The sequence below is a fragment of the Rhea pennata genome, chromosome 19 (genome assembly GCF_028389875.1).
Source record: "Rhea pennata isolate bPtePen1 chromosome 19, bPtePen1.pri, whole genome shotgun sequence".
Classification (NCBI taxonomy): Eukaryota; Metazoa; Chordata; class Aves; order Rheiformes; family Rheidae; genus Rhea; species Rhea pennata.
In genome coordinates, this window is record NC_084681.1 from 5430337 (window position 1) to 5561863 (window position 131527).

The window sequence follows — 131527 nt, forward strand, 5'->3', positions numbered from 1 at the left end:
ATGGCAGTTTTGCCTTTAAGGCGTGAGATTAAGCAGACTCTTCTATTGCTTTGAAACTTTGTGGATGGGCGTTAGCTCCAAAGGTGTGTTTTAGTTCAGGCTGTTGGCAAACAGAAGAAATTACAGAATGAAATCCTGGAAAAGGTGTCACTCGCGTTAGAGGGCCATAGATCAGGGGGTGTGATAACCTCCCAGGCTCCGCGGAGACGCTGGCGCTGCCGGAGGCTGAGAGCAGCTGGCACCCGAACGCCCGGTCCCCAGCGCGGGTTCAGAGCTTCGCTCCGAGGGACGGCGCTGGGTCCTTGCCTGCTTGCAGGCTAAATTCTCTGATCACAACTGTTTACGTGGTCTGTTTTAAATGAAAGAAAAATATTCAGGTTTCCCTCTAGAGGGAATCCCCACCACCACCACTCTTTGGGTAAAAGAGCGGTAGGGTTTTCTTGTTTAGACCCTTGCGTTAAAGCCAACACGTCAGTCGCTGCTCCGGAAGGTTGATCTACGGCAAACCGAGCCCCAGCTGCCTGCGGGGTCTGGGCTGCACATGACCCCCGAGGAGCCCGAACGCGCCCCGCGTGCTCACCCACGCGTGGGAGAGGAGGTCTCTGCTGCCCCGTGGTCGTGTCCATCAGCAGGCGCGGGATGGTCCCGTGCTGGGCAAATAAATACGCCACGGCCAGGTAACCATGCGGGAGACGAAGGTTTGGGGAATGAAGATGCTGAACCAGTCCGGATATAGCTTGTGCTGGAGGAACTGAGGGATGAGGACTGATATGAGCGTCCTGGCTTCATCAACACGTTGGGTGGAAGTCTCTGGAAGAGGGGAGGAGGACTGGCCGTGCCCTGGCTGGGCTGTAGGCGGCCCCGTCGGGAGGACCTCTCGGAGCCGGCAAGTCTGCGCAAACCAAGCTTGCGTGCGCCGAGCGGAGCTTTGCAAAAGGTCGTCGACTTCGGTCGCGGTTCAGCAGGAGTAAAGCTGCGTTGAAGCACTCGAAGCGTGACGGGTTTGGCGCGCTCAGCCTGCGAGCGCTGGGATTTCGCCGTGCCGCCCCTCGAGCACCCTTCCCGCGCGGCCGCGGCCTGCCGCTCGCGCGCGCTCGCCCTGTTTGCCCGTGTTAACAACTTCCCCTGGGGCGGCGGCGGCGGCGGGTCGCGTGGGGCAGCGCTGTTTGCCGTGCGCTTAGGGAGCCGCGGCAGGTCGCTGCGCCGTGCTCGGGGGAGCGATCCTGGCAGTGGCACTTGTGACCGCAGAGTGCTTTGGAGAAGGCACTTAAGCAGCGGCTTGGGACATTCCTTGAGTTTGCAAATTATGTAAGTGGCTGAAACGTTTCAGACTTAGATTACAGCCGTAGATAAGCTGAATATGCTCTTTCAGTGGACTGTGCTAGTGCTCTCACCAGGTTTTATTTCTCCCCATTCCCTCTAGAAAGTCAAGTGCTTGCCTGGATCCTGTGTGTGCTAGGGAGGTCTCCAAGTTGCTGGATTTATGCCTATATTCAAATTTTCTCTTTATGCAAACCATGGATCTTGGGAATTTCCTGTAGATATCAACGGACTTTGGAGCTAGCGCATAGGTGAGCAAACTGCTTCAATTAGTCTATAATCTATGAGAGCAAGCGGCAGCCTGCTGCACGCAAGCTGCTCCCCTCTGCTTCTTGCCTCCTCCTCAAACTGCTGAAGGACTTTCCAGCATGTGATTAGTTTCTCAAGAAGAACGGCGTGTTTTTTTTATTTTCAAAAAAAAAAAAAAAAAAAAAAAAGAAGAAGAAGAAAGGAGGGGGAAAGAAAAACTTACCCACCCTCTGATTTGCCTTGTCAGATGTTGGAAGTGCAGTGATTTGACAAAGACGTGGATGTGGGCTTGCGGGCGCCCGGCCCCAGCAGGCAGCGTGCTGTGTGCTCAGTAGCATGCCTTGGCTCAAAACCTCGCTCAGCAGGAAGCTTATAATGAAAGGGTTATTGAGCAAGGAACAGAAAGATTTAGACTAAAGTCACTCCAGAGTGAACAGCTGGCTTTGTTTTTAATTTGTGCTATCAAGAAGGGATGGAGGGGGAGAAAAAGAGGAAGTTCTCCCTCCTTCAAGTCAGGCACATCCATGACCTTCAGATGCTTAATCACTCCACTTAACTGCTTGCTTTTGATACTTCCACATCTGTAATGTCCCTTGTCTGAAAAGGTAGTGAAGCGCTTTAAAACTGGGGTTGTGACCTGAGCCGCCACCCCCTCCCTGGGGGAAGCTGACCGCAGCCGGAGTGGAGAGTAAGCGGCTGGCCCTGGGAAGCTCAGCACCGGAGGCAGGACCGGCGCCCGAGGCACAGCGCTCCTCTGCGCTTGCTTTCCTGATGAGCATATATTTTATGGAGGCAGAGTATGTGTCAGGATGGAGGGGAAGGGTGGAAGTCTGGGGCTGGAAGTGTGCTTGCCAGCTTCTACCACAAATTAATTGTATTTGGCTTGCCCGGCTAGTATTCATTGCCTTGAGAGCATGCAAACAGAGTTTTGCAAGACTGAGCTCTCCCAGCTCCAGCTGTGACACATTTTACCCCGAACACTCCAGTAAAAGACCCCATGTGCTACCCTTGATTTTTGAATGTGCTTTATGAGCACTAATGATCTTGCGCTTGATAGATGCCTGTTGCCACTGCATCCGTCCCTGACTTCTCCCCTCCGTCTGCAGCGTGTCCGGTGCTGCCTGGTTAACTCCTTCAGCCCCAGCTGTGGCCACGTTTCACGCAAGATTTACATGCGTTGTAACGCTCACAAAAGCAGTGAAGGCCTCTAATGTGAGAGCTGCTCTGGCTGTGCTGGGGATCGTCAGTGTGGGGAGCAGCTCAGTGTTCAGCAAACTGCCTACGAGCTCCTGCAGTGCAGCTGGGTCACTGCTTGAGTGAGCTGCCCGCCCTCCTCAGTGGTGACGGGACCCACCTTCTCTGTGCCTTGCGGATGACGCTAGTTCAGACAGCAAGTAGAAAACTAAGTAAATTATTTATATCTTGCTACTGAAGCTATTGTTCCTGGGTGATGGCTGTGTTTTATTCCCTCCATAGCCTGCAATGCAAGCAGCTTTAGAAGGAAAAACTAAGAATCCTATAGATACCCTTCCCTCCCCTGGGGGGTTCTCCATGGTGGAAAGGGAAAGAAAGTTGTCTAGGCTTCAGACTGGTGAAAGTCCTTGGTTAATCAAAAGACCAGAAAAAGCTGTGTGCTTCTGTGCTGTTTCTGCTCTCTGAGTCTCTTGTGGGAATGGGATGAGGTCACTAAGGATGTCCACACTGTGGTGTAGGAGAAGATATCACAGCCTTGTCCAGCAGAAATATTGCTGGTTCCTGTGGCCATGCCTTCACCAATGACTTGTTTCTGCAGACACAGTTGGCCCTTGACGGTCTCGGTGAACTTGGGCCTGCTGGGCCCTGGGAGTTCATAAGCTTTGTAGGTGGATGTTAACTGGTAGCTCTGCACTCTTCTCTCTCATCACTCCAACCAGCGTGATGCTTGGCTGCATTTTCAACAAGGAGCGAGAAGGTCAGCAGAAGGAGATGAAGTAATGGTATAAGACCAACTCCCCAGCTCTCCTGAGCAAAGGAGATGCATCAGCCCCAGGAAGTAGCAGCAATGTGGGCACATCTGCAGCAATAAGATGTTTGGGTCCATACGTTGCTATACTGTAAAGCTCTGATTACTGGTGCGGAGGCTGCATGGCATGAGGGAAGCATGTGGGCCCATGAGGCAATGTGTGACTCCAAGCCCCAAAGGCTTCAGGAAGCCTTTGCTCTTACCTGTCTCAGAAGAGAGGCTTTAATTACTTAATAGTTGTGGGAGCCCAGTATACAGAGCATCAGGATACCTGGCTGTTGGGATGGTTCTTGGAGCGAAGAAATGTGTGTTAAGGCTGGCTGTTAGCTTGGGCTAATGGAGTTTCCTAGCTGGGAGTATCTGGGATCTGCCTGATGGATTTTGGTGCATAGGCTGGAGGGGTGGGTGCTATTAACCCTTGTCTTGTCAGGCTGGGAGCCCCGTAGGGCAGGTATGCCACCTCCGTGAGGCCACGTGCATGTCCAGAGCGTGGGAGCCCTCTCGCTTGTCCCCTAGAGCCCAGCCCACTCCTATAGGATAAATAAATCTGTTTTGTTTCTCTCTTGAAGGAAAAGGGCTGAGGGCTTCCTAAAACCAATTGGGTAAATTGTTTATTGTATGAATTTCAATGAAGGTTTTGGAAAGGAAGTGGTCTGTAAGCCCTGATAAACGCTGCATGGCAGATAGCAGCAGGGCAGGGTTGTGGCTCCAACAGGGGCGCATCGGAGCTCGCGGGCGTGCGGGGACAAGGAGCTGTGTCTCACGGACTGCCGTGCCCCCCGGGGCTGCGGCTCCTGCCTGCTCTTTCCCAAAGCCTCCGGTGCCGGCTGTTGTCAGAGCCAGGATGCTGGGTTGGATGGACTTGCCTCTGACCTACTGGCGCTGAGGAGACACGTTCCTGGTTGCTTTGTGCGTATATTGGGTGATATCGTAAGCAAAGCAAATAGCTAGAGCCTGCTCTGCAGCACAAGCAGCTGCTTCCTAATACTTCTCTGAGCCTCCGACTCAAAAATACTGACTTTGCTCCTGTGGGAAGGAGCAACAAGTTAAGCAATCCAGTGACTTAAGTGATCACCCAAAATATACCCGAGTGATAATATCAGCCTCTGCGAACAGTCCTTTCTTGGAGGGCCTGGAGGAAGCAAGAGCTTGGTGAAGAAGGGCTTCCAAAAAGGAGGGTGAACAATAAATGGGCAGTTTCAGAAGTAAACACAGTGGCCGAGTAGGAGCTGGAAGCCTTGCATGCGTGCAAGTTTGCTGCTCAATTGCTGCAATAGGCTTCTCCTAGAGCTGCTACAAACAGGGGCTCTTGGCTTGCAGGTTAAATCCCAAAGACACCCTACTCCTGTGGCCATGAGCTACTTATGTAATTATGTGCCTCAAGTGTCAGGCTCCAAATGAGATGTTACTTTAGCTGCAGTAAACTTATATTACCTCCCTTCAAAGCCTTAAACTTCCACAAAGTAAGCTTTTAAACTGCATCGGCTTGTTACCACGTGTCTAGAACCTCAGAATTCAGTGCAGAAACAGGATGGCTCAAATGAAGTATGAGTTGAGAAAGCTCAATAGCAAAATGAAGTGTAAAATGGACGTTACCTACCAAATATTACTTTTTTCTAGTGTTAAGAAGGATCATGACACTTGGCCTAGTGGTTGTATTTTAGGAACTGCAAGCAAATGTTTATCCTAGCAATTGAGTCTCTATCAAAATAATTTGTGTCTTGTTAAAATGTAGGTAATCCTTTGCAGTCACTGTTATGTAAAAGAAAAATAGTGGTCTGGCCAGAGCAAAAGCTGTTTTGGAAGATAGATGCAAGTACCGCAGGACATGGATTTGTATTGGCCCTGAAGTTATTTATGTAATATTTTTCATTGTCATATTGAAAATTATACATCATCTGTGGCTCAGATTTTTTCTGCTGTTGCTGAGAAATCCCTGGATACTAGTCAAACTTCTATTGATGAAGAGAAAATATTTGGTGCCCTAAAATCATTCTAGAGCAGCTTAAAGTTTCTGTCCCTGCGAACCGCCCGTAACTGACTGTGCAGCTGCAGCGCCAGCGGCGAGATGGGACGGACCCGGTTCCTCCGGAGAGCGAAGCTCTGCAGGCCGGGGCGCGCGGGTGAAGGTGGGTCTGCCGCAGCTGCGCGGGTCGCCGCACCGACCGCGGTGAGCTCACAGGAAGCTCTGTGGTTTCTCTTGGTCCAGATGGGAGAAGTGTTTATGTAGGAGTGTCCTCCCCAGAGCTGGCTAACGGCGGAGTCGGAGCGCTTTCGCCTCCGTTTCGAGGTAGTGCTGCAATCCCCCGGGGTCGGGGCGGGAGGCTCCTGCCCTCCGCTTGCTACGGGAGGTGGAGGGGAAATGGTTTTCCAAGTCACTCCCAGGAACTCTGCATTTTTATGTGAAAAAGGCAGGCTTGGCAGATCACGCTGCCAAGTTGTTGGCTGCAGTAGAAACTCCTTGGAGCTTGTTTTGCTGATGGGAGGTACTGGATGGCTGCGCTAGCTTCTTGGGAGTAAAGCTCTTCGCTTTACAAAATTTGGAGAGTTTTACTGAGGACATGTCAATGTGGGGAGGCCCTGGGTACTCCAGTGGGGCTTCCCAAAAGTAGTTATAACACAGACAGCAGTGTGTGATGGCCCAGCCAACACAGTGTGCAATACCTGGTGACATGTGGACATGTGCCTGTTGTCCTGCTCAAGGAGTTCAGGGAAAAAAACTGGGGAGAAAGTTCTGCTATCTCTATTTTACTGGGACCAAGAGATCAAATAACTTAGGGGGCAGATGGTATTATGGTAAAGCTGAGGTTTCTCTATCATCTGCCTGCCAATCCAGCAATGTGGCCATGAGTGAGCAGGAGAGAGGAGCTGGGAAGAGCTGCCATCTCGCCAGCTGATTCCCTCAGCGCTGGCAGGATTACATCCTAAACCCCTACGGACGACTAGAAGCCTGGCCGAGTGTTTGTTGTGGGGTTGCTACTGGAGGCTGTGGTGTAAGGGAGTTTCTCAGGCATGTTGGTGAGTCATTTGATACAGAAGGAGCCTGAGGCCGAAATTACATATTGCCCCCTCGCCCAGCAGTCGATCCTGGACAGTGGCTGCTATTTAAATCGACAGCAGAAGTGTCAATGTATCTGTGACCTTTTTTGAAAGATGGTTGAGGAGACCAGGAGCTGACAAATGACTCTTCCACTTCTCCCTGCTAATTTTGGATTAGCTGCATTTACAAACAGGTGCCGGCGTGTCCCCAGGTCCTCAAGCTCCACAATGCTCTTCTTTGCAAGGTTTCTGACAATCCAACCCGCAAAGCAAAGAGGGACCAGCTAGCTCAGGCACATGTCAGACGCCTACTGAGCACAAGTGTGCTCTTGGTGACTCTGCCTTTGCACTGCGTGGAAACAGGTCCCTGGCATTAGACTTGGTGTCCAACGCTTGGCTGATCTTGTGATACGAAGTGACAAGAGACCAAGCTTGTCCGTGAGCCTGCCTTTCCATTAGCCAATATTTAAACTTCAGCTTTACTTAGCTATGCTGAAGCTTTGTGCTTAAACAGCTACTGAGTGTGGAGCTCCAGCAAATGTGGCCAGCTGCGAGATACTCAGCCGTTTGCATAAACATCCCAGGCAGCCCTTGCTGAGGTGCTTGTGTAAGATGCCTTATCTACAGCCGTTTCTAGAAACAGTATGTTTATCTGAGGCGTTTCCAAAGAAAATACTCCGTTTCCTCAGCTTTCCACTGACAGAGTTTCTATGGAAAAGGAAAATAAAAACCAAACAGCTCCTTTTCAGGGCTTTTCAGTGCTAACCCCAACACTGTCATTCAGTGCTTCCTGCACTGGCCATCAGCAAGGCGATCAGCTCTGGAGTTTCTTTTCCCTGTTAACTCTAGGCCAGAAACTGTGGTCAAACGTTCATTGAGGAAAAAGGTGATCAGGCCACTTCCAAAGCCCTGAGCTTCACTCTAAACCGTTGATTGCAGTGACGAGCCCTGAAGGTGTTCTCGACCCAATGAAGAAGCCATGCTGGTCAGGGTGAGCTGAGACAGTTTTCCCTGCAAGTTCCTTCAATGTTCTTCATCGTCTGACTTATCCTCAGTAATTTAGAGCAGCTCATATATAGAGGGCAAGGCCTGGTCTGGGAGCCTGTGAAAGCACAGGGGTGACTCCATCTGTTCCTAATCTCAAGGCACTCTGGACCCCTGCCCATGTTTGCAGGATAGCACTGCGTTTTGTAGGGTGTGAGCCTGGAAGTGCATGTGCGAAAGAGCTGGAGCTGCTGCAACCAGCTCCTTCAGTTATAAGTGTAGTCCTGGAGAACTGCAATGAGGTCCCACCATCCTCGTATGGGAGAGTCCTGGAGACATGAACACAAAATGGTGGCTAATTTATACACAGGAAAAAAAATATATGCATGGAGTTATCTATAAGTGTTATTAAATCTTCCAGAAACTTAGTTTTTTAGCTCTTAAAATCAGGATCCAGGAAAATCATTTTAAAATCCATGTAGAACTGTAACACCTGCAGGCCTTTCTCATACCAGCCTGTGTCCTCCCCAGTCTTCTGACGTTCCTCAGTCTCCTGGCACTTGCCATGAATTCGGTCCCAAGCTCAGCCTAATAATGTGCAGCTTTGAAGTACATCTATTCATCAGTCTCTGCTTTCTTTTTTTTTTTTTCTTTTTCTTTTTAACTTCCTGCAATGCTTTCTTCAATTGTAAGTAAATATTATTGGTATAAGGCCAAAGATATGAACTCCTTAAATCAGCACTAGCTTGGAGTACAAACTTTAGCAGAAGATGCTAAAGGTAAGGGAGGACAGGGATAAGAATACAGAATTTGGAGAAGAATATGTCTTTGCCTAGCTTGCTTTCCAGGCTGCTATACTGGATATTGATTGAGAGAATCTGAAGAAAAACATTGCCTAAAATCAACATCCCATCAAGTAACAACATAATGGAAAATGACTTCTTGGAGCTGCTACAGGCCTGAGCTGTCCTGGGAACTACATGAGCATGAGAAGTCAAATGTTCTGACCTGAATAAGAATGAGGCCGTTTTGGGCAGCTGAAATTTAATGTGCTGCCCGAATAAAAAGGCTTTCCAGTTCACTGGGAGTAAATGTGAATAACTTACTGTTTCTTGGCTGAGATCATGGCGCTAAGAGCAGGCAGCAGCGCTGCACAGCACGCTTTTCGTTACTGATGTCGGTGTTGATACGGTCCCAGGGGGACTATAGAGATCCCTGCCCCGTTACGCTGTGGGACAACAGGGTCGCGGCGAGAGGAAGGCGCCAAGCTAGCGCCTCTCCAGCCTCGGCCTGAGCAAGAGCACTCGGAGCGAACGTCCTCGCATCTTGAGGCGACCAGAGTCAGTATTCAGATCCGCGTCATGCGGCTTTTTAATTATCTTTCATTATCATAATTCCTGCGAGGAAGTCATACCACGTTTTTGCCCTGCTGAAATGCAATTACATTAGTGAAATTGTGGTTTGGAGCCCTAAAGTTCTTTGAACTCTGAATACCAGCAGCGACACTTTGGGCTATACTGCCAGTCTGACAGGCCCCTGGCTCATCTGTGGTAGCGGCTGCTTATTTCGAGATAAGATTGATCCTGTTTGGGGGTGATATTTGGATCAGCACACACCTGCAGTGTAGGCTTCTATGGGCCACCCCCTAGGACGGTACAGCTGCTAAGGAGATGCTGGTGCGTTGTTGCTCAGACAGTCAATAGCCATTGCAGTTCCGTTACTTTTTTAAACGGTAACTTCTGATAAAAATTCAGATTCTTCTTCCTATGTCCATTTTCAGAGAATTTAATAGTGAATGAACAGGGCCTATTTCCGTTTGTAAACTGAGTTCATCCTGAACAGCCAGTTTTTGCCAAGCTGCCTACTTGGAGATGACCACCAGGTGCAACGAGCACTGAGTCGGTCCCTTATTTTTGAGTGGCTTGGTACAAGCCCTTACAGTTCCTGTCTCTAGGAAAGAATACTTTTAGATCTTTCCCATTGGTTAATGAACACAAACCATCCTCATTTAACTATATCATGTGCATAATGACTACATCAGAGGGGTGAGCACTGGGGAGGAGGAAGAACTATTTGAACTGGACAATGTTGGCAAGAGAACAAATGAGGGTGAAATTTGGAAGAAGGTTTCTAGCCATCAGAGGAGATCTTTTTTTTTCAGTTCAAGGAATGTGGGAAAGAGACTGAATTTCCTCTAAGACAGAGCTTAGTAAGTATATGTGAGGGATCATATGTCACTACTGCAGTCAGTAGTTCTAGAGATGCCTTCCCAATCTGTTTCTATTTCAAAGGAAATGTGCGGATTTTTGTCACCTTCAATTAATTTTAAAGGACTTCCTGTGCAGTTCCTTGAAAACAATCAGAATTCCGGCTTTGGACAAAAGATTTCAGATTTTAAATTACTTCTTGAACGTATTCAGAACTGAGTACTGACTGAAAAGCAAAGTTGAACAAATTAAAAAAAAAAAAAAAAAGCTAGCATCATTCTGCACTTCCCATTTTCAGCACTAAAATTAGTAAGTCATTGGAAACTGGAATTTGGAAAGAAAATCATGTCAATACATAATAAACTGCAGGGAGACAGTAATAAATCTTTCTTGTCTCATCTCTATAAACCATATGATGAAGCTCTGAGCACGGTTTGTACTCGGAGCTATTATGCCTCTTCCGCTTCTGAAACGTGAGACTTCTCCAACCGATGCAACGTGACTCCTGGGCCTGTTCGTGCCCCGAGTCTGCGGTGTTGCTCTGGAGTGGCTTGCCAGGGAAACGTGCAGCACGGCAGTTTGGGGGTTCTGCTCACTTTCTTCCTGAAGTTCTCTTCTAAATCCTCAGTGTTTTTGGTAGCTTCTTCCTTCAGTGCCATCCAAGAGGTCCTTTTATCCCCTGGTACGATGAAGGTTCAGCAGAAATATCCCAAAACTTTGTGACTCGGTACATCTAGTTCAGGACCCTAATATTCCTTTTCTTCACAACCTCCCAGTTTGGCTCCACGGGCAAGTCTGTGTCCTCAGTATGAACAACCTTTCTTCCCTGGCTCTTTGCCCCCAACAAATTGTTTCCAGGCTCTTGATGGACTGGTCACTTGGAGGGTCCCTGAGTGCTCCCCTATGGGGCTTGCCTATACACTCCCAGCATATCTTGCATGTGTATGCTTGCTTTTCTCCATGAAATGCCTCTGTTTGGATTGAACTTTCACTAGAGCAGGCCAGGAATTTTACAAAACTAGACTTTTATTGTGGGAGGTGCGGGGAGGAAGTTTCCCACTTGCTGAAACTGAGATTTTGTGCAGGAGTATGCTGTTCCCAACTAAACTTCCATTGTAATTCTTTTATCCAGGGTGGAATTTCTGGGAAAAATTAAGATGAAAGCTCAAGTGAGGCCAAATCTTAAGATATTTGACTTGAGTCCTAGTTGCATCCTTAAGGCACAACTGTGTCCACAGATCATCTGATCATCTTCCTCAAACTGTTCACAGCTGCTTTTTATTTATTTATTTATTTATTTATTTGGAGGCCCCTAGTTGTGATCAGGCTTCCCCCATTAGTTCTAAATTATCTTCATAATCAGCACTTAAACCTTATGGTTTCTAAAAGTCAGGATTAAAGATAGGGTGACCAAATGATGTGGAACAGACTGGTAGGAGCTAAATGATCTGCCCCTGGTCCCTGTTTGTGGAGCCTGGGGTGAAATTAAAGATTTATTTTTTTTCACTTTCTCCCCCAATAATCTATCTGTTCTCTATCTCCCAAATAACCCAGTTTCAGAAGATTTTGCTGTTTCTTACCACTGTGTACCAAATCTGAAACTGCTGATAAAATTGGATTTTTTTTCTGAACTTATTCTACCAGCATAGCTGTAATGTCACCTGAAGATTTGTGTTTAGTAATAATATCAGAAATGCGGAAACAATGATAAGTAAACAAGCTTAAACTGATTTCACCAGCCTCTGCTACAGAGAACTGCATGTAGAAGGCATTGCAAGCCACTAGAAAAGCTGAAGTTGTTAGAAGATACTTCGATGTGCCTTTATCATCAGATTTTCTCCCATGATATAACCTGATTTTACTGCAACTGCTTCTTTCTATAATCTCCTGTAACAGTCAAAATGGTAAGTTGCCCCACCTTGGAGACATTTACAGTTCCCAGTGTGTCGAGGGTGGGACAGATGCTGGTGCTCCCATCTTTCAGTTGATCTCCAAAATGCTGTTACTGGCCGTGGGGAAACTTTGTCCGGCGGTGATCCGCGCTAACAAACGTTCCTGGGAGCCCCTGGGCAGTGGGACGTGTAAGCAGAGCCTCCGAGACCGATTTTAATGAATTTGTGTAGCCAGTGTCCCTCCCTCTCTTGTTTTTTCCAAACGAGCTGCAGGAATAAACTGAAAAGCACTGTATATGTTATAAGCCCACAAGGAAATGAGCCAGAAAGTGATAGGGTGAGTCTGAGTTATTAAAGTTGGGTCATACCCTGAAGGAGATTACAGCAAGATGAGCCAACATAAATATAGGCTGTATTTCTGTCATAGGTCTTGTTGATACCCTGGGTGGCCTGCAGTCAATTAACAGGGCGAAAGGAGAAAAGTAGAGTACAGGATTATTGCAGTCTCCAGACCCAGCTGGTTGGGACCCAGTTCTCATTAACTGACTGATTTATACTCCTCCTGTGGACCGGAGTTTGATATTAGTGCGGTGTAAAGCTGGAGTAATGCCTCTACTGATGTGGTTTTTTGGAATCAAAGTCCCACTGATATCAGAGTTGGTCTCTCCTGCCTCTCTTCTCGTCGAACGTTCTCAACCCAATGGATACCAACCGGGGGTCTGCACGCCCCGGGCCTGCCTGATGAGGAAGCCCACGCTGTGTTAAACGCGAATCTTGCGCAGCCAGGCTGTTTTACAGGTTTTCTCCCTTAAGACCTTGATCCCTGGGTAACCTGGACGGGAAGGCACCCCGAGGCTTTGGAGGAGTCGAAGTGCTGGAAGGCATTGCCGCGCTGGCCGGGAGCACAGAGGGTGTTATCTCTTGAGCTGTAGAGCCAAACCCTGTTTCTCATTAAACTGGAAAACACAACTTCCAGCGCGTTCGCTCAAGGTTTGTTCCCAGCGTAACAAGAAACAGAGCGCCGGTTCAAGGATTAAACCATCAACCCAGAGAGTTAAATCCAACCCGGAGAGTTAAATCTTATGGTTATTTCAGGTATAACGTGCAGGTGTAATTCTGACTTAGGGCCAAAATAAGGGCTGGAACTAAGCTGCCCTGTCGAGAGCGACGGGCCCGGCCGGTGGCGCGGCAGCCTCGAGCAGCCCGCCGAGGGCAGAGCCCCGTCCCCCTCCCCGCGCGGCGGGTCAGGGCTGGCGCGGGGGACGGGGCGAGGGACGGGGCCGCTGCCCCGGCGGCTCCTGAGCTCCCCGTGGGCCTGCTCTTCGCTCTCTCCCTGCTCGCGCTGCACAAGCAAACAAACACCAGGGAAGGGAAAAGAAAAGCGCTCGGAAACGCTGCTTGTTTTGCTTTGCCTATCGCAAATCTAAACACAATATTTTCCCGTTCTTGGGCCCGTATCAATTTCTGGCAGTACAATCGGAGGCTGGAGCGCCTTGTCCGCGGGGCGCCCCGGGAAGCGGCGGCGCTGCTCGCCCGCTGCCGACATCCTCCCGCCGCCCAGGGCGTTTGCTGCGCGGTGCCGCGGGACACCCTGGCACCAGGGCTGCGCCGGGGGGAAGATCTGCCGCGCTGATAAGGATGGGAGCGGGTGTCCCTCCTCCTCCTCCTCCCCCCAGCAATCCCGGATTTCCCCGTTGATTGCTCGGCGGGCAGGAAGGCGCTTTCCCCTCGCGCGCCGGCCTGGGAAACGCTCGCGACCGCTGCGCTGCCTCGGGGCTGGGAGACGAGGGAAGCGCGCGGCGGAGCAGCCCTTCGCCCGCTTCGGCGGCGGCGGGTTTTCAACGCGAGCTGCTGCTTGCTTGCGGTCCGTGCGGCGCGTGCGCTGGGTAAGGCTGCGGGGCCGCGGCGCCCGTCGGCGGCCGGCAGCCCCCCGCTCCCCGAGGAACCGCCGCTCCGGCGGAGAAGAGCCACCTGGCTTTGCGCAGAGCGGACCCGCGGTAGCGCGCTCTGCCATTAAGGGTTTTCTTCCCCAAAGTCCAGTGTAAACAGCCTCTGCGCTAACGAGCACGTTCATAAATCAAGTGGAGCTTCAGCGAGCTCGCCGCGGAGGAGCTGGATAGGCTGCGTGTGCGAGAAACGTCCCCGCGACTCTTGAAACCCATCTCGGTGCCGCCGAGCGAAGCGCTGTCGTCTGGAGCGTGTCTGCCAGCTCAAGGCCGTGCTCGGGGCACGTGCGTCCCTCCCGCAGGGGCTGTTTCCAGCCTTTGCTCTGGCTCTGGAGAGGCTCTCGGAGACCTCCTCTGTTTCGCTCAAGCAGATAAGCGTCTTCTCAGTGCTGCCAAAGTTTGCTGGTACCGGGCTACAGTCTGCTTGCAAGTAGAGACACCCTCATGCTGTTTCCATAATCAGGGGGAAAAAACATTCAAGAACTTTTTACCTGCTGAGAACTTAATTTTGGCATGTTCTTGCTAATGACCTAGAGGTGGGAATCTGTTCTCTGTTACACGACATGAAGCTAGAAAGCACACCAAATCCTGCTTCCTGTTAAAAATCAGGTTACAAAAATCGGTAGAGTTACTCCAAATTTGCAGTGACACAGCTGAGAGCAGAATAAGAGCCAGCAGCTCTGCTGACAGCTGCCCGCTTGGTACAACCTGAGGTGGCCGATCGAGGCTGGACGTGAACAAGCAGCTCCCCCGCCTCGCTTGGTGGCCGTCCTCCACCCCGCCGGAGGCTGGGGCTGGCTCAGCCGCCACTGCTGCTTTTAACTTGTTTCATCTGTCCTGTTCAGTAGCAAGGAGCAAAGCTTCTGCTTAAATAGCAAGCTGAATTACTTTATATAGGGAATTCATCAAAAATGGGGTGATTCTGCTTACGCTAGCTCTTTCCAGCAGTCGGAGAAGGGACATGCTCATACCCGAGCTGGTCCTGGGAGGGATAACGCAGCCGATGGCTTTGGGCAGGGACTGGCACTGGGAGCAGATGAGACCCTTTGCCTGAGGGTCCCATAACTCACCCCTATGGAGCTGAAATGCGGGTCCCAGGGCAACCTGGGCTTGCCCCAGCCGAGGTCAGAGCGTGCTGTTCCCACCAGCTCTCCATAAACACAGGCTAACATTTCTCATGCCATTTTTTCCAGTGAAAAGTGCAGATCTGGTCACACCAGGATGTTTTCTGAGCCTAAGTTGTGTTTACTGAAGCTTTTGTTTAGATTTTTAGGGTTTTTTTTTGTTGTAAAAGTAACTTCAGTGTCTTCTTTGAGTCTTTTCAAAATGAAGGTGTTGCCTTATTTTGGGATGGAGGGTGGTGGAAACAGCAGCTTCAGCATTTCCTTCAATTGAGTATTAAAAAAAAAAAAAAAAAAAAGGCAAGTAAAGCCCTAAACCCACAAAATTGCAAAGGAAATACTTGGATTTGTCAAGGAAATTTTTCAGTTAGCCCAAAACAAAATTCCAGGATTGCTGCTCCCCTCACAAGTCTCGATGCTGTGGTCTCCGCTGACGCACGCGTTGGGACTCGAGGGGCTGTTGCCGTATTAATTCCTCGCTAGCCCGGCAGCTGTGCTCAGACTTCGCTCCAATGGCAGTTGAGTTGTTCGTTTGGATTTCCCTCCCTTCCCCGTCCTCTTCAGTCCTCTTCAGTCCTCAGCGTTGCTCGAGGAGAAAAGCCCGGGCAGGAGCAAGCAGGGCTCGTGCGCTCCCCCGGGGCTCGGGCGGGTTTTAAGGGCTCAGACGCGGGCACCGTGCGCGGGCCCGCTGCGCAGGGCTCGGCCTCCCGCTCTGAGTGAGGTTTGGGTTTCGAGCTCGTTTGGTCACCGAGGGGCCGCTTCGCTCGACGAGGCGTTTCGGGAGCAGCGCCAACCCCGAGGCTCCGCGTCCGGCGCGGGGAGGGCTGCGCACGCGGCAGTTCTGGTTTTGCCCGTAGCTGTCCGCGAGGGGAGATGGGGAGCCGGCCGCGGCAGGGCTGGACGCCTGGGTCCCGTTCCCAGCGTGGGGTGGGAGGTTGCCGACGTGGGAAGCGCTGGGATGGGTAGCGCGAGTCCCCCAGCAATGGCAGCGGAGACTCTCTGATCCAAGATGACTCCTGCTCTGAAAGACGGCTGGATAAAATGGGCTCAGCAAAACAGTCCTGTTCATGAGGTCTTCTCCAAAGGTGTATTGGGACCTCTTCCCTAGTTTAGGAAACTTATTTTGACTTTTCCCTTCCCTTTTCTTTGCCCTGGTGCTGGTGCTGCTGGTGGGCAGGGAGCTGAGGTGCCTTCTGGCCGCTCCAGCCCCGTGAAAGCAGAGCTGTGCTACAGCTGACTGGGCTTTTGCTACAACCGTGTGACTTGCCAGGGCTGCAAGGACACCCTGTGCCAACCCTGGTGAGCCCATGACTTGTACTGGAGACATCCGGCCCTGAGGCAGCTCGGGAAATGTTGCTAACGTCACAGGGCCCAGGGAAGGACTTCCACGAGCCACCCCGGCCAGTGCTGTGAATCGACGGCATCGCTGTGCCCCTCTCGAAATGCCCAAGACAGTTTTGGGTCTTCAGCAAGCTGAAGATCAGGTCTGGGAGAAAGTCCATCACCGCGGCTGGTGAGCTTGGCCCCAGGGGCCGTGATTTGTCCGGCTCTTCCTGCGCTGGCCCGCTCGAGCCGGCCCGTCGTTAAACCTGGTGGACCTCAGCTCATGCGAGTAGCTGGATGCTGCCTGCTGAGCAGCGCCAGGGTGGTGGGACAGGATTTGCAGTGTTAACAGTTATAAATCACGAGTGCCGAACTGAATCAATTCCCTAAAACTTTCCTTGGAGCCCTCCCGCTCCTCACTGGGGGAACCCCGCTGGTTCATGCCACGTGTGCGCAAATGTGTCAGCATGAATTGTGCAGGGCTGGGGGAGATTGGACTTGCTCAGCTGTCAAGCTTCATAAGAATTTGGATTATGCTTTCCAGGAAGAGAAAGGGAGGGGAAAAAATCAGTATTTGCTTCTGTTTGGCAAGCTGAAGAGGAGAAGGGGCATGTGGGCCAGCCCTGCAATCCTCTCCTCTCGTGCTGCGCCACCAGCAATCTTGCTTCCCCGGAAGTTTTAAAAGAAATAACTTATCTCAGCACTTCATTTGGCTGTGAGTGCCTTTGAAATAGGCTTATGAGCCTGGCTTTTAATGAGCTGAGAAAACTTGAGGTCTTCTGCACCCAGGCTTGACCAGAAATTTAGCGTTAAGTTTTGTGCAAGCAAATCAGAGATTTGAGCAAGAGAAGGGCTCAAATCCTCCTGAAGCTGCATGAAGAAGGTGTCCCAGTGGGCACTTTGGTGCAAGGAGCATGGGTGCAGCATAGGCACTGGGTCCCCTCCGCCCACCCCAGGCTCAGTATTGTAGACCCCTCATTTTGGAGCTTGGATTACAACCAGGGAGCTGCGAATGCTGAATCAACCAGCGAGGGACAGGAATGAGCCCGGCCCCTGAGTCACCGTGAATCACATCCGCTACATCCAGGGGTGCGTTGCTGTTCTTTGACGTGCACTTTCTGTATGATTCCTTGGAAACAACTTTCCCTAATTAAATTAAAAGAAAAGCATAATTGGGGCTTGGAGTCTTGATAGCAGGAAAAGCAACCTCAAACTATAAGCATTTAAACCGCTTTCTGGCAGGACACACTGAGCTCTGCTTCACGCAGCCAAGTGTTCCCACGTGGCGCAGAGCGTTTGCAAAGACGCGACGGACCTGCGTCGCAAAAATTGCCTTGATGTGTCTCTGAAATGGCGAGAGACAACCAGCGAAACCCCGCGTCTGCTCACGCAGCAGCTCTGCCACCTCCGGCAGGGCTGCGAGACCCCCTCCGGGGGGGCAGTGATACCTGCGGTCCTATCTGAGAGCCCTTGACAGCGTGCTGCAAAGCCCCAGCGACTTGGGTTGGCTTTTACAGAAACTTGCAGGCAAGTCGCTATGCTAATTGACCAATTCAGCAAAGCACTTAAGCACATACTTGAAGCTAAACAGCTTTTTAAGTGCCTTTATGAGCTGGAGCCAAGACCAGTGAATGCACCAGATCTCTCTTCCTTGGCCTAAAATCAGCAGTGACTTCGGCTTGGTCCAACGTAACGGCCATCTTCAAATCCCTTTTTTAACTTTTTCTCCTGAGTCAGAGAGCTGAGTTCAGCGCAGCTGAACATGCCGCTTTTGTTGTCTGCTCGCTCGCAGGAGCGCATCGTGCTGGGGACGCACCGTGTCCCTTGGCCACCCGTCCCCAAAGCGAGCGCTGCTGCTCTAAAACCCTCCCTGGACACTGTGCTTTAACCCCCACATCCTACCCGCTTTTGTCCGTGCTAGTAACCCACCCTTTCTTTTTTCCTAAATTCTTCTAATCCTTACAAAGCTCTTGTCTGAGAAGTTTAAACTGAAGCTGTAGGTCGTGAGTGTTCATGCACTGATGGATACAAGCAAGGGGGAGTTACACACCTCATCTGGACCAAGGGGTGATAAATGGATTTTCCTCTAGGATACTTTATTATCAATGATTAATTTCATTAGTAACTGCCTGCCCTTTTCTCTCAGCTCTGCAATTTTTGTTTGGGGTGGTGGTTTATTTTGCACGTGAGCTGCTAGGAGGCAGCAAAGGCTACAAACCCAGCTATAAATCCCAACTGTTAGAGGTCTGTGCCCGGCTGTGAAAACAGAAAAGAAAAAATTATTATGTTGTCTGTCTTGTTGGCTCAATTTTTCTTCACTTGACGCAATTTCCTCTTGTGTTCAGAGTCAAGCCGCAGAGGGAGACTGTTGCTGAAAGAGGAGCTTTAATTGAGACACCAATCTCATCTTGCCACTTTTGGCATTATAGGTTATTGACGTTAGTGTTTTTTAAACAAGGAAGAACATACATAAACTGGGAATGGAGATTTACTGGGACGCCTGCAGAAGACCCTTTTTAGGATATGTTTATTTGGGATATGTTGACAAAAGCCTTTTTTTTTTTTTTTTTTTTTTTTTGCCAGTATGGAGCCAAGACACCTCCCGGCAGTTGGGGGCAGATGGTTTTGCATCCCTGGAGTGGGAATGGCTGCTGGAAGTGGGTTTTGGGGAGCCACTCTGGGAAAACGCCGCTCCTGGAGTTAATTTGGCAAGCCCAGAGCCTTTCATCACTCATTGCGACAAACGAGCAAACAAACAAAACCAATCTAAAGAAAAGTGTTTGGTGAGGAAAGAGAAATGGAACAATTCATTGTCACTAAGTAAAGGGAAATAAAAACCAAGTGGGCTGCAGGGAGGTTTGATCCTCCTCAAGACCGCTGCGGGCTGCAGAGGGCCCCGCTGGCCTCCTGTGGCCTCTGTCCCCCTGCCTACTTTCCTAGCGCTGCCATCAGTCCTGCTGGTCCTGCAGAGCCCTGATGGACGTGGTGGCCACACGTGTGACCAGGTGACCTGCGAGCCGGAGGCCTTCACCCACTCCATGTCCAAGTGCATGCGGTGGATGCTGTTCTCCTAGAGCAGGGAGCATCTTTTCCCTGCTTTAGTTCAATCCGCTTGCCTGTGTTTGCAGAATGAGTGTCAAACTGGAAAGCGAGCAGGTCTTGAGCTGCCTCCTGACAGCTACCCATCACCTGTTCAGAGACCAATGCAAACTGGCCACACAATGACTTGTTTTTATATATACGCATGGAATTACTAAGAAAAAAATAATTTTATTTATTAATCAGTTCCAAGCATTGCTATTGTCTAATCTAATAGAAAGTGCCAGCATTGCAAGTTTAGTCTTTCCTGGGCTAGGAGGAATGAATGTATTACGCAGAATTTCATGTGTTTCTTCTCTCAATTTGTGGTTGTTGAGTTCAGCAGTTTTTCTGTGTTTTAAGGAATGATTCACTTATTTTTGCTCAGGGCTAGTTCAGTTTCAGCTAGCAGCAGGCCAAGAAGGATATGGGTTTGGTTTTGTAAAACCTCATCAGTGACTTTCAATTTGCTAATCCAAACCCAGAACTAAAGGGTGGCTTCCATCCAGCTTCTAATTTATCTAAAATCAAATGATCTCAAACCAAAGCAGAGGGCTGGGAACATGGTTCTGATTTTAACCCTCTCTTGCTCTATCTTCTCTTTTCAGAAAGGGTGAGCAAGAGTTTTTCTAAATGACTTCTGAATGCTAGAAAGCTTTTGATGGCTTCTAGTTAAAGCACTGCCATTACCAAAGTTTTGTCAGACCCCTCCGTTGCTGCTTCGCACCGCGCAGGAGCCGAGGGCGATGCTCTTCCCCAGCATCAGAGTTCAGGCGAATCCACTCCTACACCGCAGTTTCCCAGCTCAGAAGCAGAGGGATGGGGCTGTTACCGTGTCTTTAAATTTCTCCTGGGAGGTGAGGCTGTTTTTTTAATAATGATTTCAAGCTGGTTGGTTTTTTGTTGTTGTTGTTTTCCGTGTTTTTTTTTTTTTTTTGGTAAAACTCAGCTATAAACTGCTTTGGAGGTAAAAATGCTAGAAGTGAGTCTCTGAGTAGGGCAAGTTTGTGTCTGGAGCAGCAAGGGTGAAGTCTGAGGTTTATGGTAGTTGCTTGCTTATGTGCCAGGAGGAAGACCAGCCTGCATTTTATTATACAAACATCCCGTAGAAGTCCCAGCTGTGGGTCCTCTCCCAAGCCCAGCCCTGTCCCAGGATGTCACTGAGCAAAGGACATCATCCTGGTTCACGGCTGGGAAGTAAAGCTTCGGAGCAGGAATAGTTTGCCCAAGGAGACATAGCAGAGCCAAACGTTGAATTTGGGTTTTCTGGCTCTTGGTCTGCTCCCTCAGATGCAAGATAACCTTTCACCGCTGGTGATGGGGAAATAGGAAAGAGCTGTGTTTTCCCTGTGTAGCGGCATGGGAAAACTTTACGCTCCCGCACAGGCAGATGGTGCACGATATGAGCCGTTTTGGCCCCATTCTGGCTGTGACTCCAGCGGACGCTCTCCTGGTTTTATGGGGAGCAGGGCCTTCTGCACAGCCGGCACCGTGGTGGGGAGCGAGTCGAACAGCAGAGTTCGTGTCGGAGGATCTGATTTCCACTCCAGCAGAGATCTCTGAGAGCCTCCAAAACACAGAGCTTCACTGTCTGCAGCGGAGTATGGATTGAACATCTGGTAAAGGTTAGGGTCAAACATATAAATGGGGGAAGCACAGCACATTTCATTAAAATGCTCAATCTGTGACGTCAATTGAACTGATCAAGCCCTTCTGTGTTGTAGTCAGGGAACCATTAACTTTATCCAGTGGAGAGTGTTTATATGGAAAATATGAAGCCAGGAAGTTTCTCCTGATTATGATATTAAGGCTATCAAAGTAGCTGGTTCTCTCTCTCTCTCTCTCTCTTTTTTTTTTTTTTTTTTTTCCTTTTTACTTTGTATTGCTTTTCTGTCCAATTACCAGAACACCAGCCTCCTTACTGGGCTCCAGCTGTGCTGTTTGCCCTGTCTCAGCCGGTCTCGCTGCCACTGCTGCCTTTTCCTTCTCTTTCACGCAGATGCTGCAGAAGCCCCTGCCTCCAGACTCAGTGCTCATGTTTTGCCTGGAGCATCCTACAACACGTGCACGTGTTGGCCACAGTCCAAAATACACTTGGAAGAATTAAGATTAGGTTTAGGAGCGCAATAAAATATAGCTTCCATGGGAACAAAATTTCTGCTCTTGTAGTTGTTTAAAAATTAAGACAGTATGGATAAAACCACATAAAATATTAGGGGATCAGTTGTGACACCCCCAGTGCCCACAGAGCACTGAGATTTGCAAATCTTTTGCGTAAGACTTTCAAGGCTTTACATTTTTCTCCAGTAATTCTGATTCCTTCAAAGCCTGCTCTGCTCCTGCCAGGAAGGCAGCGATCTTGATTTCTGTGCTGCAGAAGAAAATGCTGCCATTGAATGACTTGATTATAGTGTCTGGCTCCTGGAAACCTGACTGGTGGTAAAATTGAAAGCATTCATTATGGGAAATTCCCCTCCTCACCATCTCCAACTCATTACTCAGTGCCAAAGCACAGCTCTTCCATGGAGGCGGCTGTCTCACCTAGGCAATGCGGCTGTATTTCGTGTGTGGTTGTCCCCATTTGAGCTGCTTCAGCTAGGGCAGACAGTACCTCCTGGAGGCTGGACACTAACTAGGAGGCTGAAGTGTCTGGCTTTTGGAGGTGGTGAGCTATGGGTCTCCTGCGCTTGGACCATGTGCCACAGGTTCTCTGCTGCCACAGGACCAGTTGCCTCAGCTTGCTCAGGGCAATGGGGCTGGCGAACACCGGGTGAGATACCTCCTCCCTGCCTGGCTCCAAGATCATTGGCTGGATGTTTGGTCCGGTGGGCTTCAATTTGCTCAGAGTAGTAGGTTGGGACCTTCACCTCCAAGGGTAAAATTAGACCAGCCACTTTTGGTGCATTTCAGGAGACCTATGAGTGTTCTGCAGCTCTCTGGGGTAACACTACCCCGTTTAAGATCCTAAGACATATTCCAGGAAAAACAGAATTATGAGAGGTGTCTCCTTCCCTTTTGCTCCCCTGGGTATTTGGCGACCAAGAAGAAGATGAGGAAGAGAGACAGGGCTGTGAATGGGACCAGGTGGTCTTTTCCCTTCTCCCTCTGTTATTCAGGAGACTCAGCAGCTTTTTGTACCTCACTGCCAGTCTTGGGTTTCACTCTTGCAACAACTGAGGACTAAGATCTCATATGAAGTTCGTGGCTCTGATGGGTGCTGAGCTTCTACGTCCTGGATCCATATATCTGAGTATCGCTCTCCTTTCAACCAGTCCCTTATTATGTTCTTGGTTTTCCTGCTATCTACCAAGAAGTTTTGGTCCTTTATCTTAAATCCTGTGTATGTATTTCTGTTGCTGATTCTCCTGAACTAGTCTTTTCCCTTTATCTTAAAGAGATAGTCAAATACGCACCCTCCTCCTTCCCCCACAACACACACGCCTTGACAGTGCTAGTCACGGGCCAGGTCAGTCTTGGCTTTCTTGGTAAAAGGCCTCCAGAACAACTTCTTCCTTCATTGTAAAGGGGGCTCTGTGTAGGGTTGTTTTCTTTCCTTAACTTGAAAGAGCTTTTGTTTTACTTCTGAGCAAGCCCTTTGCTTTCAGTGACCTGATCTCAGGCAGACAAAGCAGCTGGGAAAACAAGAGAGCTGTAAAGCAGCAGTTCACTAAAGACTGGTCCAGCGGAAACCATGAGAAAAATGGGTTTCTTGCCATGCAACTGGGTGGTCCACATGGACCCTGGGTGTCACAGTGTGGGTCTTGTGAAACTTAAAACACACCTCTGAGCACAAGTATCCCCCGTTAGGCTTAGGTATCTCATTTATCTCCTGCTATGGCCCAAGACTTTTCCTAAAGCTATATGCTGCTTCTTTAAAACTTTGTCTCTAGTGAAGCTGCAGGACTGATTACAGTGGGATGGCTGCTGTTTGCCACCTGATCCATGGAGTATCTGAGGAGATTTTGTCCAGGGATCTGAAAAAAAGCCTTTCAGCCTGGCTTCATGAGTCCGGAGCGCTACGAGCCCCTGCCTTCCCACCTCAAGCCTGTGCTCAGAGTGGATTCTTGGGTAATGCTGGGGGGGGATGAAAAGCTCTAAAGCAAAATGGCTGTACCTTGAAAAGGGTTCATCCTCTATGTTTTTTCCAAGTGAATGTGACCTTCAAATCTACTGTAACCCTTCTTTTGGTCATAGAAGCCTTCCTTGTTTGCTTCTTGTAGGCATGGGCAGGCAGTCTTCTAGGAGGCTGGGAAAACAACTGAAAGCACAGGCTATTTTTTAATTACGCTGTTGGAGTAGCCATGCAGCAGGCCATAGCTACCTTTGGGTACCTGTGCCGGGCTGGTCTGCAGAGTCACGCAGCTGTGGATGTAAAACCCTCTGTGAAGGTTTTGGGTGAGTAGAGAGACATCATTGCAGTTAGCTTCTCCCTGCCAGCAAGAAAGAGGAGAGAAGAACAGGGGAAATGTCTCCTTTTCCAGACAACAGTTACACAGTTTCTGAATGGAAACTTTCAAAACACTCGAGCTTGGATTTGTGTGTGTGTGTGTGTGTGTGTGTGATGAGGGTTTCGGGAGCAGCAGCATTGAGTTAGCAGCAAGCAAGGCCTTATGAAGCGAACCAGTGTGGACAGCTAAGCCACAGGCCTATAAACACACACTCGTGCCCATGAGCCATTCACTTTAGCGCTAAAGTACTGCTGGTGTCTAAAATGGGACATTGTGTGCAATTGCTTCGTGACTTGGGAGGCACCACTGGGGTTGGAAGGTGCTGGCGTGGGTCGTTCCCTGCCTGTCTGCATCCCCTAAAACGGAGGCGAGGGGAGATGGGCAACTGCTCTCCCCTCATCCGTTTGATAAGACAGGCATGAACTTATTTTCAAATACATGAGAAGCTCTTAAGGTCGTGATCCAGGACGGGTCAGCCAATGTGCTGTTGAAAAAACATTACCGTATTCAAAGTGAAATCATGTTTTCTCCTTTGAATCACAGCAATCAACTGAAGTACTTCCAGACCAGAGCCAACTGTTTGAAATAGGATATTTGATTTGTTTTGTGTCGTTTAGCACTAGGTCTCCATGATGTCTAAGTGGAAAAAAAGTGGAAAAAAAAAAAAATAGAGGCCAATTCTTTCAGAGTCGAAAGGATTTGCCAAGCATGAGAATATGCTTTTGCTCTCTAATTAAATCATCTGCCAGAATAAGAATGAAAACAACACTTGACTGCATTTAGTTTACAAAAGTACTACCCAAACCTGGACAACATCAACTGTGGGGTTCAGACTTTTCATTACTGGGAGCAGGTCAGACATCACTGACCAGATTTAGCCCTTACATAACCCAAGTGCAGTCAGTCAAGTGACACCAGAGAGGAGGCTGGCATGTACCAGGCTCATAAAATTTTCCTTTGGTTTGGTTACGTCTCTGCTTGAGAGTACGAGTCCTGCACAAAATGGGTTCATGTGGGCAATGGCTGCAGGGCTACTGGAATGTATCACTGACTTATGGTCAGAGATGGCATGTATCTAAGAGTTTGACTACAGCATCTCCATCCCATGGAATTATCAATTATCTGGGGGATAGTTGCGAGTAAGATCTATTAAACATTACAGAAAAGACAGGTTTGTCATATTAAATTGAAAATAGATGTCCTTATGCAGTGTGGCACTTGGCCCAAGACCGTAAATTGTTGTAGCTAAATAAGTACCTTGAATAACGAATAATGGAGTAAATTTTTTCACAGGATGACCTATCTCTGTCACAAATGGTGGATTTAATGCCTGTAGGATTTAAAGCTTAAGCTCTCAAAATTTCTTCTTTGGCCACTTTTGCTGCATTAAGGGTTCTGCTCATCAAGAGAAGTTGCTGAACAATTGGCTCAGGTTAAACCTTTTCTCAAAATAGCATGTGCCAGTTTTGCTTCTGGAATGTCTCTACTGAATGGCCCAACACACAATTAAGTGCTAGTGCTACTGGCTAGATAATTACTTTACAGCAAAAAGTGAAGTAATTTTATTCACATGTGCATGAAGTTGGCCATCTGCTTGATGATCTGGCAAACTGGAACCTAAACAGTCACTTGGAGATATGAAAAGCGATAGCGTTTCTTTATGAGACTTTTTACAGCAATAAAGTAGAAGTAAACGTCAGTTAAAACTGGAGTGTGCCTCTGGTTGGAACCATAGCAGACAAAGGGCCTTAGAAACAAATATTTACCCATCTGCATAACTTTAGTCCTATGAAATCACCCCTCTGGATTTAACGTATTGACTTCTGTGCTAATGGAGCCATCTGGCTATGTTTCTGTGAAGCTGAAATTTCTTTTGATCTCTGCATTTCAACCTCAATTCCAGATTGGAGTTGATCTCAGTTGCAGCATCTGCATACTATCAACCTATGAAAGTGTTAATATTATCATTTTTCAGGAAAAGCAACCCAAAATATCAGTGCAGAACACAGCCAGAACTAAGGCCATCGAACTAATTTTTCAACAAGAATGTGCAAACCTACGAACGATGCAGGATTTCAAAACGGGGCCATCCTTTGGCAGAAGTTCACAGAAACCGAGGTCTGCGAAGCATCCCGAGGCTTTCAGCCAACCGAACTGAACTCAGCCGTTCTGAGCAAAGCTCAGGGCAAAAATGTTCTCATTTAATTTTCTGCCTGCGAATATTTTCATGGTCTCCTTCACACAACCTCAACTTTCCCTTCAGCTCAGAGATTTCAGGTCAGTTGAAGGCCACATCTGACTTGAGTTCAGCCGAGCTTTTTCTAAGAGAGCTTGATACGGATCGACAGGAACAGACTGGAACCAGAAGGTTATGAATTAACAGAAACAAGAGCGCCCACGAATGACATCAAAACCTATCTGAAGCTAAGCCCACAGTGATATACAAAATGCTGAAAGAGAGATAGGAGCCGCAGAGGAAGCCAGAGGGAACAATGCAACCGTGATAAGATAGCGGCTGGCAGAGAACAATGCAGAAAAGACGGAGGCCGAATTCGCAGCGCGGCGCAGAGCCCGGAGCCAAGAAGGAAATAAGAGGAGCACAGCGGGACTGACCGGAGCGTTACAGAGGGGTCTGACCAAGAGGACAGCAGTCTGAGTAAACGTCAGGAACGGGGCTGAAACAAGGCGTTCGGAGGCTTAAACCTCCCGCCGGCACGGGGCTTGGTTCCCCTCCTGGCAGAGAGGGAAAAACTCCTGTGCAAGGTTGTTGGCTCCCCTCCGGAGTCCTATTTTTGTCCTGGGGAATACAAAATAAAAAGGTGGATAGGGAAGAAGCAGAGAGGGAAGAAAAAACCCATCATGGTGATAAACAGGATTGGAGTGGGTGAGGCAGAGGAACGTGTTTCAGTTTGGACTGACACAATCGGTTATTTATCGTTGCTTGTATCCCACTATCTTACATCTCGAAAGGAAAGCCAAGACTTTGTCCCCACGAGCTGGTTCTCTGCGCCCAAGGAGCAGCGGGCAGCAAGAGGGCCTGCGTGCCGCGGGAGCACGTCCGCGGGCCGCGATGACGCCGGGCTGACCCCGGCCGGGGCGGACGCCGGGCTGGCTGTGGGAAACGGAGCCGGGGCGGTTCTGCTGGCGACGTGCTGCTCTTACGTCTCACTTTTCTCCACGGCTGACAGAAATGAGCGTTCCCATGAGGGAGGCGACAGCGCAGATTAAGGTTGACCGTAGTGGGAATGGCAGTGTTCGAGGAGCCCACCTCTATTTAAGCAAGCATGCAAGCACATGCGTAGCTGTAGGTGCCTAGTAAGTCCTGTAGACTTCAGGGAGGATTAGGCATAAGCCTCTTATGTTCTGCTTAATTAAACTCATGCTTAAAAACATTGCCAGCTTGGAATCAGGGACAGCAAAGCCAATCTTGCTCCACTTTTCCTATTTATTCCCAGAGGTTTGTTGGCAAGATCATACTCTGTGTACTTTTTACAAAATAAATCTAGGACGTAATTATTTGAATAGAGCACTATATGTGATAAAAATCTGTTTACACCACAACGTCTCCAGCCAAATGATTGACGTATACATTTCTGCCCTTCCATTGATGTAACTTCTCAATTTCCTGTTGATGTCTAAGCTTGATTTATTTTTCCATTTATTTGGATTTTACAAAGAGCACTAAAGAGCTTGGCACTTGGGTCTTTTTTTGTCAGTTCAACCCTCTTAGTCCTTGATCACTTCATTGTTTCTGCAAACAATGAAAAAGAGAGATGGAAAGAACAGCTGTGAACAGCTGGGCTTGTTTGCCAGGTGTTGGACTGGTATTAAAGTAGCCTCTTTAGAGCAAGGCCTCTATTCTCTGAAAAAGCCTAAACGAGCTAAACCCAGGCAGACTTCACTCAATTTGTTGCCTTCAAACACATGATGTGATACAGCTTTGCCTAGATCCTAGTAAGGAGCCTGAAACAAAACAAAACAAGCAAACCCCCTAATCTAGGAAACCTCGGGGCTTTTCCCTCTCGGGTTGCACCCAGCTGCATCAGTGGGGAGCTCCGCAAGGTCTTGTCGGGCAGATTTGGCCAAGTTTTTGGCAAATAACTTATTCTTCTTCTCATCCTCCAGCTCATCTCTGCCTTCATCCTACAGGGCGCTCAGGAGCTCGAGCTGGGAACAGCTGGTTTTACAGAGCAGCTTCACGGGGCTACTCAGGACTGGGAGAACCGCCGTCGTGTTTTATCGTCTGCGAGGCTCCCCTGGGCAAAGAGCCTCTGCTTCCTCTCTGCTCATAAAAGTCCTCTGGCTCCTAGAAAATGAGCTACGTGTTCCCACTTGTCCCAAGGTAGCACAGTCTTGAAAGCAAATCAAGAAAAAAAAAACACAGATTGGATTCAGAAGCAAAACTGATTTATTGCCCGCAGACACCGTAACATGATCGGAGCAGTGTTCACCCAGGCACCAGGAATAGTGATGTATTCCTTACACATCCCACCCCGTGGAGGTTTATTCAAGGAAAACAGAAAGAGGGGTGAATACCCATATGTCATCCCGAGGAAAGACATACGGATTTTGTGGCGAATGGCCCAGGGGAACCGTTCAAGACCGTCAGCTCTGCTCTTGCTAGCGTGCCATAGCCTGCCTCAGTCAAAACGAGCCAGATTAGCAAAATCCTGATTTGCTGGGAAGAAAAAAAGGAAGGAGCATTTCCTTGAATCTTTGTAATTAGTAAAGCAAGAAGCTACAACTCTCCATCTGTGATTTCTCAGATTCTGTGCTTTACAGCTATTTTGGTAACGGTATTTCTGGCAGCCAGAACTCTAAATATGTGCCTAAATCCATCTCAATTCAGAAAAGCGCGTAAGCATGTACCTCTGCTGCAGTCCAACAAGGGAGGTGAATCCTTAAGGACTTGGCTGAAGGAGGCCCAAAGAACGCTAGAAGCGATGGGGAAGGTTATGTGCCATAATTTCTAATTTGGCAGTGAACTCGAAACGGAATAAGCAAGGGGAGAGTCGCTGAACCTGATGCGGCTGAGCCTGTGTGACGCCGGTTTTACCCCCGCGCTGGTTGATTAGCTCTTGCGTAAGAGCTGGTACAGGACAGAGGACAAACCGAGGAAGCAGCCTGGCTCCAGCAGCACTGAAACACAATTCCCGGCTCTGCACTGCCACACGCTCCTCCGTGGCCCCCTCCCAGGGAACTGCGCTCGACCCTCAGCATTTCAGTTTTCTTCCTCCAGTTTTCAAGGCGTCTCAGCGTTAGTAAAGGCAAAACATCCACGCCGGCGCAGGCAGCCGAGGACGAGGGGATTGACTAGGTGTCTTGCAGCACGTCAAGCGAGATTCGTCACAGCCGAGGAAATTCCGTAGGCTTGCTGGAGTCCTGCTTGCAGTGTCGCAGACCACGTTTCTTTTAGCTGGCTGTATGTCAAAACCCTCATGCACCACCTTGGCTTTTGTTGGAAAATTACCTAGAGATGAGAAATAAGCACGTAACATTTCCTCAGGTGGGAATCCTCTCCAGAAGCTGGTCCTACTGAGCAGTGCTGACTGATATGCACCCTACTCTCTGCTGATATCAGGCCAGTAAAGTTAATAAAATTATAGAGATTTATTTCGGATAAAAATTTGGGCCACTGTGCTAAAATCAAACCCTGAGTTTTACCTTTCACATTAAAATAGGTTTTATTTATCTTACTGCTCAAGAAAAGAATCAATTAAGTTTTGAACTCTTTTATAGGAATATTTAGTGTTATTTGAACAACATCTGCCTGAAGATGATGGAATGGAGACACATTCAGCAGTGCTGGCTGGCCACCCCTTCTGCGGCCCCACTGGTTGGCATCCAGCTCTCCAACCGCTCAGGCCCTTTGCCATGCATAATCCTGGACTTGTGCATATTTCTCTATAAGAAAATTATTTTCTTTTTGCTTGCAAAATCCATAACGAAAGCAGAAATGTCACAGTAGACAACTGGATCTTGCTGGGTTCTCATTCACGTGGCACCACATAGAGCCAGACCTTCTCCCACACAGGGTGCAATCGCAGGGAAGCGTCCTGCTCCCACCATACGTGGGGCCCTGGGCCCTGTGGCGAGGAAATGCCATCAGAGAAGTAGCTGATGGGCATATGCTGCCTAACAGCAGCTGGTGGGGTTTTGCTGAGGCCTGAATCCTCTTCAGCTGAGAACTCGCTTGGAAGTTGATTAGCAGATAAATGACGTTGGATTTGACTCAGTGTGTCCATGTGGTGGTGCCTGGGGGGGTTGTAGGTGCAATGTGGTCTTCTGGGTTACGCACCCATACACCAAGGGAGCTGGTGCTTTGGGGCACGCGAGCCAAGTACAGCTTTGAACAGTGCTTGATAGGGTAAGGCTTAAATCTGTGTTTTGGGCTTCTGATTTTTTTTTTCAACAAGATTCAATGTGTGCTTAATCTTCACTATTTCTTTCAGCTCTGTAGGACTCCTGATAGCCTTAAATGTAGACACATGCCCAGCTAATATTTGTAGTTCCAGGGTCCCTGGAGGAAGCCACAAAACAAATTACAGATGATGTTTAAGTAGATTAATTCTGCATTGAAGTGAGTGTTTGGTGGTTTTCCTTTTCTTTTTGAGTCTTCTTTATGAAGAGGAGCATTTTAATAGCTGTTTTCTAGTGCTGTGCAGATCAAATAGATTAAGAAGAGCACCTCTAGAGCAGGAAACACTTTAACCACTGTTCTTAAACACTTCCTGAGAAAAAGTGTAGTATAAGCCATGAACAGTAACACTGGGAAATCACTTCTCCCTTCAGGTGCTGGCAAAGGAATGACCCCCCTCACCCAAAAGCGTTTGGAAAGCGGAGGTCTCCTCGCTAACCCGCGGGGATGCGCTGGGCGTCTTGGGGACCCGACGCTGATCTTCCAATGCCATCTGCCGGGCCCGCGGCGGCAGGCGCTGGTGCTCGTTGGGCTGATGCTGAGCCGCTTGCGCGCCGTCTCCTTGGGATTTTAGACGCTTGCATAAGGAAAGCAATAGCACCTACGTGTGGCCAGTGCGTATTAGGCATGTTCGATGCTGTGGCAATAATCCGGAGCTGGAAGAAATCTGTAGGTAAATGGGGGCATAAAGCCCTTATACCTTGTGCAACTCCCTGCAATTTGTTGTAGGCATCTGTACGTTTGGGGTACGCTCGCTGGAGGCACGCAGTGCTGTTGCGTTGCTCCCTTGTGCTGCTCGGCTTGACGTCTGCCCCTTGTGCCCTGTAATTTCTTACGGCACTGGCTAGTCCCGTCGACCATTAAAATCCTACAGGCAATACAGAAATAAGCAGGCAACGGGGGCTTCCTTGCAGGAGAGGCTGCAGCCCAAGCTGGTTATACCTGGTGGAGGCTGAGACCTCTTCCACGTGGTGGCTTTTTAGGGTCCCAAGTAGCTGTTTGTACCGTGCGTTTGCAGCACCCAGCAGGAACCGGCCGAGGCTTGGCGGCAGCATCGTCGGCGCCCGCCGGCCGGGCACGCGACAGCCCCCTGCCACGGGGTTTGCTCGGGCAGCCGAGCCCGGGACTGCGCTCGCGGGCCACGCAGCGCGGTCCCCGGCTGCAGCCGTGCCCACCGCCCGCTGTCCCACGGTCTTGCCGGTTCTCTAGGTCCTGTCTCATTTTGCCACCGTTGCTGTGGGGAAATGGACGGAGTCGAGCAGACCCCGCTGACCTGACGCATCTGCACCTGCTTTGCGGGCTGCCGAGGTGCCGCAGGGGAGGGTACTGCCCTGGGGCGGGCCCGGCCTTCCCGATACCTCGTCTCGGTCCCTTCCGTCCTTCCGTTTTGAACTGCATCGCAGCCACCCGCATCTCCCTCTGCTTGCGCTTTGGACCGGGATTGAGCCGATTTATCTAACAGAAGCTATTTTTGGCAGCGACGTGGCAGTTAAGCCACTCAAGCCTCTTGGCTCACTCGCTGGGTCGGCAGCTCTGCGGCCGCGTCCCGGGCAGCGGCCGGCGCTGCTGTGCCTCGGACCCACCGGCAAACCCCTCCCGTGACCGTCTCTGACCCGTCTGAGCACAGAGGAGCTGCCATGGCCTAGGGTTTGAACCGGTCAAGTTGAACGAGCGGTGATCTACTGCCCTCCTAGGTTAGAGGAGCCAGGTACGGTCGTGTCTTGCAGATGGGTTTTCCTCAGCCCCTCTGCGCCGAGTGCCTTAGCTCTCCGCGAAGCACGCGGGCCGTCCGTAACCCCTTCCCTCCAGGGCCTCTCGCCGAGAGCAGTTGTGCTCTGATCATCGAGAGCAGTCTCTTGTCACTTTTCTTTTTCAAAGGGGGAAGTTTAACCCCAAAACTTTGACTCTGCTGTGAAGTCCATCATTGTACAATGAGTTTTAGTGAAAAACTATAAAAAAGGATCTAACTTTCTGTTACGTCCATCTCATTCCTTCGTATGCTATCCCAGTCAAAATAGGTGCTTGCTTCCAGGCAGACAGCACCTCTTCTTTCGTCTCTATAAACCAAACGAAGCTTGATCCTCTCCTCAGTGTCCATCTCAAGTTGCCTCAGCAGCAGCTGGTGGCCCTCAGGTCTCCCGAGTCCCAGCCGGGAACGCTGTTCCTCCCACAAGGCTTGCTTTTTCTAATCAAACCTTAAATAAGGGAGCAGTGGCCTCCAATTAATACCCTTTTTGAGGATATTTTCTCAACGGGAAGCTGCTGGCTCTGTGCTCTGATGTGCCGCCAGTCACCGGGCTGGTCTGGCCACTGGAGCAACTAAAAGCAGGGATGAATTTTGAGACCTCTGAGGAGAACAGGTCTTGCGGACACTCGATCTCGTCTGCCGCCGCTAGAGCGAGCCTAAGCGAGTGCCGAGCAGCGTTTCTTCGCAGCCGGCCTCTCAGGTGCCGCCTAAGGAAGCGTAAAGCAGAACTGACTTGGGCTTTCCAAACCCCTCCAAAGCTCCTGCAACCCTCGTTTGCTCGGAGGAAACCCGCGGCCGCTCGCTGCAGAGCTAGACTAGCCTAAATGCAGACCCAGGCTGGGACTGGGAGACTTTTCCAACAAAAAAGCACGTGTACGAAGAGGTGGTGAAGGCTGGCGCAGGCTGGCAGCGAGGCTGCGGGGTGGGATGGACGGGAGGAAGCGGTGGCCAAGGTGGGAGGGGGCTCCGGGGCTCGGACCCGGGGAACGTTACCAGCCCGCTGCAGTGGGACTGGGAACTCGTGCCGAGGGGGGTTCCCGCGGCGGCGCGGCACGGCCGGCTCCCGCGCTGCGGCCGCAGACCTTGGCGGTCCTCGGGCAGGAAGGGCGAGCGGGGGGCGTCTTCGGGCCGCTCCGCGTGCGCGTCGGAGGAGGAAAGCGGGTACAAACGCGAGGCGGGCTCCCCTCGCGGTCCTTCGCTTTAGATGCACTGACAGGCTGCTGGTCGAGATGCCCATTTAAATTAAACAGTTAAAGTGTCGGTACTTCCCTGCTGCTGTGCTAAGCAGAAACACGAAACCAAGCTATCAGTGTGGAGGACTTCCGAGGTGACAACTTCTGTTTTGCAAAACTTGCTGATAAACAAAAAAAGGTAAAAATCCCACAAACTTTCTGTTGTGAGTGCAGGGCTGTTTTCAGATCCTAGGTTATCATTTGAAAACTACTCTAAATGGCTTAAACTATTCAAAATCCCCTAAGCGTAATTGGAAATACAAGTGTCCTACCATAGATTTCTCCAAATATGTGCAATCGATTGAATTCATGATTTTGGTACTGATTTTTGCATAGCAAAGTCTGGAGGCAAGTTATCTGTAAATCCTATTGCCTTTCAAACGCACGTGTTGCTTCCGAGTTGATTTAGAGGTGTTTTCTTTTAAAAGATGTTAGAGTTGCCCGGCTGGCGCTGCAATCGGACCCCAGCGGGGTGGGGAGCAGCGCTCACGGCGCAGCCTTGCACGGGCGCCCACGAGCCATGAGCGGCCCCCCGGCCGGGCTGCGCCCTCCGGCACGCGGGAGACCCGGCCGGGACGGAGCGGCCCGCAGGCACCCGGCTCCCTCGGCTCTGCCGTTTGCACGAGCGCCCGCTGGGCAGCCTGTGACGCGTCCTGCTTGCGTCGCTACAGCGTGGGCAAAAAATAGCTTTTAATCCACTTTAAAGCACCTTTTGCAGCACTGGGGCAGCGCAAGGAGACCGTAGCCAAAACGAGAACCAGGCTTGCTACACCCTGAGAAAACGTGCCTTGCAAACCGCCTTCTCCCTGACTCATCTCCGAGCTCGTTTACTGCTTACACTGCTGATAGTCTGCTCCCTGCGGGCCCAGTGACTCGGTTTGGAGCCCCAAACCCCTCGTGGAAGGTGAAAAGGCAAAACGTCCTTCGAGGAGAGCCGCCGTTCGGGACCCGCTGGTCGGGGAACCGGGGTCCCGGAGCGCGGTGTAGCTGCCAGGGCAGCGTTCAAATTTAGCTTCTGCCGCGGTAGGCAACGTGGCATTGGAGGAAGGAGCTTAAGTTATTAAACTGAGCTGCTTTAGTCATCCAGTTCGGGGAAATCCATTGCTACAGGAGAGCGGAGGATTAATGTATTTTTACCGCAAAGCCAATACATCTATTCCGACCGGTTAGCAGCTGCTCACTTGCGCGTATGAAACTTCGTTCTGCGGGTTCGCGGGTGGTGGTATGGGATCGGATGGAGTTTTATTTGGAGATTGACCCCGTTACCCTGAACCTCATCATTCTGGTGGCGAGTTACGTCATTTTGCTGCTGGTTTTCCTCATCTCCTGCGTGCTCTACGACTGCAGGGGGAAGGATCCCAGCAAGGAGTACGCTCCCGAGGTCCCCACGGCCACGCAGCCTCCCATCCGGCTGGTGGTGATGCAGCAGGGCGCCCCCGGCACCCGCTGGGCCAAGGGGCTCGTCTCCGCCTGCGGAAACCCCTCCGAGCTGCCGGGGAAAAGGACTACGGCCGTGTAAGGGGGTCCCGGCCGCTATGCTCGCTCCCGGCCGGCGGGAGGATAACGCGCTCGCCCGGTAAGCCGCTGCGCCGGTCCGTCCGACGCGGGGCCGGCGGCCGCTTCGCGCCCGGCGCTCTCCCACGCTCGCCGGGGCGCGCGGTCCCGCGAGGCCTTCTCTCCCTCCCGCGGGAAAAGCCGTGCGTCGGGGGTCCAAAAGGCTGCGCGGTCGCTGGCCTGAACCAGGTGCCGCCTACGAGGGCGAGACACGTTCGCGCTCTCTTCATCTGCCGGCGTGCACAAGAAGACGCAGGCAGAACGCGTCCTGGGCTTGCGCTGCTTTCCGAGCTCGCCGGGGAGAGCGGAGGCGCTGGGCCCGGGCGGCCCGCGGGGTGCGGAGCCGCCTCTCCTGGCAAGGCGGCCAAACCGGGGGCAGGGGAGCTCCCGAGGGCCGGGGCCGCACCAAGGAAGCTGCCGAGAAGTCGGAAGCCGGTGACGTGTCCCTCCGTCGGAGATCCTGGAACAGCTATATCGAATGTCTTGTTTGCGTTCGTTTAGCACTGAAAAAGTGTGATTAATTAACAGCAAGTTCTCGCTGCTTTTGGTGAGACTTGACAGTGCTTCAGCTGCCAATGTGCTGTGGCCGCTGTCACCCCTGCAGGCCAGTATCTCTCTCCTCGTGCTCTCCAGCCTGCCTTATCTCTAGCTTGTACGCTCTTCAAAGCTTTCTGCCGTATGTTCATGCATCGCCCGGTGTGCTGGGGCGTCCTCAGCGATAAGGGCTCCTTGGTGTTAGGGAGCAGAAATAATAAGCACCTTTGCTGACAAGAGCTTGGGGGGGTGACTAAAAAGAGATCAAAAATATCACAAAATATCAAGGCAGCTAATTTCTGCCTTGATGCTGAGATATTGTATAAAATGCCACGGTGCCAGCATAAAAACTCTGTAGCTCTTCTGTGAAGGTCACACAAGTAATTAATGGTACTTTGGCACATCCACGATGTCCTTGCCACCTTGTTTATTCATTTAAGTAATTACGTGCTCAGAGGTGGAGATTTGCAAGCCTATGTTAACAAATATTTGCAGATAGCAGAAATCCTCCCGGTGCCTAGTTTCCTCTAGTTGCCAACCTTGCGGGTACGTCAACTGCTGCAGAAACTAAAAACTAGTAACAACTGCTTCTCTTAGAGCTTGGTCCGCGCTGTTGAGCAGTATTGAGTGCGGGCGCGTGGGCGTCCCCAGGCTCGCGCGGCGGCTCGTGACGCTCTGCGCGATCTAACTTGCGCTGATTAAAGTTTGTATCCGTATCCCTAAAGTTCGTAGCCGCGCGGTACAAGAAGCGCGTGGAGAGCGGACGCTGCTGACGGCCCTTCCCAGCGGAGCCGTGCCGGGCGTCCGGAGAGGCTGCCGCTTCCCTGCCGCCCCTCCTCAGCAGGAAGACAGCAACGTCGCTCCTCGCCCCAAAACACCCCCCCCGGTGCAAAACCACGTCGCAGACGTCTCCGGCTACCCTGACGTCGCGCGCAGGCGGCTCTTCGGGCACGCCTGCCGCGTCTGGCCTTCCCGTCCCCGCGGTGGGCTCGCGCCTTGCCGCGTTGTAACTGTGCCCGTGCAGACGGGCTCTGCCTACGGGATTACATGGAGTGCTTTAAGGCCTGGATGTCTAGCACAGAAATACTGTTCCGAAGTAACTGTCGTTAGCGAACGAATAAGATGTTGGTAAAAATTACGTTGCTTAAGGAATCAGGATGAGCTGGAGAGGCCAGGCTGGAGGGGCGAGTTTCGGGAACCGTGCTGTGCCGCAGTCCAGGCGCTCGCCGCGGGCCCATCGCACGTCTCCTCGTGTCTCTTATCCGTGCCAATTTTCCCTGCCCTCTGCACTGAGGTTTCTCTCCCTATTTGTGCGGTCGTAACAGAGCTTGTACTCAAATGGCACGCGGGGGCTACACCAGAGCTTCTCCCCGTGAACCAGCTCAGCAGGTTCCAACAAGACAAGGCAAAACTCGCTCCGACGGCAGCCAAATGCCGAAGCGAGCGGAGCAGAGGAGCCACCGTGAATCTGTGGAAGCCGTGGACCTGACGAGCCCCTAAAGCCCTCGTTTTCCATGAGCCGTGCTCGTTCCTCACGGGGCTCTGCCGAGCTGCAGCTCTGTGCTTTGAAGGGACCTGGCTGGTGGTGGGAGGATTTATTGCTCTTCTGGAGGAGGCAGGAATTCAGCCTATGCTGGCTCTTTTTCAGTTGGCTTTAGTGCCCTTTTAAAGCTATATATTACTGATTTCTGTAAAGCCTTTATTAAAGGCTTTCCACAGGAAAAAAACAATTAAGAAACAACAGACCTCTAGATTTCTCTAACATTAATTCAAATCAAATGTATCATTAAATTCACTATTTAAAGAAAGTACAACTTTAGTGTGAGCCCATTCCGCTGTAAATACACTGTCTAAGCCTCCAGCTTTTTAAAAATCCCTAATAAGCCACTACATCTGAACAGGGGATTAGTCCAGACGGACTAACCCATATTCGCAGAGGAGCACGCCGCGCCAGGCAGTGAGCCTTTTGAGCCTGGAAAGGGATAAATCGTCTCTCTCTCCCGTTTTATTAGCGCGTTGCCCTGACGGCGCGAATGCTCGTGCGGCAGCACGGCAGCGGCGCGTCCCAGGCGAGCCCCTTGGCTGCGAGAGGAGGTTAAAAGCTTCCTTAGCTTGTGTCTTGGGGTCAAAGCTGCCTTCCGTCTGCGTGTCCCGAGCGCGTGACGACTCGCGCCACGGTGCCCGGCGCGCGTGCGCCCGGCCGGAGCGGTGCGGTGGCCGAGCAAGCGGCCGGCAGAGCCGCGGCGAGGGCGCGTGCTCGAGGAGGGGCCGAAGGCGGGGGGCTGCCGGGGGCCTCCCGGAGCAGCTGGGGGCACCTCGTGGTGGAGGTTTGGGCCTTGCCGCTTGGGCCGCAGCAAGCTGAAATTGCAGAATTTGCAATTGCTTGCAAATGGCTCACGTCGAGGAGTGAAACCTCAGTGAGTGAAAATCATGCCAGAAATGGCAAAAATGGGGAAATCGGGCTTGCTGGCATCTCTGTCTGTTCTAACACCCCTTCCGGGCTCCTCGCGTGCCCTCTCGCGCGTGTGCGGGTTTCCCTGGAGATGCTGCTTCCTCCTTTCCCCCTCTAGTAACGCCGCCGCTTTGGAAGCGGCGTTGCGGTCCCGGGGCGGGCGCAGCTTCCGCGTGCGGACGCTCGCCGCGAGGCCTCCCACCCCGCTACGCGGCCCCGGCGGCTCCCGAGCCGCGGCGGGTGCTCCGGCTGCGCCCTCGTGCCTCCACCCGCTGGCGGCCCCGGTGGCCCTTACCTAACTGGGCTGCTGGGTTGGGTCATCGACGTGCGCGCGGGAATTTGAGGTCCTTCCGCGGGCGGTGCCACGGTGCTGTCGAGAGGTGCTGTTAATTACGAGTTACTCTGATTCCACGCGTCTGTTCCCGCGCCCACGTCGGGTTTGGGCGCGCCGCTGAGGCACCCGCCCTTCGCACCCCTTCGGCTCTGAAGCTCGAGGGCCCAGCAGCATCGCTTTGGTTGTCCTGAAAATCACTGGACTTGCCTCTACTGACCTCAGTGAGAGCTTCAAGCGAGCACAGAATATAGGCTCAGCATCCACCCGTATCTGTACCCATGACGCTACCTAAATCACAGTCACTGGTTTCAAGTAATTTTATTAGGTAACATTTTTCATTTTTTAGCCAAACCACCTCTTTTAAAGAAAAGAAATGTACAAATTCAGGCTGCTTCTGGGCCTTAGCTCCTCAGGAAAGGGGAGGGGAGGCTGGAGCCTGGCTCGTCCTTCCATGTCCTCTTCAAACAACGCAACGGAGAGCCCCCAAAGTCTTGAAGGATAATGAGCCACCTTGGATTTATAGCTGGAATCTGAGCATTCATAAATCAAATCTACTCAACATAGGAAAGGAGGATCAAAAAAAGATCTGTGAGTAGCAGCACGTGATACAATGTCTGCACATGCCATGCCATTTGGAAGAGCCCATTTCCCAGTTAAGTGTTCACAACCAAAACCAGTCTATGCTTGATGGAAGAATATGAATAGTGCTTATTATACTGGTATTTAAGAATATGAGCAGTGTTTATTATTTTCTGTTCTCTACACACTCCTCTCCTTGCAGCAGCATATGAAGCAAGGTCTTGACATAAGTCACATATTCGTTTTCTCTTCATCTTCCAAAAGGGAGAATTGTGCATAATTAAGTGTTTTGTTTTAGTTGATGCAAGAAGTAGCAAAGTATTGAGAAATAGCAGTAAGACCCTCTACCCTCACATGCAGATCTTTCTTAATTAGTGTGAGCTTGTGGTCCAACCTACAGGGAAGGCAAAAGTGTTCTGCACCCATCTGCACTAGCTGTCCATCCTTTTCTAACAACAGAAGGCATAATGAGGTCTCCTGCCTTGACAAGTGGAGAAGATAGGGCAAGAAGTGGGCACAGAAGAGGCTAACATGATTTACTGGAGGTGGCCTCAGCCTTGGCTTGCTGGAGGACACGCTTTTCACCTGTCTTGAGACTAAAGGATGCCTTCCTTAGGGGAACAGAAGAAAGGACTCTGAGTTGCAGCTGGTCTCCGGCATGGGGCAGTGCAGCAATGTGCTCTGCTCGCTGTGGGGCTCTGGCAATGTTTCTGTTGAATCATTCCTCCTCAGCACCGCAATTCCCAACCCTCTGGGCAAAACTTGGGTCAGGTTACATGAGCTGGTACCATGTGAACCCAGGGACACTGAAGAGAAAGAAAAGCTTCTGAACTGGGAAGGGAGTAATATTTTATTATTTTTCAAGGCAGTAGTTTTAGAGCAGGTTTACACTGGAACCAGGGTGGTTTAATAGTGTCATTTAAGGGGGTGATTTTATACTGGCAAAAGCTCCCATGTAGATGCAACTACACCAGGAAAAAGTGCCTTGCACAGTAAGCCTTACTTTGCATACTGCAAGGATGTGTGCTAACCTGGCAAAGAACTGCTTTAATTAATTAAAGCTCTATTTACAGTTGATGGAGAGAGACAGCTTGTAGGGACATGCCGTCAAGTCTTTTCTAGTGCAAACAAGGCTCTCTAAAAGTTGCATTTTTATTTATACACATCTGCAGAACTGAAAAGCCGAGCAACGCTTGTAAAGCCAAGTGTTTTGTCCCTGCGGTATTGAATAGAAGGCAAATCTCTGGCATCGAGAGGGCTCGTGTTTTCTTTGGGAAGGAGAGCTGGCCGGGCTCCCACTGCAAGCTCTGAACATCTAAGGAAAGGCTAGCTGGAAAGAATTATGTTGTGACGCAGGCAGGGGAAAGCCAGGAAATTCAAACCCAACGCAGAGGCTCCTACCTTAACTCATTCTGGCAAGGAAAAAATAGTTGTGAATTGTTAACACCGCATCCTTGGGACACTTGGTTACAAAACGTGCCAGGTTTTACGAGTTCCTTGAGAGGCTCAAGTTTTGACCAATTTATTGTGATAGAGGTCAGAGTTTTTGAGACAGCAAAAGAACTAGTTGGAGGAGTGGGGAAATTTAAGCCATAATTAGAAGAAAAATTATGTCTCGCCATTGTGAAGTAATGTGTGTTTTTGCAACTGTCTTGGCATGGTCTTTTTGCCTTTTGCTAATCCTCTTCTAATATTCTATTATTATCTCCATATCATTTGAGGGAGAAAGGATTCTTCTTTCTCTCCTACTAATTTTGTTTCACCTGCTTTGCAACATTGCAAAGCCTTGGGGTTCCCTCATCTTGTAGTTTTGCATGTTCAACATTACAAAAGTCCAGCTGCTTCGCAGGGTAACAGTTAAACTGCCTCTAGGAGGATGTAAGATTTTATTGTGAGCTATTTGATGGGGAGTGTTTCTGCAGCTGGACTTGCAGCTCTTCCCCTTTGGTAAAAGGAAAACACATTGCCTGCTTCATCTGCTAAAGGGGTACGTGTGGTTTTATTTCACTACCTATTTGGTCTTCAGTGTTCGTGTGCAGCAGAAGAAAGGACCCTTGTCCAGCATTTGCAGCCTTTTCTTGCAGCAAGAGGACAAAAACGGCTCGAGCACCAGCGGGGCTGAACTTGCCTGTCGCAGCTTCCTCCCGCAGGTCCCCAAAGCGTGTCCCGCAGGGCCGAGCTTCAAAGCACCGTCACGGTGTAGGACCTCTGCTTCCTGTTTTGCTCGAGTCGAGCAGCTGCCTGGGGAGGCAGTGTGTTGTGGCCGCTGTTGTTCTCCATTCTCCTTGCTGGGAAGTGGCAGGATAACCAGGAGCAACAAGCTGAAATTACAGAAGCCAGATCATTTTCATTTTTTTAGCACAGAAGTCAGGATATATTTGCAGGATAAAAAGGATAAAGATGACTTGAGGCTAGCTTGTGCCTCATGGCACAAGGGTGCAGCACCTTAGTTTCTGCACCTAGCAAAGTCTCACTCTTACTTGGACTATAACTGTTCAAAAATGTCATACCTTAAATGTTGAAATCCCAACTTTTTCATGTTTTCCAGGAGGATGTACAGCGATACTCGTTTGTGAGTACCCCCACTTCATCCGTATGCTTCCCACCTGAGCAAACGGATGGCAAGAAAGTTGAGTGCTGGTGCTTACTGCACCTCCAGCAAGGCCACGCTAGAGGACAAGCCAGCTGGACTTTTCCTGAGGTTGCAGTAATTCATACCCTGAGTAGGGCAAGGAGGAGGTTGGGTTGCCTGAGTCATGGTGGCATGTAATGACACTCCTAGCGTGGTGCTAGCTCTGCTCTTGCAGCTTTTCTGCCTTAACGGATGAATTGCTACCGGCCATCTGTCTCCTTTGCGCACAACAACCTACCAGCAGGCAGTGAGGCTCTGCTTGAAGAAAGCAGAGACTGCTTGAAAAACTGGGGCAAGCCCCAGGGCCCAGCTCCACGGGCTATTTGCATCCTCACACCAAGTGCTCGGGTACTCTTGCACGCTGGGCCCGTCTGCCTCCGTCCCCCCGCAAAGCAGGCGTGGTGACGGCGTCCCCGCAGCCGGGGTGGTGACAGGAAACGCTGGGCACGCAGGGACTTCTCTTTGAAGGCAAGGTTGCTAAAGATTTAAAAATGTGAAACAATCGTGCTGCATGTTTCATAACAAAAGGTATTATGGGGAAAAAAGCACCTACACTAGCTTCTTTGGTTGCTATACCCGTAATTAATGTATACTACCTGTATGCACCTGCACACAGAGAAACGTGAGCCCTTGTGCACATAATTGTAGGTTATTGTATTAATCTATTGTTGTATCTACTTTAATTCTCTATTACGGTATCTTGAACGCAGCACAGAAGTCACCCTAGCCTGACTCTCACGTTTCACCTCACCTTGGCTTTCCCTTTCCCTGCAAAAGCTTGGCGGTCGGGCAGGCAACGCACCAGTCAGCAGCACGAGGCAATCGTTATCCTCAAGCTTGTCCTGCCAAAGCCAGCGCTCAGGGGCACCGGGGCAGCTCACCACGGGCATCTCCTCACAACTCAGGGGCATTTTCATGCTCCAGTTTTTGGATTTGCCGGGATGGGGGGGGGACGGGGTGTATCCCGCTGCCTGCGGCTCCGGCGTGAGCACGGCCCGTGCTGCGGTCGGCGGGCTGCGCTCTGCCCGCGCTCACCCCGCTGCAGCCGGGAGGTTGTTCGAGGTCATTCCACCAGATTTCAGTGGAGTTTCCCGGGAGTGACATGAGCACAACTCGAGCACAGGGGAAGCGTAGATCCAGCTCTGCCTGGCTGCAGATGTGATTAACGCTTGGCCGTTACCCTGCAGGAGATGTTCAAGATGCCGCTTGGCCGCTCTCTGTCTCTGGTTTCAGGTCTGAGAGCTCTCTGGCTGTTCCTTTGCACCTGCTATTCGTAGAACAGCATGACCACTAATTGCTCTGGCTAATTAACTGTTCAAAGATGCGGTCTCGGTCCTCAGACCAGCCCATCTCGTGCTTTCTTGTGAGGCAAAGGCAGTTACATTTCTGATCACCCTGCGTGCCCAGGAGGCACGGCCCCTTGATCAGCCCCCAACGTGCTCCTCGCTCCTCCCTTCCTTTGCTCTCCTTTCAGGGGCCTCAAGCAACACTTTTTCTTCCTCCTTAGTTAGAAAGCTTCACTGTGGACCAGACAGCATTTTTCCAAGTCAAGATGAGATGGAAGAACTAAAATAATTTGTCTAACCAAGCTGCCTTCCTCTGACGTCTATCCATGAAGTACAAAACGCAAAGCGACAAGCAACGACTCTGGTCTCAAAACTAGCGTCCTCCCCTGTGAGACTGAGCATCCTCTTTAGCAGGGATTTCCTTGGGTCCCCATGTTTTCCTTGCGCTATTTAGTGCAATACAAAAAAATAGATTCTTTTGAAGATTTTAGTATCTGGCAGAACGCCTCATTCTCTCAAAGTAGTTCTGTACCTTCGTAACTACTTTGCGACGGACGTAATCCATCTAACACCTTCCTTGCAGAGTACTGATATAGCAATACTGGCTGCTCCTTGCCCAAACTTTGCCAGCTGGTGGTAACAAGAGCTTTGGTTTTGCTGACCTGAGGTGTCCTTTCTGGCAGATGTACGCTATGATCTATGCATTGTGGAAGGAAGACTCGAACGCAAGCTATAAATCATCAGACCCTCTTTTTCATTACCTTTTGCATATACAGTAACGACAACCTTACGTTCTTTCAGCAGTGCAGTGATTATCATTTGGCAGTGGCTTAATGAAAGCACTGCTTTTCCTCTCGCTGGAGCTTGAGAACTGACATTTGAAATAAGTCTTTCCCTGACCTTTCTCTCTTGGCCACTCCTTGTGGAAATTAGAGTGTCTTCAGTTTAATGAGCTCAGAGGATTGGGGAGTTACAAGAGAAAATTCATCTTCAAAAATACCTAGCGGCCCCTTGTGAATATGTCAGGACGTGTTTTTAGATATAATGCTTTCTTACCTGAATGGGCTTGTGCTCTCCTGATTTAGTGACTTCTCCAGCTGAGCTATTTCTTGGCTCGGCCCTGTGCCGGATATTGTAACACCTTATTTGCTTTGCACGAGGTATGTTGCAACATATAGAGCAGCTCCTCAGCAGGTACAGGCTGCCTCAGCCTTTGCTCGCCTCTGTATCGCTTCTGCAGCAAACGGCAATGGTCTAGGTGGGAAACCACAGTCACTTATCAATCTACACGTGTATATTTACGGGACTTCCAGGAGCTGGGTCCAAACCAGCACTGTAATCATGCAAGTAAATGGAAGCAACTGCACTCAACGGCAACAAAAGGCATGTGAGAACGGAGCAAGGTCAGGAGGTGCTGATTTTGGGAGCCTCCTTTTTCCCTGCATCCCCGAGGATGGATGGGAAGGTCCGTGGGACTGCCCGGTTCCTGCACCTCAGATCCGCTATCTGGCCATGGCACTGTGCCCATGGGCCAGGGACGGACCCCTTGGGACCAGGGACCAGTACCTGGTTCCGGACACGCTGCAGCCTGCGGTCCTCCCGTGGCACAAACGTTAGCGTCAGTGTCACGAAAAGTGGTGGGAGCGTGGGATGAAAGGGAAGGAAGGTCGCTTCTCAGCCGAGTTTTATCCTCCCAAAGCGTCTGCGGCGCTGTGTCCTGCGCAAGCGAGTTGAGCGGGCGGTTTCTGACTTGGGCTCGGTATTTCCTCCTCGCCCCGCGCCCCACCGGCTGTGGAGCTGCAAAGCAAGGAACAGCCTCCGAGCTCTGTAAAGGGATCTCTGCTGTGATAAGCGCTTTCCTCACCTGCAGGCTCTGCGGCAGTGCTGGTGGCGACGGGGCTCCCGGGTCAGCGCTGGCTCCGTCAGGGAATGCCCCGGTTCGGGGCCGGGGCGCCGCTCGGACGGCGAGCTCGGGTCGTAGCGGTGCTCAGCTGTCACAGCCCTTGCAGCAGCCCCTCCACCCCCGCTGAAAACCCAACCGGCTGATTTCTCTTAACAGTAAGCATCAACATGTTTTGCTTTTCCGCTTTTGGAGGCGGGAAGGGCGCGAGCCCAGCCGTACAGAAGCTGCGCCGCAGCTCCGAGCCTTAGGAAGCGTTTGCCATGCGAAGCTCTATGTTACAATTTCCATAGGTTTGGAGGTTATGTAGATAATGGCCTTCCGCAGTAATACGTACACACACGTGCACGTGCTATCTTGCGTACATATTTATTCAGTGGCAAGACAGATAGCTTGGAAAAGAACCATGTTTGCAGAGGGCTGTAATGGCAAACGTTTCCCTCTCACGTCTGCGTTACACAGCACATAACAGAAGCTGATATGTCACTGGGAATCCGCGGGAAATGTGATTTACTCTATCGCTGTCAAACACACATACGAAACAGTCTGGCTCTGCATTTATATTTGCAGAATTTATTAGCACAAATAGTGAGTGAAGTGAACAAAAAAATAAACCGCGCTGAAATGCGGGAGGAGTAGCGGTAAGCTTTTCCTTGCTGCTGCTCCGGCGCGTTTGCGCAGTGCTAATACCGAGTAGCCCCAAGGCAGAGCTGAACAGCTTAGCTGCGAGGGCAGCCAAGGAAGAGAGAGTGGTGATGGCTGCTTGCGAAGCCAGGCTAAAATCTGGACGGGAGCTGTGCGTTAGTGCGGCTGTTGCTGCGGGTAGGGGCACGTAGGAGGCTTTGCTTTGGCCTTAAGCCCCCGCGACGGGGTCCCGCCGGCGGCTCTGCACCATGACCAGATTTCTCGCCACAGGGCAGGAATTTCCAACAGCTAAAGGAGCTCTTTGCTTTAGGATTGCTTTAGCCTTCACTAGTTTTAGCCTATTTTTGATGACAAAACGAACGTCTTCACTACCTCACCTGCAGGCGCAGCAGAAGACAGGGCCCTCTCCTTACGCGCTGTAAGGAAGGTGACTGTCGTTTCCCAGGGAAGGTGGTTATAATTTCCCTTGACCGTGCTAAAAAAGGCTGGCTTAGCTGACGGTTTCTGCCTAAAGCCTCTGTGGGAAGAGTGGATGTTATTTTTCAAAGTGGGGTGGTTAATATATACTAGCCGTGCTGCTGTGAAAGCCCGCGGGGGAAACGGCCGTGTCTTTTGCAGCCAGGTAGCCGAGCGCCGTCGTCCCGGCCAGGAACAGTGCGTTACGCTCACCTGGCTGGAGCACAGTTAAAACTGTGCATGCCTCGTCTCCCCGGGGATTTTACAGCTCTAGAGCGGAGACACGTTAATTATCCCGCCGTCAAAACAAGCCGCGAGGACAAAGCTGCTGCTCCGAGTTGGCCTCCGGAGCTGGAGCAGCAGGGGCCGGCCGAGGTCAGGCTGGCGGAGAGCCGGCGGCGCGTCACCAGGAGGCACGCGGAGCCGCTGCCTGCCGTCCCGGCCCTGCGGCCGCCCGGAGCGGGCTCCCGCGGCGGCTGCTCCGTCCTGGGCTGGCGCCAAGGGCGAAGCACCGATGAGCAGAGTCTCGCTTCTGCGACGTTGTTCTCCATCCCTCCTCCATCTCTCTTCTGTCCCTTCTCCATCCTTTCCTTCCCTCCTCCACCCCTTCCATCCCTCCACCATCTCTCCTCCTTCCAACCCTGTTGCACTGATTAACTCGTGACTGAAGCAGAGCCTCTGACCTGTTCGGGTTGCGTTTTCATGCTTCAGCTTGCAGTAAAAGCAGTATTTTGGCTGTAAAGCTGGGCAGCTCACCAGTCAACAGGGCAGCCTCGGCTTACACGCGCCGCCCCGGCGTTACCGCACCAGAGAGCAGTCGAGGACCTGCCCGGGCAGCTGAGCAGAAGGGCTGGTTCATTCCCGCCGTGCTGTGCTTGGTGTTGAGTACATGACCACTTTTGGAGTCAGGCATGTTTATCACCCACAACAAGGTTTAATGGAGAGCCAAAATTTTTGGCAGCTTTTTATTGCAGCGAGGGAGAGGGTTTACAGGAACTGGCTTTGTGAAGGTGGTTGTATAAATATTTGTTCTCTGCTCCTTAGCAGCAAAGGGATGAGCATGATCAACATCTCCATTTAAGGTTCCGCTCACTCACTGCAAAAGGCTTGATCCAGTTTTGCTCTTGTTGCAGACCTGCTGCTCTCCTTGCGGGCCGTGCAACGCGCAGCTCAGCTGCCTACGCCAGAACGGCTCCGTAGCACCTGGTCGGGGCAATAGCCTTAAACCAGCCTTAAACACTGCCACGATGGAAATCTTCCTGGAGAGGAAAGATTTTTAGTCTGAGCAGTATAAGAAGGGCCCCTCTGAGATTGCCAGTACAATGGTATCTATATCTAGTAATATATACATACATACACATATATATATATATGTATATAAACATCTCTGGGAGTTGGTTTTAGTAACTTCCTCATTAAAGTCTATTTAACTGAAGGCAGAAAGAGTCAAGCACATATTTAATTATAGAGATGTCTGCACAATAGCATAAAGTCTCACACAAAGAAGAAATAGTTCTTTAATATGTATAATCTGGAGATTTAAAAGTATCAGTCATCTTTATATAGCAATGTATTGATGACTAGGAGCAGCACTAACTGGCTCTTGTGCTACTTACCCCTAATTCAAGGACCATTTATTTTAACATCCTGCCTTGCAAGCATGCAAGCACAGCCATAGCATACGTTGTGGTTTGGATGGGATTAATGTAATTTAACTTTAGCTATCCACTGGTTAGTCTTCTAGCTCTTTAAACTATCAAATAAGAGGAAAGAGACAGGCTCCCCCAGGACATGATCCATCCCACACTGAGAGGCATGTGTGGTCAGAGGAAATTCACTCCTTTTATTCTTGAAATGGTTAAGTGGTTGAAGTTACTTCAGATGAACCCTTGAACCCTCCATAGTTTTACTGTCAAAATATTCAAATTCAGTCTCTTCCCTGAAAAATCAAAATGTGCTTTAGAAAATTCTCATGAGAACTTTCAGCATTTTCACTGAAATTCTGCATGTTTTTTTTCTTTCTATAGAGCCCTAGTCATAAGACACAGAACCAGATTCTGCCTACTGCAATAACAGTCTGACAACACACTCCTGCCCTCCAATGCCCAATTCCCTCTCCTGTCTTAATGTAAGCTGCATCCAAGAGGGAACGAACACAAAGCTGCCTGTACCAAACTGTCCTCGCAAGGAAACTCACTGGTGGCATGAAGAGGTATAAAAATCATGACCCACCGTGTGAAAATCACAAGTTTAGTTTAAAAAATCACAGCATTGGAAAAATGTTAATTTGAAATGAGTCCTTTTTGTGTGACCTCTTGCTTCTTCCCATAAAGTTCCTACTCTGTGGAGTATTCTCCAGCGACATGGGAACTCGTAGCTTCAAAGCTTTTAGCCTGCAGTTCAAGACTAACATTTAAGTAAAATATTATTACAAGGATCCAGTAAAATTACCAAAAGTTGGTAACAGTTCAGAAACCAACATTCATATTTATGTTGAATGTAAGACTGATTGAAATAAGTCACGTACAGTCGATACAACACAAATCCAGGGCATAGCTGCCAGAGCAGGGGGCCAGGGGCATGGACAGGCGCCGCTGCGGGTGCTGCGAGATGTTTGTGGCCAGCTCAGCAATAAGGGAGGGAAGCGATACGCAGAACGCCTCCCCAGTCCTCGCTGTCCTGTCGGGGCTCAGTCTCGCCCTGTGATTTATAAAATTGATCATACTAAAACAAAAAGAGAGAAAAAGCGTGGTGTGAGCTCAGCCAGGAGGCATGGTCGCAGCACAGCCCAGGAATTCCTGGGCTTGGATCCAGCGCCCGTGCTGCGTCCCGGCCACGGGAAAGGTCCTGAGGAAGCAGATTTTGAAACCGTGGCCTTCATCCAAGGCTTCGGATTCCGTTCCCAAAAATGCAGGCTTGCAATTTTGCATCCATGAGCCACAGATTAAAAAACTGTGGTGTGCCGAGCACTAGAAAGAAGGTGAGCGCTGGTGAGGTGCCCCGTTCCCGAGTTTATCAAAGCAGAAACGGCCCCCGAGGAGGAATGGCCTCTGAACAGCCTTGCTCTGTACACAGAGGTATCTCTATTTCAGCTCTTCAGCAGGGACACTGTCTGCTTATTTCTTGGTTTTGTTAAGCTAACTTATCTCTTCCTTGTAAATGTTGCTCTCTGAGCCCAAGGATGCAGAGGACAGGAATTTGCTCTCTTGGTTATAGAAACAGTTCCTGTGCCCTTGTGGGTTGCTGTTTACCCACATAAAAACTCCTTAGCTACGGGGCCTGGTTTCCGCGAAGCGTTCCAGCAGTTTACCCGACGGGTCAGACCTCAGTTAAATCACTGCAGCTCACACACTGCAGCCGAAAGCCGTCCCTCGGCCTGAACACACATCTGGCCAGATGCATTCTTCCTCTCATCCTTCAGGCACAAGTTACACCCGCTGAAAGCAGCCAGGTTGTCCTGAAAATGTGTTCCTTCCACCAGAGATAACACAGTTAATAACACACTCCCAAGGGTGGGGCGAAAAGTGACTGGGTGGTGGAAGCAAGGTCCCATGAAGGTCACCAGTAATGGTAACATCCATTTTGCAATCACTGTGTTTGCCAGCTGAGTAAATAAATATGAGCCAGCACCAGACCCCGCGACTCTGCTGTGCCGCTGGTTCTGGCGAGTCCCAAAAGCTCTCCGCAGCTTGGCCTGGCCACCACCATGGCACATACCTGGCGCTTCCCACTGGCCGGAGCAGTGGTTTGAAGCACGGCTTGATGTAACACACCAAACCACAGCCAAAAAGGGTTTGGATCTTGTCCTTGAATGTGCAAAGTTATTTCTGCAGATGCACTGAAGAAAAACTTACCTCAACATATCAGGGGAATTACAAGCCAGCCGACCACCCTGCTGTCCTTGTCCCTGCCCACCCCACCCTCCCTCTTTCCAAGGCTATGAAGAATTACCTAGTTTGGGAATACTGTAGGGATTGTGCCTGGTGTTTGTTGGTGTTTAGCAGAGAACATATTCATTTTGCTTTCAAGTTGTATTTGCAAACATTTGCACGCAGTAGAAAAAAACAGGTTCATGCTTTGCTAAGTCTGTTTACAAAACCTAGAAGACCTGAGATAATTACGCATTTTTCCATACAGATCTATGCTCTCCATTTCCAAATGTATTTAAATACACACACATATATATATACAGCCATGTATGTATGTATATATGTACACAGTTACCAAGCTGCCAATAAAGCACACCGTGGAAGAGCCGCACACGTTAGTGGCCCCTCGGCGCTCGGCAAACCCTGCGAAGGGGCTCGCGGTGCGAAACCGTCCCCGGCGAGCCGGCTCCCCCGTGTCTCCTGACTCAGCCGGGCACCCCTGCTCTTTTACGAACTTCCAGTCTTCCTGATCTTTATTTCCTATACTTGATTTTTCTATTTCTCTGTGTTAGAATAATATAGTATCAATAATACTAGGTGCCATGGTAAGCTAAAATACAATCAGTTAAAAATAATATAAATCAAACAACCTCCTCGCAGAAATCTGAAAAGGAGAGACTACCCAATTAGAACAGAATTTCAATCGTTCAACCACTGACAAGAAATCAATCGGTTTCGTTTGCTAAATACATTTAAAATCTCTACGTGGACCAAATGGTATGTGGAAGTCATTTCCTCTCAGATGACAAATGATGGGCTCGACCTCGCTACCTGTTCCTTTTAGATTTAAAGCTGATAGGAAACGATGAGAATCTTTCCGTTAACTTAAACGGATTTTTATGACAGACCCATTAAGTAACAGCTTATTTCGCTTCATCGACCGCGCCGCCACAGGTGAGGTATTGAGAGCGAGCAGGACAGCACGCTCGTTCACAGAGAGAAACCCCAGCGGGGGGGAGGAAAAACGGAAGCTAAAAGTTTTTTGCGTGGAAATGACCTAAGCATGGATTGAAGAAGGTCTGCTTCGCCTGTGGGAAGGAGGTGAATGTACGTCAGCTTTATCACGGGTTTGTCCCTGGCCTTCCCAAGAAAACTCTCTTTATGAGTGAATTTTACCTTTATACTGTCTTTTAACAAACTCCTATTTGCCTCATAGCTCAAACTGTATAAATGTTTCTGGCTGAGGAAGGTAGCTGCTCCAGGGAATACCATTCAGGTAGAAATACCAGGTTAAAATCCCTGATCGTTATTTATTTTTTTAATGGTACGATTATTAAAAGCCAACACAAATTGACATTCGTTCTTTCTAAATAAGCCTTGAGCTCTGCTACCTTTATGACTGAAGCTTCCCAAGGGAAATACTGCAGAAGAAGTAGCCGGAAGCCGGCTACCTCTGTATTTCTGGAAACGTTAAGTTCTTTGCGCTCATTAAGGGACTCGCTCCGTGCGATGACTCAGGCCGGGTGCAGCGGGGCCAAGGCCGGTGCCGAGGCTCACGAGCGTTGCTTTTCCCTCCTCGTTCTCCAAAGACGTAATCTTGTCTCAGTTAGACAAAGCGCCTACTGCCCTTGGCTGAGCTTCTTCATCTAAGGGGAAGGTTGATATATAACATTTAACAAGGATAAATTTGATTTTCTCACTCCAGCAGAAAGTTCTCGTTGTAACAAATACATTACTGTACTCCTACTAGAAAATGGCACTGATTGAAATAGATTTGTAGTACATCACGAATCCAGATGCACTCAAGTTTTCTCATCAAACAAGGCAAAAATGTCAATATTTTAGAAACAGTTGCAACAACTGGTATATTACAAGCTGTTCTTCTAGGGTCAAGTATGCCATGACAATTTTATGCGTACAAAAAAGTACCTTTTCAGTATTTTTCCATGTTGGAAAAGTTGGATAAATAACAGAACTGACTTGTTTTTCTTCCGTGCACTTTGAACGGCATACAATTTTACTACCTGCAAGAGCATGCTTGTCTTCAAACACAGCTCGTGGCGAGACCATTCTCTGGCACCCAGACCAACGACTTCAAAATAATGTTCCTCCACCACTTGCCTGCAGATGTGATTAAACTTCCTGAGTCACATACAACTAGATAATCAAACTATATTTCCATATCTGTGCCCTATTTGGGAGCTTCACTGTCATCGACTTGAAGCCCCGAAATCAGGTCGCACGAAATAGGCATTCTCTCTGCATTTTAGTTTAAGTTTTCTAAACAATCAGAGCATACATTCTGTGACACGTTTAGGTTTTATTTTTGTTATAAAATTCTAGCTCTCACATGACATTTTAAGCTGTAATTCAGCCTATTTTCTCAAAGGGATGCAGTTCACTTCATAGATGGTTTAGTCTATAATTCTAACACATTTCTATCTTCTGAGACCTGACAGTTATGTTACTTGTTCCCCATTAACTGTTCTCGTACTAAAGGCTCCTGTTGACTTACAACGACTTGTGGCTTTGCAGTCATGAATAATACACTTTTCTCAGAAATACTGACAGAAAGCAAGCCTTAAGCAGCATTTGAAATTTCGTTATCTAGCCTAATCTAATCTAGTATGAGGCCTATCTCTCTAAAATCACTTGTTTTACTTGTAGTAAATCTGCTCTATTATATTAGCAGGTAGTACTGTAATTCCATTTCAAGGTGAGTGCTGGCAGCGGGAGCGCTATGACATCAGGTGTAAGCTAATGTTTGAACATTATTTCCACTGCGAGTGGATGTCTGTGCCAGAGTCTTTGATACCTGTGTCACCCTGCAAAAGTTGTCTAGGCAGAACTAATTCCATTAGTGTTTGGAAAGCTATTTCTAAGCCTGCCTTTAGTGGGATGACCTTATTAATTAGATTGGGGGGAGGCCAAGGGAGGGAAGGCTGCTCATTTCATAGGACCATTGGCATGCATTTAAAAGAGATGCTTCTCCTTCGAATTACACTCAGAAAAACTTGTTAGGTAAAGCAGAAATGTAGGTCAGTTTGCAGCAAGAAAACACGCAAGCTGCGTCTCTGCAGCCCAGCACCGAAACCCTGGAGGGCAGCTCAGCCGCCACATGTCCCTGGACGCGCCGAGAAAGCCCCTTCCTGAGGGCCGTGGGGTTGATTTCCCTGCTCAAGCTACGCTGCAAAGACGGAGGTGTTCAAGCACGTGCGAGCAGTGAGCAGAGCCCAAGATCTCACCCTTAAACGCTCCAGAGTACCTCCGCTGCGCACACTGAGGCACACGCTCCTGCCCAAAGTTTAGTGCACAGCCCTTTGCTTGCGCTTAGACTTTTAAGTATTCTGTAGCATCACTCTTACGGCCACATTATTGCAAAAACGCTTTTCATATGAGAAACCTGAAGAATAAATAGATCTTCTTGGGTAGTAAAACAAAACTTAACAATGCAATTTTTTAAGGAAATTCTTTTCGAAAATGCATTTCCATAGCGATCTGTACACGTACACCTACAAAGTGGTCATTCATTACAGCCCTGCTTATTTCAGAATCCATTCTCTAAATCTAAGACAGGGCAAGAGCTTTATTCCTAAGGCTTCTAAATCAAACCTCATGAAATCACCATCCTCCTCCATTATTTTGGGTATAGAACACAGAAAGGCTGGATTCTCATTTTCTAATTTTTATTAAGTGAAAACAAGGAGGCAGAAAAGTATTTCTTCCCTCTGCCCTTTTTTTACCAGAAACATCTGATATATCCTCCCATGCAGACTGGGAGTGGAGAGGAGTTTCACCTGTCAGACTTGTTTCCCAGGCCTCATTAAGGGACCGGATTGCCCAGCTCACCTCTTGGTTGCTTTAAATGGGGTAAGAGCTCCCAGAGCTGCAGTGTGACATCCTGCTGCCTCTGAAGCAAACTTGTTACTACCGGCAACTCAGAAAAGTAAGTATATGGGAATGTTAACAATGTCATGTCACAGATACATCTGTTTTGGCAGCCACGGAGCTGCTTGTAAATGTTTGCTTCTCTGTTATCTGCTTAACAAATGAGCAGAATAGTTATCGCGCAGGTTTATAATAATGTCTGTGCCAAATGGCTATAAGAAACTCAGCTTTTGTGTGAGATGTTTAATTTCATTAGTATGACCTCCTGATAAAATTTCATTCACCGCTGATGTTTCATGTGGCATTAAAATTTCATCTTGGCTAGGGAAAAGGAAGCTTTTGGCAAGTCCTGTTTGTTCATTTATTTATTTGGTTTGTGCAGCCCTAGATAATTTTGCAATATACTGAAAACTGCCATTACTGTAACTACAGACCCCATTTTTGTGTTCCTGCAAGTGATGTCTGGATCAGAAATTATGTATGTCTCTGTGTGTGTCACTTTAATGCTTGCGGAAGTGCTGGATTAGGTGTGGGAGAATGAACTCCTCTAACCCTAGACAAGTGGATAGTACCTGTGATGGACCTACAGGAGACTCTGCACAGGTAAAATTTGACCTAGAAATAGCAAGGGCAAACCACACAGCTCATGTAGTCATTGACTTTGCTGCTGAGACTATCAAGAATTACAATTAGCAGCAGATTTGCTATGCAAACACCTTCTATTAGCGATCAAACTGGGGGTGCCTAGTTCATTTTGTATGATCCATCTCTCAAATACTTCATACCACTGACCAGAACAGCAGTCTCTGCCCAATGAAAAAAACTTTTTGTTTTTTGTTTTTGTAATTTTGTACTGACAAGCCCTTGGCTGTTCAACTCTTTGCATCTTTCTCCAAATGCACTACATGCTACTACCCCACAGCAGCAGTGCATTCAGCAAGGAAAGTTCTTCCACCTTCCTGTAACCCTGACTCATCTTTTAAAACACATTGCTGGCTGAACCTAGTATAACATATTTCTAATGCTGAGAACACTTTTGAATCAAATGATCACTCAGAATATGAAGGTTCATTTTTATACTTTGTAAATAAGAGTAATCAAACTAATAGGGTTTCACTTCTTAAATTTTGAGCTTAATGCTATTTTTACAATTTAAATAATACAATTTAATAGTCACTTAGTCCATAAGATGAGGTTTCATTTGTTCTGATATTTAGAAAAAAAGATGCTCTGAGTCATTAGATCATAAAAAGCAATTACAGAGATGAGTTCAGCAGAAGTCACAGGTACTAAAAACGTAGTATTGGTCAGGACCACTTAAAAATATGCTGAGTAATTTAGTAATATCTTTAAGAGACACAGACATTCAGTTCAACACAGTACTGCCACAATCTTCTGGTCTTATCACAGCTTTCATCATGCTTCGTGGTTTACTTAACCTGGTTCCACTTGGTCATGCTTTATGAATTGAATGTTCTATCAAAAAAAAATTTTAACCAGTGATTTAAATTCTTAACTATGTAAATCTTTGATGCTGCTACAATAGGAAGCTACACAAATTGTTGTTTTAAAGATCTCATGATTTGTGCATGCTTGGAGCAAGGAATACTACATCTGCAAATTTCAAAGCTGAAAGGTGCTGAAAGCAGAGGCACAAATTCTGCAAATTCTCTCTAAACTTAAATTGAGAATGTATATAAAGTAAGGCATACTAAGATAGGTGGGTCTGAGTTATGTCCCTGGCACCTCGGTAAGCAATGAAGGACAGCAAGATCCTTACCAGTTTTATTTTAAAACCACTATAAATAGATAAAATGCATCTACCAACAGCTCCTATTTCCCTAGCTGCTGTTCTCTAGCCCATAACTCCTTCAGATTCAAAACTCCTCAGAGAAGGATCTGTATCTGGTTGTGTTTGTCTAGACGCTAGTACAACCAAACACCAGTCCTCTGGGTATTACCCTAAAACTGGAGTGCTATGTGACCACAGAAAAAAAGCAAGGCTTTTTTCAAACAGGGTTTGAAAATTTTGAGGGGGAAAAAGTCTATGTATGTGACACATTTGTGGGTAGAATCTAGATCAAATGTCAAAAGCAGCAGGGAAGAAAATGAAAACGAGTAGTTTGAGAAAGACACAGGCAAAGAGGAGCAGAGGGCAAGAAAAACGTAGGCAGAAAGCAATGACTCTGTGCGTACCTTCAATGTCTCAGTACATGCATTTTACACGAGTCAGTCCCCTGCCTTTTACCAGAGGCACAAAGAGGTCAGCCTTCCAGTCGGGGTGTCTACAATGTCTTAAGTTCCTCAACATTTTTGCAGCCTGAGAGAGCAAATTATTGGGCAGGAGCAGAGGAATGCACGGCTGGGTGTGCGAGGAAGGTGGCTGCACTACTACAAGGTGTACCTCAACGTAAAGCCACTCTACTGAGATACTGCTGAAGCTCTGGAGGTTCAGACACAGCCAGGTGTGTTTGGCTGGGCTCCTCAGTGGAGTCCTCAAATTTTGCTCCTTTTGGATTAGTAGATAATGTAAGTAGGGTATGTAATTCTCATAATACGAAATTTAATTAGCAATGACATTGTTAAATCCAGTGACAGACTGTACCAATTTAACTAAACAGTGATACTTCACTGAGATAACTGAGAAGTATTTTAAGCCACCCTCAAATTCAGAAAAAGTCCCCTGGAACTAGCTTGACCCTGCATTTCAGGAGCTCTCCTTTTTTGGCAGCAAATTCTACTTTCCCGTATAAATAAAAGTTGAGCAAGCGTCTGTCCGCAGCGGTCTTCTGGCCCAGCCTGAGCTGCAATTGCAGCAAGCTGCTGTCGGAGACCGAAATCCGCATCTGGAAAGCTCATCCCGTTCTGAAACCAGGGAAGCTGGGGGATAACCAAGTCTTGCTGCGGCACTTTAGAAAGTTGTTACCCCCTAACTGTCCGCTTGCTCCCAGCATGGGAGCAGACCTTAGCAAGGGTAACGCGTGCCGTGATTTAGCCAGGTCGTCGCGTTTCCGCGTACGCGGCTCTCTGGCGAGGACGGGGCGCGTCGGCCGGGAGAGGTGACTCAAAGCGCCGCGGGGGCATTCGGCACGGCCCATCTGCCTCTGCCATCCCGCAAGATACGCCGATACCAGATACACTTTATTTGCGGTCTGCTTTGGCGTACTCAAACTGTTCGAAACCCCGTTTTAAGCAAGATCTCGGAGCAGGCGGCAGAAGCCGGGATCGGAGGCGACGCTCCCCGCGTTCGTGCCCTGAGGTCCCGCTCCTCCTCCGGCAGCATTTCCACTGTGCTTCGCCGACGTTAAAGCACGTTTGGCTGCAAAACCTTACGGGGCGGTCGGCGAGGCCACGCGGGCGGCTTCGCGGCCGGGGGAAGCAGGACGGCGAGGTTATCAGCGGCCGCCTCGCCGCCACGACGGCCGTTTAACGCGGAGCGGCTGGCGCGCTGTCCGCGGCGGCAGCCAGGCCCAGCCGCCGTCGCGCTGCGAGCGGGCGTTTCGCTCGCGGCGGCTGCGTCCCGCTCGGCGAGGGGGACGCGGGGGCGCCCGGCCGGCGTCGCCCCGCGAGGCGGCGTCGCGGCCTCTCCCCCGGGAGCCTCCTGCCATCCAACGCCGCCTCCCCTCGCCCTTGTGGCTGCGGCACGAAGCCTCCTCGCTGCCCCCCGGTAGCGGGGCAGCGTTTGACGCCGTTTCCGTGAGGGGGGCGAGGAAAGGAAACCGTCGCTCCGGGCCGAGCGAGCTGCGCGGGCCGCGCCGCAACATGGCGGGGCCCCCTCGCGGCGCCGCCATGTCCCCGCCGCCGCCGCCATGGCGGCCCCGGGGGCGGGCCGCGCCGCGCCGCTGGGGGCGGGCCGGGGCGGGGGCAAGCGGCGGCCGGGCGGGCTGCGGGGAGCCCGAGCGGCGGGTTAAAGCGGCCCGTGCCCCGCCGGCGGCTCCCGCGCCTCCCTCTCCCTCTCGCCCGGCCGGCGGCGGCGGCGGCCCTCGCTGCGCGCCGCGGCGGCCCGCACGCCAATGAGGGCCCGGACCCCGGCCCTCGCCGCCTCCGGAGCCGCCCGCAGCCTCCCGGCCCGACCCCCCGCCCGCCGCCGCCCGGCCGGCGCGGGCGGCCCGGACCCATGCGGCGGCTGCAGGAGCGCTTCAGGAGGTGAGCTCGCCCCGCCGGCGGAGCCCCCCCTCCCCGGGGGGCGGCGGGCGCGGGGTGTCTGCCTGCTCCCTTCTTTGTTTTTTTTTTTTCCTTCCCCCCCCCCCCTTTTTTTGTTGTTGTTACTGTCTTTAAGCGGGTGAGGGGTCACGCGTGCGGCGCGGTGTCGCGGATCCGGCCGCGCCCGCTGCCCGCGGGGGCCCGGCCCGAGGCGGGGGCGGCTCCGCTCCGCTCCGCGGCGCGGGGAAGCCGCGGTGCTGCCCTCGCCCCGCCGCCTTGTGCGGGCGGTCGGCGGCGCGGCCTCGGCTCTCACGTACAGGCGGATATAACCCTTTTTGTGTGTAACCGTATAAATAAATACGTAAATCCTTGGGGGTTTAGGTGCCGTGGGTGACTTCGGAGCGCGGCTTCGCGCGGGGACCTGGCCGCCGCGCCGCGCCCCTCCCCGCCGGCTCCCTCGAGGAACCGCAGCGCAAGGACCACGAGCGAAGCCGGGCACGGAGGAAACCTCGGGGGAGGAGAAGACGGGGGTGCGCAGACCCCCCCCCATCCCCTTCCCGGCCTCTCGCCCCGCTCCGTCGCCGCTGGTGCTTGCCGCGGGGTTGGGGGGTGTTCGCGGACGCCGGTGGGACGCGTGGAAACGTCCCGTGGGCTGGTCTGTGCGTGACGCCGCGGCTGCTGGCGGCCTCGGAGAGCTCGTGGGTGTCGGACCCTCGGCGGGACGGCGAGAGCAGCGGGCGCTGGGAGCGTGGAGCTGTGCGCGCCGTGCGGCGCCTCGGGCCGGGCCGGGCCGCGCCGTGCGGGCGTCTCCTTCGGTGCCGGGTCGGATCTTTTTTTTCGCTCTTTTCTCGTGTCGCTCGGTTCTTCGGTGTCTGTAACCGCTCCCGTTAACTTTCCTAACCGCGAGTAGGTGTCTGCTCATCCAGCAGCGTGCCTTTGCTTTGGGAACGGACTGAGTTCGTAAAAAGGAAACGTCTACCAGTTTAGCCAAAGAAGTGAAGCTTATTCAAAGCCTGTTTATTTCTCTTCAAAACTTTACTTACGTGGTCATCCTGAAAATGCAATACGGTTGGGATTTGGGGCTTTTTTTTCTTCCCCCCCTCAAAAACAAAAGAGTAGACAACATAACTAATTGCTTTGACATAATGTATGACCCCATTTAGTGTATGCCATTGCTGCTCTTGTGCAGTTATCTCCACCTTCTTGCTTCTCATTTTTGGCTTGTGGGGTCTAAATGTCTTCTCCTGCTGCTGGAAAGCACAAGAAACGAATGGTACAAAAAGGAGCAATGTGTTTTTAAAATGGTAAAAGGAAGTATGAGGCCTTTTGAGCTGAATAAAGGAAATATACTTCCTGAAAAGACTCAAAAATTGAGAACTTTGAGACTCTCTTCGATATTTGCTGTTTTTACTGAAAAGAAATCTTACTTCATGCTCCAAAGAATAATTTGTTCAGCAGATGGGCATGAAGGATAAAGCAAGATTTGAAAGTTGCTTTCCTTTTCTGCACTTTTGGGTAGAAACTAGTGGTGTGATACCAGAGAACGTGTGGCCACACAAATGTGTGCATTAGATTTGGGATTTTAATTATTTATCTGTATTCCTAAATTGTGTTATGCTTGCTAAGATAAAGCAGAATCAACTCTGATTGCCTTCCTTTCTCTCCAAAACACTGTAATCTCTTAATTCTGAAATCTCTTTGAAATGTATAGCCTCTGTCCTCTTGGAAATGATCTGGAGCTTGAAGTTGAACAGTCTTGCACTAAAAATGGTTTGCTCTGTATCTTTAAATGTTTGAAGTATTTCAAGATCAAAGTTAAACAATATAAAGGTAGGGGTGGTATGATTTTTTTTTTTTTTAATGAAGGCATATGTCTTTCTCAGTATCTCTTTTCTACTTTTACTGGTAATGTGCCTGTTGAAGAAAGTTGTCTGCCACTTTGAAATTGTAAAACGCTTGGTCCTTCTTGGCTTCAAGTATATCCTGAGCTTTAAAAATGCACTTAGATTGTGAGAAGTAACTCACAACTGCGTTAAAGTTTTTTTTTTTTTTTTTAAAAAAAAAGAAAAACAGATCACACTGTAATTGCTCTTGCTCTGTTAACTTCATAAATTTCAAATCCTGTGCGAAAAGCCAAAATACATCAAGTTAATGAAGTAAGTCAAGAAACTTTGGAGCCATCTCTTTTCTTTCATGACTCTTTGTTTAAAAAAAAAGAAAAAAAGAAAAAAAAATGAAAATAGCAAGTACCAGGAACTGATCATGCAGGTTTGAGATCAGCTGTGTCAGAAGTCAGCAGTGTCCAGTCCTGGAGTGCCATGTTTGCATGGGGCAGCTGAGCCTCCTGGGCTGAGTTGCGGTAAAAAGGCTTTTTCTGGATGCTCAAACTGGTTGTGAAGTTTATGCAGCAGAAATGGCTGTGCAGTTGTACCCGTATTGTATCCTGACACTGCAGGAGTTAATGTTTTATGCTGAAGATGAGGCTCTGAAGTCTTCAGAATTGTAAATGGAGAAGTATCTGTGCTTTCTTGTGAGTTACAGCTGCATCTCCCCAGATAAGTGACCCCAGTTACTCTAGGGCTGCTATTACTGAACATGCTAGAAAAATGAAAGCATTCAGTTAAAGAGGTTTCCTGTAAATTGGAGTCTGGATCATTGGGACCTCCTCAGACTGCCTTCCATTTGGTAATATACTTAATTGTTGTGTTACGGAAAGTCTTTATTTGGGATTAAACAGTATCTGAATACTAGATGTCAAGCTTTGCTTTAGGGAAGGTGAGACTATGTTCCTCACAGTTATTTTTTTTCGTAAGGGGGCGAACTTGACCTGTAAATAGAAAGAACAACAGTGTCCCTGTGTTGCTGTATCCATATTGCAAAAAATGGAAAGTGTGGGGGAGAGTGTCTTTGTTTTTAGGATGGATGGACTATTACTAATGGCCTTGTTCTGCTGAAACTCTCTAGCAGAAGAAAAACAAATTTTGCTGTTGAGGGAGTGTAGTCATGCTGCTCTTCCAATAACCATGCTGCTATAAGCCTATTTCTTTTAGTTTGTAAATATTCAGAATTTAAATCTCTCTTTTTTTTTAAAATGTTAGAGTGTTGAAGTAAATGTGCATGAGTGAAGCTTTCTGAAATTGCCTGCTTGTCTGTTTTGCCAGTGTAAAGTTGTCATGCAGATGAATGAATGTTTGCATCATTCCTATGTTGGCACAAACAAGCAAAGGAGGGGAAAAAAAGACAAAGACCCTTTGTGCAGACACAGGAAAAGAATAGCTTTGTTAACATCTTTATATTCTGTTTTACCACTAGTAACACTGTCTTTAAATTAGGGAGAATAACAGGTCTGAATAATAAATGGAGTTTTGTGAACTCTTTCTTCATAATTCTATCTTAAAATTTTACCTACCTCAGGTCCTGTTGAGACAACTTTAGAAAGATTTGTTATCTTCTATACTGAATAAATCTAAGTGAAAAGGAAAAAAATTAAATCTTCTAGTGGATAATGGCATGTCCCATTAGTGCACAGCCTTCAGTTATTTGTAATTTTTAATATGATGCTAATACATAGAAATTTGTAATGGTTGAAATTATAAAGCTAACACCGAAGGAAAACTTAGATCTTTGGGTTTGGGGGGTTGAGGTTTTTCCTTATTTCTTGTAAGGCCTCAAAGGTACCACCAACATGGCCTTTGGAGAAATAGAGTAAAAATCTAACTGTAATCAGTGGAAAGCTTCCTGTCAACCTCCAGTCTGTGGAATTGAGCAAGTGCAGTTTAATCCTAGCCACTCAACTGAGCCAACAGATGCTTTATTTTTAACCGTTTTCCTAACTTGGAAACAGAACCGACTAATCTAAATGCTCCATCTTTGGATATTCAGATATTTCTCCCTGGTGAGAGCTGCTGAAGACCTACATGCATTGGGCAGCAAATTTGCTTCCAACTGTTCTGCAAACCTGTATATGTGACTGCATTTTCGTTACCCTTTTGGAGACGAGGGTGATCAATGTGTACATCTGCTAAGTCCTGCGCTGCCATTTTTTAACAATATATCAATTCCCTTGGAATTGCTCACTTGCTAACAGCCACTTATACACGGCCTCTGTGCCTAAAACTCACATTTTTGTTACCCTTTGCATCAGTAATGGATGAAATTATTTCTTGAAACTGCTGCGATTTGAAGTGATCATAATACTGTGTTTCTTTATCAAGGCTGTTTAGTAGTCTTAATGAGTTTTGTTTAGAAAAAAACTCAGCTTTTCTGACTGATTTGTAAACCAAGCGTCTTGTATCTTGAAGTGGGAATTGTTTCTTCAAATTACAAGATTCTGTTGGTTGTTTTTGCCCTGGTTTGAGGCTGGCCAATATTTTATGGGTGTCATAAAAATAGGACTAGTTTTGACTTAAACCAAAGTTTTTCTGACAATCTCTGTACATAAATCCAGTTAAGAAAGCTGTTCTTGGTTTTGAATGTATGAGCATGTTCTGTATTTGTTGTGAAGCTGAACTTGTATTGGTTGTGTACCCATCTAATTGTGAGTGGGTAGTTTCATCTTCATCTGAAGTAGACTGGGATGCAGTAAGCTTATTAATGGTAGAGAGTCACTTTTGTATGACAGCAAGCAATGCTAGGGTAACATAGTACTCTGGCTGGAGTGGTTCGTAACTTTGATTTGACTGTGTAGCTTTATATAAATGTGTGTTGTTTCTTAGAATTTTTATGTGCAGAATTTAAATTCTGTAGTTTCACAAAAGTGTCTCCAACTTTTGGATTTTTAGAGTTAAATGTAGCTTTTGCACTGGCAAATTCTTCTGCAGCTTTCTCAAGTTTTCTCACGTTCTTGACTTCCACAGACCTCCTTAGGAGTGATTGTTTGTTAGGTAATGCTCAAATTCCTAGAGAAAAAGATGGAAAAGTCTTTTGCAAGCCTCCTAAGTAGTTCTTTCAAATTAACCATTAGGGTCTCCTTTCTTCTCTGTATAGCTTTAGTCTTTCTGGCAGGCAAAAGATAGCATTAACCTCAAGGAAAAATCCCAGCCATGTAACACCCCAACCACAGGTACTCCTTTTTATAGGATTAGAAAAGGCAGTGTTCAAGCTATTTTGTGCCAGGTTGTTACAGAACTCAAATATTGCTGTAGCTTCAAGACGTTTCTTAAAATAAGAGCAACCCTTGGTAGCTATGATGGAGTCTATTTTGAGAGTAATCTTGGACCGTTTCACATAATTGAAATAGGAAATACTTCATTGTTCATTTGACCAAGCTGTGGAAAAAGAGGATACGACTTTTGTATTCAATTTCTGTTAAATGAGAAGAGCCTGGCTTGAAAATGACCATCCATTACACAATCTCAGAAACTTATTTAACATTTTTCTATTACGAGAGATTATCTGGGGGAGCTTAAAACTTAAGTACCAGTTATCTTAAATGTGTCTGTGCTTACATTTTTAACATTGCTAGGTTGGAGATATTCTTTATGACACTCTTAAAAACATGGCTTATTAAGTGTCTTAAAAGTACTCCTTAATTATTCAACAGGTTCATGAACCACCCAGCTCCAGCAAACAGCCGCTACAAACCCACTTGCTATGAACATGCTGCTAACTGTTACACACACGCAGTAAGTATTTTTTTTCTTTAACCAGATGTTTTGACAAATTCTTTGGATGACTAAATGCTTACCTTGCCCAAGTGTGTTCATATTTACAATCTCTGATTTTTGTTATACAAGCTTCAGCTATTAAAAGCACAGTAAATATAATGCTAATTAGATGGCTGGTGATTGCTAGTCCATGTTCTGAATCTCTAGAAGCTCCAGATGCTTCATAAGTTCCTCTTTATCAAAGTAAGTTACATGTCTTTAACTAGATTTTCCTTTGTCCCAGTCGAAGGAGGACTACAATAAAATGAGAATAGGTCTATAATAGTCTTGTGAGGAAGACTTTTTGGCAGTGTAGTGCTTGCACAGTGTTATGGGACTTCTGTGATGGAAGTATGAGATTCTTCTCCCTTTTAGCGTGGGGGGAAAAAAGTTTTAGGTAAGACTGAGTGTTAGCTAGAAGAGCTATAATGGCTTGGTTCTCATTCTTAGTAATATATATGAATTGATTCTTGAGAGGGCTGATATTTGGAACAGGACGCTAATAATGGTGATCATAAATGCTAAACAGCCCTATTAAAAATCCTAGTCTGTCCTTCTTTCCATAATATAAGGATCCATATATTTGAACATGTAATATACACCAAATAATGAAAGCAGGCCTGTGGGTTTTTTCTTTTGGTATTTGGAAAGCTTAATTTGCTGTCTTGCACTTCAAGAAAGGACTCTGAAACCAGTTTTTCAGACTAGCATTTGCCCTTTTACAAAGGCAGCTGGAGCTTCTAACTGATCTCTTCTTAACTCCAAACATGTGAAGTGTGTTTGACTTTGGCTTCATTCTTTTATTTATTGCTAGTGTGTCTGAGCAAGCTGCAAATAGGAATTCTCAAGGTACTGTATGGCATTGTAGTTCTGGAAAGAGATTTACTCTTAAAGATCCTTCGTGTATATTTTATAAACAACCAACGTACTGCTCTGGTGCTGGTAAAACTGAATCACCTTGATTTGTTTATAAGAAAAGTAACTGAGGTATTTTTGTGTATTTTTAAGCTGGGGTCTCATGTACAGCATTATATAAATATATGCTTATTTGAGAAATGAAGCAGCTTTCTGTTATTTAGCACAAATACATGGTTTATCTCCTAATCCCTGTGTAAATACTGTTTACTCTGGCCAGAAAGTTAGATTTCAATGTCTGGCAGCAGTTTGTGTACTCCTTAACTCTTCTAGTCTTCATCTAGTTGGAAAAAAAAAGCTTGTTGTAGGCTTGCCTGTTAGCTGTGGATTATAGCCAAGATGTTATATTGTTATTTTGTGGCATGCTACTGTTTATGGTGATGTTGTATATTTACTTCTGACCACTCTGTGCTGCAAGTTACCATAACCTGTTAACAGCTTGGGGATATGTAATGTTAAGATATCCTTCGGAGGAAAATGTAGAGTAATATAATAAAGGGATCGTTACTCCTTAAAAATAAAATCATATGCAATAAATAACTTAATATGTGAAGCCTTTAGATAGGAATCTAATCTGTGAAAGCATAGTGGATTACATGGAGGGGGGAGCTGTGCGAGGGACTCTTTTTCTGCTCCTTGTTACTGACTCTGTTTTACTGTATGTTAAAAGGTTGAGTGGATTGAGCCTTTGCTGCTGGATTCCAGTATGAGTTTTCAGTTAGCCGTTGATGTAATTTCAACAAAACTGTTTAGCAGTCTGCGCTCCAGCTATTGTTCAAAGCTTTATTCATAAGTCAAAAATTAGTCAACTTGTATTTTATGAGCATGGCTCTGCTCCTTGGATAGGTGTCCCTTCTTGTTTAGGCAGCTGCTTCAAAAATACTAGTTAAGAAATTGTGATACAGAGTCTTGTATATAGTTAGCTTTTAAGTAATGTGACAAAAAGCTGCATGTAGCATACTAAGATAACTTCAAATTTCTAACTAGAAAGGCTATTTAAAATGTCTTGATTTTTAGCTTTAAAAGAAGCACTGAATCGTCTTTAGACACTAGGAGACAGGAAGGGCAGCTAAGCAGATGAATGCAGAGACAGAAAAGACTGCTCTGTGTTTAGAGGAACAGGAAGGAAACAGCGTATGAGAGAAGCAGGAGTCATAACCATTTAAGTTGTAAGGTAAGCTAAATTCAAGTGGGGGGGATTGCCTGTTTCATCTGAAAATTCCTAATACGGGTAGGGCTCATCAAACAGGATATGCTCTGTTATGTTAATTTAAAACTTGCAATTTGCTTTATGCTGCTCTAGATGTTTCTTCCTACTGCCTTAGAAGGAGGAACTGTTCTTAAAATTAATTACGCTCTGTGTTTTCCAGTGTTGATATGTGCAGTGCATGGGGGGGGGGGAAGGGAGAGAAGAGGGAAAAAAACATAAATGTTCCCAGAGTCAGACTTGGATCATTTACCAGGAAGTCCTTCCCATTAGAGGATAGAAGTAAGGGTCATCAAAATTTCAGAAGAACTCTTCTGGTACAAACGTCTTCATTTTACCTGGCCGACATCAGCAGGTTCTCCATTCTTCTGCACAGTGCACAGCTGAAGTTTCTAGTAGACTTCACACTCTGTGATGCTTGTCTCCTTATCTGAAAAGAGAATTTGTGAGTAGAGAGACACTGAACATGGCTTCAGGGCTATGCTTCTAGAGCTGGCGACCTGAGATGAGCAGTCCTTCATGGTTCCCTCTAAATATCGCATGAGACTCTGGCTGCTTTGTTGAGTTTCCCATTGTCCTCTTGCTCCAAAGAAGTGTAGGGCTTATCTTTGTGCTCTTAGTATTTCCCCCTCAATGAATGGCACGTGAAAGGGAAGGGCAAAAGCATGTTTTGCTAAAGTGGCTTGTGTATCAAAGGTCATGTTGCTGACTAAATTTCCTGCATAACCTTGTGTGCAACTCAAAACTTAATTTTGCCTGATTCTTATATACAAAAACAAAATATTTAATAATATTTTTAAGCCTCTATGTGAGAGCTTGTTCAGAGAAATCCAGAAAGAATATAAATAGAATACTGCTAAAGTACAGTATACTCGGCAACCCCAAATAGTTAGAACAGAGAAGTCAGAAAGCTAATCCTGCAGTGCTGTAAGTTAGTAACCAGAGAGTGCAGTTTCACTGAATTATGCCTGATCCGGTTTAGGGCTTATTGTTTCTGCATCTTTCTTTGTGCCTTAGGGCTATTTTACAGCAGCAGCTATTTGTGGTAGTGGTGGTTGTGGTGATTGATTTCCCAAAGAACGTCACTTGGAGGTTGTGCCTAAATCACCTCTTAAAAATAGAAACATATGGCCATAAAAATATATGTTTTAATTTTGTCTTCCTTTTTATTGCAAAGTTTATTGTAACTTAAGGCTCTAATTTTTTTCTGGCATCTTTCCAGAAAAATTAGTGGAATTGTTGCCTTATTCCCATGTTTTGTAAATCTCACTGCCAACTCAGTTTCTTAATTAGTAAGTATTAATGAAGGTGCTAAAATTGGTAAATTGGTGCATCACAGTTCTGGTTTTACTCACAGTATATTAATATTGACAATGTTTATTTTGGACAGTTGCACTTCCTGATGAAATAAGCAAAGCTTTTTGTGACTTCGACTAAATTTTATTACCAGGAATGTTGGCAACTTAGAAATGCTATGTCCTTCCTATAAAATGACACAGTGCTATCACATTCATTCTAGTAGTTCCAATTCTTTGACTACTTTATTGGTAAATACCTTTTCTCTTAAAGGGCCTGTTGATTGCTTCTCCATTCTGAGGATTAAAATTCTGTTCTTGCACTTGAGACTTTTTTTTTTCCAAATAAACACGCTAAATCTGTTGTGTTGGCTGAAAGTGTTGTCTTTTGTTCAGAAGATGGATGGTAGATACTATAGTGTGCACTCTATCTCATGTTATCTGATATGGCATTAATATCTGAAGAACTTTTATCCAGTTGGCTGGAATAGATTATTTTTCTAGATTTTGTTTTTAATCCAGCTATTTTGGTCAGGAAAGGAGTAATAAAACATCTCTTGTTTAGTCTAACTGCTCCCATGATGCATAATGGGACACAGAGGCAAAGTGTGCTAGTTTCCAAGTAGAATACTTAGGGAGAAAAAAAACCCAAATAAACAATAAGTACTTCTCATGCTAGTATGGTACTGTCCTCTAAGAGAAGTAGAGTCAGGACAAGGCAGAAAAGAGATTAATTCAGCTCTTCTCTCTGGAGGTGTGAAGAAAGAGGTGATAAGACAGTTGTTCATTTTAACCTGTAACTTTATGTTCAATAATTGCTGGAAAAAGTAACTGTTTGTAAAATACACATTGGCCAATTTTAACGTGACGCATCGTAGCTTAACCTGTGAAATATTTATTTTAGTAGACTAGTAAAACCGAGATATTCGTACAATAATGCAGGTTGTACTGTATGATAGTTAACTTTAGTTTTAAAAGAAGTTATCTTTCCTCTAAAGCAGACTCAGTCAGAACTCTGGGTGGGATCATGTAGCTTCTGATAAGAGAATTCTGCTCATGCCCAGGCTGTTAGGAAATTAATAGGGGTTTGCTATTTTATCTAGTTACTTGTGCCCATGACAGCTGTGAGTACCAAATCTCCCTAAAAATTTAGTCAAGTTGAGTCTAAAACTGAAAAAATTGACAAATGTGAATACAGCGTGATGCACAGCTTAAAGAAATTTGGCTATAAAATATTTCTAGAATTTAGTATCTTCCTGTCTCCTGCAAAAGTTAAATGAAGCAACTGCCACATCTACTTGGTTTCCTGCTGTCTCAGGGGCTTCAGGCACACTTCAGGCTCTGTCCTGCGTGGAAAACAGGAGCAACGCATCTCCTGAGGAGTGAAATGCTTTAACCTTTCTGGGATGTGGGGGCTGTCCAGGGTATGTATATGAAAATTCATGGTTTGTGGGAAGAGAGGCCAGATAGGAAGACTATTTCTGACCTTAAAACGCGTGAGTTCGACTTTCATCATCAAGTTACAGAGCTCGAAGATCTCCCCTCTGGTTCAGATGCTGCAGCTCTGGAGATGCCGTGCTTCTCATTCGTATTGTTCTACAACTTCTGTGTTAATTGTACTCAGCTTTGCAAAAAGGAAGAAGATGCAATAGCAGTGAAGCTACAGTTGTTATACATAACAATTCAGAAGAAAAAGCTGTTTTTTTTAACTGTCATTTTTGGATTAATGAGCTGCTTTTCAGACTCATTCAGCATATTCTGCATCTCTTAAACTGTAACTGATCCGAACCTCCATTTCTTCTTGTCTTCAAGTAGATAAAAGGACAAAGATGTTGCAGCCTAGGCTAGAACTTTGCACTCTAAGCTATCAAGCCTGTAATGCAAAGCAGAATTACCAAACTTGTTTAAACATTACTAGTTCCTAGCTTTATTGTTAGTAAGCATGAGCAAATTAAGTTGTTCATAGTTTTAACTATGAAGTTTATTTACAATTCAAATGAACTGATTAACATCTTAAAACATACAGGAGGGACTGGAAGGAAATTTGTACTAGAGTTTTATAGCTTAGAGGTCTGACAAAGGTATCTGTCCTTTCATAGGGAAAGGAAACAAGTGGAAGTGTCTGAGCCAGCAGTTTCTTTTCCTAAAATAAGTATTTTATCAGATGTGGGAAGGTTTCTTTTTCTTTTTTTCTTTTTTCCCTAGCTTGCATTTCTGAAGAGATAAAGGTAGTTAATGTAATTTGTCCTGAAAAGGAGTGGTGTTTAAGATGCATTTCCAAGTAATTATATGAAGTCTGCAGCCCACTTCTTAGGCACTTCACATGAGCCTGCTAAGGAAGGTGTGAACAAAAGCTGCTTTGAGAGGCAGGTGGTGAGGAAAACAGACTGGGATACATTAAAAGAACATAATCTTTACGTATTAAGAATCTGCTAAAACTAGAAGTTTGCAGCTAGTTGATGATATCTAAAACCTAAGTTCTGCAAAGCGTTTGCTAAATTCTTTTATCTTTTCCTTATCGGTGTGCTTCTAAATGCTTTACTTTTTTTTTTATTGGAATTTTAAAATTTCTTTTGTTCTGTTTCTTGCTCAGCCTTTATGCAAAAGAGATGGTTTAGGTACAAGCCTGGAGTAAGAAAAAAACCTTTTTAAAATGTGAAACAGAATGTGAAAATAAATTGGTAAGACTTAGCAAATCTGTTTGTTTGTGCAGTGTGTTATCACTAGGGAAACTAGTCGGTTATCCTAAACCCTGTGGGGGGAGAAACTTATCACAAAGAGGTATAATCTAGATGTCTAAGATGCTGTCAAAGTCTGGACGCTCGAGTATCAATGCACAGCTAAGCAAAAATTTTGCTGTAGTTAGGAGCACGGTGTTGGATGTCATACGGGCGTTTCTTTATGGCATACTGCCCTGCCGTTGCTGTCCTATGGGTGGTAGCTGTCTATATTGACTGGGAGTGAATACTTAACAGTGGCCTTTTGTTTTCTTAGTGCCTCATTGTTCCTGCCATTGTGGGTAGTGCCCTTCTCCACCGGCTTTCTGATGATCGATGGGAGAAGATAACAGCATGGATGTATGGCATGGGACTCTGCGCGCTCTTCATTGTTTCCACAGTATTTCATATAGTTTCTTGGAAAAAGAGTCACTTAAGGTATCACAATAGCTCATGTTTATGATGATGTACTTTCATGTTCTATGATGTCTTCCCATTATGTTTTGCTAATTTTAAAGAAGGTTGGAGTGGTACCTTGTAACAAAATGTTTAAAACAAACAAACAAAAAAAACTTGATTCTGCTGGAAGAAATATTGAGCCAAGCTCAATTACAAAGTTATGTCTGCCATCTTCCAGGAAGAAAATAGGCATTTTTCTTAGGTCCCCCTGACTCTTAAACAGATTCTCTACTCTTCATGCATATTCCTGATGGGTGTTTCAAACAGATTTTTGTTGGGCGGGAGGATGTTGCAGTGATTGTTTAGGAGTGCCAAAAAACAAAGGAATTGCTAAGGGATGGAAAATGAAGGTGGTGGTATGCACATTTATTTTTTTTTTTAATTAAGAGGAGCATTTAATGCCATCCATTGCAAGACTGCACATCACTTTAAATACATGCAAAAACCCACATTCTGAAGCAATAGTTACTTAACAGAGCAGACTAATGCAACAAAACAACACAGTTCGTCCTGGCACTAACTGTAACTATTAACGTATGTTGCAAGCCAATACAGCTTTCATCTCTATAAGAACTTCTGGATTAAATGTATGGTGGATGTAATCCCAGTGGTAGAAAAGAGAACAGTTGTCTGGGACTGTGGTATACTCAAACCTCAAATTTGAGGAACACAGGATTTGCCCAGAGACTTATTCTAATACATAAATAGCAGCAGAAAGCCTTCTTGAGAGCTAGTCAGCAGCAAAACTACAATGTGGTTTTATTTATTTAGTTAGGCTTTTTATTTTTTCCTCCTGTTATGACTCCTCTGTAATTCAGGGACATAAATTGGATTTAATCAGTAGTCACTGCATGGTGACAATTTCTGGATTAAGCAGAGTTGTGACAGCTTTTCGCCTCCTTGCTAGAGAGCAGGCTGTATGATGGAGTGAAGAAGGGGAGAATAATGAAGAGAGCTTATCTCCTGCATCTCTTGATTATCACCCTGTGAAGCTGAAGTCAGCTGGACATCTTCCAGGTGGTGCTGAGGGGTTGTGGAAATGACATTTTCCCTAAAATAATCCCAAAGCATGTCAGGAAGCAGACAATGTTAAGAAATCTTTCCAGACTCAGTCTTGTTGACTTCTGTCTTTCTAGGACCATGGAGCATTGTTTTCATATGTGTGACAGAATGATGATCTATGTCTTCATTGCCGCATCATATGCACCATGGTAAGAAATCTCTCTACCTCAAGAGAGAAAGCAAATTGATCAGTCTAGATTAGAAGACTAATACAGTTGGATTCACTTCATTTGCTGATAGCAACTAGGAAGAATTCCTTGTATATACTTTATCATACTCTTTGTGATGCTTCCAAACTTGGGCTATTAAGTCATTTGTGATGGTCTTCCAGAAGTAAAGCTGAAAGTTATTACTTAAATTTTAGCAGTAACATTTTTCAAGCTATCAACACTGAAATACTTGATGTAGTAAGCCATATCTATTTCCTGTCTATATTAACTTTATCAGCTAAGAATTAAACCTCAGTTGTTGTGTTTTGAGTCTTGTTCCCTCTTTCTTCTATTCTTGTCGTGAATTATGGAAGTCATCCTTTATAAGATACTGGTTTGTCATGCAGCTGTTGAGTATGAAAACTGGGTAGATGTTATCTTGTATCTGACATTATCAAATACGAAAGTACTATTTTTGTTAACCCCTTGCATGTAAATATTACAAAACTTGAATTTCACGTGTCTGCTAATGCAGGTCTGCTTGTGCCCAAGTTAGAGCTTTCAGAGAGAGAGAGAGAGAGAGAGAGAGAGAGAGAGAGAGTGTGTGTGTGTGTGTGTGTGTGTGTGGGGTTTTTAATCAAAAAGCCCCACTATTCTGTGTCAGTATGTTCCATTCATTCATCACCTCTGTCTGTTGAAATCTTTGTACTTGCAGGTTAAATCTACGTGAGCTTGGACCTCTGGCATCTCATATGCGTTGGTTTATCTGGCTAATGGCTGCTGGAGGAACCATTTATGTATTTCTTTACCATGAAAAGTAAGAACCATTGTTTGTAGTTAACTTTAAACTGAAATGGAAAGCTGGGAGCCCTTCTGGTTTTTGAAAACAGCTTCAGTAAAGAATATGGCCATTCACACATTGGTTTGAAAGCAGATCTAAATTGTTATACTTGCATTACTTATTTTCAGTAGGCAAGACCAACTGTTCATTGTTTTGGAAATGAGCTACTGAGCTTAATGTAAAATAAGAAAATACAAGTTGTCTTGATTAATTCTCACTACTACTTACTCACTAGATGCATTGATTTTTCTTTCTTTAGAGAAAGATACTGTCTGCAACTATAACGTGTGGAGATGAATACTAGCTTTATATTGGTAATAAAACATTATCTGTCTGTGTAGAAAGCTTTTTGGGTAGTTTTAATGGACACACAAAAATGTTCTTTAACTGTTGAAGGAAATGTTCACCCTCTTGTACATACACCTCCTAAATTAAGTCAATTTGTTCCTTTCTAGGTATAAGATTGTTGAACTCTTCTTCTATTTAGCAATGGGATTTTCTCCTGCTCTGGTAGTGACATCCATGGTAAGCAATGCAACTAACATTATAAATATACAAGCTTTCCTTTTATAACTGGTTTTAAGTTCCAGTGCAGCTGTAGTTTTTCTGAGCAGATCCTAACTTCAGTCCAACATAATTATCTTCTCTACAGAAGAACCAAATATTCAGTTATATTTTGAATTCGTGGTTTAAATTCAATGAAATGCTACCTTTTTTGTTGAAAGTGGGCCACAATCTCAATAAAACTTAGTTCCACACTTAATGAATACTTCCATTTTCTTAAAAATGAGAAAGATGTGAAGTACCTTAATCCATCAAAGCAATGTTTTACTCTATGAATTTATTTAATGCCTACTTACTATTTGCAAGTTATGAAAGAAGGATTTTATTTTGGAAAGTGGAATGGACATCTGTCAAAATGTTGTCTGTCTTTCTTGGTATAGTTAAGAGCTTGAAAATCTGATCAGTTTATTCTGTCTTCTGGTCTAAGAAACAAAGTAAACTGACTCTTTCCCCTTTCAAAATGACTTATGTGGAACAAGCGTAGAAGTATATATATATATATATTTTTTTTCCCTCTCTTACTACAGGCGTTCTTTTTTTACCTTTTAGATCAGTGAAGCAGGGCAGAATTGAAATGTTGAGTAGTTGAACTCTATCAAACTTATGTAGCTGATGAATTGTAGCTGAGGTATTTCATCTCTCAAATTGATGTATCTTTTTAATTTCTTGGTGCATGTGAAGACAAGTGAAAAGCCTTCTCCCTGTCTTGTGCCCCTCAGCTTTGACCATTGTTTACCAAAAGTCATGTTTTAAGTAACTTTGAATAACTCTGCTGCAAATGTAATCTGAATTATAAGACATAGCTTTACAAATCTGTCCTCTATAAAGGCCAGGATCTCCTTGAGTCTGCAATCTGTTCAGAGCTGTGAGTCTGGGGAGTGTAGATAATGCCAGTTACAGTACTTCAGCCATTTTCCACATGAATTCCGTGCTATACCAAAGTGTTGCTTGATAATTCATTCGACTAGTAGTTAGTTGCATTCAACTCATGCGCATACACAATAACGTGTTTTCTCCATATTTGCCGGCTCTACTAACAAGCAAGAAGCAAAATGTCAAGCTTGCTTTAACTTGCGTTACGCTATTGCTACTTCTATAGGGATAACTGAAACAAGTATGTTTAGATTACCCTTTGGAGTATATACTAAGTATACTGTTTTTGTCATTTGTCCATCTGAGTGGGTTAAACATACTATACTGTCCAAGATGTTCTGAGTTACGTCATCCAGCTCTTCTTCCAGATGAAAAATGCACTTTTTACTTAAAATACTGTTGCCCTCTCTTACACCCCACCCCTAATTTCTCCTTATTAATTGACAGAGTAACACTGATGGACTTCAGGAGGTCGCCTGGGGAGGCTTGATATACTGCCTAGGTGTGGTGTTCTTCAAGAGTGATGGAATCATTCCCTTTGCCCATGCCATCTGGCACATATTTGTGGCCACAGCAGCTGCAGTTCATTACTATGCCATTTGGAAGTACCTTTACAGAAGTCCTGCAGACATTATTCGCCACTTGTGATATTTAGGGGGAAAGAAAAAAAAAAATCTGCACTTGGCCTCTGTAGCAGTATTATTTGACTTAAGGAATTTGGAGAAATTGGGAAGTTGCACAGGAAAAAATGCACTGACTTTGATAGTTCTCTGAACACAGTTACTGTGAACTTATGTTGTGTGTGTCCTGGAATTGCCCTTCATATGGCAAGTGCTGTAAATAACCAAGATACTGTACTGCAGTACTAAGAGTCCATTCCACATTAGTAGAACTGGCTACCTGATGTTTACAAATAAATTTTGTATTCTAGTTTAATTTTACAATTTTTAACTACACGAATTTTTTCTAAATTAGTGATTCAAATGGTGAAGTCAGTGCAATAACAAAAATGTAACTCTGATTTGAAATTGGTTTCTATCACCTTTCCTCTAGTCATTCACTAAACATAGATCATAGATGGATAATCTACTTTCACCACCCGTTACCTTGGTATAATGCGACTTTTATAGAAACTTGTTGTGTTTTTTGTAAACTTTAAAGATATATTTATTGAACTGAAAACATACAACTGTCATCTATGCAGTTACTCATGTTGCAAAATCTTGCAAGAAACGGTTACATTCCATACACACTGTACTGACAAGCAAACATTGTACCTCTCCAAAGGTTGTATTACAGGTGTAGTCGTAATAACCACTTTTACAAACTAAAATCTAAATGTGATTCTGCCAGGTTTTAACAGGAAAACATCTGTAATACTACTACTCATCTATAGTTCCACTTACACGGCACCTTAATTTGGCTCTATGGATGACAAAAAGAAGTGCTTTAAAGAAATAAGTAATGCTAGTTTATCTTTTCAAGATTCCCAATCCTACCCTGTGCTGCCCAGTGAGGCAGCAGTTTGGATGACAGCACACTCATCAAGGCTTGGCAATATTAATGAAGATGGCCAGCTAATATCCTACTATCCAAATTAGTCAGTAACTTCTTGAAAACATGTATACACATACTGGTGCTGTAATATTAAGGCTTGGATTTTCAAAGGGACTTAAGTAGGCTGATAGAACCAGTTTCCACCAACTTTCACTGGGGTCATTTGATGGCTGGTTTGTTTGGAAAGCACGTACAGAGCAATCACTGACCACTTAAAATTCATGGTTATTGGTTCTTTGCAAGTATGGCCTTCTAGGGAGGAAAGTGTGGAGAACTTGACACACAGTGTCACTTGTCATTCTCGGACTTCACACAGAGTAAAACTGGTTTTTAATTGTATTTGTCTTTCTGTACAGGAAAATAAAATGTGGTAGCAAGTCGTGACTATAGAACATGCACATTAAATGACCAGATGTGGAAGCCTCGTTGTAATACTGTTTGTCCAATAATTGTGTCCTGTCCCACTATATTATGAATGTCTTATATTAAGATTGACTTTATCCTTTTTCTAATTTACTCACTTTTTCATGTCAGTATTAAAAAAAAAAAAAGAAAAAAAAAAAAAAACAAAACGTGTTGCCTTTTTCAGATTTTGTTCTGGATATTGCCTGTCTTAAAACAGTAAGTAGTAAGATAGGGATGTTTTTCAAGGTACTGTTTAATACTTCACCTAGATTTGCCAGCAGGTTGCATATTTTAGAATATATACATTTGTATATGAAATTTGCAAGAGGGACAAACTTTAAAATCAAGGCATTGACACAGAATTGCTGTACGGTGTTAGCAGGTGACCGGGAAAACAGCACCTCTACAGCAGAGTAGTTAACTGCCTCAAAGGAGTACAAGTGAAACAGCTAGGCAGGTAATTCCTAGTACAACAGTCTCAAACATCTGGATGCCTCAGTTTTTTAACATTATGTCTATTTTAATATTTTCACTTTTTGTGAGTTCATATGCTTTGTTTAAATGCAGTACTGTTAAAACCACTAAAATACATGTAAAAGTTTTCTGTAGTCAGAAGTGAAACTATTGCTTGAATATGTTTGTTTTAATTTAATTTTTCATGGCATTGCTTTTTGGAGTGTTTGAAATGGGTTTTTAAATATCTGAATTCGCCAAAAATGTTTTGAATTACTGTATTCTAGTCAATATGATACTGAATGTACTAGACTAAACAATAAACATTTTGTGCAATTTGGAAACTTGTGTGTTCTTGTACTTCCCCTCTCCCCCCCCCCCCCCCCCCCCAGCACTTAGTATTAAGTGTTTCAGATTTACTGTAATTATGTGGGAATATAAGGGCCTAACAATGTTGCTGCCCTTGGCAGGGGAAATTCAGTTTTAAACCTAATGATGTTTATGCTTGCTTCAGTGACTCTTTAAACTAAAAATTTTAGGGAAGCTTATGATCCAAAATGATATCATTTGTGGTGAGAGGTTTATCTGCATATTCATTTTAGGCATTAGAGAGACCTCACTTCTTGCCTACTTGTTGTTCTAGATCAAATAACAAGTTTACTAAATTTTTATTTACTGCTATATTACTGTGTAAATCCAAGGAGTAATCTGGCTTCAGAATTCAGTGAATGACGAAGGTGCAGCGGAGAGAGAGGGGACGAAGAATCCAAAGCTCCCCATATTGGTAAAACTGCAGAGCAGAGGTACTGACACCGTAAGTTTTACGTTAGGGTGCTAATGCAGCTGTGTTAACTTTAAAAATCAAGAACTGACATGTTGCTTGTGTAAGACACTTCATGATTTTACAAAATGGTGGTGTTAGTGTTTCTGAAGTCACTTTTCCTTTTTGGTGAAGTTATTTTATTTCTGTGTCTCCTCCCGTCCCACCCCATAAAATACTCAAAGTATAGCCTGCAAGGGTAGGTATTCATAGGAGTGTATACATACTTTTTACGGGGATGTACATGGGAGTGTATTTTTACTTGAAATAAAATTGCATTTCTCTAGAAACTTGTTTTTAGTGTGGAGACAAATGCTGTACCCATTAGCCTTTCCCCCCTCCAGCTAATTGCAGCTCATTAGGCTGATTCTTGCCAAGAGCAGCAGCGCTTTCTGCAGTAACAGGGAGGAGATTGCTCTGTGGCCTTAAAGCAAATGTTTTTAAAGTACTTGCTTCTCTATTCTTTATGCTCCTAGGTTTTTAAAGGGCAACAAGTACACTGGCTTGAAATCAAGGAGTAAAAACGTGCATCTCTGGCTTTACAGACGGGCCCTCCCAGAATATATGTGGGGCGCCACAGGTGCTTTGAGCACTGAATGCTTTCAGACTTACTGCTGTTAGGTCATATTTCCTTTAACACAGTATTATGCGCACCTCTAAAATAATTAGGTTTTCAGCTACAAAACTTACTGAAGCAGCTGATCGGGGCTTCTGGGGTGGCTTGCCAGACGGTAAATCCTGACTAACATGCACGGTGGATGTGGTGCCTTTGGTGTCATGAAGCTGCCGTCCGTCTCATCGAACCCAGGTGGTGCTGTTGACTCGCTTTCTTCACGTTCGGCTGAGCCTCAGCGCCAGACAAATGCAGGCTGGTAGATTGTATATCAGCTGGAAGCTGCAGAGCAGGAAAACATGAGTGATTCCCGATTAGCACAGATAGGAGGAGCTGGCTGTGTCTACCCCCGGGAGAGCACCTCGGTGGAGACCACTCCATGGTCTCTGGTGCCGTCTGGGAGCTGCTGCCGCCTCTTGGCAAAAGATGCTGTTTTGGTGCATCTGCTCCTGGGGGTGGCTGGGGAGGGGAAAGCAGTGCAGCACCCTGGTGGGGGGCTGCCGGCAGCACCCTGGGGCTGCTCTGCCTTGGTGCTCACACAGTAGCTGCCTTTCATGGTTCTCGGTCTCATCTAAAGCCTTACAGCAACGCAATCTGCTCTTGTCTTCACCCGAGCACTGAGAAGTGAATTAAACTTGAGTTTTGTGGAGAGATTCATTAGAAAAGACTGACCCTAGATGCTACACTGCTTTTTGCAGTGTATTGGTTTCTCTGACAATACCAAAAAATAGACAAGAAAACACTCCTTTTTCTTTCCATTAAAAGCAGTCATAAAAGTGTCCTTCTTTTCCAATTGTCTTCATCCAAATCATTCTTGATTACAGTTTATTATAGTAATCAAAAGTATTACTGTCTCATAGTTTGCTAAAAGTACCTATTGAATCATGATGTTAAGGGTGAGATACTTCAAAAACTCTTAGAAATAGTTGTTCATCGTGGTTTTACCAAAACTTTGAAAAGTTAAGTAAATTCCATAATTGTTCAGTGTTAGCAAACAGACAAGAGGGTTCCCTTTAATGTGTTTTTACACAATTTTATTCTAATTAGGTGTTCCTTTTTCACTTGGTTTGAAACACTAGGCTGGTTTCCAGCAGGCAGCGGCCTTGTTGCGTAGCACAGCCCTTCTCCGCTGGCCGGAGCAACGTGCTGCTCCGTCCCAGGGCTGTCGCTGCAGCAGACCTGAACTGCCGGTGCGGTTGGTTGTGTTGTCTGCACAGGCAGTAACTGAACTCTTCCAGGCCGTTACTTGAGTGGTGTAAGCCAGGCAGGTGTAACAGCATCTCTAGAGCTTCTTGCTGGAATGTGCGTGGGGCGAAATGAATGTCTCGGACGGAAGATATTAATGCTTTTCATGGAGATTTTTCTCCCAACTTCACAAGCACGCGTCCGTGGCGTGCAGGCCCCTGCCTCTCGTTTGAAGCACTCTTGGCGTCACCTACACAATTCTTTATTTAGGGCTGGTGTATTTAGCTGTATGATGTCTCTGAAGGCTAAGGCTGTCATGTTCACATCATGTGCTTGGCTGAGTCTTTTCTCCGGGCTCAGCTATTAAAAGACTGCGGGATGGTAGTCTCTGCTACTTAATTGCTTTCACCAGCGAGCGACGCTATAAGATTAAAGCTAAAAATAGCTAGTGAAGGAAAGCCCAGGCTGTGTCCAGGTTGACGTGGTGGGTGCTCGGGCGCCTTGCGGCACGTGTGCTGTTCCTGTCGGGTTAGGCAGGTTGCTTAGCCTGGGGCACGGACAGCCGCTCTTCCATATCTGGGGGCCCTTCACTGTTATGCTTCTACAATTTAAGGATTTTTGCCTTGCCTTTTTTTTGCCTTTTGTCTGACTAAATTTAGTAAGCGTGCTCTGAAGCACTGTCTTTGTGAAAAGGGAAGCTACATAAAACATTCAAAATGTTCCTTGCTGGTTTCTGGGGAGCCTTGGGATGCTTTATCCCTGGATTAGTGTGGTGTAGTGGGGGCAGGTGGCTCCCAGCGGTGGCACAAGCAGGAGTGCAGCCAGCCGGCACAGGTAAGCTCAAGAAGGACCTTAAAGTACCCTTACCGTGTACAATCTGTAGTATTTCAGTCTTGCAGACCCATCCTCTAAGGAAAACAGTCAGTCTTTCTCTAAAAGAGCTTGCTAGGTTCCTCTCTGGGCGAGGTGTTGCCGTTGGAGCTGACATCTCGTACAGAACCGCACGTCCTGCTGGACAGGTTGTTCTCATGCTGGGTTTCCTCCTCCTTTTGTATGCTGTGAGCATGACTGCAAACACTTAAGGGGGGCCGGACACTTGTTCTCTTGATAGAACCAGGACACTTGTTACTAAGGATAAACTGAGGCAATTAAAATTGTCTTGCAAAAGGCCAGCAGCAAAGCCAACACCAGTTTTATAACACAAATTACATCATGGCCTCTAATGAGGCTAGTGCGCTCTCGGAAGAGATGTTCAAGTGTCTTTCTTCGGTGCTCAGCAGCATGAGCCCTGCTGCCAGCGGATGTGTTCTCCTGAATCCTTTTTGGGGGCTTGGAAAGATTCTTGTTTGCGTGTGTCTGAAAAGCCATCAGCAGAGCCCTCCTGAGTTAGTGGCTTTAGTTCCCACAGAAGCGTTCGTGCTTCTTCGTGCCTCGTGTTCAGTCCCAGGAGCTCCGTGGAGGCTTGGGGCAGCGACCTGTGAGGCTGTTACAGATGCCAGCATCCTTGATGGTGGCTGCATTACCATGGCCCACCAAGCCAGGAGGACAGGAGGCTCCAGCCAGACCTTGAGAAGTTTGACTGGAGAGAGCTTACGATATTCAGCATGTTGAAACATAGAAACCAAACCCACAGCACTTAGTGAATTTAGGAAACTCGTGGTATATTTGGCTTCAGACTTGACGTTGGTAGCACAGAGCCAGCCATAACAGCGTGGTGTGTGCTGAAGGACTGGACATTGTTGCTTTGGGAACTCAACCACTCCCAGTCTAAAACACCTGCATGTTTGGGACGCTCATACACATCTTTCCATATCAATGTGTTTGACTGAACGAAAAGGGGCTTTGTCTTGGAGCTGGTGGTGGTGCTTAGCAGCTCAGTTGGCCTTCTGTTAAGTCATTGCAAATAAAGCTCCAAGGGACTCAGAGATAACTTCAGCCCATCCTCTGCCTGCAGGCAAGGCCATCTCTGCTTGTCCTGCTGCCTCTGTTTGTCCAACCTGTTCTAAAAAGCCTCCAACCATGGAGATTTCACAGTTCTCCCAGGCAGTTTATTTCAGCGTTGTGCTCATTGCCCTCTCGGGCTTTTTTTTTTTGTGCTATATCTAAGCTAGGTTTTCTGTGCTATAAGATAAGCCCTTTGCTTCTTGTCCTGTCTGCAGTGCACACAAAGAACATGCTGCTCCTTCTCTCCTTAGAGTTTTATGTGCTTGAAGATCACCTTTTCTTCCTTTACTATTTTTTTCCCCTCTATCTAAACAAACAAACTCAGTTCCTTCAATCTTTCTTTGCAGGTTGTATTTTCTAGACCTTACGTCTCCAATAGTCCTCCTCTTCCTGCTCTTCTCAAGAGAAGCCACCAACCATTTCCAGTGGGTAGCGCTGGGCTGGTGACATTGGGGGTAACGCGATGTCACAGCTCCTTGGGGACATCATTGCTATTTGTGGAGGATTCAGGTTTCATGGGACGTGAAAGTCCATGTCAATCCACATGGTCCTAAGCAACAGGGAAGCCTGAACCCCACTGTGGTCCTCAGACCTCGCGGTTTTTGGGTCTTTTACTGCCACAGGTAACCCCAACGCACAGACATCAGCATGTCACCAGTACAGTAGCTCTCTAGCGCTAATTTTAGCTACTGAGAGCCAGGTAAGTTGTGTTTAATTGTCTATCGCACCAGCAGGTGCGCTGGGCAGTGGTCCTGGCCCTGCTGAAGCTGTCGAGGACAGTGCACACACCGAACCGGCGGCGGTGGGGCCGGAGCACGCTGCTGCGCGGCAGCCTCGGCGCGCGCCGTGCCGTGCCTGAGCTGATCTGCGCGTGCCCAAACGAGGGATGTGCTCAGAGAGGCCGAAGTTAGTAAATACGTGAATGCAAATTATACCGGTAACTGGGAGACTGAAACGTCAACAAGTCATCTGAGTTTGTATTTTCCTGTGGGTACGTCTGCTCTAAAAGTTTAATGTTATTTTACCTGTCCTGTCTTCAATCTTTTCATTTATTTATTTTTTTTTCAGACGTAGCCTGCGTGCTGATCCCCGCCTCGGGCTGAGGCCCTTCTCCGCGCCGCCGCCGCCTCCCTGCCGTGCCGCAGGGCTGCTGCGTCCTGCCACGGCCCGGCAGAAAGGATCGAGGAGCCCCGGGCAGGAGGCTGCCGCAATTGATGTATCAATTGATATAGCAATATCTCCATATTATCACCACAGAGAATATTAAAAAAAAATTCCATCAAAATAATGCTACTGAATAAGCCCTGTGAAAGTATTAGACACCAACACACACACATACTGAGTGCATTTTAATGAATGCATCTTTTGCTATAAAATTGTACATTACATACTATGTATGCATGTATTCTCTAAAAGTATGGTTTTTGTGTGTGGGGGGGAAGAGAGAGAATTATATATATTATGCAAAGCATTTAAAAATGAAAAAAAAATTAATAAATTGATATATATTAGAAGGAAAATACTGCCTCATAAACACCATTTTTATGAGTCTAGGGTAAACACTATGTGTCCATGCACACATTATTTATAATGTATACCTTTACAGTGTATAAAAATGTGTAAAAGTGGGGTGTGTGTGTGTGTGTGTGTGTATACACTACCATGTCCTATTTTTATATATAATAATACGTAATATATATAACACAATTATATGTACATAATACATAATTATATCATTTTCTGTAAACATGAGGAAAAAATAAATATTGAAAGAACTAAACTAGAACTGGCTGTACTACAGTTAGACTCGTGTAACCTAAACGTACAGCTAGCGTGTGGGTCTGCCAGCAGTAACTCTCCCCTGCTCCTCTGCCCTGTTCCCTCCCTCGCTCCCTCCGTCCAGCCCTGGGCACCCCCCCCGAACTCCGATGCACCAAGCAAGCATGCTGTTGAGAGAAGAAAAAATTTAAAAGTTTATTAAACATTAAGAATAACAGACAAAAAAAAAATTGGGTTGAAAAGCATACAGGATGCAATCCATTTCATGTCATACATTTAATTTGATCTTATATCTGTTAAACTTGTATTTAAACAGATGCTGTCTTGTGGTGTTGCCAGAAATACAATGGTTGATCACTTGTAAGTTTTGATACACATAATTTTTTTTTTCTTCACATTAAAAAAAAAAAGCGCAACAAAAATAAATGCACATCTCTAGTGTAAATCACATGCAAAAATAGTTTTAAAGTAATAATTGGGGCTGTTACAAACCCACAAAGGCAAGAAATTCAAATATCTTGGGGAGGGGGCTGCTTTGGCTCTACTTAACTCAGCAAACTTACTTACAGCTTCTGCAGAGTTATATAATAGTTGTGCATGCATGTATAGACACAACCCAGTGAGTAAGCTTAACGTCCAGCTCAGATGCCATCCTTTCCTTTTGAATTTCTTGCTTTTGCGGATTCAAGTCAGAACTTTAATCCTGTGGTGCTAGATTTACTGACTCTGGCACCACGCCACAAAAAAAAAAAAAAGAAAAATCCCAAGCCCTCCCGCCATACACTTTCCCAAGCAGATTCCCAAGGTGCTAGGATTCATAAATGTCTCAAATTCAATTTATTATTTTAGAGGGCTTTTCTTTTTTTAAAAAAATGCACTTTTAAGTTTCAGGGAAAAAAAAGCATTTTAACAATGCTTACTGTTTAATCAAGGTCAGCAAATTATTTAGAGACACTATTAATTATTCTGCAAATATATATATTTCTATTTTTATAAAATTATAATTTGATAGACCTATGAGCTCCTTTACGAGCAACAAAGCCATCAGAGGCCTGATGATCCCAGCTAAACTGTCCTTACGAACTGAAAACGAGATGACAAATCTCTATCTAGCTATCTATTTATTTATTTATTTATTACTGTTATTCTGGGGAGACATCCTGATTGGAAAACCTGTTTTTTTTTTCCAAGTTTTATCCTATACATATTTCTCTTTCTCTCTTTCTCTCTCTCTCTCTCTTTTTTTTTTTTTTTTTTTTTTTTTTTTTAAGAAAAGTGAGCTTTTCAGTTGAGCTAGGGTACCCAACCCTCACAGTAAAAGAGGTGAGTAGCTAAAAGTCCTGCACTGTGGATTAATACACCCCTGATACCTGCCTTATACAGATTATCACCTCCTACCCCTTCCCTGCCCAAAAGAAACAAAATAATCCTCTATAATTTTTTTCCAAGCTGCCTTTTGTGTTTTAATGAACGTTTTTGTGGTCACAATGTAACCCATTAATGGGTCTAGCTATTTACATACCAGCTAACGATACCACACCCCCAATTTCTGTCATTTAAGTATCACCCCAAGAATAATCACAGCAATGGCAATTATAATGCTGTGGCAATTGGCTCTGTTGCTGCTGAAAGTGTATCCACGGTAGTGGCTGGCTAACTGAACCCTGCCACTGGCAAAAACCTATGCCAAAGAAAAAAGAAAAAAAAAGGTTTCTTTCATAGTCGATATAGCAGATATACTGACTTTTATCAAACACTTTCAGCCTCATTTCGCTACCCTTGCATCCAGCGGCTTATACTGACCTTTAGAAAATAACTTGCTACACTTTTTAAACTTTGCTGCAGCACATGGAAATTCAATGCACTGAATAAATGGTCCACAGGCAAGCACTGCACATTACGGGACACTGACAAGTCGGATACATTTGAGGAAAAAAAAATACTGGAAAAATGCCGTTGATGCAAGGGTATGTTTAATGCTGAACAAAATGTTGAGTCCTCTGTAACAATCTCCTGAAGCTTGAATAATGATTTAATGGAATGAACAACCTTTCTATTTGAAAATAATGATGTCAAAACACTTTTAGAAAACTGTGAGCAAGACATGTAGCACCGTATTTTCCTCACATGTTAAATAAACATATGCGGTACATACAACTGTATAAATGAACAGAGCTATTCATAAAAAAAAAGAATTCAGCTGGAAACAAATTCTAGCAGCAGCAGCAGATTAGAAATGAATGTGAGTTTTTTTGTACTACATATTATTTTTCTGCCTTTATAAAATATTGTATTGTCCAATCAAGAGCTGATTAAAATGTGTTGTGCTTTGTTCCTGTTAAATAGCTGTTTCTCATGGAAAATAATAAAGTCTCTCTTTTCTAATAATATGGAACTCCTGGAAAGCCATATTACTTCCATAAAAATTTAATTTAAAGCACAAAACATACTGATGTGCCAGTGGTAGGCTTAAAATAGTAAAGATTTTTTTTAAAAAAACGAAAAACTTAAGCATTTCCTTTCTGTACAATATTGGAGAATATATATCTTTGCTATATATTTTAAACATGGAATAGCGTTTTCTTTTTGCTATATATAATATATGTCTTTCAAAATACATTGTCAGTATTTGTACTTGAAAAATACTGTACAAAACGAACATACTATAATTATTCTGTATAAACTTTTTACACTTTATAATATCTATTCTTTTGGTCTATAGTAAACATTTAATTGATTGGATTAACCACAGTATATGACAACACCATCCCCTTCTGAAATACACCAGTGTCTCTTACATTCATTTTTCAGAAGTCCACTTTATATTAGAACACGTGTTCAAAAGCAAATAGAGAGATTAAAACATAATAAAGTTCAGAACCATCAGTTCATGTCACACTCAAAACAACAATCACTAGGAAAGATGGGCTTTGCAAACCAGTGACTTCTTCTAACTGAATAAAAGTGATTTTTTTTTAAACAGCAAGATATAATCCACAGAAAATATATTACAAAACATGGGAAAAAAACAACTGAATTCAGATATTTATTTAATTTTTAATCACAAAATGGAACGTGACGAAATGCAAAACTAACTGAAAACAAAAAAAGCCCCTCTGATTTCAACATCGGATCTGATTTGATACTATTAATTTTGTTCTTGTTTCAACTAATTATCCTGCTTCTTACACATGCGCTCCCTGTAGCAGGGATACAGTTAGCATGCTCACATTAACGTGTCTTTTATGTCCTAATTTTTTTTGTTAAAGACATTAAAACTCCTGTTGGGTAGGGAAACCATCCTACGTCCACTAGGAACACCCGGGCAGCATGCGCGCTAGCGTACAATAGGATTATTGCTTCAGGTACAGACAGTGCAAAATACACACTCTGTGGTCTATCAATAGTACTCCTAGCTATCTGGGGTCTGTGGAAAGAAAAGGAACCTTAATAGCTATAGATAAGCCATTATGGGGTCTATAATGAGTATAGCTAACTCAGTCTAACAGCACTTTAAATCTGAGACAATTATCACCAAAACTTAAAATACAACAAAAGCAATCTATAAATTAATATTTCTGCAGTGTAGCACTAAATTATTATTTGTGCACTTTATTAGCATGTTAACTTTTCTGATTAGACATACTTAAACAACAGCTTGTTACTCTCGAAAAACTGAGATCTACTTTTTTTTTCTTTTTTCTTTTTTTTTTTCCTTTTTTTACAATTTATACTGGGATCTTTCCAAGTAAATCAGGAGGATGGAACTGGTTACAATAACATAAAAACCCTAATCTGAAGCAGCACTGAAAAAAAATATAATAAAAAGCTTACTATGGCGGTTCTCAACAGTCCAGGTAAAAATGTGGCACCCTTTGAAGAGGGCTTCATAAAAATGGGAAGTGCTGAGATGCGTGCGCACACACAGATACACACACGCACGCACAGATACACAAGCACACACACAAGCGCACACACACACACATATACAGACGTGTGAACACACGTGTGCACACATACGCAGATACACACATACGCAAACAAAAAAATAAAGTAAGTCAGTTTTGTTTCTGCTTCTGGTAAAGTGCTGAAGACAGAAAGGTTGGTTTGGGTGTGGTGCTATCAAACAGGAAACACATTGTCCATCTATTCAAATGCCAACCTGCAACAAAAAAAAAAAAAAGAAAGAAAAAAGAAAAAACCCACTTCCCCCCCCTTGAATTTACAGGGGGCCGTGTCGAGCTTCGTACTTGGCAAGAACGTTCTTGCATTTGCCCAGCTCTTTCCGTAAGTCAGCCACCTCTTGGCGGAGTGCTGAGTTCTCCTTTTCCAGAAACGAGGCGCGGATGGCGATCTGGTTTTCCTTCAGGCGGCGGGCATCCCTCGATCGCTTAGCAGCCATGTTGTTCTTTCTGCGCCTTGCCCAGTATTTGTCATCCTGCTCATTAAACACAGAAAGAAACAAACAAAGTATTAGATTTCAGTAAACTGAGCAGCCACCACGATCTACTCTTAGCCACAGTCTCTGGCTTGGCAGTGACTTCACATCACATATTTTGGTGGCCATGGCCTATTTTACTTGCATGGCCCACTGAACCCTGACAATGCCAGCTCATGCTGAGACAAAAGTTATAGATTTACATGGCACAATCCATTCAGCAAGCACAGAGACCTGCCCTGCCCATACTTCTGTCAAAATGTTTACACTAACCCCATCACCCTATTGACTGAATTCCTCCAAGGAAAAAGGAAGCCACATTCCCGTGGTACAATTCAGCTCACATCTACCCTGACCTAGTTAGCACACCCACCTTTGCGTGCGATGACTCATTCTCTGCCAGTTGCTGAGGTAGTACTAATGTGCTATACTGTTCTTTTACTTCTTGTGTATGTCCCTGCACACCTTCCTCACCAGCCTGGTTCATTCTGTTTGTTGGTATCATCCATTTCCTCTATTTTTCATCTCTCTCCCTCTCTATCCAAAGCTGTTTGGTTACACAGCCCAAAAGGACTCTTGCCTTGTCAAGCAAGTCACTGGCAGAGGATTTTTTAGCATTACTTTATAGTTGATTGAGGAATAGCAAAACAAGGACGACTGACTTCTTTAGTACCATCCACAAAAGATTTGCACAAAAGGTTTTTGTCAGGTAGCCATGAAAAGAAAAAGTATTATTTGCCAGAAAAAAGTACATATCACCTCTAAGTTCTGTGGTTCCCAAAGTGTTATCCCTGCAGACTTGCCTCTGGGAGTTCACCTTAGCTGTACTCATGCATCAAAGGCTGTAAATCACTATATACTTTCACCTGATTCTTCCAGCTTCCAAATAAAGTGGCCTTCAGCAAAATGGCAGCTTCAGTGCTGCTTTGATCTAAGCTAAACTGAATTAAGTTCTAACAGTTAAGAGCAACTGAGCGAGTAGAAACTGTGCAGAATCCCTTAAAAAAAGTGAAATTCAGTCCTCTGCAGAGCAAGACTAATACAGTCATTCAACCCCACTCAAACTGCCTGGTCAAGCCATATAGGTCAAAATTCCCCTCTCAGAGTCATCCAGCCTATTTCTATTTCCTTACATTTGCTTGAGCATGGCTCTCTTGTTTCAGCGAGAGTGTGCTGTAGCACAGCACCACTTCCAGTGTGAGATCAAGGAAGCATCTGTTTCTAGGTTGCACTGAACAGACAAATGCTCCACCACTTATCTGTCTTCCAGCACAAAGCATGCCAGGCCTAACACAGCTGTTCTGCACTTTCTGCCACTGCTGGTACAATGCAAGAGTAAAACGATTGCTGGAAGTATTATATGCCTGTTTCGTACTAGTTTAGCTTAAGAAGGTGTGCAGCAATGATGATTTGGATCCAAGGTATCTCTAAATTGCCTTTCACCTGTACTTAGGTAGGACCCCCCAAAAATCCTCTTAAAAACAAGCATGCAGCAAAACACTATGACCCAAATCTTGTTTATAATTTCCCATCTCATTCCACTCCATAAAAATCAGCTTTATGCAATTTATTAGTGTGCCACCTAGGCTTCATCCATCTTTATTTTAACAAATTGCTACGGCAAATCCCTTAATCCAGGCCTGAAAGAGGTAAGGCTGGCATTTCAGAATCACATGCAACCCAGAGACGATTGACTGGTCTAATCTGCTTACCCTCCCCCAGAACTCAACAGCCACTCCACATGCCAGGATAGGAGCAGCACTTGGGTCAAGCACTTTGAAAGGAGTCAAGGGCAACTGATGTGATTGATTATCTCAGAGAAACTAGGGATCCTGAAATTCTAGTTCAGTCTTAGACTGCAAACTTACAGACTCTACTGTTGCCTACAAGACACTGACATTTGCCAACTGTGATATGAAATAGTCCAAGGGCATCTTTGGCAAAAGTTTGCTTTGACATATAAGGATAGTTAGGAGATAGCACAAAACAACAAATGGAGCTAACCGGAGTGGACCCATTGGAGCAGGCACACTCTGCCTTTCCATACACCTATGGAGCCATTTCCATATTGAACACCTTTCTTTAGACAGACCTCCTAGCACACTGCAATATCAGTGGAACATCACCAGTAGTAAAATTTGCCTGGGATAGTAATGACGTGGTGCGGATGAGTCTTCTTGAACGAAGGCTGAGGATATCACAAACAAAGGAAAAGCAGCAAATCACCTGAATACTACTGGAATTGTGATTTCTGTGCTTTTAATTTGGATGACATTATCCTTAGGGATAAAAACAGAAATAGCATCAATGTCTTTTCCTAATGCTATCAATCTGGTGTAAACACATGGTATCCCAGTGTCTTTGGGTGCAGAGCCAAAGATTCCCACCAGTTCCAACAAGCTTTCAGTCTGTGCCTTGGGGGCAGCAGCAACAGCAGAATGAAATTCTGACCACCTCTGATGATGGAATTCACATACTAGGAATAGAATTTTGAAAACAATGAAAATTTTCAGAGTTATCTGATACACTAAATCAGCTGATCAATTAATTCTGCTCTCTTCTGAGAATTCTTTACTGTTCACATCTCGAAAACAGTGAAAAGCATAGAAGAGGGTGCTCTTTCCTTTTAGTTATTGTATTATTGCATTATATTTTAAATATTGTCTTAAAATACACTTCTTGGCAGTGTTTTCAATACTTCATTCGTAGATGTATGTTTACTGACATAACGATTTTCTCTGTAGATACTCTGTCAGACAGAACTGCCAAACTTCAATATCTCCAGTATTTCAGAAGGCTACTTGCAGGCCTTTTTCAAATACCTTTTTAAAAAGTGAATTTAATTCGAATGTCTTAGGACCTTGATATCATTCCACCCCTGTGACAATGAAAAATCCGGCCTTCACGGTGCCTTAGTATCACTTCTAATGTCTTGGCTTTCTCACAGCAGGTTTCCAAATGCTGCTACAATCAAGAAAATTAACTATGACTAGTTATCTACACAAAGTTCCTAAACAACAGTATGCTGGACCCATTAACATAGCCTTAGAAAGATCTAATTATGGACCTAAACTACTAAATAATTGGAATAATTCTATTCTATTTTCCTACAATTAGTTTAGGTTCTTTCACCTAGGCTCTTTCACTAATGTTTAATGCAGTGTTTCCTCTGGTTATTAAAAACAGAGCTAAAGAAACTTCCAGATGAGATACAATATACTTCATTCTGTCCTTATCGGGGATCTGCCTGGACTACACCCTCTAAGAGATGGATTCTTCCTAGAAGAGTTTACAATCTATGCCGATGAGACAGACAGGGGTGGAGGAAAAGGAAACATGATCAAAGTGTTTCGTAAGTGGGAAATATAGGACAAAGTAACTTGTGACCTGGGTCATGCAGGAAGTTTCTGGCATACAAGGGAAATGAATATTGATCTCATGAATTTCAGCTGTTGCCTATCTCAAAAAGGATGTCTGCCCTCCAGTCTTACTTGAAGCTGTTCTAGTTTAATTCTACATCAAAGTCATATTTAGTTTGGTAGATTTGCATGAGGAAACAGAATCAGACTCCAGACTTTATTTCAAAAAACAACTGTGAGAGAGTCAATGTATGAACAACCTGGTCACCAGTCCCAATTTACCTTCAGGTCATCCGGAATGAAGACTTTGCGAGCTTTCTTAATCATCGGTTGTGGTTTCAGCTCTTCCTCAGAAAATTTGCGCTTACGAGGGTCAAACATCTCCTGGCCAGGAATACTGGAAAGAGCAAGATCTGCAGGGTCAGGTTCATAGCCAACAGGAACTTGGATAGTCTCAGGATCAATGGGACTTGGTGTGTTTCGGTTTGTTGGCAAGATCTGACCTACAAAAATAAAAGATGAATTATAGCTATGTTAGAAGACAGAAGATAAATAATTTTACTGAATACGGAGTTTAGAGGCTCTCTAAATACTTTACAAGCAATAATTCATTAAGCTTCCACATAACTTTGGTAGCTACTTTTATTAAGTATTAGAAAGTGCATTTTGTAGGGTGCATATGCAGGTCCAGACATGCTCATGACATTACATTCAGAATGGGCTCCTAATTCTGATGATTGTTAATTTTGGATACTCATCTTAGGATCACTGCATCCAACACTGAGTTCAACTAGAGTGCAGAATGCCACTCCAACCTGTGGCACTTCTTCGTTAAGATCACATCACCAAGAGCGAATCATAAGCATTGTCATTTGGCTCTGATTTACCCACTGCAATGTAATCTTTCCCAAATTTCTCATAACCAGATTTCTTCATGTACATCTTCAAGAGACCTTTGGTATAGGATCAAACAAGGTATAATGTTTGCAATATGGCAATATTTGATGAAAATATACTGTCAAGCTTCAGTGAAACACTTTACTAAGGAGGATGCTAACGGGAAATCCTACGGGTTATGTTCTAAAAGGCATTGAAAGAAACTAGCAGCATGAAAGGCTACACAGACTACTTAAAGACACTCTGCAAAAACAAAAGAACACACACATATATATATGTACCACAATTGCTTTTCTATGGTACATAAAAGTTACTTAAAAGGCACCTATCACCAGAAAATAACTATTTTCCTCCCACTTATCTTTCTAAATCTTAGATGCATCTTTCAAGACCCCAGTTTTATATCATCAATTCAGGCACTATTCCTACTAATTAAAAATCAAATTTAAAATCTCAACCAAAGATTCCAAAAATAGGATCCTAAAGTCAGCTGCCTAAACATGGACTATCCCTAGGGGTAGAATTCTCAAAAGTTTTCACATTCCTTAGACGTATCATCGACTTCAGAAGAAGGACTTGTGATTGAAGTATATATTCTTTTATAATTTTGGCTTTTAGCTAATTCACTCTGAGTTAAGGATATGCTGGCTTTCATAATGACTTCACAAACATCCTGTGACTGCATAATATTTCCTTATTTGTGTCTGTATCTGTAATGTTTATGGTGTAACATGGTAATCTTTAAATGCTATTTCTAATTCCAAATCAAGGTCGTGTTAACAATGTAGTTCTTATTTTACTCTAACAGATAGTAGCAACAATATTGGAACCACACAGAAAATGCACCGGGGAATTGCACTGCACAAACCAGGGCTTGCTAACAGAAAGCTTGTCTTTTGTAACACTAATTTTAAAATAGCCCTGATAAAAATCAGCTTCCAGGAAAGGCTAGTAAGGGCCTGGGAGAAGAAAAAAGGAGGATCAAAGTTCTTTGATTAAAATATATATATACATCTATACGAGAGAGACAGAGCGAGCCGAAAGATTTCAGTTTACCCTCATTGTACCAACAGCAGAGTGTTTCCTCTTCTGCCTCAGGATGTGGCACACTGCTGCCAAGAGCTTGGTGCTGAAAACTAGACATTTCCTGTTGTGCTTCATTAATAAAATCAGAAACAACAGCCTGCTCAATTCCCAGCTGAAGGGGTGGCGGTAATTCAGCCCTCTCCCGAGGGCAGGCCATGAGAGGGCGCTCCGGGCCCGGCACGGCCACCGGCCGGCTAGCTCGCCTTCGCCGGATGAACAGCTTTGCGTTCTCCTTGTAACAAGGAAAACTCAAGTCAAATGTGCACCAGCAAAACGAATTAAAAGGAAAAGGCCATGGCAAAGAATACAGAGCACTAGACTTTAATTTTTCTGCGTGTAAGGTTTTCACAAGAAGGCTTTTCAGCTGTCCCTGGAGATAACTTTGATTAAATCGTGCGTTTAAAACATTGTTATGGCTTTAAAAGTGGGGTAAAAAAACAAAACAAAACAAACCCCAGACTGTTAACTATTTTAAAGCCTGCCCAAGAGGCTCAATAAACCAAGGCATTTTTGTAGCCTTGCTTTAAATGGATGACTAATCTCATTTCAACTATATGGGCTGCCAGAAACAGGCTTATTTAAAGGATTAAATGTAGGAGAGCTTCCTTTGATGTTAGCACACTTGTATCAGAGAAACCAGACCTTTTCTAATGCGGACAAATACATAGACATACACATGCCCATATCTTGCAAATTCGGTAATACAGATAGAAGTGACACAAGACTCTAGCTCAGAATGCTTCTAGAATATTTCTGGTGAGCCTGTGGATTGTTTCTAAAAGTCAAGTGGATTGTGAAACCTACTCCTGGCTTTCTAATTGCCCTAACCAAAAGAGCCTGTATTTAAATATTGCTGAACTTCTAGATATATACATGCTACCATTTCACTTTAATGTGCACTGTTATACAATTATATGAGCTCTGTAATCATTGGCCTAAAGAAATTTTGCCCAATGCAACAGCAAAAAAACCCAGGAACTTCAGAGTAATGAATTTACTCCCAGAGACCTGCAGTCACAGCTAAAGATCACAAAACTTTGGGAGATTCTCCATGCAAAAATCTCACTTTCTCTGGTCTAGAAGCTCTCATGGCTAAGGGCCTGGTCCTACAGCAAACATCAGATGGCGTAAGTGCCAATGCAAATTTCATTCAAGGGCTAATGCTCTTCTCTCATGCAAAGCCTGAAAAAAATATGTATACTGCTAAACACAATCATCTAGAAGTCTAAAGATTATTGTGCCGTTAGATTTTTGTACACTCACAGCACAAGGACAACTCTAACCAGCTGTCTATCTGACTTAATTCTCCACTAAGTTATACTAGTGTAAATGATCAGGAACTCCACAGAGAACAACACATTTAATATGGGTATTTAAAACCCTAGGCAGAAAAAAGAGTATTTCCTTGTCCAGTGTTTTACATTAGGCAACTGCTGGCACTTTATATCTTTTTATTTGTTCTATCAAGTTTTGCCAATAATACAAGCCAGGAACCTGTCTTTGTTAGTTTACTGGCTAATGGCCATACCATCTATGTGATGCTGGAACTGGTTGTAACCTAACACGACAGCGTGGGCTGCGCTGGAGTTGGCGCAGCTCTTACTGCAGAAGTACAGTATGTGGCCTCATGTTACACTGCTCTCCAGCCTCCTCTCCCTCCTATGTGCACGGCACTTTAGCTGTGCATCCTTCTGCCAAATTTGTTAAGGGTGTTATTTTTATGCACTAAATTCCTCTCAATCAGAGGTAGGTCAAATAAGAACAGCAACGTGAATGTCATGTGCCTCGCAGCCAACTAATCCTCACATCAGTGAGCTTCACAGCTGTCACAACATCCAGAGAAAGACCTGGTTAACAGAGACTGTGAGGTACCAGGAATCAGCCAAGGAGGAAGCCTACAGTGCCAGTCGCTAAAGCCAGGTGAACACAAAGCCTCTCACTGCCTGGCAGCAGGGGCTAATTGCTTTGTTGCCGTCTCGGTATTATTTAAACACTCTGTACTCACAAGAGTGGCCAAATTTTCACAGCAGTGAAGTGGCTGGACTGTTTAGTGTGCTTAACTTTGTTCTCAAGCAGGGCTGCTGATTGCTAAGTGCTTTAGTAAGAACTTAGCTCCTCTATTTAAGTTGCTTAAATGAGAGCTCTTGAGCATTGAGCATTTTGGGAAATCCAGCTGCAGATCTCTGCAGCGGTGGTGGAAGCAAGCTGGGAACAATGGTTAATGGAAACTTCCCCTCATACCACCCTAGTGATGCGTCTCAACCGTGGCCTGGAGAGACCGCAACTATGTCAACATTAGCCTTTTGTCTGGAGCCTTTCCCATTTGTAGAGCTCCACTGAAGCAACACCGAATATGCCAGGACAGACAGAGCTCCAGGTGTCTCCTGGCAAAGAAATCAGCAGGTTTTGACAACTCCAACAGTCAGGGCAGTCCCAGCATCTTGCCTTCATGAATATTCTTCATGTTGCTCTGGCAGAACCTAGCAATAGCGGAAAAATTTTCAGAAAGAAAGACTTGAAAGCAATTTGGCTGTTCTAATCCTTTTAGTCCTTCTCCTCCCAGCAGAGACTGCCAGCGAGGAAGTCAAATGTAATGGCTATATTTTCAGTGTGGTTCCTTATTCTCAGAGAATGGACTGAGGCCATCCACTCGTGTCATCTAGGTCACTGAACAGCTGGTAAAAAATAGCAACTTTCAACTGCTAGCAATAGTTATTAAAACTCACAAGTACAGCAGTATTTTTACATACCTACATCAGTAAAACACAGATCAGGTATTGCAGGGTCTCAGTCATGGTATCCTGGCTTGCAGTTTCCCTCTCTTTAAACATCCTACCCACCAGCTGTGCCCGGGAGACTTAGGAGGGAAATAACCTCTTCAACTGTATCACTTGACAGGCTTTCTATTTGTATTGAAAGAGATCCCCAATGAATTATGTAGAACTCAATTTTGAGTCACTCAATTCCCATAAAAACACGTCTGATTTTTAGAAAATCTCCCTTCTCACAGCACTTCCTTACTTTTCATCAGTTCAACAGCTGGCTGGAAAACAGTGACTGAGAAAAAGAAAGAAAGGAATGGGAGGTAGAAATGTTCTAATCACAACACACTTTTTTTTTTTTTTTTTTTTTTTTTTTACTCTTCTATCTTTTATACATATGTTGGAGGGAAAGAAAAGAGTTTATTAGCAGCTTGAAGATAAAATATGTGTTTGCCTATACTTTTTCTTATTGCAAATTACAGGCACTTTGGGTATGTCAGTCATACTATGTAGTATGTCAGTTAAATTGACACACAATCCTCACCTAGAGTTGCTCTAGAGAACCCTACTGCTCTGTCAATATGTTTTCCAAATCTTCTTTCCTTTTGGCAGTTGGCCAGCTATTTGGGATAGTTCTCTTACTCCAAATCACAGACTGTCCCAGACTAATCTGTGATCTATTTTTGCAGTAACTCTTTCAGCCTCTAGGCAAAGTATCTCAAATGCACAGCACAAGGCAGCATGCAGGAATCAAGACAGGCAAAAATCCTGAAAAGTAGAGAAGTAAAAGCACGAGCTGGGAGCCAGATTTGTCTAAGTACACTATCTTGTCAGGTTGCAATTCCTGAGTTACAAAATAAACTATACTTTAACTTCATATCTAATTTTCCTGCTATTAGGATGTCAGTATCTTCTTGAAACCAAAATATTTACATGCATATTGAGAGTATCATCTACACTAGCACCAAAGCAAATGCCAATGCATGCATTATGATCTTCCAGCCCTCACACGGCAGAACAAAGTCAGTCACTCTCTGCCGGGGGTGAAGACGCTCCTTCACCCTGGGTTGTATTTATGTAAGCAGTCATTAGAGGGGCTTCAGTCTTCCTCTCAAGCAACGGGAGATAATGTGGATTTTGACCATATTCCAATACAGCAAGGCAATTCCTGTACTATCTTACACAAATTGGATTCTGCAGAATATGATGTGACTAAACATTTTCTGAGGAAAGCATATCTCGATAATACAATGCAACCAGAACAGATTCATTGCTCCTAACATACACCAAAAGACTGGCACACAGAAATGTTTTTAAAACATGTACTTATAAAAGATATCAGCATTGTTTATGAATCTTGTGCATTTAATTATAAAAGAATTGCTGTTTCCCCTCTCAGCATTGTGTGCCTCCCGCTCTGGGCCTCTACAGTATTATTACAGGCAGGACTGGTAGTCTTATTAAGATTGTGTGACACTTCCCATTAGAGGATGCTGTCTTCAGTTCCTTAGACCTTTGCCAAATATCAACCATTCTGTTTGGATTTGTAGGCGCCAATTTATGTTTCTGCCAAAATGGTTCTACAGTTTCCCGAAAGAGGCTCAGTAAAAATACTTTCTTTTGAACCTGTTAAAAATTTCTGGCCAACTTTTCACTGAAATGTGCTAGTGGCCTGTGCATTGGAAGAGAGGGCAGCTCCAGGATCAGACGTGCATTTCCCTTTTATTTGCCTTCTTAAAATCTCTCTACTTCATGCATGCTACGGCTGGATCAGAAAGAGGGAATTTGAGTAAGTGAATAGGACTAAAAACTGAGAAGGGTGAAGGAGCTGGGGAAAGCAAGGATGAGGGAGACTGGGAGCCAAAGAGGAGACGGAGAAGAGCCAGGAAGAAGGCGGTCACCTCAGCAAAGATTAGGATGAAAACATTAAGAGACTATTCTTGAAGGGAACATGGCAGGAATCTGTATTCGATCGTACACTCATAGCTCCAGATTCTTGAACCCCACAGATCCTCTACTATCAGCAAATAGTGAAGCACACTGGCAAAGTGCACTATCTCCCTTCAGCTTAGAGCAAGAGTTAAGCTGTCATCCTCTGCCTGTAACTCAGCCCAAGTGGTTGGGCTCTGGGGAGATGCTGTCAGGTCCGTTCCTGCTCATTTCCAATGTGTATGTCATAAGGGTGGCACATGAGAAAATCCAGGTTGTCTTTTCAATTTGCTTTTAAAAACAAAATGAGGAAATTACACAAGAGTTGTTTTAAGAAAACATAGTTATGGTTGCAATGATCTTTAAAATTTTGATCACATACTGCTTTTTTCCACAGGTGCTTTCCTCATTCAGAATTCACCCATTTTCCCCATTTTGATTTATCCAAATGGTCTCCACACATTATGCCCTGATTCACCCTAGAACAGGCCTGTCTTCTGCGTTCAAAAGGGAAAAGGGAAAAAGAGGATATCATGCACTTAAAGACTGTATCACAAAGCAGATAAAGCGGTGTGGGGGGCATGCTCTCTGGGATTGTACATGTGGCCTTAGCTCTAGCATTTGTAGGCTTTTGAGGGCCTGACTTTGCAACTTCTGGATCTGGTTAGCATAATGTGTGTTTAATATGCTGTGCCAATAACATTCTGCCTTTCAAAAGCAAAAAATAGACAAACGTGAGGAACTAATTTAACTTAGTTACAAGTTGTTGGGAGTAAAGACCAGGTAAAATTTATGTCTACTGGATTTAATACTCTGCCCTTGTGTTGGAAAGCTTCATACTCTGAAAACCTTACCCAGTCTTTAACGTGAGTGAAGGTAGCGCTTAATTCAGTGGGGCCCATTTCTGCCACGGGCTTGTAGCTGTTCCTGTAGTAACTAATAAAAGTCCTTCTAGAAGTGATCAGGAAATCAAACTTTTCTCCTCTCTCAAACTAGTCCCTGACAGCCAAACTGTAAGATGCCTGGATGGTGTTGTTCCGGTTCTGAACACTTTCCCTTGCCTAAGTATAACATACAGAAAGCTAGGAGTTTTTACTATTCCAGGTACAATGCACAGGGATTTACCTCGTCTTTCAAATTCCTGAAAGTCCTCTTAAATGCCTTTCTGATTTTTCCATAGGGTGTTGCTTTACTTATAGAGATAGGCCAAGATGACATTTAGTGGGGACAGGGCCAGAAGAGAAATTATAAGGGAAAATGTTCACACAGGTATTTCATTTTGATTCACACTTGGTTTAGAAATATGTTTCACTTCAGAATGCTGGATATTCACTGGTGAACTGGAGTTTCATGATGTCCTTTGGCATATCTGTCCATGGTTCTTTAATTGGCAATTCACATATAGTAAGGTTCCTCAAAAGTACAATTCTTCTTTTCTTTCTTAAACGGAAGGTCCCAGAGAAACATTTTGAAGCATCAGAAATTGATGAAGCATCAGAAATCTGTTCTAAAGCGGTCAAAATATTCACTTCTTTCCTTTGACAGTTACATATCCAGCTTTAATAAACCAGCCTTCAAACAGTAGACTTTAGCTGAGCCCCTCCTTTAGATAACAGCCTCATAAGGCATCCAAAAATATCCCCTCACATGGAATACCACTTTCAAAACAAAGGCAGCGCTTGTCCTCAAATCGCATTCATATTGCTGCCAACGTGCTCTGCAAGACTCCAGACCAAGTTCCTCTCACATTGTTCTATTTATTTGGCTAACGAACATCCAGGACAGCACGCTCTCAGGCGGTAAACAGGTCTTGCAAAGCCATCGTGGAATCCTGAGAGCATATGCTACCCATGACTCACGTATCTATTACCCAATTCTGGTACCCAAGCCCATCTTGCTGGGCGTGTTATCAAAACACAGCGCAGTGAGCTTTCAAATGGCATGGAAAAGCCACGTGAAACAGGTACATGTCCTCCAGCTCCCAATCAATGGCTAATGGCAATTCTGAGAGACAGCAGACACCACCAGCTGTTCTCTGAACATGTCCCTGAAAGAAAAGGGGTCACTGGGCAGAGTTACAGAATCTTGCAAATTTAGCCTTCTCTTTCCATCTGTGCTGTACATAGCACATATCTGAACTACTTGTTGCACTAGTTTTTGTTTTACGTCTTTTTCACTAGAAGAAAGTTTATGTGTTATATGACAAAACTAAACTGGTGCTTTGCAGAGAGTGATTTGTATAAAATGATCACATTTTTAAGAAGCAGAGATGCCAGAATGAGGACATGCTGTTCCCATAATCTTCCAAGTGAGACTTGGTACATTTTTTTCCTCTCTGACTTAAGCTAGGACCCTTGTACATGTTTAGGGAAAAAAAATTAAAAAAAAGGACCCCCAAACTTGTATTTTGTTTATTATAGCCCAATAACCACAGAGGCAAAATTTGGTGCTACATACTAGCTTTATGTTCAGCAAGTAAAGAAGAAAGAAAGCACAAGTGTGTGGGGCTCTATCTTTTTCTTTCTCTATCAGTATATTTATCTTCACCTAAAAGTATACAAATGCATCAATCACAGCATAGTCTGAAAAATGGGTCAGAGAAGGAAAGGAACAACTAACTGAGGCTTAGGGAAAATTCCATGGGAACAGGCTGTTCCATACAGAAATTACCAGTGGGCCCATAACTACTTATTTACAGCCGCTGTATAATACAGGTTTTCATGGCATGTCAGACAGACAAAAATAGGTAGTTTCAGAAAGCAAGATGATTAAAAGAAATGATGACACTGAACACTGGGCAAGATAATGTCTCATGAATTCACTTCTAAATGTAAGAGAGTCATTTAGCACCAGAAAATAGTGAAGAACCATCATGTCGAGGAGTTTCAGAAACCAAACCAATGCCTGAAAAGACTTCTGCACCTAAGAACTGCAGGTACATTTTAACAGAAAGATGAATAGTAAAGCAAGTAAAAACTCTCAGGTAAAAAATATCCAGTGAAAACAATATACACCAAAATCTTTTTATCTTAAAAAAAAGTAGCAATGAAAAAGCTGGAGATGGAATATTTCTTGAAGAAATCCTGGAATCCTAATAGTTATTTTCCTTATTATGACCTGCTCTGAAACCTGTCCATATCTCTGAACTGAAACCCTGAGCACACTAAGTATGCATGTTCTGAATATTTCAGATATGCACAACCTGTGAAGATTATAAAAAATGTCAAAATTGAAATGAAAATATCCCAAGACACTAAAGTCAAACCTCCTTCCATGTCTTGGGCAATGCATTTATTGTGAGGCCTTCCAGAGGCATCTCTGCAGAAAAAAATCAGTGAAACAGAACTTGAGATTGCCGTTTCTTTCAAAGTCTCTTCCCCCAATTCACAGGTAGTAAGAGATTTTACATTTATTATCACACACAACTTGGCCCACCATTGCCCATCAGAGATTTTTTTTTTTTAATAAAATAAAATAAATAGTTTGAGGTTAATCTTGAGGCTAAAGCAAACTGGGATTTGCCTTACCAATTCACTGCTTAAGGGAGCTTTTAAACATATGTGTCTGCATCTTATAAATATACATAAACATACAAGACCGTTCACTGAAAATTATCATTAAGAGAAGTTTAAGCCAATGGCAGCCTTATTTACAGTAACAGTATTTTTAATACAGTACTTTTCTCCCAGTAACCATAGCTACAAATTTCAAAATTAGTTGCCAATCCAGATGTACCAAATAACTTTCAAACAATGTCTTGGCATTGAAACATTTCTTTAACAGAGACCCATTTACCCCCTTCGAACACAGTAAATTTCATGCAATTCTCTGCCCACCAGCGAACAAAGCCCTTTGTGGGCTGCGCTGTACTTTGCATTTCCCCACAGCCACAACAGCAAGCTCAACACCATTCTCATTCCGAACCAATGCATTTTCCCACTTCCACCATGATGTATCACTGCTCTGCAACACTATCATTTAGGGTTTATTTCAGATGGTCAAAAGTGACCGTGTACTTATCTTTGACAATTTCCATATCTGCATTGCTTATAATTTGTAGTAAAGATAATAAAGCTTTATTTTAAGACAATTCCCACAAAAACAAGTTGACTGGACTGTTTTTGTTTGTTTGTTTTTTAATGATGGTGCTTATCTTTTATATATGGAATACCTGAGGGACAGCATAGGTATTATGGTATTTTGCTGCCCAAGGCTTTTGAAAGGACCTTCAGAGGCACCCTCAATTTTTATGTTCTGTTCTCCTTGTTCATCTCATCACCTGCACACAAAGATACTGCAGGCCTTTACAAAACTCCCAAGGCCTACAAGAGCAGGCCATGCTGAAAGAGATACCTCTGTCCTCATATGAAAGGGGAAACATCTAAGAGTTGGAAAGCATTGCAAGCTGAGGGCAGAAACAATTCACAGGCTTGGAAAATTATGTGGGTTTTACCTTTTACACTCCTGTTAACTCTGATTTTCATGAAGTAGGTGGTGTTGCTACAGCAACTGTCACATCACATCACTTCTGCTGTCTCTGTCACAGAGATCATCTTATTTTATCTTAAGCTCAGATATGCAGCTTTTCTTCTTCTATTTTAAAGCCCTCTGTATTCTGGATATAAAAAAATAAAGCAAATAGAGCTGCCCCACATAAATGCTACTTTAAAAAATGTAGCAAAGCCTTTAGAATATTTTTATTAATGCTCACTTTACAAATGCAGAAGGAATAAAGAAAACAGCATTGAACAGATTTATGGTGTTCCAGAGGCTCAAAAGTAAATTAAAAGCTGCTCTCATGATAAAGATGCTTAGAGCCACCTTTAATGTATTCTTTCTACAGAAACTAACCCTGTGTTCTGGTGCACTTTACCAGAAGTAACTAGTCCATTCACAGGTGAAAACATCTCGCTTCCTCATGCCTGGGCCTATTTATGTGCACACATTCCACACAACTCACACCCAATTGAGATGACGCTACCCATCCACTGTACACAATACTCAACTCATATCTCACCTGCTTTCCTTGCAGCCTAGAAGAATTATCTACTGAAGCAGAAGTCTTAACACCCTTTAACCTGCTTCAGAACGTTTGCCCTAGCAGGAAGGAATGAGGCCACCATTCCTGGCTTTGCAGCTCCCTTGCTGAGTAACCTGACAACTTCACTCTGCCTCCATTTGCCTCCATTTTATCACCCGGATAAGGTTTTCCAAGTACTTAATGCATAAGTAAGACTCGGTAAAACCCTGATGACTGAGGGAAAGGCTCTGTACAATTCTTGTTATTAACATGCATTCCCACTTGCACGCTTGCAGATCTTCCTTTAAAAATATAAAAAAACAGCATGGAACAGTAGCAGATATCAGTTACTCCCTTAGGCTACTCAGGAAACTAGAGAAAGACTTACCTATAGTCAAAGATTATTTCATGGACAATCCAGCTGCTGCCAGACTGCCAATTCAAGGTCTGCCGCATCCACAGCAAAAACCACTAAATGGTTGTATCTGCTTCCTTAGAACCATTTCCAGGATCTTTCTAAAATAATCAACCCAGTCACCAACTTGCACTTCATTTTTATGAAGACAGGTCTTGTCAGCTGGGAATCTGCCTACATGGACCTAATCAGATGGCAAGAATCATATCTTGCATACCTGGTTAAAGGCTACATATGCAATTAAGATACCAAACAACCTTCCAGTTTTTTCAGTGATTTGCAAACTTGTATCTCAGTGTCTGAATACACAGACACCTGGACTGTGTATTATTTGACAGTTGTTCTTTAGCTCTATTTCCTTGAGAAATGAGGTTTGTGTGATCATGCTCTGCACCCATCTATTTTCTTTCTAACCACCTGTGAAACTGCTGGCGAATTTCATACAAATTTTGCAGAGGTGTATTGGTCTCAAATATACATTACTTCCTTTCCACAAGCTTTGTGAAAACAATATAAATGAAAGAAATTATTACTTCCCTGACTGAAGGAAGGCCTCATATGCCTCATTATATATCAGAATATTCACAGAGATTCTGCTGCTCATGGAACCAAGTCTTCAGGCACGTAGTAGGAAGGAAAAGGACAGTGTTAACCAAATTATTATTGTAATCTGTAGTATCTTTCCACCTCACCCTACCCACTCATTTACTATTTCCAGTAATCATGAGCAAAATAATTTATCAACTGCACTGTCACTTGACAAACTTTTTGATTCATGGAATCTGAATTCCACCGGACACATCTGGTATTGACAGCCATCAAAATAGTCATGTACATGCCCTGTCTTAAAAATCAATGCTGAAGACAATCAGATGTGAACAAACATGGAAGCCACCTGGTATCATGTGAGCATATATTTTTTCTTATAATATGCAGAGAAAATCAGAGCTCCATTAGAAAGAGCTTTTTACATTATTCTGCAGCACTTACTATGCGTGAAAGCAACTAGCCTTCCATCCAAGACATAGTAGGAGTGTGTTTGGGAATCAACAATATGCTCTAGCAGCAATGAAATATTGGGGGGTGTCCTTTTTCTTTTTTCTTTTTTTTTTTGGCATAGGTTTCCTTAAAATGCAAGACAGAAAATTAGGTGAAGAACCATGAGGAGGACTCAGCTAAAAATTCAAGTGCTCCAGATTTATGCTAGAAACAGCCTGCCTCTGCCCACTTGATGGATATGCAGCAATACATAGCTCTGTATTTGTGGGATCAGACCCCTTCTAACTCTCTTTCCTCCTTCTCTCATTGCTGCTATTTCAGTGTCAAGAACGCACACAGTAACACTGAAGCTTGGGGATGAATGGGTTAACTTTGCAAAGAAAAAATATTCTGTAAGAGAAACACCTTTCCTCTTTCTGCTTAACTGGATAATTGGTTAACAGGAACCTGCTTGATGAGTTTTAGCAGCTCCTAGAGATCAGGCAAGGCTGTTTCTGAGAGTGGCTAAAGCTGCTGACTGTATAAACATCTTTAGTTGATCAACAGGGTACCCCTCACTAAGGTTGTTTTTTTACACTTAAGACTTGCAGAAGGTAATGAAGGTGTTTCTATACCAAGGGCTCATCCAAACCCAGTAAGAACAGGACACTGGTCTATTTTAGGTGGAATATTTTATAGACTTATGGACATAAAACTGTCTTACGGACAGAATAAACAGACAATTTCCAAAATGGTTAAGTGAATGAAAAAAAGACTATGTAATTCTCGCTGCAATGGAAAGAGAATAACAGCAAGTTTCTAAAGAATAAACAGCTACTGTTCTAGTTATTTAAGCAGTTAAGAAAATTCTAGTCCTAAAGGTTCATGTGACAAAGGGTTTCACTGGCTCTGTACAGTCCTCTGGGCCTTTTACTCAACACTATCTCTCTATAATGCAAATGTTTTCCTCAAGTAATTAGTGATTTTGAGTTCAGTTGTCTAAAGGCAAAGTACAAGAGGATTGATTTTCACACAGAGATTATATTGTATTATATAAGATGAGTACATATGCGCATGAGTTAAAAAAAAAAGGAAAGAAAAGACAATAAAACCTAGTAAAATCTTGCTTTAAATTCAAAACTCCACCTAGCCATAATTGTATACCAAAGCAGCATCTATAGTAATTAGTGCAAAGTGTTGCAAAAGATTCACTCCGCGTAGTCACCTTTGTCTGTATTTATTCATCTTGATGTTTCTATAACTAAAAGCTGTAACTGACAAACAGACATTTATATAAGCCACAGTTTAACATCAAGGACCAAGTTCTCCCTCCCTAAAGCTCTGCCAGTCAACACCAGCCATCAATCTCACCACAGGGTCCTTTTTTCCACGTCGCTCTCCCTTCTGAGGAAGCAGGAGAAATTAAAAGATGTCTCTAAATATACATTCATTGTAAAGAACAATGCAAAGATTTGAGGAAAAATATTTCAGCCTTTGCCAGTATTCACCTGCTCAGACACAGCTCAAAGCAGCTTGATAAAGCAAGCACAAGAACTGACTTCCAGCCTGAGTGCTGTATATATGAAACGAACAACAACAAAGTTTCAGGAGAGATGTCCTCTCACAAAATAACTAGAACTGCCCCCAAACACTTCTGCTTGCAATTCTGTTTAGTACCCCTTCCCCAAGTATTTTTTGTTTTCTGTACTATTTCCTTCATACAAGGGTGCTATCAGAGATCTTGGGTTTCAAACCCAAAGCCAACTTTCCAAAACACACTACATTTTTAAAGGCCCATTTTTGTTTCACAGAGAAATTAATGAGTTTGCATCATAAAGTCCTTATCCTCCCAAACCTGAAGCCTCCCATGCTGTTAAAAATCAAATCCAGCTTTATTTTCCTGCATGAGTCAGGCTGCATGCAAACAGCTTCAGAGGAAAGCAAGCTTGGGGTGGAGAATAGAACCGAAGTAAGAATCCCAGAAAGGGATACTTCTTCTAACAGTACACTCCTATTTTCCCAAGACATTTGCTAATATTTTCATTTAAGAATAGAGAAAAAAACCAAACCCCTTCCCCTTAAAAAAGTTTTAAAGATTATAAAGACACACAAGGACAGATTTTATTATTTTAACAGTTATTGCTATTTTCAGAACTCCAGCAATGCTACTTCCTTCCATAATTGGACCTCAATCAAACCCTAGTGAAGCTTTTGATCTTGGAAAGAGTAACAAAATAGCTCTGTTATCAGCACATAGGGTGCAAAGAGCAGGACATCCAGAATTTTTCAATAAAAGAAATTTAATTGCTTTGACTTATATTTATCAAAGGTCATGACTATAAGTTCTGAGTGCACATACAGAATGCTGTGCACTGAGAAGTCTTGTGTAGGCTGACCAAAGTACGTGGTGGGATTACACTATCTATGTGCATTAAAAAAGAGAGAGAGAGAGAAGAAAAAACGCAGCAAAACAATGCTAGATTACTATCCAAATATACCCCAGTGGATGTCCTGCCAAACAGCAAATATGTGGCTGTAAGCTCCAAACTGAAATAAAAGCTTGGCTAGAATCCCAGAGCTTCACTGTATTTTGCTCAGCTAGCCATAGTCTGGCAGAACAGAGTGAACACATTCTCAGCCACGTGATAAAGAAGCCAGTCGGGCCAAGCTGATTTCCTTGTGTTGGTTAAATGTGATCTTCAGAGTGTACACACCAGCAGCTTTGGGAAAACGTGAGAAAGTGAGATACAACAAGCCACAGTCTATAAATTGAAGGGCAGCAGAAAAATTACTTAAGAGGTTTGCTGGTTTTGACAGTGCTGTAAATTAACTAGAAGTTAACTGGTTTCTCATCTTATGTAGGGCTAAGCACATTATGATAGTGTGCTCAGCACAGTGCATGCATCTGGATTTGGATAGGAGCTAAACATCATCAATTCCTTCAAGGATGCAGACCTTGAAAGGCCATGATTCTGAAAAGGCAGCGTAAATTGTTAATGCTAGAGTTACAAGCACTTCCCCATAGTGGCTCAAAAATACTAAATGAATTTTAATAACTTCAAATTCCATATTCAGGAGAATTAGAAGTACTTAGGCTTCTCAGGATGTGGCCCAACACAGGAAGAGTATGAATCTGATGGAGCAACACATCCCACATGGCTGAGATTTTGCTAACACTACTTAAACAGCTACCAAATAGTACACAGAACACAAAGGGACATTCATCAAGAGAGACTAAATTTGGCCAAAGCATCCAGTCTGGAAAACATACAGGGTCTAATGGGATAAAAGCTGCCCCAAATGTAAGTAAGTTACTATATTCTGATAGTAGTGATAATAAGGTTTTTAAATAATTGACTTTGAAAGAGATAAACAGCATCCCAGGTCAGTATCAGAGATGCACGTGACTCTTGAGAGCATGCTGCATGTGAAAGCAGAAACAAAAGCCTCCGAACACAAGCCCTCAGAAGTACATCCCTGCTACAGATAAGAGTAATTCAGATGAAACAGTCATGAAAGTATATAAGGAAAGTGAGATTTGTTTACTTTCTAACAGAAATAAATTGATAACATAGACACGTGCAGAAGCTGGTGAAATCAGACACACACACACACAAGTGGACAATAACACCTCCAGCTATTCCCTTCTATTTGGCTAATGTTTTCTTTTCACATGTTCAAAACAGCTTCCAGCGACTACCACAATTTTCAACAATAACTTCAACCTTGCTGTGCTGAGAAGACTGAATAGACAAAAAGAGGTTCGAAAAGTGTTTCCTAAACATGGCAACAAGTAAAGCCCAAGAGAAAGATCAACCTTTCTGAGAGGGGCCACATGGATGCACGAATGTTGGATCTCAGAGTCTGGATGACCTGTGTCCTGATTTTTTAAGCACTGAGACATCAACAGCTGATGTATTTCTAGTGGACATCCAGACTGCAGATGTCCAGCATTTATAACTGAAGGCTTGTAGTTCAACCTCCTGAAAGGCTGGATATGTAGGTTAACTTCAAATATACTCCACTCTTTCTGAGTTCTCTCATTTAAGGATACAGATAAGTGATGCAGGTGTTCAGAAGCTTAACCTCCTGCTCCCTTTTACTGTTTGAATTACTCTCGAAAAACAGATCAATCAGCATAAAGGATGAGATTTCAGAAAAATCTTCATCTAATAAGCAAGCTCAACCCTTTTGCCTACATGAAATAGAGTAAGGCATTACAGCAACATGTGGCCAAGTAACACGACCCAATCTTGGTATCTGACTTAAATCATTAAGTTATTTATGATCTTCTCTTTCAGGAAAAAATAATCCCCACTGTGGATAGAGTAATTACATCTCATTTTTATGGTACATGTATCAATTCAGAGGGCAAGCCCTCAGAACGTTAGTGACAGACACCATACCATGGTTAGTCCCCGGTGCCTAACCTGCTGGGGTAGCTCTGGTCCCTGGAGAAGTCTGGAAATGGGAAAGCAGAAATTAAAAAGGTGCCCTGAAGTGTTCTTAGTTTCATTCCCCAAACTCTGCACTTTCTTTGCTAATCTTGCAGAGCAGCTTTTACTCTGCTTACTATGGCCCTGATTCGGACAATCTACCTTTAGACACCTGGTTGCGTTGCCTAAGTTGGAAGAGTCATTCACTTACTCCACCCTCATGCTGCAGTAAACAAAGACAGTAAGGCTTCTCCATGGGACTAGCCCAACATATAAAATTGATAAACTAAGTTAAATTATCTCCTGGTATATGTAACATATAAAAAACACTAAGCAAATATATACCACCATGGAAGTTTTACTTTGATATCTATATGCACAGTGATGTCCTTCAAAAAGTAGTAAGCTCAGTATTTGCAGTTATTTCAGATCTGGATCTGATTTTTACTCTTCCAAAGTTCACTTCCAGGCACTACCTTAGACGTAATTCTTTAAAAAAGAAAAAGAAAAAAGAGCAAAGAAAAAATTGCAACATTTCTCAGAAAACTTTGTACATCTTAATGTTGAGAAAGCAGGAAGACATTCTTGAGAGCCCTTTTTATATAGCTGTCTCCCCTTTTTGTACACTTCATACAGCACATACTGCCTTATGATGCCACTGCCAGAGCAAAAGCATTTTCCAGACACAGATAAGTGAGCACTACCTTACCAAAAACGGTTTTGAAACATTTTGATGTGGTAATAGAAACACAATGTAGAGGGGATCTAACAATTTTCTAATGTTAATGCCCTAACAATCACGTGCGTTCATGGGGGAGAGGGAATGGGACACTAAGGGGACAGGGGAGTCCACCCAGTAGCGTTGTATTATACTGCAAGAGTGTTGTGTCATTACAGCTTTATTCCGACACACCCATATTTACAGCACACAATGTACTGTACAATTCACAATGCCAAGAAACTCAACATATCTAATCTGGCAGAAAAACAAAGTCATATCAGGTTAATCCAATTCTTAAATTGCACAACTTTGAAAAGCCAATAGGAAAACAAATCTTCCCCTTGCTCCCCCTATTCCTCCTCCCAACACATATGCCCTGCCACGACCTACTTTTCCTCTTTGATCCCTGAACATTTTTAGTCCACTCTCATTTTCCCATGTTTCTCATTCACTTCTAACCACCCTCTTCCCCAGACCCCGGTGGCAGAGTGGAAATTTACACTGATTAGAACAAGCCGTAAAAGGGAGCTTTGTGCAGAGCACCCCAGCTGAAACACACTCCGAAGAATGAATGGCAAGACACATACACAAGGTCACTTGGACATTTGCCCACATGTGATACTGCAATAATTATGATAAGATAATTGGCCTCAAATTTAAACTTGGCTGACTGCAAGGTAGTTTCAAATAGGGCAATGGAACTGAGGTGCTTCTACTACACAAAAGGAACAGGATATTGCAAGGCTGCACAAAGGTCCAGAGCTTTTCAGGTAAAATAATTTTGCTGACCTTTGGAGGGGATCAAGATTATTCCATTATCTTGGTTCACTTTACAAAATTTTGTCTGCAAACCTCATAGCTAGTGTTCCGACTGTTCTTTTTAAATGAAAGCTTATAGCCTCTTCTAATCACAAGACTCCAGGAACTGAGGATTTTAAAAGAAGAGTAATGGTAAAATAGGTTTGTGACAACCCCCCCTCCACCCAACACACGCATGTACTAAACCAATTAAACCTGGTTTCTTACAAATTGGTTTCTCAAAGTGGATTGACATCTCATGGTGTCTAAAAGGATGTCAGCTCTCACAGAAGCATTTCGCATAGATCAGGCATTTTAAAGGTCTTATGTAAATTCTTTGAGGTATAAAACTCACATTTGCATTACAGCTCTTCCTGTTCAGTAATACCTTCCTACTTTACCCACCCATCTATTTTCCATGAAACTCTAGGAATGTAATTATTCTTTTAGAATCTTAACCTTTTTCAGTTAAAATCAGCCAATACAGAAGAGACCACACATACCTAGAACAAATGGTAAGGTTTGTTTTCATAGCAAACTAGGAAAGAAAAAAATATCCCCACTCTCATCTATCCCAGTAAGTGACAGAACTGCAAGAGTTACATACATAAATGGTCAAATGCCCCATGCTGTAATGAGAGGCCGCAGCTGCAGGGATTACAGACGTCAGTAACATCTGTATTTCCACTATGCAGCACAAAGAAAGAGGGAACAGTGGTATGTCTGATTGCTGCAGGGTCCTTCAAATTAAGTCAGTTTAACCCTCTCTGTTTGGATGAGGAACAGGATTTGTTTTCAAGTGCCTACTTCTTTCTTACTTACCAGGCATTAGAAACTAAGCACACAGTTGTTTTTAAAACAGATTTCTTGGAGTAGGACTCATTTTCAAATCTTGAAATGGTAAGCTTGTAAAAATGACTAAACTGTCTAAAGTCATCCCCTTTATTTCAACGAAGTCCCTCTCAGTTCAAGTCTATGTTTTATATTCTGCAGCCTTCGGCAGCATACTCTGCTACACAAAGGCTTAGTGCATTATTTCAATAATTCTATTTTACTAAAATACTGACTTGCTCCATCAAATGGAGTTCTCAGAAATATATTGTGTTTAGAGGTTTCACATTATTGCTTCTATTTTTCAAAATGCAAGCTACAGCTTCTTTCCTTGCCTCTTTAGAAACTCAAGTTATACGCAGTTACTAGTGGGACAGCATTTAATTTCTGTTTTGAGTGCTTTCATCTGTATCATGGTTACTGAGTTCCCAGGTTACCTCAAATATAGCAATTTTCAAGTACAAGAACTAAGTAAGCAGTAAGCCTTGTAAATGCTTTACAAAAATTTAGGTCCAATCCCTGCCACACAAAGTAATGGATTTTGCTGTAGACTGAGAGCCTTGTTCATTCATTTGTTTATTAAATACAGGAGTACCAACCAGTTCTGTAATGAATTACTTAATCTTTGACCTATTGTCCCACAGCCATGTTCCAGAACAGAGAATTTATAGCAAACTGAGATCCCTAAGGCTAATTGGAAAAGTCGTCATTTTTAACATTCTCCATCCTCAACAAATCTCTACCTAACAATGTATTTTTATCTCTCCATTTACACACCTGCATTTCTAAGGACGACATTTTGTTGCAGATGAGTTACTGCTGTAATTCATACTGACATCTGTTTGTTACAAATGCATACTACTAAGGAACAAATTGGTTTATGGGTATCTGTCAAGTTTTGTTTTAGTAATAATCTGGAATTGGGCTCCAGTTAAAAAGGTCCTGAGGTTTCTAAGACCTAATGCAATATATTTTTTTTAATTCTCCTACATACAGTCTACACAAAAACACGAATATATGAGCAAAGACCTTCAAGATCAGTATGCTTGCTTTCATTAAATGGCAAATCGTACGAAGAAGAGAATATTAGCAGCAACGTGAAGAACTAAAGCTCTTTCTCTCAAAACTGAGAAAAAAAAACATGAAGTAAGAAAGAGCTCCACATCAGAGAGGCAAGCTTTAGTTCAGAGAGAAGGACAGGAAAGCATAACTGTACAACAGCTTCAAGTGTGTCAAAAAACGTGAAGAGGTTGAACAACAACTTATATTAATTTAAAACTTGACAGATATTGCCTCAGTTATGCAAAGCCGAAGTGCTAAAAAGAGTCCTAGAGTTTTTTTTTTTTTTTTTTTTAAAAAAAACCAACTAGCAAGATATTGCAACACACTGCCAACCTGCCTGTTAGCTCTCCGCACATTAGCTCTGAAGCTCTCAGAACCACATTCAGCTTTGTGATAGACAGCTTCTTTAGTATTATTTGCTCATAAAAATGGCCATGGATGCCAAAGAATCTGTTTGTGGTGCATTCATTTTCTATACTTACTCCTCATGTGTAACTTACTCCATTAAATACCACTGGATATGAGGCCTATTTTTCCCTTAAGTAAATAGTTTTTCCAGTTTTTCCATAGTCCACAGCACCTCATATATTTAAAAAAAAAAATCAAACCACAGTTTTCTCTGAACTTAACCTATTTGAAATACTCTTTTTTAATCATCACATTTTTGTGGAATTTAGAAAAAAAATTTGCAATATGTTTACTGATTATGAAAGTGAATTGTCAAAAAAAGGATGATCACATTAGTAATAAACATGTTAAATAGCTCCATGCTAATGCACTGCTGGCCAGTCAAGCTACTGTTCACACAATGCTCTAAAGAACATTTTACTGATCACGAGGGTCCTTTCATCCTGTGAGAAGAAAACTCCACCAACATGCTAAGACTGGTTATCACCCTCAGTTGGAGAAAAAAACAAAAACAAAAAAAACAAAACAAAAAAAATGAGAAAGATGAATGTCAGGAGAACGAATAGTAATACATCGCTACTCCACCTAGGAGTTGATGAAAGAGGGCAGTCAATAAGCTATGCATCTGCTGAGCAATACCAAAATCAATAAGACTACATGAGGAGCAAAGTACTCATCACAGATTAATTGGTCAGAATCCAGTCACTGCTAGCTCCCACAATTGCCGATCTACTGTCATATAAATATGTAGAAATTGCAACATTTAAATATGTTTCCTAGGAGCTGCATCTAAGCAGATAATATCAATGTCTTCTTCATATACAGCTCATGAGGACGTTTCCCATCCGAACTATAACGTATTGTTTCATGAAAGACTTCAGGGTGTACTTGAATCTCAAAAATCAAATCACTATACTAGACAACCATTCAATCAACCACTCTTCAATATACTTTGAGATGGGAAGCCAGGCTCTTAAAAAGAGATCACACTTTTTCTAGGTAAATGCAACAAGTTTGACTTGCTCTCAGACATCCTTGAAATGGCAAAAAAAAATCCTGCCTGGTCCCTCTGTGTACACTCTTCCTGACACTGAATAGCCCTTACCAGCATACATAGCACCACTTGCATGGAAAGTACTATTCCACACAAAAATCAAAGAGTCAGGCCAGGTATATTTTAGAATTATAGCACAAACCCAAGTGAGATTTGGTGTTTACTATTTATACTCCTAAGTAACTTCACATTCTTTCAGGTAGTCAAACAATTATTTGACCAATAATCAAAGTTTAACAGTGAATATTAAAATTGGATCCCTTAAAGGTGACTTAGTGTTCTTGCTTCTAGCATTAACAAGGCTTATGCACTCAGCACTTTTTCTCCCTCTTATCATGCGACAGGCTATTTTTATATTTGCCAGAGTATATTCTGCATCTTTCTTTGATCCAGAGCACAGTCTTGTGAAGCTTGTCTGCATACGGCATTTCCCTTGCTCTGGCAGTCCACAGAGCTAAACTTTTCCATTTCACTGTGATTTCAGCATAGGCGGGTAATAGCAGGAGCACAAAGCCATGTGTGTGTGCGTGCCTGCCTGCTGCTGCTCCAGCAAAAGCCATGCTGAGCAGGCTGCACAGGGGACTGCCACGTGCCTAAAGCACATGGTCATGCAGGCAACAGCCATTCAGAGCCTCACGTGAGTGTCAATGTGAAGAGCAGCTCTCGGTACCAGCCTGCTTGATGGTTTAGCTGGTCATTCCCATGTTATCATGCGGGAGAGTAAAGTTCAGGAAATTCCCAGCTCCTTTTAGTGCTCTCCGACCTTAAGCAAGGGGGCTCATGATGTGGCTCATGCAACACCTAATAATTGCTTATGAACAATTATTAAAGCTTAGGAAAAGATTCCACATACAGCTGGCTGCTGGGAATGCTGCCCTTCACACTACACAGACTATGCTCAAAGAGGAGGTCACATTAAGAAACACAAGGGAAGGAAGGCTACAATAAAGGGAGTGTTACACACACACCCCTTTTGTGGGCTACCTCCTTCATCAAGTCACACTCAGTATGCAGTTGAGAGGCTGGATGGAGCAAGAACAAGCCATTCCCATTTGGTTAGTGCGCCTATCACAAAACGGGAGTTAAAAGAAAATGTTGGAAACTACCCGGTCACGCATTGTGCCTATCATTACAATTTAGTATCTACATAAGAAGTAAAAGGTAATGGATCTTTTGCTCTACACAAAATATCCCTACTGAATGAATAAAACATGGCACCATGGCATTTAATAAAATCTTTATGTTCGGGGGGGGGGAGGAGGAGAGGAAGGGGAAGAAAATCAGTGCAAATATATATCTGATGAGAGTGGTTTTCAAGTTCTTTTTTGGGGGGGGGCAAGAATAGCCCTTATTTTTTCAACTGAAAGTGTGAATCCTTTAGATACCTACTGCATGCATGTGGATTATAAAGCTTGTTTTTTTAATCATCTTTTGCAGATCCTTTGCAAGTATTCTAAGGTACCCAGCTGTCCAAGCATCACAGACTTAAAACCACTGTCCTAAGAATACAAAGATAAAAGGAGTTTTTCAAAGCCACCCTTTGGGAGGCTCCTCCTTGCCCTCCTGGGGGAGGATGGCCTTATCCTCCCCAAGTAGCAGGGCAGCAACAACAATATGGGACATGACTGTGTCAGCAGCATCCACTGAAACCTAGCCCTAGGTCCAAGGCTCTGGTGGCAGACAGAGGATTCAGTTCTACAACACAAAACCCAGAAGCCTTCTAACTAGACTTGACTGATGCATCTGAGCTCTAATTCACTTCGTACAAACTCTTTACACTAGCTGCCCTATTTTTGTTCCACCAAAGAACCAGCAAGAGACAACAGAAGATATGCAACGGATGAAGAACCAAAGAAGTGTTTGCAGTAACAGATTACTTTAAAAGCTAGCATTACAGGAACTTTTTCTGAGGGAGACTAAAGATTTCAATCAACTAATCAACATCCAATGGGGACAAGGGAAAGGTTTCAAATGCATCTACTTATTACAGTGAATGGCAGTCTGCATTGCGAAAATAAGTCATTGAAATACCATTTAGCAAACCACAGTTGAGTTGTGAAAAAAGAAATGCATCAGATTCTAATCTTGCAAAACCATACATCCCTCCTCATCAAAATAAAACCAGTATTCGCAGCTTTCCCAAACACAGAAATCCATAGGGAGGTAGGTGCTTCCTTGATTCTTTGATACAACCCAGAGAACAGATGAGAGAAACTAGTATCAACCAACAATCCAAGCTGGAAATACAGTATTAAGTTAAAGGGAGTCACTTTCTTATTTATTTATTATTGACTTGCTGAGGAAAACAAATCAGTGAGAATCTTTAAAGTCAGAGTCAGTTCAGCTTTGCTGAACTTTACGTTTCTCAGTGAATGCCAACGTGAGTCTCTGGATCCCAAGATGGTACAAAATACATACTTGAGTGACACTGTTTGCTTCTAGAGGTGCTTGTATCTCAACACATACATATAAAATTAAATCTTATCATGTCACTTCTGTACAGCCTGCATGTCTGGGATATACCATGCAGGCCCATGAGTCACATTTGGTGTTCCACACACACCATTCCTTGTGCAGAGTAGATGCACACGCAGGTGGTGTGTGTGTTTTGGCCAACTGCATGCGATATACACTGATGCCAAACGCTGGGAAGTCATTTAAAGTAGTGACTAGGGATGTGAAAAGCTCAGGATGTGACCCTTTCCAAAGTCAGGGTCCATACTCTCAGACAGGCTTCAGTTGTAACATTAAGCAATACAAAATTCACCACTATCACATTTTTGAAAGAATTGCTATCACCTAAAAATGTCAGTTCTCCTAGCAATAAAGTCGCACGAAATTAACTTTTATTGAATGTTTATACTATTTGTTCTTGACTTTATTACAGTAATATAGATTGCAACAGCAATGCATACTGAAACAGTAGCTCACACCAATTAAAAAAAAAAAAAAAACTTTACATGATGATTAAAAAAAGTCTTGGAGGATATACTAACAAAAACACTCCATTATAATGATTTTAATATTTACTTCTAGACTAACTCCTACGTCAAAACTGCGCGTTTGCCTTGGTCCTTTTATGATCTCCTTAAATGGTCATTTTTATGTATTTTTACAAATCAAATTAATAAATTTTTATTATTTTAAAACTTGCTCAAATAAAAAGGATCCTCAAAATAGACTCTGAATATAAGATTTTCATAAGACGAGGCACCAAAAGAAAAATATTGATTTGGGAGAAGAAATATATTACTTTAAGTAGTGAAATGAACTCCTCTTTAAGAAAAAAATAACAAAAAAAAATCTACATTATTCTTAAAAACAGGATGGCACAGAAAGTAAAAACTGCAGATTAAGATGATTTATCCCACCCCGAGACCTGACTTTTTACAAGAGTACAAAAGTATACAGTTTCTAGTGAGAACAGTTCATAATGCTGAGCTACAAATAACACAAGAAAAATCTCAAAAAATCAATAGGTTACAAAAAAAAAGTCATGTGGACAGCTGATTACAAATAAATTTTGACAGGTGATCATTAGGAGTCTGGCACATAATCAGGCTCCTCCAAAAAAAAGAATGAGGACACATTATCTGCTTTTAATTTTACGCATTTATACGCAACAGAAAATGAGGCAGCATATACACACTATTTTTAAGAACTGGCTCAGGAAAAGCAAGGCTTTATTTTATATTTCCCTTGCCAACTCCAAATATTTTTAATTTTGAAAACCAATACAAGTTACTGGTTAACTATGAAATGCCTTGAAAATGAAATATCTAACAATGAAAAATCCACTATAAGTGAAGGTGATCAAGTAAAACCCACAGACTTCTGACACATTTTGACTTCGGGGCACACTTCTGACTTGAGACCAAAGAGTCTGTTGACAGATGTGTTGTGTTTTGGGAGGACGTTTTTCTTTTCAATGAGAAAGGAATGCTGTAGACTTGAATTCTACTTCATCCTGCTCCACAACTTTTGTCCTTCTATTTATTTATTTTGCCTCCTTATCAGATGATTCTGACAATGACTTCGCACGCTGAGCATGGCAAATGATCAAGCAGAAGTGAGAGGAGTGGTTTCCTGCTCCCAACAGCACACGTTGGTCTAGCAGACCTTGTGTGAGCAGAAGAGCACAATAAAACAACTGCATGTTTTCCAAACTTCAGTGTTGACACTACTCCCCACACCATGATCTCAGCCGTGCTCATGTAAAGCCACGGCAGTTATCCAGGATTTGTACTAGCATCTCTAAAGGGACGAATTAAAGTGCTAACAAACTAAGAGAAGACTTCCACTGATATCAAATGGGTTTGAACAGTGCACTATGATCAAAACTCAGCTCCAGATAGTTCAAGATAATTGCCTGGACTATGGTTCCTGTCCTCTTACATCAAATATTGGCCGAACAAAAGCACATTCTTTTGTGGTCCTCCCTGTTCATTTAACACTGTGGCATCTACACACTGCTATTCTGTAGGTGTTTTTTCATTTGCTAATAGCCAGGCTACCAGTGAAGAAAAAGTGACAAGCAAGTTTCCTTAGAATTCCCAGAGCTTCCTGACATAATTTAAACAAAAAACGCTGCAGAGTAACTTAGCAATAATGAGAGCTATTATTTTTATTTTTTGGCGTATCAATGTCTTGAATCATATTTGCCCACTCTAAGCTGCCTGTCAGCTATACAGTGGAAACAGTGATTTATACTGGCAGGGATTGAGGGGATGGGGGACAGGGGCAGGCTTGTGCCCAAATCCATAGGGAAGGTCTTACAGCTGATTTACCTGGTCTGACTGGGCTCTGCATGCAGTTCTGCGACACCATGCCTGGGTGGACTGAAGTAGAAGCCCTGCTGCTGAGGTCCATGACAGAAGGTGATGCTGAGGTAGCTTGCTGGAGACCTGACTGGTGCGGGCTATGCTCATGCTGGTTTGGGCTGGGTGGAATGCCATTTTCTGAGAGGAATTCTTCCAGGTCCATGTACTCCAACTGGAAAGTGTCTCCATCGTATGGCAGTGTCTTGTCCCATAATGTTGGGCCCAAGAAAGCTGACTGAGGGACTGTGGTACTGGTGCTGTCATCATCTAATTTCTTCTCTTTGTCTTTCTCTTTACCGAATGCTTAAAGAAAACACATAATAAAGATGTAAGAGCTGAGTAATTAAAGTACTAGCTACTATTACTACTTCAATTATTCCTCCTGTACTCTCTCAGATGTGAGAGGTAAATACTCCCTTCATAAAAATAACTCCTTCAATTCATTCTATTCACAGAGAACTAGAGGGACGTGACAGCTGAGCACCTTTGCTGGATCCAGCCATGTTTTTAAGATTTCCTTATATTTTTAGTTAACAATTCCACTGCATGTCTGGCTTTGAACGGCAGTTTGAATAAGTACTCACAGGCTTCTTAAGAGTATGTATTCAAGCTAATAAAGCAACCCGGAAGATTTTGCTGGATACTGTATTTTGTTGAAAAGGGAAGATTTTGATCCCAAATCCCTAAACCTAAGTACAACAGTATAATAAATCTCGCTAGTCCTTATACAATCAAAGTAGCCTTCAAATTAAATACTTGTACTGCTTGCTTTAAGATGCTTTAAAAGCCCTATAGGGAGCCTCATAGGAAGCAATAAATAACACAAGGCATCATTTACAGAAACAATAACGATGTTAAAACTTAATGCTTTTAAGTTACAAAGTTATAGCAATGGTAAAGTCTGACAGAATATATATTCTAACATGCACAAGAAGAAGAAAAAAAAATCAAGAGATACAGAAAAAGCAAAAAAAAAAAAAAATCCTATCTGCTTCTATTAAAAACACCTAGTAACTTCAATGCACACTTTGAATGGAGCACTTGATTTCTCAACAAGATACGCTACAGTTTAAACCGATAAAGCTTTCTGCAAGCTACCATGCCGCCTTCATAGCATTTCCTTTTTAATTACATCTGACCCCGCTGCAATGTTGCAAGCGGCATCCAGACGAAAGTCGGGACGCCGAGCGCGTGAGAAGTCTTCAATCTGCCGCACAGGGGGTTTTGTTTATAACACAGATTTGAATGACTGGAAATTATACTGAAAGTGCAATTAAGCCTGCTCTATCTTAGCTTTCTACAGAAGAGTTCCAACTTTTTAATGTTAAAACGCCTGCCGGTTGTGCGGGGGCAGATGCTCCCATACGTCGACGTTTAGGAGGAGGAAAGGACCGAGCTGGCCCGTTAATTTTATTTTTCCAGCCGGCCGTAGCCATCCCCGCCGCGGCGGAGGAAAAATCCCACCGCCTTCCGCTAGACTAGACACACCGCTCTTATCATCCACCGTCTAATATCCTTACGGAAATCATCCTATTACTTAATCACCTTTCGGGGGAGGGGGAGAGAGGGGAGAAAAGGGAAAGCGAGGCGCGGGGCTGAAGAGGCGGCTGGGGGGGGGGGGGTAGGGCCGCCATTTCGGGGTGCCCGCCCGGAGCCGTGAGAGGGGCCCCGACTCCGGGGCGGGGGGGGGGAAGAGCCGGCCCCGGGGACCAGGGCTGCCCGCGGAAGCCTCACCGTCTTCGTGAGCAAGCGGCAGCTTGAGGGGATTTTCCAGCAGGGACTTCAGCACCCCGTAGGTGGGAGGTAGGAAGGTGGGGTTCAGCGGGAGCGGCCGCGACATGGTGGGCTCTCCCTCGGGGCTGGCTGCTGCGCGGCGGCCTGCGGCTCCTTCCCTTCTCTCTTCGTCCGGCGCGGCCCGCTGCGAAGCGCGGCGGGGGGAGAGAGCGGAAAGCTACGTGGGGCGGAGCGGCGCTGGCGAGGGGCGCCCGGAGGCCGCCGGAGCAGGGGAGCGGGGAAAGGCGCCTCCGCCGCGCAGCAGCAGCAGCAGCAGCAGCACCGCCACTCCCGCCGCCCGCTCTGCGCCGCGCGCCCGGCCGCGTGCCCATGTGCAGGCGCTGCCGGCGGTGACGTCAGCCGCGGCGCGGCCCCGCCATTGGCGCGGGAGGCGCGGCGGCCGGCCCCGCCCTCCTCCCCCTCCCCACCGCTCCCCGCCCCGCGGGAGGGGGCCGCCGTGCCCCCCCCCCCCCTCCGCCCACATCCCCCCGCGGCCGCGCGCGGCAGCCGTTGCCCGCGCCCGGGCGGCCGTTAAGGCGCGGGGGGGGGGTGGGGGGGCGAGGCCAGCGCCGCGCTCGGCACGCGGGGAGCCTCGCGCGGCGAGCCCGCGGCCGCGAGCCGTTTCCCCGGTAACCGGGAGGAATGTTAACGAGTTTGAATGTTTGACCTAGCTCGGTGCATCCGAGCGTGAGGTAACGGGCGAGCAGGCGGCGGCGGCGGCCCTGCGGGGAGCGGGCGGGTGTGCGTGTGGGGGGAGTGCGGCGTGTTGGAAGTGTTCGCGTGTTGTGAACACCGCTGGAACACCCCCCCCCCAAAAAAAAAAAAAAAACAAAAAAAACCCCAAAAAAACTCTGCACTGGGGCCCCGGAGGGGATGAGGCTAATAATATTTTATCTAGAGGCTAATAATACTGTATGTTTCTAAAGCAAACAGTTATTGGGCCAGCTAGCATTTAGTGTCAAAGACCCAACAGATTTTCTAATACACCTTATTTCCATAAGAAGACTGCTCCTCTCACCAGTTACCTACGTAAACCAGGGTGCGATAGGTTTCACCATTACCAAGATTTCCGTATCTTTCCTACATCTTCTATCTGAAGTGGTTCTCCTCTTTCTGCTTTCTAGGATCCTGGGTGCATGCACAGCTGGTTTTCTATCCACTTTGGCCTTCAGCCGCCCTCAGGAACTGAGCGCTCTCCATGTTTGCTCCATTCAACAGCTGCACTCTAGCTATGGTAACTTCCACCCTTCAGATTCTTGTAAGCATTTACGTCTTTTTGCTTCTCATCTTTTTAGGGTGGCTCTTTGCCAAGGTGTACCATACCTATTTAGTTCTACTATTCTTTCCTCAAAAGTCAGTTCTTTCACCATTTACACATACATACAATAATAAGTACTTACTATAAGCTGATACAGGTAGTGTGTTTGCGTAAGTTATTAATTTCAATGATGTCCAGTATTTAGAAACAAAAGCAGTATGCCTTATGAGGAACAGAAGGCTGCCCTGAACAGTTACGTTCTCTGCTTATTACCCAGGCAATACATACTGAAAGGTATCTATGAGTAAATGCATTTTCACTAGTGTCTGGTCAGATGATCCAGCTAACAGCAGAAGCCAAAGTCCAAAGTACATTCAAATCAAGAGTATAATTGCAATGCCATCACCAAAATCTGAAGGTTGAAAATTACAGTCATCAGGCCCTTCAGAACCAGAGACAGCGTAATATTAACATTTATAGAAAACAACTGAGAAGAGATTGTGAAAGAACTTTCAAATGCTACTGATCTAGCAAGGTTCATGACAGGAGGGGCTTCATGGAGTAATATGATAACAGCAGCACAGTAATTTGCAAGTCACCTACCCAGGAAAAATGCACTAGATTATTAAATGATTGTACACATACCAATGTTGCCTAAGACTGCCAAATTGCTAGTTATTGGGAACCTTTAATTAGGTAAGTATAAAGTGAATAACATAAAGAGGAGGACAATGATTGGCAATGCATATGTAAACGTAGTACAGAATGTTTTTCTCGGCAGTGTAAAGTATATTTAGGAGATTGGGTAAGCAACAAAGAAGAGTAAGTAGAAATAAAAGATGTGAAAGTAATACAGAAACTGGGAAACACCAATAACAAATAAAATTAATTAGTGATGTTACAAAAGCTCAACCTGGGCAGAAGTACCTAAGTTTTTATGGTTATGACCAGTTTGTACAAAATGCATGCAAAAGAAGAAATATTTTTAATGAACCAGAATGACAGGAAAACTGTTCTGTTTCACTACTTGATACTGAGTGGAGTAAATTGTTTACTCTATGCAGGTGTGGAACAAAAACATGCAAAAGGACAGTAAGGACCAAGTATAATTACAGGCTATGCATTCCCAGCAAGTAGGAGCTGGGAATTTCCTCAGCAAGAAAAGTGAAACAATTCTTTCCAACCTACAGACCAGCCAGAAAAGCTGGGACAAGTACCAGAGAGTATTTACTGTGCCTGAGCAGTTGTTTTCAGTTTCACACTCCAACAGGAGCAATAATTTAATTCCGCAGTCTTGCCACATAGACAGTTTTCATACCAAGGAGCCTAAATTCACAGGCTGTCAGGACAGGAAGTTGTTTTTAAACATTAGTAAGTGTTATGTGTACCTACAAGTTACCATTTTTTACTGGCTACACTTTCTCAACAGTGATCTGCAATTAATTCATACTGTTTCTACCAGTGGCTGACCCCACACTCTCCAGATAAGTCTAACACAACCAAAATAGAGCTAATTATACACAAATTGGATTTCTGCACTTTCCAGCTAGTCAAAAATACATGCCATTTTTGGCATGTATTCTTAGCAAAATCACCCAGGGAATGTTTATTCTATAGCATATGAGAGACTATGACAGCTATGTATTTATTTTGTTTCTGTATAGAAAACATCTTGTTTGGTCCCCAATTAAAAAAAAAAAAAAAATCTCAGCCAATGTTTATGTTTCTGCGCCTGGTGTTTTCATCACAGAAGTTTGATCAGTTACGTGGTCCAAACATGCCATTTTTCAAATTAAGTATGCATAACTTAATATACATCTTTCCACCATCCTGATTTTATGTAATTCTTTCCTTCTCTAACCAAGACAGCTTGAAAAGGCAATTTAAACCGCCCAAAACTACATTTTTAAGGAGTCTTTCCACACAAGTCCAAGCGCAGTAGCTCACGCCGACAGACTCCCCTGCTGCGAGTCCTCTGCTCTCCGGCTAGCACAGGCCCGCGCCAACGTCGCGGCGCCGCTGGGCGCTGAGGCGGCAGCCGGGTCGCCAGGGGCGTCGTGGTGGCCCCCGGGGGCAGCCCCGGCCGCCCACCCCCCCCACCCCGCCGCCGCGAGGGTCCCGCGCGCCGCCGCCGCGGGCGGGCGGGGGCGTCACGTGAGCGCGCGCTGACCTACTTTGGGCCAATGGTGGGGGCGGGGCGGGGCGGGGCGCGCGCGGCCCCCAGCCTGCGCCGGCGGTAACCGCAGTGGGGGGAGGGGCCGTTCGTCGCCCGCAGCGGGGTGCCGAGCAGCGGCTGGTGTGGAAAGGGTGAAACGAGGCCGCGGGAGCTCGGCCCGCTCCCCGGCTGCTCGCACAGCGCCCTCGTTACTCCTGCTCAGCCTTTTGCCAGCTCGCCTTGGCTCGGCAGCCCAATGGGTTTTGGCTGGTACACCAGTAAGATAAATGGCCACGGCTGCGTTCCAGTCCGTGATCGCGGGGGTAACCTAGGCAAAAAAAAAAAAAAAAAAAAGACAAAAAGAAAGACTCTTGGAAAAAATACTCCCCATCAGTATTTTAAGCCTTATGACTAAAAATTAATGACCAAAATCTACCGAATTCCTGCCTTTCTTGACAGACCTGGTTGTGGTTGCCCCTGGAGTTCATCTGCCTATCCAGAGGCAGTATGGGCAGTTCTGCGCTTCTCCCGGTGCCCACCCAGCGTGCGCACAGAGATTCGGCGCTTCCGCCTCTCTGAGAATTGAACTGCTTATTAGGCACTTGGGTTTCAGCAGTCTGACTCAAATCTTGGTCTTTCAGCTGGGGTGAAGATTTAAAGTACTCTATATGTTTTTGTAACTCTTGACATGAATTAAATCTGATTATTCTCTTATTGCCAAATCTACTTACTCATATCAATTTTTTAAACTGAGCTGCAGATTTTTTTCACAAAGATTATTTAAAATATTTTTTTTAAAAGAAGCCCTTCTTGTTTTTACTAAAATATCTCCTAGCATGGTTCATAGGTTTGCACCATTATTTTACTGCAGTTCCCATTCTCTTACATTATTTTGCATTCCCATAGTTTGTGATGATAATTGGCAATTCTGTTCTGAAATGTCCTCTGGAAATAACAGCGCAGTTTTTCTTCCCATGTAGAAAGCATGAGTGAATATTTTCTCTAGAGATCCATCTGACCGGGGGTCTACTTGTATTTTCTCTATAAACACTGATAAGATTGGCTGGGCAAGGAAGACTGCACAGTAATCAGGATTAAGCATGATGTAGGTACTGATGGATGGAAAGATGACTGATCCTGTGCCGGAAGACAGTTATATATTAATCATAATCAACTTACAATCTAGATTTTCCTGTTTAATATAGATTGGTCTGAAGTATCCCATCCTTTTCTCTGACCATGTCATTCTGTCTCAGAATGAAATAGGAGTCATTACTGTATTTGCACTTCAAGAAGTCTCTCAAACTTGAGCAAAACTTCCTCTGATTGGGTACGCATAGGAGAGCAGTTAGACTGGCAATGTTACTTTTATTCTTCCTAGGTTGCTTTCTTTTGAGTATGTTCTGTCAAAAAAGAATTGCAAAAGCAGGGAGAAGGATTACAAGCTACTAAATGAAAGGAGAGGATAACTCGGAAGAGCTGGTTTGGGGATCAAGGCATAGGGCAGATCAGAAAAGCAAATAGTTTATGAAAAGTGTAACTTAAATACATACTGGCTTATTGACAGAGCTCCTTGCCTCTGCCTTTTAGAAGCCAAGATGATGGATAAAAGGAGCAAGTGAGATATGCAAGAAAACAGAGTAAAGAATTTGAAGAGACTTGAGATCCATCATTTGTTTTAGTTCTAATTTGTCCTGTAAGAGAGAAGCATTTCCATTTTAGCTGGGACTGTCCTCTATGTAAGGCCATACCATATGGCCGTATCATACCATACGATACGGCCATACCTCAGAGGCATATAAAAAAGTCAAAAACGTACATTTGAATACCCACACCCTAACTGGTGCTAAGCAGCAGCAGCTTTTGAAGGCCATTTCAAGAAGCACCAAGGAACACGTCCTTCCCCAACATAAAAATTCTGGAAGTAGCCCTTGCTCAGCTCTCCAAGCAAAAGCTATTACCAACAGTGTTGAATTACTTAGACATTGATGTTTGTTGTCCACTTTGTGTGCAGCTAAGCAAGCAGCAGTGGTTCCTCATAAGGAGAAGAAAAATGCTTTTTGAATGAACCATGCTCTGCCTCCACCTGGTTTGGGGGTTTTTGTTTTGTTTTGTTTAACTGAATGCAGGAGAGACAGGTTTGGAACTGCTTTTGGGTGATGGCAGAGGAACTTCTCTTAAGTAATCTGGGGCGGTTCCAAAAGACATTCCAATTCTCAGAAAAATAGGTAGTACTAGTCATTGCTTATATGCTATGAGTTGAAAGATTAATACAATTTTCTCTGCCAAAGTTTACAGTCAGCCCTTAATGTGACAGTAGATCAAATCATGTACTTGCCTGGGCAGCTGACCTGGTTTGAACTAAGCAAGAGGTACGCTTAGTGACCACTACATTTTTGGAACAAATAGTTTGCTATGCTTTTTTTAAAGCAATCTTAACCTTGTAAAGCATTAACCAGCCTCTCAAGCTCATTTCAAGTGTCTAGAGCCCTTTGTGCCATAGGGAATTTTTTAGACCTAATAGTTACAACTGACCAGTTAAATAAGGTGTCAACTGTATTGAGAAAAGTGATAATGAAGTAGCTGGTTTCTTTTGTTGTCAAACCTTTCTCTGAGTAAGGACAACTCCCAGCCGGTGCTAATGGGAGAAACAACTTGATCCTGCCATTTATTCATCTGCACTCCATTCCTATTCCTTTCTCCTTGCTGGCTTGCATGCAGCAGAAAGACAATTAGAAATAGCTGTTCTTACATGCTCAGACTGTTTGATTTTGGAAGCTGGCATTGGTTTTACTGGATATAGGAGAAGAGCACCCATGAGCGCAGAATAAAACAGCCCATCCCCAAGCAGAGCTGTAAGAGAGGAGAGGAGTGAGAAGTGCAAGGCCTGAGCATCTCCTCTGTATTCAAGCAGAATTTCTATTGAAGTTGATGACCTAGATTTCTCTGACTTCAAATGGCTGTTTTCAGAAAGATTACCGGAGGCATGATGCCAAGGAAGGTCAAGGCAGAATTTAGCCCAAAGCATTTTGCATACATAGGCTTATCAGAACTGGATCCATAAAACTCAGAACTGAATACTGTCTGTGACAGTCACTGAAGTGCTTAGTACCCCTGGGTTCCAGAGTATAAGACAGTTGCCCTAAGCTTGTGTTTTGTTTCTGTTGTGTACTTTTGTCTTCAGTTCTGTGACATCTACCTTACTCCCAAGTTTCCCTGTCAAAGAAACACACACGCACACACACACTCCCCACCAGTTTTGTTTTTAATCCTATGGGCTTAGGTTGTTAAGAATCCCAGAAACGTGGTGAACCTCTTTCATCTTTGGCAAGAAAGCCTGACTTTCTGGAAAACTGGGGTAAACCTTATAGACAAAAATCAGGCTTCTAAACATAAACACGTTAAAGTCATGCTATGTCTCTTTGTGAAAGAATCATCATAACAGCACATATTGAAAAAGAGCAGAAATGAGTTGAAGTAGCACACATTATTACTACGTATGCACTTTATTCTGTAGAATTGGATCCATTAACGCTTGCAATGGGACAGTGTTTTTTTTTTTTTGTTTGTTTTTTTTACTTTCATTTTGTTATATCCAGCAGCAGCAGAACAGTTTCTAAACACTAATTTCAACCACAGTACCCCCATCCAAACAGCCCAAACACAGTGGAATTCTGTTAGAATCAACTCTTATCTTTCTGTTGAGGATCATTTTATTTTATTTAAATTTCTCATCATAAATTTAATTTAGAATCTATTTGCTATGTCAGTGTCAGAATGCACACACTGAGTATGTTCAATATGAGTATATTGGGCTTCTCTTGTTTTTGGAAACCTACTTTTGCAAATACCGTAATGCAACATACAGATAGTATCAACAAACACTGACTTAAGAGGCAAATGTATGTTGGATTCTGTGCATGTATTGCCCTACTTTATTTGATACAGAAAGCCTGATTGGATGTCTCACAGAATCACAGAATAGTTGAGGTTGGAATGGACCTCTGGAGATCATCTAGATTCAAAGATTTACAGTTTATAAGATTTATCTCAAAGATTTATAGTTTAAAAGGCTTGGAAAAAATAGTGTGTGAGGAACATGGATTTTTAAATGCATTTTCAAACACAGAATCAGCTTTAGTGGTACTCACGGAGCATCCAAAGCTGGATTTCAGTCATATGCCTTTCTCTGTTTATCTGGAGAAAAAGGAGGTATTTTCCCATAATCATATGTTGGCTTTGTCTGAACATAGTCCCAGGGCTGCCACTTGCAATGACGCAAGATGGAACAGCTGCGTCCTGGGAATTCAGCTCAAAGCGAAAGGAAGAGATTCTGCCTGCTCAAACCCGAAGTACTCCTACATCTTCTTTTTGCTGTAGACAACAACCCTCCACAGAAGGTGACACTTCTGCTACCCTTGTTATCTTCCAAAAGGACAGACTCATTACTGATGACCCCTATGAGGAAAGATGTGTGCTGAAAAGGTGTGCATTAAAAGACAGACATAGTATTTGCCATTTCAAGCAGTGTTCAGCTTTGTAAAAATGTTTTTATTCATTAAATTAAAACACATGCGTTAATTAAGAAAAATACAATGATAGCTGGCAACTTTATCATGTAGACCTTAAATATACATGCAGATGAGAGAAACAATAAAAAGATTGCTGTTGTTTGTTGCTCTATTCTGCCTTCAAGCATTTCAAACATTTTTTTAAAGTCTTTATTTTTTTATTTTTTTTAAAGAAAAAGTGATGCCCTGATCTGCAGAAATTTAGCTGCACAGTTGACTGTATTTGGACTAAGTATATTCTCTGTGTGTTTCCCTGGTCAAGGATTTAGACTTCAAGCTATACTGAAAGCATAAGGCATAATTAGTTTTAAAAATAAACACCTCTGACTTAATTTTATTTCCATTCACTTCTTAAACCTTTTTTATAAAATCTTGAAACTAATTAATTGCCTTGCAGAATAAGTTGTTTTTCAAGGCTCACAGCTAGCATTTTTGTAGGTTATATATATATATATATATATATTTTTAACTGCCAAAGGACATAAACATACTTACAGTTTCTATAGCCTTCTGACAGCCTATGGAAAGAAATAAGGATGTCTGCCTGTATTTTCCCTTAAAAGGCTTTGACCTGGAGAATACATTATTTTGATTGACATGAAAAAGAAGGCTATGATCTTATTTTTACTGTTTGTTATAGCTGTTTCAAACTTATCAAAGGAAGAAATAGAGGCTTTTTAGATGGCTTCTTGCCAACATCACTACTCAGAATTTTAATGAGATTTTTTTTGAGGCCCAAATTATGTCTGATTAACAATATATAAAGCAAATGTACAATGCCAGAAAAGTGACAAAGTCTACCTGTCTCTTATATAGAATTTATGTTTTGATCTCTTTACAAATAGAAATGTTAAACAAAATACACATTTTAGGCTGTTTTAAATATATGCAGACATTTTACTGTTATGCCTTCATTAACAAACTGCCTTTAGAAAATGTGGTCCTATACTTTTCTAATAATTTTCAGATCTCTGAAGGGGAAAAGTAAGTGTATGGTTGAAACCCTCTGTATGATTTCCATTTGCCTTAACAGAGTCCTGAAAACTCCAGTTCAACACATGCCACTATGATAATGTAAGCTGTGCTTTTTTACTTCCCTTAAGTACCCCATTTGCTATCATCACATCTTTGGACGAAACATGTGTTCCTATTGCTTGTGGGCTGGATTACTAGCCTGCAGCTTCCATTTCCCAACCGTCATAAAAGGCACAGCTATATTTAGTCTACACATGCTGTTTTTCTCCAAGCATCTAAGGCCGAAAATGATTAACAAGTACAAAACCTCAAAACACAGCGTTGTTTATTCTCCCCCAAAATATATTTTGTGCAAAGAAAGAGGGGAATAAACCAAAATGACTTGCCTTTTTTCCCCCCTTTCAAGATTTTACTGTTGTTTATGGTAGCGTAGTTCATTTTCTGGCTTATCTGGAACATATGAAATAATTTAAAAAGGAAAGCGTTTTTAATCAGACTTGCTTAGATGCAGTTAAGTATATTTAGACACCTAAAATCATGGAATTACAACTTACGCCTAAACAGACCATTTTATTTACATACTGTTATCGTTAAATGGGAAGTTTCTTGCAAATCTTTTTTCCAAATTTCATGTCTAGAAAACAAATCTCATGTCTTTATTCCACCTAAATCAATATATCTTTTGATTCATTTAGGTGATGAAACTAAAGATGAACAGCAGTACTAACAATGGGGAAAAAAACAAACCCAAAGCACAGCAGAATAGAATGAGTACAAAAAAACAAAACAAATATTCCCCTACATATAAACTCCAATTCATAAACACTAGTAATACTAAGCTGACATGTTCAGAGCACTTGAGAAAGAAACTTTTTTAGGTATTGCTGTAGACCTAGTTTATCTGGAAGGCTGTGCCTAGAGTTTATGCTAATTGGTAGCATATGTACTTAACAGAATAGCCTATCAAGATACCATTAGCTTTGAACTAACATTAGATGTATTCTACGCAAGCTTAAATACACATTTCAAATGTGTATTTCTTGAAGTGTGTAAATAAATATATTCACAGCAATTTTAAGGAAAGAGCCAAACCACAGGACAGAGTGAGCCAGAATCATTTTGCATCTGTTACAACAGTCAGCATAATGTTTTGGTTGATTTATAGTGGAAATATTTGTTTTTCAGCTGGACTTTTGGTAACTCAGAACAGATGTTCAACAGCGATATTAGAACACTATCTACCCATGCTTCTCCGTTGATTCCTGTTGTATGTTTAAGCTAACCTAGGTTAGTTTAACCTGAAGTTTAATATACTGTGAAACTGCTCATCTCAACAAAAGTATGTAGTAAAGGGGGTGCTGACAGAATGTAAATTTGGTTACCTTTCCATTTCAATAATGTATGCAAAAATACCAAAGCTATTAGATTTCATTAATTTTATGTATCTGAGTGGAGGAGGAGGAGTTATCTATCAATTTATTTTTTTTTCAAAGTTTTGTAGTGTTGAACCAACTCAGCTTACTGACTTTTTTCGTCTCTTCACTGAGCTAGAGAATATTTTTAACAAGGAGAAGAAAGTTCAGTAATGAGAAAGCTATTTGTCTCTCCTAGAGAATTAACTGTCTTTAAAATTATTAAAAATACAATATAATTTTAAAGAAGTCTAATTTATAATACCTAAAGACCCCTCACTGCAGAACAGATATGAGTTACAGCCCTGTCTTCTCTCAATTTACTCATGTCCATTAACACTTTGCAAGAAAAGGAGAGAGAATTCTGTTTCCATGCTCATTTAATTAGCTGTTCGATGTGTTCTGAAATATCTGCATTTGCTTCAGTGGTGCTTTTTTGGTTTGGGAATGGCTGCCTTTTTTCCCTGAGGAGGCAACTTGTATTCTCCTTTCCAAGTGCAAACATCCAAAGATATTTGCTGATGTGAATTCCAGATTGTCAGTGAATTTCTGCCTGATTTCTTTACCTTATGATTTCTGTTGTTTCTTCTAGGAATTTTCAGCTACTTTACTACGGTATTCTGGCTCCCCAGGAAAGATCCAAGTAAACTGTCATGCAGATATTTAATGTTTATCCCATTACCAGCTACATTTCTTTCCAGGTGCATCACTATATTCATAATGGCTGAAAGCAGTGTCAGGGAGGATCCAGTTACTCATTTCTCTGTGGAGCAAAAGCCTTGAATTACAGTTCTGCATTAAGCTTTTGAAGATATATACAAAAATGTTTCCTCTCAATTTGATGCACTCAAAATAATGCTCAATAACACGCTTATCCCAGGGAGGATGGCAGGCTGTCAGAGTGACAATGTGCAACTCGGCACTGTGCTAGTGACTGCATGGTGTTCAACCTGTCGTGCTGTCATCTGAGAAAAGAAAGAGAGGTAGAGCATGTGGAGGGGGACTTTTCTTTGGGCTTCAGCTGTTTTATGGCTATGTACCTTTTATACTTCATCCTGCTGCTCTTCAAGATATACTGTGTATCATTAACATCTGAAAGAACTGGAATCTCAGCACAAGCCTGTTGTGCAAATCCAGTCCAAATGCAGATTTTACTAGAATATATTATTTCCAAGCAAGTTGGTATTTATAGCAGTGACATGAATCACTTTCTTAGATACCATGGATACAGCATTTCATCTGGTAGCTCCATTAAGCACAATCAGCTTTTCACAATATTTTGCACATGCACTTCTCAAACCAGATGATTGTCCATTTTGCTCCTCCAGGCACTCCCCCTCTGTCCTGGCAATACCTCTAGCCAGGAGGTATATGAAATGCCACTGCAGGCAAGGAGCCTCCGTGCACCAGAGAGAAAAATACCATGGCTGCAGCCGTTCTTCAACAAGCTGCTTTGAACACTTCTCTAATGCCTTCCTCTGACCTCCATCACCATTATTTTATCCTGGTCATTGTCTGACTGACTTGTCAGCCATTATATTATGTCAGTTCTTCCATGGAAAACCTGTCCGTTCTGCAAGCAGTGTGATACTGGATCATTATTCGAAATTTCCTTGAGCAGTAAGCTTTAGAGCCAGGCATCCCTGAAATTCCGAAGTGCTCGATTCTCACAGCTAGCTGCATCTTGTGCTACTGTTTCTGTGTTTGAGAAATGGATTCACTTGTGGTCTGTTTACAACCCATTGAATTTAGGTTTTAATTTCAGAGAGTAGGAAACAAAATGGTAGGTAGGAGAGATTTTTTTTGAAACCATAATGTAATTGAACCCCAGCTTTTTCATATCAGGTGAAAAGGACAGAGCATCATTTTTACATTTTGTTTAAAGAATAAGTTTTTCTTCTGGTTTTAATATTTACCGCAGGTCCCTGATCTGCATCTTTCACTTACCAAGCCAGTTCAGTAGAGTGGGTAAAGCACTAGGTTGGTGAGAAGTACTCGTCTCCAACCACTGCCACCAACTAGCTGTGTGACCTTGATCAAGTCACCCTGTTTCTGCCAGTGTTGTCTGTTTCATTATTGGTCTCTGTGTCCTGTAGGTGCAGTGAAGATCTTAAAAGAATAGTATGTATATCCTAGCTAAATACTTGCCTGAGTTCGCTCTGTGAATTCATACATAAACAAGGTAACAATGTCTATTATGGGATTGACAGAGTGTTAAGTTTCTTCTACACAACAGGCAGGTACTTGTTTCTAATAAGTTCTGTAGCAATACGTTGTATTTGTTTCAAACCCACAACAATGTCCTCTTTCGTGTTCTCTCAAGTCCTTTTAATGAGATGCTCAGAGGTTGGGAGACAGCATCTGCTTAGTAACAGAGTTGGTATTGATCTTGGTTATTACAGATTTATGCACTTTGCTAGCACAGACAGACAGTGTAATAATTGCTCGTTATAAGAACTAGGAACTCTTAGATCCCAGTTAGATCTCTGGGGTTTGGTCCCACCAGGTGCTGGATGCTTCTCAAGACCTAAGCAGCCTTCAGTCCATCAGAGGGAGGTAAAGGCTCTCAGCACAGCACCGGGCTAGTCTGGCTTGGCAAGTCCATGCA

At 44.3% G+C, this 131527-nt stretch overlaps 3 protein-coding genes across 4 annotated transcripts; 2 read left to right on the forward strand and 1 right to left on the reverse strand.

Annotated features, from left to right (window-relative positions):
- Positions 1-19980: 19980 nt before the first annotated feature.
- Positions 19981-75728, forward strand: MMD (monocyte to macrophage differentiation associated). Of its 2 annotated transcripts, none has more exons than XM_062591796.1 (7): positions 19981-20018; positions 62821-62902; positions 69335-69495; positions 70653-70727; positions 71443-71544; positions 72024-72093; positions 73453-75728. In XM_062591796.1, exons 2-7 carry the CDS (start codon positions 62825-62827, stop codon positions 73651-73653), a joined length of 687 nt encoding a protein of 228 aa, XP_062447780.1. In that variant the 5' UTR covers positions 19981-20018; positions 62821-62824; the 3' UTR covers positions 73654-75728. The 2 variants fall into 2 exon arrangements, with proteins under 2 accessions (XP_062447780.1, XP_062447779.1); XM_062591795.1 differs by lacking the exon at positions 19981-20018 and adding an exon at positions 57114-57281.
- Positions 34241-34525, forward strand: SMIM36 (small integral membrane protein 36). The gene has a single exon (XM_062592102.1). The coding sequence runs from the start codon at positions 34241-34243 to the stop codon at positions 34523-34525; it is 285 nt and encodes a 94-aa protein (XP_062448086.1).
- A 6203-nt stretch (positions 75729-81931) lies between the features above and the next one.
- Positions 81932-118840, reverse strand: HLF (HLF transcription factor, PAR bZIP family member). The gene is made up of 4 exons (XM_062591576.1): positions 118510-118840; positions 116743-117078; positions 89841-90061; positions 81932-86199 (listed from the first exon to the last, which is right to left on the reverse strand). Exons 1-4 carry the CDS (start codon positions 118613-118615, stop codon positions 85984-85986), a joined length of 879 nt encoding a protein of 292 aa, XP_062447560.1. The 5' UTR covers positions 118616-118840; the 3' UTR covers positions 81932-85983.
- Between the last annotated feature and the right edge of the window lie 12687 nt (positions 118841-131527).

Excerpts from the sequence above, each read along its gene's own strand:
- SMIM36 (XM_062592102.1), top strand. The coding sequence starts at position 34,241 with ATGGAGTTTTATTTGGAGATTGACCCCGTTACCCTGAACCTCATCATT.
- MMD (XM_062591795.1), top strand. The coding sequence starts at position 57,253 with ATGCGGCGGCTGCAGGAGCGCTTCAGGAG. Across the intron at positions 70,728-71,442 it reads GCCGCATCATATGCACCATG|GTTAAATCTACGTGAGCTTG; the intron begins GTAAGAAATCTC and ends TTGTACTTGCAG. Across the intron at positions 72,094-73,452 it reads CTCTGGTAGTGACATCCATG|AGTAACACTGATGGACTTCA; the intron begins GTAAGCAATGCA and ends ATTAATTGACAG.
- HLF (XM_062591576.1), bottom strand. The coding sequence starts at position 118,615 with ATGTCGCGGCCGCTCCCGCTGAACCCCACCTTCCTACCTCCCACCTAC. Across the intron at positions 117,079-118,509 it reads GCCGCTTGCTCACGAAGACG|CATTCGGTAAAGAGAAAGAC; the intron begins GTGAGGCTTCCG and ends GTTTTCTTTAAG. Across the intron at positions 90,062-116,742 it reads GCAGAGCCCAGTCAGACCAG|GTCAGATCTTGCCAACAAAC; the intron begins GTAAATCAGCTG and ends TTATTTTTGTAG.